We start from the raw sequence: 121,896 nt of genomic DNA, 5'->3' as shown, positions 1-121,896 counted from the left end.
TTACAAGGTTTCTTCTACTGGGGTTAAATATTGATCATAACAAACGTCCTTACAAAGAACATTATGTATTTAGTATTAAAATCAAACCATAGAATTCAGAGGTTCAAGATGTAAATGTCAAAGCCATGTAAGATGTTTGTGCACATCTGTCATTCAACAACCAACATCACATCCTTTATCAATCCTGGGTACCAACAGTACTTCGACATATTTTCACGTCATGAGTTCAAGAAGATGAACTGGGCTCAAGCAGGACCTGGTTATTCAAATGAGAACACCAAAAAGCACAAAGCGTTTTTTTTGTCCAATTTTTTCCAACTTTTATTTGATGACAATATACAAGAGCATGTTGAGCACGTAGACCCTCGATGACTGTCCGGACTCACTGTGAGGAGAGAAGAGCAGAATTAGGACAAGAACCAAATCAGTTTGAATCATCAAACACTCAACATGTGAGTATTATCAGGTTAAAAAAGGTAAAATGGGACCACAAATGTTAAAACGTTTTTAAAGGGAGAAACAGTATTAAACTCAACACCATAGTAATAAACTTCATGTTTATTAAACAAATAATTGTTATGGCTTTAATAGGAAAATGTTTCAGGGTAGAATTCACATGTTGATGAATTTTAGTTCAGGTGGACCAAACACAAACTAATAACACTATAATCTACATGCTACACTCAGGTTCTGCATCTAAAAACAAGGAATCTGAAGGATTTAAAAAGCACTCGTCTGTGTAAGACAGTGGACACATCCTCAAGGATAAGCCCATGATGTAGCAGAGACAGAGGGATGAAGGAGAAGGATAGAGGAAAAACCTATGAAACAACGTGGGAAAAACACTAGAGGAAAACTGTAGTGGGAACTAGGGTGTGACATGCATGGCACAGTTCAGGTCTATCAGCTTTGGATGTGCAACACAGTGGCACTCCATGCTGCTTCTATACCTGCGCAACGACGCCTCATTTCTGCCAAAGAAATCCATGGCAAGCAAAATCAAGAACAAAAATGGGGGGGAAATAAGGTTAACGTGTTGAAACTTGAATTGTGGAACAGAAAAGAAAAATCTGATTGGAGTTTTTTACACCACGGGTTTGTACCACATTCAGAAACAAGCCAATGGAAACCATGGGAGACATGGTTAGTTAGCATCAATATATTTAGAAACCATTGTGTGGGAGCCATTACAGAGGGAAGCGCATGATAATAATCACAGACCAGGTGGGATTGCTACTCAGGGACCTATTCTAGTATTTTCCTTTCCAGAACATGGTATGAAGCACTATCAGCAGTTGAAGGTGATCATTAGCATTAGAAGCAGGAATGTTGCCTGGTTAAATGTAAACCAGTGGGTCACATTAGATATTGGATGCATTGTGTACATCCAACGTGAAAAGCAGCGAGTCTATGGCTCTCAGGTGATAGTTGAGGGGGTAAATGGAGGGAAGTTAACTAGTATCTATCACGCCTGGATTATCTGCACACTGCAGTTAGTCTATCCATGAACATTTACCTTCTAAAGTTCCAGAAGAACATTTGATACGATTGGAAAGATGACAAAGGAAATTAAAGCAAGAAACATTGTGAAAAACAAAGATTAGCAAGGTGGGAAAAGAAAAGATGAATGAAATGAAAATAAAGAAACAATTATGTTGAACTGAATTGTCTTCCAGCTTCTGTACAGTCTTTGATTAAAAAAGACAAGTTATATTCATCCATGGTTGATAACCACAGGACTACTTCATGTTACAGGTGCTACATGCAAGTTCTCTCTGCCACCTAATGAGATGTCTTATAGGGAGGTTATAATAAGCCTTATTACAGTGACTTGCTGTAAGATAAAGTGAGGAGCTGGGCTGGCTATGTTGGTGCTAGCGGTTTATGCTAACTTAAGTAGAAGGAAACAAGTGACAGAAACAAGAGTTACAGTCTTGCGTTCCACCGCTAGAGGCAGGTCTTGGCAAGTACAGGACTTTTCTTTCATGCTTAACTCACAAGGTTTCCGCGTGCTCATTAACAGCTGCTAATGCTAACATTGTCTATGTAGCAAAAACTTACATATAGGCCTTTTAATGTTGTGTAAAACTACAATTGTGGTCAGAGACACTTTGACCCAAAGTATGTAAAACAGTCAAGTTACCTTCTTGCCAGCAGCACCCACACTGGCCTTCTTGGTGCCTCGTACTTTCTTCATTCTGTTCTTGCGTTCCTTGCGCTGTTTCCTGGAGGTCTTCTTTTTCTCATAGAGGCCGTGCTGGGGAACACAAACGAACAAGCATGTCAATACACGGTGTTAAAGGTAAAACTTAATCATCCATCTATAAATCAAGGAGACTACGTAGTTCAATTTAGGTGTCAACCGATCAACTTCAAACTTTGTGGGTGCATTGCTGTAGATCTCAGAACGAGCAGTGTCAACAGAAGTTTGTTTTGAATGAGCTGCTCTTGAAAATGCATACATAAAATGATCTATAAATCTTGTGCAATGACTGGACATCCTAATTGTGACTGATGTCAGTATATGTGACGCAAACAAACTGACAATGACATCAAGATTGTTTTGGCAGCTTTTAAGACATGAAACAATCATTTCTATGATGCAGCACAGACAAATGTGTTTCTACAACAGTCCATGACTGATTAACTTGATATGAAATAACTAAAACAGCACTTATCTTTATGATGACTACAGATTTACAGACAAAAATGCTGTTTCAAAAATACCTAACACATAGTATGGATAGTTGTCTTGCTTTTCACTTCTCATACCTCCAGACCTTTCAACCTAATTTGTCAAACTAGGGTCAACTCAGAGGCTGAAAACTGCCTCTACAATAAGAAAAGACTGCCCGCCTGGATTAGAACTTCAGATTATACAAAATTGACGCTGCTTGTTGTTGCAAAGACAAGATTGGTAAAAACAGGATGCTTCTCTGCTGTGCAACACCACAAAACTGTCAAAGCTTTTTAATTTGACGAGTAGCCTGACTGTGAAGAACTCACCCTGGCCAGTCTGTGTTTGGGCTCATTCTTCTTCGCGTAGTCTAGGGAGTCGTAGACCATAGCAAAGCCTGTTGTCTTGCCGCCACCAAACTGAGTCCTGAAGCCGAAGACGAACACAACATCAGGAGTGGTCTTGTACATCTTGGCGAGCTTCTCCCTGATTTCAGTCTTGGGGACTGTAGCCTTGCCGGGATGCAGGACATCGACGACCTGCAGGGAGGCGCAGACAAAAAGGGACATCAAAGCGTTATCAAAGCGACAGATGGTGTGGAAGATGAGAATTAAGAGGAGGGAAAGGGGATATGGATGCTCACCATTTGCTTCCTCTGAAGGAGCCGGTTCGTCATGAACTTGCGAGTCCTGACTGTCACTGTGTCATTCTGAAGATGGGGTGGGGGGGGAAGAGGAACGGTGTGATCAGTTTCTTAGAATCATCCACTGCCCATAAGACCTTTAATACAATTCCCACAATGCTACTGTGACACAAAGTGGCTCGTGAGCTTCTCAGCCATCATGCTGCTGTAGATTCTCAGCACAATGTGTGAACTAGAAATCCTCCACAGCCCAGATACTGTATGTTCTCTTACACGATAACAATAAATATATAAACCTGAGTATGTGGTATTAACAATATCCGTGTTCGCATACAGTGAGGGGCCTGCTCACGTATGGCGGCGGAGTGTGTGCTAACGTTAGCCACAAGGCGCTACTACTTTGCTTTCCGGTAGTATTAATACTTTTAACGTCTACATACAAGGTGTCAGAGCAGCCACGCGGGTGGAGGAGGCCATTTATGAGGTGAAACCGTGTGGAAGCGTAAAGAGTGAATTATACACGCTGTCCCGAAGCGGGCTGACACAGGGTGAGTGTGTGTAACGTCAGTCAGAGTAGCATCAGGACGGCGCCGCTTCATTTCCACTCAATTCTCTCGCACCCGCGTCAATATCCACATTTTATTATAAAGCGGACTTCCACCCTCACGTAGTCTGTAGTAAAAGTGTGTGAATGGACGGATGGCCGCGATGATGAACAGATTATTCTTATATTGTCGCCACAACACTCACCATCTTTACGTCGGCCTCGCTCAGGGACGTAGAAAAGGAGGAAGGACCCGCAAGCAGCCGCAATAATGCCTGCTCAAAAAATTGCCCGGGCACGCACTGGCGATGCCTGATTGAAAATCCCCAAAACAAATGTGAGGAACGACTTAGTTTAAAAAGCATTTGTGTTTGGTTAATTTTACTACACACGCTGGGTGAAGAAATACGATCATTTACGTATATTTCGCCTTTCTCTAATTAATTTTAAACTGCTTTAAAGTTTGTAAATAAAATGCAAAACCTGTGAAGTACAATCCGGGGCTAGGCCTGCTGGATGTGAACATTATAAAATATATACAACTACATTACTAATGTATACAGCATTGTATAGTGTACAACTGATATAAGGTGAATCCTCCTACATCCACACGGGGTCAGTATTGCAGGAGCCACTGTAATCTCTGCAGCACTATTGAGATAAATAACATGAATGACAATATGTAATAAAAGTGCACATGCATGTACAGATATACACATAATTAATTTGGATGTGCACGTAATTTGGATGTGCACATGGCCAGATTAACTCACTGGGGCACTTACACTAAGTCCTTATTGATCCCTACTCAGCCATCACCTACTGCTCTCTGTATATTGTTTTTGAACTCTGTCTCTTTCCAGATCCAATTAAGTACAGAGCACCCAGCAGACACTAAATGGCATCTTCCTAACTTCCCTGGGAACCAAGAACCCCCTCTACAGTGCTCAACCAGCACTACGCTTGTGTTTATTTGATTAAGCACCATCTTTTAAAACATGGCGAAGTTTTAATTTGATGATAAGAATTAAAACAATTTTTTTAAACAAAAGCAAACAAAATCTTGGTGTATATTCCCCTTGCAATGTCTATTTTTACAAATTAAATTACTAAAGTCAAAGGACATCCAATAAGCACGGCTCCAAAATAAACACATGCTTCTTGAATGTTACAATTTTCAAGACATCGATTCCAAGATAAAATGTGTGCAGTTTGAAAACGACCACTCTGACCTTGCCTTCACATCCACTTCTGCAGTTTTACATTTTTACAATACTGTAGACTGTAGGTCATGTACACAGCTAAAAACTAAATGGCATACATTTACATACATTACCCTTCTTCAAAGACAGTATTTGCTAATATGCATACATTAGCCTGTAAGAGAAATACAGTTAGTTGCCTGAGGGAATAATTGGGTCTCATGAACGAGAGCATGAATGGGAGAAATCAGAGAAAATGTAAACAATGAGATTTTATTTTTAGCTTGTTAATGATCACTTGTGATGTGACATTTCTGATGAGGAGAGAGCTCCACTCTGCTCAGCGTGAATCAGTGTAACTGAGCGTGGAGAACACTGTGCTAACGTAGTGGGTGAATAGTTAAGACATGTTGAACAACTTCATCCCTGTTGTCTGTGTCTGAATAAGCAAACAAACACACAAAACATTGCATTTTCTTTGTTACGGAACTTTATTGATCTTGCAGCAACAATGTCCACTGCGGTTGGAGATTCGATGAAAATAAAAGTTGTTTAAAATCCGAACAGATGGTAACAGTTACCTTGTTTCACGTTTCTTTCAACACAATGTTAAAGCCCTCATTGTCAAAGCAAAACCGATTTGATATAAATCTGCAATCTGAATGACGATGCCGTTATACAGAGTTTAATCGCCAAAAGAAATAAATGTGCAATGCAAATCGGTTTGAAGCAAACCCCTCGATGTACTCGTCACCAAACATGGCCAAAGTTAATTACAAAGCCAAAAAGAAGAAAATCAAATCAAATCTATGAAAGATATCGTGTCAGCCATTCAGTGGTTCCAGTCACACAGAGAAATGAATGAATGGATTTTAAATGGAACAAAAACACAAAGTCTGTGGTGATTTTTTGCCAAGTTCAGAATTACTACTTGGACTGAATAAGCAGATACGACTTCGATGATGGACTAAATGAGCGTGAGGCGCTCTTTTAACCACCATCACCATCTGAGCTTCAGAATCCCAGAATGACACGAATGTCATCACACGTTCAAACTTCACAGCTGCATGAGGAAGGAAATTATGAAAGGAAAAGAAAACAACATAAAAACCTATTTGTTTTTCTCTCAAGTGCTAAGTACAATGTTACCTATTCAATGTTACAGTGAAAAAATAAACATCTGTTGGAAAGTACAAATTGATGACAAGGAGCCGGGGTTTATAGTTACTGCATCTCGTGTCGAGTAAGGCATGGGCAGACATGACACGCGAACAGAATCAGGTAGCGTAAAATGGATTAAGGACACTGGGGACAGATTTGTAGATTAAGGGACAGTCTCCATCAAGCCTGGGTTCAAACAGTGTTTCCTGGTTTCTCGACTAATTCAAAGGCTTGACAGCGCTTATTCCCAAACTAATAACCGTCAATACTATCAAACTGTATTCAACGATAAAATGCATATAAAACATCAGGATTTATTTCAAGTTTTTTCAAAAGAAAATAAAAAAATCGTATATATTTCACCCATTAATTTAACACTGGGATTGCCGTAGATTTTTAACCACTTCCAATTTGTTCTGAATGTGTAGCTGGTCTGGACATTTAGAAAGTATTTCCTCCTTTTTTTAGACCCCGTTCAGACCTGGTATAAACATCTGTCCCGAGAGATCCGATCACAAGTGGACAGCTTGAAGTTTGTCTGTTCACACCTGACATTCAAATTTGTCCTGAAAGCGTCTCCTGTGACCACGATCAGTCGGATCTCAGTTACCCGCTCTATATGCAAATAATCATTTATGTCATTTGTGTTCATGAAGACAAAATGATGTTGTTTTTACGCAGTCTGAGTTTACAGATGTGTCCAATGACAGCATTTGTGAGTGTGTGTGTGTGTTGGCACAAGCGAGAGACAGGACTAAATTAATCAATGAGCTGAACGCAGCTATTAAGATTTTACTCATTTGAATTAAAGACCTGAATTTAGCGCAGACCACTTGTTATCAGATCACACAGGATGGATGTAAATACCAGGTGGGAACGAGGTCTAATACTCATCAGATTATAAACATAAATCCTCCGCCAAAACAATAAACCAGTTAAGCCAAAGTCGGTTTTAAAAGTGTTTTCCCGACTCTAGGCAGGAGATAAAATTTGTAAAAGAAATTTATAGCAAGATCATGACGACCAAAGTGGTTTGATTATTGATATATTTTTCTGAAATGTAATTCTTATGAAAAGCTTGTTTGTAGTTGCAGGATATACATTTAGCTTTATAGTAATAGTGGGAAATGCAATTATTTGAGGATTTAAAAAAACAATTAACATCACAGCCTAAGATTCACTTTTTAAAATGTTTTCCCCTGAAAATGAGAAACTCACACAGGCTCGTGTCGGTAATGAAAGCTAAAATCTTGGAATGGCATGAAATTGTCTCCTAATTGTGAAAATAAAAACAACACAGCATCCCTTCTACACACCATCAGGGGGAAACTAAACTGACCAAACAACCGATAATAGATTGTGGACCTTTTCAAGTAGTTCCAAAAAAAGAAAAAAGAAATCCCTTAAATAACATGCACACACGGGCCTGCAGAACCAAAGTCTGAATATGCATATCAAAGCTTTTGACTGATTCTAAGGCCGGTATTTAAAAATGACCACCTCCTTCACCAACTAATCAGAATATTATGGGTTTTACACTGTGCTCTGTTGAAGATCCCGGCTCAGAAAGCTTTAAATTTGAGCACTGCAGTCGACTTATTGGACCATGTGTCTGGGTACATAATAGTACATAATAATCAGGCCTGAGTGGTTGATTTTTACAGCGATGGGTAACCATGGAAATCTATTCAAAATGAACCTATAGCTTCCAGAGTTGGCTATACTGTACCTGTATGCATGATGTACTGACTCCCCATGGTTTACACACATTACATCCAGCAGTGAGACAGAGAGCTAAAGAAGATGGCTGCCATGAGGGCTCACAACATTGGTTTCTACAAGCCAAGCCACTGGCACGTGTGATGCCAGGTCATTTGCTTTTTCGCTGGTGGTGTTCCAGTCGGTTAGATGTCCATTTCAAACTGGGCATCATCACCTAGAAAAAAAAGAAAGGTGCGAGGGGATCAGGCTGGATGGTTTTAGAGAAAAAGCAAACAAAGACCGACATATGCTAGATATACATTTAATAACGGGTGCAACGTTTGCCTGCCTCTACCTTTAGAAGCAGATGAGATGTGAGACAGACGACAGACTGGCGACGGACATTTCCAATACAAAAAATTCCTATTACATAAGTCTTACCGGTTGTGGGCTTGCCATCATGGTTTTTGATATGGTTGTTGGCTTCGTTCTTCTGGTTCTCACGTAGGACATTTTGGCTGGTCACTCCGGGGATGACAGGCAGGCGAGCTGGTGGAGCCTGGGCAATGGGGGAGTTGCGCCTGTCCAGGAGGAACTTCCGGTCGTAGATGATCCGGGTTCCTGCAATAGGACAAACATCAAGTGTCTGTTATTCTGCTCCATCTGAGAAAAATAAATGTCTAATTGGGTGCTGTTGGTGTCAAAAGGTTGATTTTCTGCAAGCACCTTCCTTTTTTTCTAAAGTAATCATTAGAATCATTATCAGTCTCACAGTCTGGGCCCCAGTGGAAATTTCCAAACCAAATAGGGCAATAACACCGGAGTGAAGAAAGGTGAATGTGAATCATCAGCAACATGAGCCAGCCAGTGATGACTGCACTTGCTCTAAGTCAGTGCCCTTCTTATTAGCTCTGTGAGTTTTTCCTTTCTGTTGAAGTCCTGTCTGTCCAGTACTGTACGTGTTCTCTGTTTCCTGAGTTAGAATAACCTCCATTTTGATGGCATTACAGTGTCCTTTTTTTTAATGATTATTTGCAAACTAATCAGATTTATTCTCCTTTCCCACAGCACACTTTTAGATTCCTCGTGGCAGGAAGACACAGGTGGAACCAGTGACATAACAGTGGCTCAGTTCCAGGAAATGACTGATGTAAATAAGGTCTTTTCAAATTAAATTCCACTGATGTTCTCTGGTTCTGTGCATCCTGAGATAAATGAGCCATGGCCTGTAAAAACTTACATAACCAGCATCTATTTTCATTATCCGGTTTCATTAAACCTAACCAAACTGGTTTTCAACCGGCTCAGTCGGTCTGATCATGTGGAAGACGGAGAGTTATTTATTACAAGCAACGTTGAATTAAGTATTTAATATAAGAAGAAATAATGATGCCTGTAGATTAAACCAGGTCATATATTTAGAGTATATGATCAGTTAAGAAAAGAAAAGAAAGACTGGAAATAATTTGCAGTTATCAAAGTAAGACTGAGGACATATTGTAGTACAGGAGTTATTTTAACATCGTTCCTCTTTTGTCTGATATAATATAAATTATAATATAATAATATATAATATATTATGAATATATCATGCAAATAAAAAGAAAATGTTGACCTAGACAGAGATGAGAGAATAAAAGCAGCTATTTTCTGCCATGCCTGATGAGGTCAAACTCACGTTCATTTATAACCCGGATAAAAATATTCAGATGTGTGTTTGTGATGCACTGACGGAACAACAGCTGAACCACAAACCACTACCACAGCTGCTGGTGCAGCTGTTGAGCTCTTCTTACATTGCTAAAGCAATAAATTGCATTTTTTTATTAATCAGTAAAATATCATTGATGAGTGAATGACCGATTTAAAGTGTCCATGCTAAATGTAATGTACTTCCTTACATGCTCTGTTGTGAATCATGTTGCAGAACAAGCTGTGCTATAAACGATATGACACAGAGTGGACGTGTTCACTCTGAGTTACATAAAAATTGCCACGATTGACAAGCCCAACATTTTTGTAAATAGGCAGCAAGGCTTTCATCAGAATCTCTGCGCTGCACACCAGCCAATCAGAGAGCGGCCTGGGAGCGTGTGGGCGGGGCCAGGCTTTGTTTTTGTTTTGAACAGGCCACAGTGACAGAAACACTCAGGTTCACCGACAGCACCTCTCCTCCATTTTGATTCCAGACCCATCCCAAAGCAGTCGGGCTGCCCCTTTACCTCCGGGGGTGGTGGAGAATAAAGTGCCTCCGGGGGTGGTGCAGTAGTCGTGAGGTAGCTGCGTTGTGTCGTTGATCAACACCGTCCTGGTCGGGATGGCCCTGCTCTCGCTCAGCTGACGACTGGTCGACATGTTCCGCGCCGATTCGGTGGCAAATCCAGCAGCTACAGAAAAACCGGGGGTGTTAGCGGTGGAAACCCGGGCCGATCCCCTCTCTCTTTAATCTCTCTGTCTCCTTTCGTCCTCCCAGCCGTCAGCTCCGTCCCCTCCCTCAGCAAGACAGGAAGAGCGACAGGCTGCGGGCGGATGTGACGTCATGGGCCCGCCAGCCCTCTCATACTTCTCAATAATAATCTGTGATATTATTGTGTAGCAAATATTATCAGTTTAATTTATCACAATACATTTGTGTTTGTCTATGTGAGAGTTTGTTCATGACCCCTGGTGTTGTTAATATGTTTATTTCTATTTGTTCATGTTAGTCAATGTGGGCTCAATGTTGTTTCTCTAATTAATAAAGTTTATTTAAAAAGATTGTGGTGACACACTTTAAAAGATGATAATTAAAATGTTGACTTCATTATAAAGCAAATTATTCTGTGTGGTAAATGTCCATAGATGCAGAATGGCAAACATTACCAGTAATTTCACAGGGTTTCTATCTGATACATTCTTCAAATCCAGTCCTCTGAATGAGGGGTGTTGTTTGCCTTTCTGAATTTATAGATGCGAAAATTTATGAAAGGAGCCTTTGTTATGATTCTCATCTTTAAGACGTGGAACAACATTTTGCAGTCAAACGTCACACTAACATTAGATTACACAACATGTATTTACTATTCAATATATAATTCAATTGAGTCTAAAACATGTAATTTAATGTATACAACGGGGAAATGAGTGTGTCAAAGATTCTGGCTCATCGTTACAGGATTTACATCTTTAATCCTCTCAACTCCAAAATGTCCGATAGTCCGTGAAGGCGTCGTTGACACACAGCGCATGCGCGGTGGCCCCTCTGCCTCCTCTCTTCTGACCGCCCCTCGACAGCTCTTATTCCGCCGCCATCCTCCATCCAAGTCCCGGACGTGTTAACCTCCTCCTGTCGCCAGACATGAGCTTCACCGTGGAGGAGAGGGGAGCCCCCAACTCCCTGAGCTTCCGCCTGTTCTACAGTAAGTAGAGATGATGAAGTTCTGTGTGTGTTTCACTTCTGTGAGGGGCCGGAGCCCCGACGGGCCAGCGAACCTCCCACGTGTCGTTTATTCATTAACTGACCCTTGTTTAGTCAGCTCATCTAGAAGCTCAAGCTAATGTCCGCTCGTTGAAGATGTTAAATATCAGTAGTTTCCTCGTTGTGAGGGAGTGAAGCAGCTTCGCCGGGTGAGGTGACGTGAATAGGGAAACTCAACGTGTCACGGCGTCGACCTGACGTGCACCAGATTTCCTGCGTGCACTTGGCCGAGGAGAGATGATTGATTCTGGAAAAATCATCAAATGAAACCATAACCTTAGTCAACGCCCTCTCTGATTATAAGACGTTATCGACCCACTGATACTGACAGGAGCAGACTGTGGGTTGATGATTAACCCACATGATGATGATGTATTTCTGGACTAGTTTGTTGAAGGACTGGACGATCTGGACAAAACATTATCACGATAAATGTCAAATGACTGTTTATCTAATGGGCAGAGAATGATAACAACTTGACAAACAGCAAAACCTTTTTTCAAATCTGAGCCAGAACTTTAAAACCATTTATGTATCAAACCTTCTCATTGTTCTCGCTCAATGCAAATGCAATACATTGCTATATTTTGAAAGTCTGTTATGTTGTTATTGATTTAAACCATATTATTATTATTGATATTGTTTGAATAAGTTCATGTCATCGATCAAATACAAGATTGAATGGAGACCATGCTCATTGTAATACTTACATATAATAATAATAATAATAATAATAATGATACAAATGAATAATAATCACTGATTTTGTTTTCTTGCATTGCTGAGTATGATTTGGCTTTCTATGCTTTGCTATCTTTGCACTTTTATTCTGTGCAGCACCTAGTAACTCTGGATTGTTGCTTTTAGAAATATGGTTTATTCTTTTTATTACATGGGTCAAATAAGCCTGTGGGTGCAGCAGTGTGAATATTTAGAGTAACTGAAATGAATGGCCTCTATAGCCACCAGTGTTGTAATTGTAATTATTTAACACACTGTCAAACCGGTTCTGCTTGTTGCATTGTGTGCACTGCCCCAGATTGTTAACTGATACATAAATGACCAGAAATATGTGGTTTCTCATAATTCTTGCTGTACAAGATTTGCATTAGGTTATCTGTGTCTGTTGTTGGGGGGTGGGGGGTAAGATCTGAAAGGTACCCCTCCATTCAAAGTGAAAGTAAACTAATGGCAAACCTGTGTTCTCTCTTTCAATCCCATGGGACACGAAGGCTCAATTTTCCTGTTTTAGCTACTCGGTTGTTGATATGATCTTTACACACAGAATATCATCTACCTGCCTCATCCGAGCTAACACATCTCTGTTTTACAGAAAATGCAGAAGGAAAATACATCTCGCCATTCCACGACATACCAATGTATGCTGATGAGAGCCAGGTAACGCCTGTCGCCTTCATGCCATTAAATCTGTAAACGTGTGTGTGTGTGTGTACCCTTTAAATCTACCCTCTGGTTAAACACCACCTGTTGTGCTGCCATGAATATTGAGTTTTTGCAGCAAAGGTAGTGAAGTGCTGCAGGTAATGCGTTCCAGAATAGTGAGGTCATAGTCTAATCTCGACGGCAGTGGCCTTTACTCCTTATTTTCTGAGTGCTGTTTCAATATCTGTGTAAACTGCAGATTATCTATTATCTTATCGTCCTTAAACAATTAATGCTCTTAATGGTGACGTTTCAACCAGAGCAATAATTGAATAAAAGACAGAATGTAAGGACGTTGTGCTTTTGAAATTGTGTCAATCTTTAGTTGTGTCATAAACTGTTTCATAATAACTGAATCTTGTCTCTTACAGAACATCTTCCACATGGTTGTGGAAGTACCAAGATGGACTAATGCAAAGATGGAGGTATGACTGAATATATCCTATTCCATCATCAACTGTTGCATCAGACTTAGCTTCAGCACAGTGTAGTTATCAGTTTGTCCAACAGGTTTTTCAAAGTTTTCACTGCTTTTATGACCTGTGGGAAAATAAATATTCCTTCAGGTGAAAGTTAAACATTTAGATTCTGAGATGAGTTTTAGCTTTCTCATTACCTAAACTAGTGCAGTGCTGGTTCTAAACCTGCCTGTGTGGAATGACCTGTTTGCTTGGCCTGTGGTGATGCCTGTTGCAGCTTTTCCTGCCTTGTGTGTTTGTTCCTTTTCAAAAGTAACAGCATGATTTCTTTTCAGATTGCTACCAAAGAACTCCTAAACCCGATAAAGCAAGATGTGAAGAAGGGCAAGCTGCGATATGTTGCCAATGTTTTCCCACATAGAGGCTACATATGGAACTATGGAGCCATTCCCCAGGTTAGCAAACATTTCTGATGCTGATGTGTTCTGTCCTGCGGTGTTTAAATTGTACAGCAAACGTTTTATATTTGTTTTGTAATGTTTCAGACATGGGAAGATCCCACACACAAAGACGGAGACACTGACTGCTGTGGCGACAACGACCCCATCGATGTCTGTGAAATCGGAAGCAAGGTAAATCACTGGCGGGTGATTTTGCAGCTTATCGGTGTCATTGTTGTGTAAATTCATTTAATTGAAAAAAGGGAATCTCTTCCAGGTGTGTTCCCGTGGGGAGGTAATGAAAGTGAAGGTACTCGGGGTCCTGGCCATGATCGATGAGGGCGAGACTGATTGGAAAGTGATTGCGATCAATGTAGAGGACCCCGAAGCCAAAGACTTGAACAGTAAGTGCCACAATTTCTTTATTTTACTTTTTCTCGCCCTTTGTCTGTTTGAGAAGTCCTGCATCTGAACACCTGTGGGTGTCCCTGTCCATTTTCAGACATCAGTGACGTCCGGCGCCTGAAACCCGGCTACCTGGAGGCCACAATCGACTGGTTCAGGAGATACAAAGTGCCTGATGGGAAACCAGAAAACCGGTTTGCTTTCAATGACGAGTTCAAAGACAAGGTGTCCATCAAACTCACCTTTTTATTTATTGTTTTTTTTTCACTGTGACAAACAGATTTAGATTTATCTCTCGCACTTGCCTGCTTTGTCAAAGTCTAACATTTAATTTGCACTGCTCTGGGAAAGTATGGTTTCTTGTACTAGAAGTAATCTGCAGATTTTCATGCATGAATGTCATAGTTAATGTTTAATCTCACTATGAACTAACCAGATAGTGTTGTGTTTCAGGACTTTGCCATTGAAGTTATCAAGAGCACTAACATGTTCTGGAAGGCCCTCATCTCCCAACAGACTAAAGCTGGTGAACTGAACTGGTACGATGACAGTTTTGTCCTGGTTGTCTTGTAAAATGAGTTTTCATTACATAATGATGTAATGATAACTGTATGATGACAAAGTGTGAATAATTTATTCACACTTTGTATACATTTGTTTTTTTTAAATAATTAATTCATATATCTTGTGCAATACAGCAAAAACACCTGTGTCTCTGAAGGCGACAGCTGTCACTCCTGCTCAGCGGATGAGGCGAAAGCTGCTGTTGATGTAAGTAACATCCCACTTTTCGACATAATTAATTTTAACTGCAGGCTTCATTCATTCCTGATGTTTCGCTCTGTTTTTAGATGCATCCTTGTGGAAAAGAGGAATGTGTCCCCTCATCAGGTAGAACTTTGATACATATTTGTGTCTGTATTGATCAAAATCTACAAAAGGTGTCTTGTTACTTTTATGTGTTGAGAGACTGACTGTTGTTTTTCTGTTTTACAGTGGATAAATGGTTCTACTATGAGAAGAAGTAATCGGGAGCCTGTTTGGATTGCAGCAGACCACAAGGCTCATTTCTCACAGGACTACTTGATTATGGCCTTATATCAGGAACCAATGGGACGGCAGGATGGGTCGTGGGTGTCGGGTGTTGGGTCGGCTGTTTTTCCATGTAGATGAAGAGAGGTAGTGATAATTTCTGTAGAGGAAAAGAAAAGTAAAAAAAAAACGCACTCATGTCTTGACCAATTCATTTTCACTTATTTAACAAAGATCTCGTTGGAGATGTGCTTTAATAACAAAGTACAAGTACTGAGCCGAGTAGACACTTGTGGCCTGTATGAGATATGAACTGCTTTAATAAAGCTTCGCTCATTAAATTATCAAAAGTGTGATTCATTTATTTTATCTGTTTATTTTTCAATAAGAAAAGATTGCACTTGGTGGTTACAGGATTTACGATGAATAAGAAGTTTTGATTGTCTTTGTTGTTGTGACACACAGGAGACATTAATGAGTGTGAAGGAAAGAAAGCTGAAGTTATAATGCTTTGCTTTGTTATAATACTGCGACCTAGTGGTCAGTGCCCAATACTACCTTTCTTTTAGTCTACTGGGATGCTCAGTGTTTTCAGACTTAACCAAAATGTTACAAATGTGTTCTACCAGGTATAAGGTATGATTTCCCCATTCATAACAGTAGTGGTAAAGAAATCAAAGTTAACTCTCTGTTTTTCACATTTTAGTGTTCAAGACCTCACAAATGAGATGATTCATCTCAAGAGCTTCACCCTCATGAATAAACTTTTGCAAAAACAATCAAATATATTCATAAAACTATATTTTATCTGTATGTAATTTTTTCAAACTAAAGACCGCAGCTTATGTTGACATTGATTTGGCAAATGTATGTTTTGTGATGCATTTCTAGATTTAAAATGTTACTTGTAGGTTATCCACAAAGGATGAAGTGTTCATTCTTTGTGATTAATCCATTTTATATCCCTAAAAGCAACACTAAACTACATCTAAATTAAACTACATATAATTTGCATGTTTTACTGTTAAAGAAAGTGATAAAACAGTTCCCGGACCATGTGTGCGTGTGAGTAATAGCACAGTCTCTTAAAGCTGTATTGCTCAGTTTATATTGCTTTATTGAACACTCCTAACTTGTGCACGCACTTACCTTTATGTCCCTGGTATTAGTAAAGGTGGGTCTGTGGACTTTCAACATTTCTTGTAACCAAATAATCACAGTCACAAGTAGTGTTTGCAGTTTAAAGCATTATTACATTCAGTCATCTTGATAATAGGCAATCATATTATTTCCAATGAGTTTATTGCCTATGTCTAATTTACTTATTTTTTATATTTGTAAGCTAGACTGTAATTAACATGATGTACAGATGTATTATAAATATAATGTAAAAAACAAATATCTCTTGGAAGTTATTCTTATGACTCTGCATTATTTTGCTTCATTCCCTATATTGTAATTAATCCACCGTCCAGGATAATTTTTTTATTTAAGGAGGACTCACAACTCAAAGAGTCAGTAGTTGTTGTGTTAAACTGTACAAACAAACGGATGAAAACATATAACAGACTTAAACAAATAATACACAAACTAATAACAAGTGAGACAGGCAGGGCCCCGCCCCCTCCGCATTACTCAGTGTGACGTGTTTCCGGTGTCCTGTCAAAGTTGCGGGCTCCGTGTCAGTGGACTGGACAGACTCACCGACCAAAAGCCTACAACAGACCGAGGACCAACAACTTCACCCAGGTAATAAAACCACAGATTTACGTGTTTAGTATTTGTAGCCTTGTTGAACCTCCTCCCCTCTGTTATAAAGTTATGAACTTATAAAGTTGTCTCTGTGGAACCAGGCTGCTGCTTGTTGTTTACCACTTTTATCATGTTTTACCGAAGTGAGGCAACAGTCACAGGGAAACACAGGAATCCTCGTTCAACAGCCTGGCGTGGTTTTTTAAGTTGTTATTCATGGTACGTGTTTTAGAGAATTGGTTTCAAATTTGCGTGAAAACTTGCGGCCACTTATTACATGACTGTGTTCTGTGGATTTGACCAATGACTTAAATGTCATATTTTTCACATGGAGTCTGGTGTGTTCAGTTGAAATAATATCCTCAAGCCTTAGTCACTGGAGGCCTCACTAGTAAAGCACTTCAAGTTCCACATAGTGACAGGTGTGTGTGTGTGTGAGAGGGAAGCTGGGGGTAACAGATCAAGTGTCCTTGCCACAACCTGTCGTATAAATAGTCAGAAGAAGATCAGATGTGACTCAGTGAGGCAACTCGCTAAATAAACCAGCATTTAATAAAATCATTTAAAAGCCTGTTGGCTGTTTAGTCTGTCCCTCTTTTTTCCTTTTGTACTTTAGAGCTTGTGTGATTACACAAAGTTTACACATACCACCAGAGTAATCCAGGGTTAGGAATAATGATCAACAATGGGCTTCAGTGCTTGAATCTGTAATGAAACCGAGTCCTTTTGCAATAGTTGGTTAAGATTCTTGGCTCATTTGTCAGTGTGAGCTGTGTTGTTATCTGGAGCATGATCTGATGGTCATGCTCTGACAGCAGATTAAACATGAACTAATCACTGACTGATACCTCGTGTGTACATTGCTGTGGTCTTCTTCTTTGATGTGACATAATGATTAATTTCAGTTTTCTGTATTGCAGGCAGTCAACAGACATGTCTTTTATATTTGACTGGATCTACAGGGGCTTCAGCAGCGTCTTACAACTATTAGGTAGAGTATTGAATGGTGCAACTTTAACACAACAACTTTTAAAAATCCAAAATAACTTCAAGTTTCTCATCCAGTCCTCACAACATTGTGCTATTTGACCTTATCCCCTTCCAACAACACCTTAACCCTATTTTGGAACAAATACAAAATATACAAATTAAAATGGCTGAACCTCATTGTTTTTTTACGTAAATAAAATAAATAAATAAGTGTAAAAATATGACGTGTGACAGAGAAAGACGAGAGTTCTGCCAAACACAAAAATATTTTTTCAGTCCAATTAAGTGCTAGTGTCCTTGTCAGCACAGTTCAAGGATATTATAGGTTTACATACATGTTTATCTCAATATCTAATCTGTATTAATAGATTGAATATGTGAATATACAGAATCTTAAAATGAAGGATGAGATTTTGTGGTGGGAAACAAAATCAATCACGTTTGAGCAGGCTGTTGCATGCAGGTAAACAGTCCGTGTGAAGAGGAAGTACACATTGAGTGAAATGCATCGCCTAGTCTAGTTACACAGATGTACCGTAACTTCCTGAATATTACAAAAAATACAATTTTTGGTGTTTGTAATGACTGTGGCGAAGATAGACTGATAACACAAGTTTGCAATGAGGTTACATTAAATTCACATAATTGAGTTTCTCATATTTTTACTCTTAGGGTTGTACAGGAAGAGTGGCAAGCTGGTGTTCCTCGGACTAGACAACGCTGGAAAAACAACGCTCCTGCACATGCTCCGAGATGACCGACTAGGGCAGCACGTGCCCACGCTACATCCAAGTACATCCAGCAATTTGACCTGTTGTCAGTTCAGCATTCAGCCTTGTGTTCGTTGCTGCCCTGCTTATCTAAAGTCAGTGCTTCCCCTCTGTCCGCAGCATCTGAGGAGTTGACCATCGCCGGAATGACCTTTACGACGTTTGACCTTGGAGGTCACACACAAGGTATAGCACTGAAGCAAGAATCTGTTTGAGTCGCCTCTCAAGTGTTACATGAATAATGAGACTGTTTTGCCCACACAGCAAGAAGGATCTGGAAGAACTACCTCCCGGCCATAAATGGTATTGTCTACATGGTGGATTGCGCTGATCATGAGCGACTAGTAGAGGCTAAGATTGAGCTTGATGTAAGTATATTGATGTTACATGACACACAACACACCCTGTTATAGCTTTCACTGGAGCGATCTGCTCACTGATCACATGACCCCTCTCGTGTGAAGGCCCTGTTAACAGATGAAACCATCTACAACGTACCGGTTCTCATTCTGGGGAATAAGATAGACCGTCCAGAGGCCGTCAGTGAAGACGGACTGAGGGGCATGTTTGGTCTTCATGGACACACGACTGGGAAGGTATTGCACACATTCATAGACTGACTAAAATAAGGCTAAAAATGGACGTAGACTCTGGGAAGTGAGGCCAATGCAGGAGTGCCTGATGCCTGTATTACCTAGAATTACCAGCAGAGGACTCCACTTGTTGCAAAAAGAAATCACTCTTTGAGAAAATGAATCAGGAACATTTTCACATGGACTTTATGGTCTCAATCACTAGTTTCAATTCTTCCTAAATGCAACATGATGTTCACTTTGTAAATTATGGTCCCATTTAGCTTAATATAGCATGGATACCACGTGATTGACAGCTAGGATTGTCCAATGGGTGCAGGTCACAGGTGTAGGTGGGCGTCCTTAAACCCTCAGTCAGGCTCAAATAGGGTAATTTTTGGTTTCAAATGACCGAGATGGCACTGCCCAAAATGCCAAATTCGAGGTTTAATAGTGACAAACTTATAGGCTTATGTTTTCTACTTTGTACCCTGTTATTGCATCCATCTGTGTGCTGAAAAGTTGTAGAAACAGTACAACTGCACATTTGCTTTAGTCACAGAAAATCTCCTTCCTGTGCTTTAATATTAGCACATTATCATCCATGCGTGGTTGTTCAAGGGTGTTGTCACTGTATAATGGCAACAGTGATCTTCACATATCTCACAAGGCCAGACCTACCTTGCTTTCAGTGTTACTGCACCCATAGTTGTTCTGAGACAGTTCAAAATTCTATGTTGCTTGAATTTCTAATTCAAAATCTGAATCGCCAAGGGCAGATAAAAATGAGCTCAGATCACCGCCGCTGCTGTTAAACACAGTGGCAGTGGGGGGCGCAGTCTGCTGTTGAGAAGCGCTACCTGTGTTATGCAGATTTTTCATTGTTAGTGTAAATCTCCTCAAGCACCTGCTGTTTTTTGGCAGAGGAGCCGGAAAAGAGAGCGAAAGGAAGCAGGATTTTATAGTGAGCCATTACAAAGGTCTGTCTCAGTGATCCACTGCTCCACAAATACAAACCATATATGCTTCAATCTCTGTTTGCAGAGAGTTGGAGGTTTTTGTACATGTTCAGGGTCCAAGGAAAAGGATGCTGAAATGATTTTTATTGTCATTTAATACAGACATACATTACGCACTACATACATGACAATATGATACAAAACATAACTGCACATCCAATAAAATAATAAATAAACAAGCAGACATACACATTAACAAAGTTACATTTTACAGGATCCTTTAAATAATTCAAAAATAATTCGATTTACAATACCAATATAAAAAAAATGGATTTCAAATAGTTCTTGATTCAGCTTATAAAATAAATGTTTTACCCAGCAAAGATAACTGTATTTATTATCTGGGGATAACTTTCAACCCGGACATAATGTTTGAAGATGTAAGATTGAAGTAATGATGCTGAAATGTTTGTGTCGTGAATTCAAATCGGTGCTTTTCGATGTGTTTTTCTTTTTCCTTTCAGGGCAAAGTGTCCCTGAAGGAGCTGAATCTGAGGCCAATGGAGGTTTTCATGTGCAGCGTTCTGAAGAGACAAGGATATGGAGAGGGTTTCCGCTGGCTCTCTCAGTATATCGACTGATTCACATTCAGATTTACCACGCTGCCTGTGCGTACAAAAACATGTTCCACACCAAACTACCTGCCACAGAGAGATATGATAGACTGTATTTATAATTTTTGACTGTGCCAGTAGGATATTTGTTTCAGGTCGTGTTTTTAATGTCTATTTGTCTTATCAATCATAGCACAGCAAGTCTAAGACGAGTTAAAAATGCTGTGGGTTTCACCTTCACTTAAAGCCTGTAGGAAATGTAGTCTGCAGTATAGGACATGTCCTCGCCATGAACCAGCTTCTAACCCGGGTTTATTTTTAAGTGCTGGTGTTGACCTACAGTGAAGGTCATTCAGGATAACATTCTGGGGCTTGGACTTACTCTTCCTTGATTGAGAATTAAAAAAAAACCTGTGTGGTAACATAGATGATTAGCAGAGATAAAACATTACATATTCATTTTGATTCAGTTTCAACCAAATGGGAATCTTGAAATACAATACAGTTTTCCCAGAACAGAAAAAGTTATCATGGAAAGTTCTGCAGTGATTCGGTGCAATATTTGTTAATGAGAAAAGTGCCAATACCGTAGCCTGCTACCTCCAAAGCTGAAATTTGATGCTGATTGCATGTTTTTTTTTAATTCAATGAAGATGTTTACCACTACAGGCCAATTTTACAAATGTGACCATAAGTGCATTAACTGACTTTTTGCTGTGAGGAGCTTCATTAAACAGATGCAATAATTGCAGAATGTGTTTACTGCATGAGCGCAGCCAGATGATGAAACACACTCCTACTTGTCATCCTACCTGTTTTCACGACGGTTACTTGCTGTGACGCAACTCGGGTACTTTGTGATTAGTTGCTGCTCATGACCTGCAGTGATATTATGAGAGTACTTGGGTAGTGTTAAAAATACGGCACGCAAAATGCTATGCATGAATATCCAGTTGGTGCAATACTATACATTATTTTGTATATAAGCTGTTATTTATATTTTGCAATATGATGGGCTTTCCGTATTATTATTAAGCACTGAACTCTAAAGTTATACATCTGTTACAAAAGGCAGGTTATATTGTTTTTGAACACTTGCGAAGTTTGAGCAAAATAAATATTTTTGACGAGTTTAAATCTTTGTTGTATGACTCATTTTTATATTATGTTGAATGGGCATTGTTTGATATAAGTAATTACAAACATTATTAACCACACTTATACCAATATTATATATTGTAATCATCATTGATAATACTAATAGTTATTTTTGTTTAGAGCATCAAACAATGGTCAAAGACATTCCATATGTAAAAGAATAGAGAATTTAGATAAAAGCAAATCACTAGAAATGTAAAATACACATAATGAATCACATTTTAAATAATAAAAATAATAATAGAAGAAGAACTTATTTATTATTACTAAGATCAAACAGGTTTTTGGATGATATCTTGTTCCAATAATAAAATGCTACATAATTACTCCATTTCCACATATTATTGTAAAAAGTGAGCGAAGGTCCAAATATAACTTTAATAAAATAACAACCCAAATATTACAGTCTTCGGTAAAGTAATGAAATTAACACTAATCTTCTATTATCAGTAATAATATCAGAGGAACATATTGAGACGCTGTGTTGCAAGACATTAGTCCTGCCTCCTCGCTTTCTATTGGCTCGGACCTGTTCGTGTTTGCATTCCGACCAATCACGTTGAGCAGCGGATGTCGTTCATTTCCGTGCACCAATGAGAGACAACCAGGAAGTCAGAAAACGGAAATAGAGTTCTTTAAACCCGAACTAAAAGAAACATAACAGTTAAAAGTCGTCGGTGTGTGTTTGCTGTGTTTACTCAACATGACAGCTTGTTTCCTGGCCTCTCCACCGGCTGTTAGCTGCCTTTAAAGTGCTGCTTTTATCGGTGTTTTCTTGTAAACTCCGCCTGGGCCGGTGAAGCATGGAGCTGCAGGAGGTGGAGAGGCGCTGCTGTGTGGTCAAAGTGTCCCGAGCTTCCTCAGAGAAGAAACCCGTCAGCTGCAGCGGAGTTATCGTCCACCACCAAACCGGAACCGTGATATGTACCGGCCTCCCGTTTTCACGTTTCATCGCCGACAAAGAGCGCTTCTCCTCGGCCGGTGAGTCCAGCTTCCTGCCCCCGCGCAGCTTGACTGACAAACTGAGAATCCGCGTCAGCTTCTCCCCTCAGCGAGACGCGGACACCGGCCGAGACCAGCTCACACCCGCCCGGTCCAAGCCCACGCGTCAGCGGGAGGTCCCCGCCCGGCTGCTGCTGCTGGTGAACTGCCTGGAGTTCAGACGAGCTTTCCGGGCTGTCTTCCAGGATGCTGACCGGTGGCGTTTCCATGGCGACGAGGAGCAGGAGGATCAGGAGGATGAGGAGGATGCGGAGCTGATGAGGGATGCTCACTTCCTCAGCTGGTTCGCTGTGCTCCAGACAGGTGAGGTCGGAAGCAGCCCGTACTCAGCGGGGAGCGTCCCCTGGCAGAGCAGCTCATCCCTCCTGAAGGGCAGCCCAGTGCTCGCCTGTGGTTCGCCGTTCGGCTCCCTCTGCCTGGACCTCTTCATCAGCACCCTCAGCAGAGGCATCGTCAGCAACCTCGCCGGAGAGGACAACGCCGTCATCCTCACAGACGCCCGCTGTTTGCCAGGCACAGAGGGTGGAGGCTTGTTTTCGGTGGAGGGCGCAGACGACGTGCGTCTCGTCGGGCTGATAGTGTCTCCGTTTGGCTGGAAGGCCAACGAGTGGATAGGCCTGTCCCTGGTCTGCTCTGTCCACTTGATCTTCAGGAACATCATTAGCTGCACGAGCACTAAAGATCCACTCCGAGATGTCTGGCTCCGTCCGGGAGAGTCCGACCTCCACATGTCCACCACAGCCCACGAGTCAAAGGCTGGGAAATACCCGACTGTGTGCTATGTGGACAGTGGCGAGTTGTGGGGCTCAGGGGTTGTTGTCTCCCCTCATCTGGTTTTAACCTGCCGGCATGTGGTCAACGGGAAGTCGACAGTCAACCTGAAGTTCCATCACAGGGGCAGGTGACGGCACATTCACTGTCCTCATGAACATGTCCATCCCTCTCTGAACGGGAAGGGATTTGATTCAGAAAGAAGTGAAAATGAATCAGGAGACACGTTAAGATATTTTAAAGGAACATTTTCACAGCAACACTTTGGCTGTTTACCTCAATGATTTCAGCTATTGTTAAAAGTTAACTCTTAGATCTGTATTTGTCCTTCAATGACATTTGAAAAGAAAACCAAACCTTATTTACATTTTATGGTTCTGGAAGCCCTTTAATTAGTACATGGACTTTGGTGACCTTCATGTTAATTACAACCAACTTCAAACTGACTTTAGGTTTAAAGTTTAATTTAAAACGCCTTTTTTTGTCAACCTGTAATATTTCTGATTATTGTTTGTACTTATTCTGGATTTCAAAGTGAATTTTCTCTTTCACAGAGTCCGTAATGTTGTGGGGGGTGTGCTGTTTTCCACGAAAGCGTCTTCACCCTATGATCTGGCTTTAGTGGAGCTCAGAGACTCTGTCCCAGAGACTGCGGTCCCTCAAATGGCTCAGAGTTTCAACCCAGGTTTGATTTCATTTGTTGGGTGGAATCATTTATTTAGAATTGCACCTTGCTTCATATTTAGCATCAGAAGAGATCTATCTCCGTTTCTTTACAGTTACAAGAGTGATTCATCAGTTGGGTTTGTCTGCCTGCAGGTGAATCTGTAGTTGTGGTGGGATATGGTGGGTTAGGTCAACGCTGCGGTCCGTCCCTGACTGGTGGGGTCCTCTCCAAAGCCATTAGCTGGAAATCCCAGCCTGTAATGCTTCAGACCACTTGTGCAGTACAAGCAGGGGCCAGTGGGGGTGCTGTAGTGCGGAAACACTCAGGAGAGCTGCTTGGTAAGAAACCGCCTGCAACAAAATCCTGTATTCCTTTTGATCAGTGGGGGGCATATGATGACCACAGGAGAAACTGAACCCGCGCACCACACAAGAGTTGGGGGGTAAAAAGCCGCTATGCACAACAGACTGCTGTCCCTGCATTGCTGTATCTGCAGTTTTATCACAGTGTAATGAATATCTGCTGTTCTGCAGGCATTGTGTCCAGCAACACCAGGGACCTGGCTGCCAAAGTGACTTACCCACACCTCAACTTCAGCATCCCGGTGACTGTTTTCCAGAGACTGGTGCAGCGTTTTCAACAGACAAAGGACGTTAATATGTTCAGGATGTTGGACACCGCAGAGAAAGAAGTCAGGAGGGTGTGGAGACTACAAGGTGCTCCAAGCAAACTATAACTGAGACACCCTCAGATATGCTAGAGAGAATAGCTGGATCTTTCAATTAAAATTTACTTACATGTAAAATCACTTTAGACAGTCAAATTAAAATTATGTGCGTTTTTTTAAAACAAAACTTAAAATACATAAATTTGACTTTTTACACCTTGATTTGTTGCAAAGTCACAGATCATAAAGAATAAATGCAAATAATGAATTCCTAATGTTGATATGATCAATATTAAAAACACCAGACATAATGTATAACAGCCAAATTACAATAACTTTAATACCTGTAGCGATTGTTTATTTGTACAGTAATTAAATTAATAAAGTCATTTATTTGTGTAGCATTCAGTGTGTATTTCTGAACACGACATACACATGGACATAAATAGAGTTGGAGTAAAGGCCCATACTACCCATACCTCTCCAGAATATTATATAAAATGAATGTGTGAATCTAACACATGTGAGCCTTAGTTATTTTACAGCATCAAGAAATGCATCAGTATGTGTTAAGATTTACATCTGGCTCTCTTCCATATGGCTGGTTTTCAGCGAGCGGGAGGAATATTCAGCACAACAAGCTGACAGGTTGCTGAAAATGATTGGTCCCTTTGGGTAGCCACAGGACTTACTGTCAGTATCAGGCATTCAGACATCTGTTGGCAGGTATACCCACTCGAAGCTATAACACATTTAAGGTTTCACCCACTGGGACACCACCAATAATGATTTTCATTATCATAGAAACGTGAAACTGAGAAGTGACATTTCAGAGGATCGGCGACTGTCAGGTTTTTTGAGCTCCAGCGGATGCTCATAACACACTGTAAGGTTTTTATTTCACTGTTCCCAGACTGAATAGTTTTTAGCGGAGAGTCTAGAGCAATGTCCCGAGGAGGCTGAGGAGTTTTCTATAGGCATTGTGCTTTTAGAAGTGCTGATATGCAGACCTGAGCCTGTATCTCGTTTCTGCTGGTTTCCCGTAGCATTAAGATACTCGCCACTGCAGAGAGAGGTGAGGCAAGAGGAGAGAGCCAACAATAAGGTCTGCTCCTCTGAGAGAGGCACTGAGAGGAGATTAATGGCTTTGAAATGGGACCTCATGAGAATTAAAACAAGTCTTTAAAGGATGGGCTGCTTACACGTGCATTATAACATTCAGTTCAGAAAAATACAAATTTGCAGTGTAGGTTATTTTAAAGTTTTTTTTACACTGACAACTAGAAATTAACAATCAATCAAATTTGTATATCCCATATTCTCAAATCACAATTTGCCTCATGGGGTTTAACAATCCTCTGTCCTTAGTCCTCAACTACAGATAATGTGGATTAGTCTTAAACAAAATGAATCGACTAAATATCTACAATAAGTACAGTATATTTAAGAATCAATGTTTTAAAAATTATTAAAATGAGAAAAAAAGCATTTTCTCTGTAGACAAAACTGCCTTTGTTCATGTCGTACATCATCATGAGTAACTGCACGTGGAAACTAAGGGGTAGTTGTGTAGTGATGATGGAAGATGTGGTAATTACAGTTCAACCAACGTACTTCATCAGTGCTGGTGCATCCATGTGAAACAAGAAATACTGGTGCAGGTCACAAACAGTGTGTTAGTTTGTTCACCAGAGAACAAGCTGGCAAGAGATGCCAATCTCATGGTTGTGGAAGGGAAATATCAGGAACCACTAAAGTCAGAAGGCTTCATCCTCTGAACACCATTAGTTCATGACAAGGTGTCAGTACGATATTTCAGGCTGAACCAAAGGGATTGACCGAATGACATTGACATGACCAAGCCATATGGTTAACATATAAAAACATTGGCCAGTATATATTTTTTATCATAAACCCTTGCAATATGTTATTTTTTAATTAAGGATAACTTAAATTTATCATTACAGAATTAATATTGTGTTATTACAGATAATACTGTCTCAGAGTTGTAATCACTCTGTTGCCATTTAACCTTTCAGCTTGTGCCAAAAAAATCCTCTTTGTCTAATATTTTGATTTATGACAAAACACCTGAATTGCCGTCAGTCTGAGCTGAATAGTTTTGTGTTAATAGGAATTATTAGCAAGCCAACAGGCTAAACCATAGACTGTATATAAAGGTAGATCCTCTCAAGACGATACATGTGCCGACCACGAGTCAATCTCAGCTGTCAATCATGATGTTTCACCCCATTTCATTGGCTAAGAATAACTGATTAAGACCAAACCTACTGGAAAAATAAACGCTTGGACAAACTACATCAGTTTGATAAGAAAAACCTAAATTACGTAATATTGAGGAGCGGGATTTATGATCTATACTGCAGCCAGCAGGGGGCGATCTAGGTGGTTTGGTCTTTGCTTTTGAGGGTGTCCATCTTTAAAAACTGTCTAAAAGCTAAAAACTAAGATGGTGGAAACAATAAATGTTAAACATTAGCTGGGTCGCATGTTGTCGTAGCATTTACATCAAATGCCATTAATCTTGTGGGAGCTATCAATATCACAGTCAAAAACACAATACAAACTTCTAATGATTTGATATACCAATATAGGTCAGTGCTTCATTATTCAAAATTATTGTCCAACTATTGAAAAATCTCTTTCACTTGTGTATGTTACACAAAAGAATACATCAAGGTACATATTCAATAAAATAGCTGTATGGTCTAAACTTTCATTATAGTGCTAAAATCTGTCAGTAAATAAGAAAGAGCACAGATGCAGAAGTATGGTGGCCTGCTGGACCACAAAGACCAGTTTATTTAATTTGATTTTTTTTATTAAACACAATAATTGTTCCACATTATGATACGATGTACACTTGTCAACTGAGCAGTACGTTCTGCTCGTCTTTCAAGGCGTTGATAACGGGACTAATAGGTGACAATCTGTCTTCTGATACACACATTATATACAAGCTAAAGAGTGATGCGTGAGAAACTTCTCCTTAATAAGTCATGGATGAGACAGAGCACTACTGTCACATGAGCCAAAGCGTATGACGTGTAAACAGTAAAGTCAAAAAGGTGCTTTTCTGTTTTCTAATGTTGCCTCTTTTTCTCCTTTTCACTGCTTTCCTGCCTAAAACCAAAAACTGGTTGTGTAGATTGTGTTAATTTGCAAAAAGAGGCCACTTTAGAATACTGAAATGCACCTGATCTTTATCAAATTTTTTATGCAACCACATGACAAGCACCTGCAGCTGCTTAGAGTCTCCGTAATGCATCAGCTAAAAACTGCTCAAAGATAGTTAAAAGGACAAACAACAGAAGAAAACAAAGATTCACAAGTATGAGGGACAAAATTCTTGACTCCAGACCCCAACATTTCTAAATAGCAATATTTCCCCCTTCCCCTGCCCAGTTAAAGAACATCCTGCAACATTAAATACACCCATTACCTCCCATAACATATGCATATTCCCTCTCCCGACCCACGCGACCCTCATAAGCCAGTGTTGTTCTGAGTGCGAGACCTTCACCATGTCCATCTCTTTGCAGGATCTCCGTGCGAGTGTGTGTGTCTGTGTGTTTGGAACAATCAAGACGCCTGGTTGGCCCTTTACCAGATATATCCCCCATCATCCACCTCTCCCACCTCCCCTTCTTCCTCTTCAGCCTCCTCTGCAGTCTCCTCCGCTCCTTTCTCCTCCTCATCCTCCCATCCGACGCCGCTGCCAAAGTCACCTGAATACGCCATTTCATTATCTGTGGAAAGATGGATGACAACATGCAGGGCAAGGGGGGGGTACACAGGGAGATTGAATTATCCACTGTGGTCAGCATGTCTTCCTGAGAACTCTGATGCAGCCCCTCTCTCTACCAATTAAAAATGCTAAAATCAATTTAAAAACACTGACTGCAGGAGCAAAAAGGGGGCATATGTTTGACTTTGTCTGGATTTTAATAGCTAATTCTAAACCATGCCAGGGGACCCATTTCTATCAGGCGAAGGTTCAGTCCAAGCCATCCTCATTTATCTTGAAAGACTTTTCTCACAGCGACAAGCAGCGCTGTAGAATGCAAATGACTCCGGACACATGAATGTGGCACTGGTCTCTGCACTGAGTTATGTGGCAGTGGGCCTCAGTCCTTCAACATAAAGGCAGCCTTGTGCAAAATGCATGTGCAGAAGCGGGATGATCCACAGCAGAGCGTGTTTTTTTTTTTTTTGCTACATCCAGCTTTCAGGTTCAATTATAATACTGTATACTGACAGCTGAGAGCTATTGGATTTACCGCAGTCTGGCTTCCCACGAATCCTAGATCCGGCGACTTCTCCTCCGTTCTGGCCAACACACCAGCACTCTCCCCTGTCACACTGCTGCTTCCTGTAGTAGCCGTCTTCGTCGCAGCTAGGGATGAATCGGCCTGGCATTTGCACGTGCACACACACACACACACACACACACACACACACACACACACACACACACACACACACACACACACACACATTAATAAATATGAGTCAGGTATGGTAAAGCGGCCCTGACCTTACATACTATAATCGTTCCAAACCCCAGTGAAGGCAAAAGCAGATAAACACATCCTGCATCATGCCTCATCACACATTGGCAGCCTGCCCGAGTGAGACTGTAATGCATGCGGCAGACAATTCCATATTCTATGAATACAAATATGTTCACGCAGCAAGACAGGGGTGAAGAAGTATTAAGTCAGCACAGTGCAGCATATTGGGGTGATGTGGAGGGGCTGTGGGGGTGGCTGGCTAATCATCACGGAATCAGGGAGGACGCCAGATGGAAAAGTTTTCGATTTCTGATCAGTTGCATGAATATGAATCAAAGAATGTGTCTGCACATAAGAGTGTAGAAGGCCAGGGAAACTGCACTGAGGCCAATCTTAACCTTCACACTCTTGAGAGATGTGTGGATTTGTCACAATGTTAAATTCTTCCGAGTTTATTCTCACAATAGTGCAACACAAATGAGGCCCGGGCAAAACAGAACTGTCTGTCCAGGCTTTCAAGGGAACATCTGAGCGTCGCGCTGGCAGACATGCTCCCCAATCTCTGTGTCCTTGGAGAGTCCTGACTCAGAGCCCAGTCAGCCAGCCAAAATCTGCAGCTCGGACAGGCGTACAAACACACAACTCCAAACACACACACAAGCACATTCTCACACGCTTACACATACATGTAAGACACACTGATGGCTGCTTTCCTTTGCCGTCTGTCAGCCTCAAATTCTAATCCACAAGACTGATCAGGGCCTAATCCCCGCCTCCTGCTTGTCATCTGCTCCACGGAACCCATCAACCAAGAAAGGCCGACACAGTTGAGTTGAAACGCTTTCATGAGAAGTCAGCTACCTACCAAACTTTCTCTTGCCGCCGTCGAGCACTTGGATCCTCTCCAGTTCAGACAGGCAGGGCGGCTCTGAAAAGAACAGAAACATTGTGTTTTACACGTGAAAATAACGGAGGATCTGACGAAAACAATCAAAACTATAAATTCCCCTGTGAGTAATGTGATGACCTCTTGCGCTTTCAATATCAATTCTCATGTATTTCCCTTCGCAGACAGAAAAACTGTACCAGCTGGGGACCCAGACCTAGTTTCTGCTCGGCTGGTTGGCTTACAGGCGCAATCTACTAGAGCTGTGGGAGAACCAGGCTGTCAACAAGCAGCAGGAATGCTTTTAGAGCCCGGCGGTGACCATTTCACCCCGTAGGGGAGCAGGGGGGTGAGCGGGTGACAGACTAGTGCAGGACAGAGGTAGATACACCTGAGGGGCAGTTGAGCTCCTTTAAGTTTAAACGCATTTGCCACGGGGAATATGTCAGCACACAGGCACATGATGTTGTGTGTACTGTATGTGCACGTCCTCCCCCAGGATACTCACTCTCCCTCCAGAAGCAGAGGCACCACTCGGCGGTGGAGACCTTGCCGTCCCTGTAGGAGTCGCAGGAGTTGAAGAAGGGGCGGATGCAGACCTCGTACTTGTCCAGGTTGATGGCCGCCAGCTCGGCCTGGTCCAGGTACAAGTCGTTGTTGGTGTCCAGCTTGGAAAACATCCAGCCTATGGAGTCCTTGCAGCTGGCGCCCAGGCTCCTGTCCAGCACTGCAAACACACAGACAAAAACAAACACTCATTTTGTCATCAGGGGACAGCTGCACAAATGGAAAATGAAACCGTGCTCAGAAATATTTCCTGCTTCCAATCCGAAATTTGTTTTCTAAAAGACATCCTGCAAACTTAAATGTGTTTTTTAAGCTTAAACTAAATGATATGACTGTTTTTTAATGAAACACAGTAATTCTGGGGTTAATATCACATTTATAACTAAATAAACAACATTTATGGGTTGAACAGGGCTCATAAAGCTACTTTCTGTTTCAAACCATTTTGAACCGTGCAGGGTCAATGCTTATGAGTCAACCGTTTGGGACGTCTCTGCATCATGACATTTATATATATTTTAGAAAATGAACATGCTCTAATTACAGGTTGGTGGTCCTCTGCTACCAGCAACCACTTGTGAGTGAGAATCTGGAGAGCAGCGCTCATTTTTTAATCTCTGCTGGAACTAAACCCCTAAACTGCCTAGACGTCCCTGATCCTCTCCTGCCCCTCCACGTCCTCAGACATGTCTGCCTCAGCCCCGGCTGTCTCACACAGACTCTCTTGCGAGGGCTTCTCGCCTCTGGAGTTTCTGCCAAAACTTGTGGGTGAAACTACACTTTAATCATATCACAGGTTTCAACTTAAAAACTATTTATTTCATGAAAACAGCATTAGAAGTGAAATTTAGCATCCGAATGTAAGAATGAATTCAGAATTTACAGTTTATTTTAGACTTGGTGCTCGTCCGGCACTAACTTGAGTCTGACTACATCCTGAGGCTTAGTTCCTGTTGCCCTGAAGCACAGCGATGTACAGAATGTGATGCAATGTTAGCTTCTCCTCTAATTATATTTAAACATGTGATATCCAGCAGTGGGTTGCAGGATCCTTGCAGTGAGAGCAAAAGAAAAGCACGAAAGTGGAAGCTGCACTGTAGCGGAACTGTAATGTTGATTGAGCGAGCAATTTATTCTTGCTTTTACAGTTGTAGTGTGGCAGCAACAACTATTGTTTTCACCGAGGCATGAGACCTAAGACTTGTTTGGACTATTTTTATTGTGTATCTGCAGACGCTGTTACTTCCTCTTAATGGGGTCAGGATTCTTTAGCTCTTACCTGATGTGGTGCTGACTGCGGTGGCTCTGGCCCCGGGCTTGCTGCTGTTGTTCTGCTTGGCGTTGCTCTGCAGCAGCTGGAACCAGTCCCTGAGACGCTCCCCGAGATCAGCCAGATCCTGACCGGTGCAGCTCTCTGTGGAGGCCGCAGAGACAGGAAGGATATGATACTTCTTGCATCCATTTAAGTGGTTGTGATGATTGTCATTGTTCATGACAGACAGAGATAAAGTAGAATGGCACTCAGTAGAGCGCATGCATTACTCTGCCAAGGCCCAACAGTCCTTTCAAATTCAATCAAGCTGCACTAAATTCCACAAACTTATAGAAATCAGTCAATATGATTGTTTTCATCAAGATCCTTGAAGTATTTCCTGGGAAATCAGTGAAAATGTCAAAAAAAAGCCCTGTACCTAAAATGTATCGGGTTCTTCCCTGACCCATACCACATCCTTCCACCAAGTTTTGTGGTAATCCATGCTGTAGATTTGTGTAATCTTGCTCACAAACAAACTAAACTAATTAACCAACAAACAGACAGGGGTGAAAACATAACCTCCTTAGCGTAGGTAATATAGATATATAGATATAATATAAATCGGGAAGCATCTCACAGCAGCGATTACCAGATAATTATTCTCAAATATATTCAACAGGGTTATTTCTTGTAATGGTTGTTATGTGTCTGATCTTACCATGTTTACTTTCGTTGGGCGTGGGGGCAGCGGTTGGACAAGGACACAGACCCAAACACTTCAGGGCGAGCTCCTTCCCTGTAAGACATGCCTGCTGCTCCAGCTTACACTGCAATACAAACCCACACACACACATATGCATTACCACACACACACACACACCCGCGACATCAACAAGGGGACACAAAAGGTGAAGTAAAATGAGTTATTGCCGCAACACACATCAAATATTCATGAGGTGGCCGACTGTACGCCCTAATTCAAATCTGAGAATTGCTCCTGAATGCACTTTCTGACTTCTGCACGCAAGGTCAAGAATAGCGATCCAAAAGACAAAGCATAAATCAATAAACGCCTGGGATTGTGTCACCGTCACCTCACACCCCCGATCGGTCCTGCTGAGGCTGTGGATTACGACTCTTTGTCTTGGCTTTTCTCCCCCGAGAGTCTCTTCACGCTGCTCAGCTCGGAATGTGCGAGGTCTATACCGTTAATGACCCCATATAATGCACAGTAGGTGTAGATTATACTAGCTTCTATATAATAGAAAGTTAACGCTGTGAAGAAATGTGCATATAGTTATACATATGTATTTAAATTCAGATTCTGACAGATATACGTTTGTATAATCTACTTCAATAATAGGTTTTAAGATTATTTAAGTCTTTTTTTATCAACACCTACATTTTAAAGCAGACAGTGCATATGAATCCAAATTCACACATTCATAAATAACTGGAAAAAAGAGGGAAGCACAGATCCACAGCCAATGATTCTCGGCTTCCATTCACACCCAGCGATTATCTCAACCTTTGTTTTCTTCATTACACAAATAAAACTATGGTAAAGGTATTACCTTTTTAAAAGGTATGTTTTAATCTTGAACCTGCACTGATTGTTTTGTCATTTGCAGTTCCTGGTACAACTTGGTAAATGTAGGTCAAATCTTCACTCTCCTTCCTCAGCTCTGTTTTGCTCTCCATCAACTCCTGAGGGAAATCTCTGTTTGTTTTGCTCCTAAATGCTCCACCAGCTGGTTGCTGGGGCTTTGTTCATGAGCAGTGCAGAGCTGGGCAGGTAGAGGACAGTGGGTTAATCAGAGAGTCTTTAGTTGAAAGCAGCTGCCCTGCTCCGAGTGGAAACACTGATGAGAGCAACGAGAGCGAAGCAAAACAAAAACAAAAGATCTGAAAGACACATAGTAATTTGATCTATTATTAAAATAAAAAGATTTGATCAGAGCAACGTTGATATCAAGACAACAGCGGGGTTAAATAAATCAAAAATATCTGGCAGATAGACTGATGATATTATTTTCTTTTGTTTTTACAATTCTGTTTGTTATGAATGTGCTATTTCGAGGGTGGGAGGCTTCACCCAATGCCTCTCAGTTTAATTAATGAAAGATTTTATGTGTGACATTAACTAGTCCTTTTTACCGCGGTAGCCTATATAATTTAATGAAACATAAGAGCTATAAGCCTTGGTGGAACAACTTACATCAATATTACAATATTTATAATATAGGATAGGATATTTGTGTTGATCAACCACAGACTGTATATAAAGATAGATGACAGGTCTCCACTCCAGAGTCTGCGCAGTTCCGATCCTGGTGTGGAGCTGCGGGATCATGGTCCCGATGCATGACCAATCAGTCAATCATGAACCAAACTCAAATGGACATTTGAACTTATGTGATAATACCTTAATTGACAGAAACCATCTTTGAGATAAGGCACAGATAGCGAAAGCTAATGCTATCTATGAAAACAGTCCAATAAATCCTTTCTTCTGGAAAAGAGTAATGTTCTGTTTTTTTGTGTGGATTTAACTTTATGGTCATTCTGGCAGCTGCAGGTTGTTGAGCTGTTGAATTGTATTGCATTTTTCTGACAGATTTCTCTTCTATTCCATTAACCATTCACTGTGATATAAATGGTTAAGGAATAATAACTCTCTTAGAATGATTAAACATAATAGCAGGTACAAACTATTGCTTCCTAAATGATCATATAGTTTGTAAAATGCATTATTGAGACATGAAACCACTGAAAGGAGATAAGCTGATTATTTGGAATGGATTTCCAGTCCTGCGTCTTTGTCTTAGTTTACCTTTGAGGCGTAGTTGTGTCCGTCTGATCCGCACACAGGCCCAGCGGAGGAGATGGGACAGGGCTGACAGTTTCCATCAGGAGACCTGAGGGCGGGCTGCTTCAGTCTGCAGCGGGACAGAGGACACAAACACTGAGTCCAGCTGTGCTAATTCAGAGCAGAGACGCGTCAGCAGCACTGAGCTGAACATGAAGCAAACAGCCCTCGTCCACATTGTCTGAACGTATTAGCTTATCATTAAACAACAGGCAGTCGTATTGCTCTGGTGCACGATCCAACTTTATTATTAGCACAGTGGCTGACAGGGAGAAACATCCCAGACCAGCTCGAGCCACAGACTGTGCGCTTGTTGTGTCGACCTCATGTTACTGTTACCGCATGAAGATTTTTTTTAATGTGTGTGTTATGGGATTTCATCTGTACCTGCCCAGAGGCTGCACACACTCACCTGTGCTCGAGTTTCTTGCGGTTGACGCACACAGCTCTTTGGTAGCCTTGGGCAATGCACACCTTGTGCCGGCTGCACTTAACCTTTTGACACGGGTCCTTGGTGGTGTCTACATCTGGGGGCGGGAAAAAACAGAAAAAGATGTTTGTTGTTGAGTACTTTGCTTTTACCATTTTCTCTATCATTCTCTGCACGTCATGCTTCTGTTCACTCGAATCCTGAATCTCTCCCCTCCATTTGCTCAGAATAACCTCAGAGTCAGTGTATTGTTAGACTGGTGCTTTATAGAAAGTAGAAAACCCTTTTTAAAAACACAACAGTCAAGAGACCTATCAGGATGGAGGGTATTAGTACTTGTTTTGAGTTTTTGTTTAAAGTCTCATTGAAAAAGATGATTTGTGCCGGAACAAAGAAAAGAAACAGCATTTGTCGCACCTCGCTGGTACATTTACTTATTTAAATATGATTACCCTTAAGGTGACCTGCAAAGACAAACATATCGTGCGATGTTGGCCTGCGTGGCTACCTCACTCCGCGTCATCCATCACACTCGCTGCAGCTGGCAGCTAATGCCGGACCGTGTGTCAGCAACCCAAACACACTCATATGTCACACCTGTCTGTTCCTAGCAGGCCTCCTGGAGCCCGACCTGGATGTCACACTCTATTCTCTTCAACTCCCACAGCTTTTATTCACTTACACCATCCATCGGCACGGCGCACCTGAATATGGCTTATTCACAGATTACTGTTGCAAAGTCCCGTCTCTGTGGCAGATGTGCTCGCGCATCACACGTTCATTCATCCCCCTGCTCTACTGTATCCTGTTTTTATGGCACTGTTATAATTTAGCAAGGAGGCTTAGGATCGCCTCTCTTGTCCTCTCCAGTGGCTGAATACATTAATGCTGCCGACATCACAGGATTATTGAGCCGAACCGACGGATATCTGATTTGAGAAGCAAATCCAAAACAACACACACACCCCCTGTCAGGGCTGAGCTGGTTGTATAACTGACTGACTGACTGCTCTGCTGCTGCGGAGAAACAGTGAGGCTCGCAGGCATTAATGCCCACATGCAGACTCCTCATCCATTTTGACTGTCAACATCGGAGCCTTATTCTCTGGTCGCCCAGTATCCTGGTTGGCACTGATAGTGTGGAGCATCTCCGTGAACAATATCACACACATCTCACAGCTTTTCTCTATTTCTGTCTGTCCCTGCCTTACTAGCGCCTTCTCCCGCTCTCCCTCTTTTGTCACTGCATTTTCTTGTCTTTGCAGATTTGCTGTTTCACCCCCAGTCCAATTCACACCATCCGCTGAATCAGGGGGCGCAGCAGCCAATACATTCCTTTGGACACTGGATGAGGAAATCAAGGTAGTGATAGGCAGCACAGTAAGTGGCAAGGCAAGAATATGTAGCCTTAATTTCAATCCACACAATGAAGATTTAACAAGTAATTATAACAAAGTGTGGCACTGGACGACACGGCCAAAAATTATACAAAGATAGAAATGTTCATGTCAGTTGATATCGCGATAAATTTCACAACATCTGATTTCAGTTCAAAGACATTTTACAAATCAGAGGTACCTCCTCATTGTGTTTGCACAATGCACGGGCAATATATCAATATATACACTATATTAAACCATTGTTATATTGCTACTGATTACTGATACTATTGCAATAGTTATTGATGTTGTATTATTGTCCAGCAGAAGCAAAATACACAGAGTAGATAATCCTGCTTTTCTAATAGTAAAATCTCGTTGGTAGCAAGCGGCTACAATGCTGGCGCGGCGTTGTGTTGTGAACACAGAAACATAAGGTGGCTGCCTGAGCCTCATGTTAATTTAACAGGCTTCCACAGATTAAAGCGGTGCCTGCGATGATGACGTTTCCATAGCAACAGGCGCTCTTGCAGTTCAATCTGGTGTTTCTGAGAACTCTCTCTCTCCCACTCCAGTTTCTGAAACCCCCATCATGCAATCATGTCCATCATTCTACCTTTCTTCCTTCTTTCGACATTCCTTTGTCTTCCCATTGTATCAGACATCTTCACTGTGTGTTCTCATTCTTTGTTCGCCCGCATGTTCATTATTTCCTTCAACGCATCCACTCTCTGTGTTCAACCCCTGATTCACCCACCTACTTCCATTTTTACTTTTTTGAAACTCTCTCCTTTGGTGTTAAACTAAAGCCTGCAGCAGCGAACCTCTCCTAATTAGGCTCCTGTGCCTCGGTTTGATCCAGTCCAGATTTGCATGAGGTTTATCTCTGCAGATTGGGGCCACATCCTCATCATTAACCCTCTTATCTTATTTTTACACACTCAGACTCTAATATCGTCAGTGCCATCTTGTCTTCTAGGAAGCAGTAAGGACAAGAAATTCTCCGTTTGTCTGCAATTGTTAGTCCAGGCTTGAATCCCCACAGTCACACACAAAATGACCACCAAGAAAAGAGCAAAGGTCTTGAACTTGAACTTGCATTAATTAATACTGCATACTGAACCTGTAAACAAGGTTCGTAAAAGTAGCAAGACAAACAGTAAAGCTGTGCACTATAAAACCTAAACGGTGCTTAAGCTGCATGCTGTAAAACCAAAATAAAGCTAAAGCTACATGCTGTTAAACAAAAATAGAGATAAAGCAACATGCCGTAAAACCAAAACAGGGCTAAATCTGCATGTCATAAAACCAAAAACAGTGCTAAAGCTGCATGTTGTAAAACCAAAAAAGAGCTAAAGCGGCATGCTGTAAAACCAAAACAGAGCTAAAGCTCCTAAAAAAGTTCTGACAAACCTTTAAAGCTGCTACTTTCAAACTATACACAGCCCTTTGATCTATTTGGTTTTCTAAATATAGTAAGGCTAGCTGTTCCTTCCGGCCTCTATGCTAAGCTAAACTAATCAGACAGTAGCTTAAGCTTCATGTTTAGCATACAGACTAGCCAAACGAAAAAGAAAAAAAATCAGGGTCTAATGATTAGTTTTTAATATGTGTTAATCCAACACACTGAGACGTTTGCAGTCTTGAATGTGGGGTTTTGAGTTTGATAGAAGCAGCCCCAGGTGGCTAGAGAAGAGAGCGCGGAAAGGGGTGACACTGGGAAAGTTTTTGGAGTGTGAAGGTGAGAAGGGCAGCAGTGGTCCCTGGAGGATCGTATCAGTTGTTTTTGGAGGTTGAGAGTTGTAGTCGTCCCGACACAAGATGTGTGCAACTTGTACAAGAGCGCTGGACAGACTCCTCTGGGGGAGAGTCTGCTTTGTTGGATTACTGTGGATTAACAACGTGTTAGTGGAGAGGGTCTTACAGAGGGCAGGATTTTTCCAAGGCAAAATAAAAGATCTGCTCCATCTTCCATCTATTGCTGCAGATTTCAACAAGGTGTTTAATGGCAATTTACTGTGGGTGCATGTGTGGTCAGCCCAAGCCCCAATATCTATCAAAGGCCTCAAGAGGTATTAAACTCTAGACCTTGTTGAGTGTGGACTCAGCATGTTTTCCTATCTCCTTAGCGTCTGCCATTGATCTGAAACCATTGATTTGCCAGAAAGCGTTGAATCACCATTCACCTGGCCTCTCTGGCTGAGATAAGCTTCTAGGAAGCCAAGATAGTCTTAAATGTGTATGTATAAAAAGAGTCCTGTGAATGCAGTGCACAAACACGTGAGAGTTGCTGTGTTTGTGCATGTGCGAGTGTGCATTTACTTGTTTGTTCTTACAAATCCAAATTACAACTGTTCTCCTGCAGTGTTTGGTGTCTTAAGGGCAAGGTGATTCAATCAGTTGCTGGATTGATGAATTGACTGTAGAAATCCACAGCAAATTACCCTGACCTCTCTCTCACTGAGCGCAGTGCCAGCTGAAGTGGAGTCAGCCACTGCAGTGTCTGAATGCAAATTTCTACCTCGCTCTATTATTGGCGTTGACGGTCTGCATGTCAGGAGTGTTGACAGTTCAAACGCTCTGTCTTACTCCGCATGGCGGCGCAGCGGCTGGAGCTGCCCGGCTGAGAGATGAGGCCTGCGGGCTCACCCAATCCCGGGTGTAAAGACATCACAATGATTTAGGGACATCTCACAGGGACAAATCTCCTCTTTTTCCCTCCTTCGTTTTATTAAACCATTTAAAAGAGATGGCAGATCAATGGGAGGGAGGTAGCACACTAGTGTCAAGAGGAGAAAAAGGGAAATAGATAAATGAAGGGCCCTGTGGTTTGTGAAATAAAAGTAGTGAAGTGCTTTTCATCTGCTAACCTGAGGCAAGTATTTAAAACTTTGGTACAGTTTCATAAAAGCTTAGCACACACGGCTGAACTCTACATTATAGAGATGCCACTTGTGATGGTGGTCGATGTCAGTTCGGTCGACTCAGAGGAAAAATGGTGTATTATTTCTGCTCTATTGCTGAACTAGCAAATCTGAGAAAGCCAGTCTTATGATCCAATCAGAGTGCCAATGCTTTTTCATACTAACATTGGCATGATCAAGGTTGTGTCAATGTCTTATAAATCATAATTTGGGTATTGTTAAGGTAAGTTTTTAGGGTTATCCAACTAAAACTTGGTTAAGGTTAGGAAAGGCGAGTGGTGGAAGTTCATGAGGAGGCGAAGGCATCTAGCACCTCAATCTCTACACCTTTATTTTCACCTCATTCACCTCAAAGGGTTACTAGTTAGGACATGGACAGAGACATTGGAATTGAATGTAACTCATGAGATGTAGAACTGTCCAATAAGGAATTAACCTGGGAGGTTATTTAATGAAACGTCAATGTCAACTAAATAGATTCTCCCAGCTTTAGACGACACTCTGCACCACCATCATCAAACTGATCAATGAGGGAATGTCTTTGAGAAGAATCAAGCTCCATCTTCCCATCGGTCGAGAAACTACAGCTTGCACTTAAGCTGTAGTTCTCTAGAGGCTTGTGGTGCCTGATCTCAATGTAAATACAGTCAATACTTGGTGAATGCTCTTTGTCTTTAAATCATTGCAGGAATTTCTCAGTTGATATTTGTATTTCTGTAAATCTATATCCAATGTCCTGGCTTAATCTGTTATTGAAACCCTAGAAATAAATAGAGATATTTTAACACATACAAAGATTACACAGCTTTCTGTATGTTTGCTACAAATGCAACAATAATGAAAAATCAAATGTGCTGTAGCCTTGTTGTTGGCGCTGTATGTGAGAATGCAAATGTCCAAGTGAGTTGCTCTACCAACATTATCCTATTGTTGTGGACGTGTCTGACCATCTCCTGCCCAGAGTTCATCCCTAAAAACATCTACAGTTTTTAGATCTGAAGCAAAATGATTCCTCTTTAAAGATGAATAGAAAACAAAGACAGTTAATAACTGTCTTCATTTTCAGCCCATCATACTCTTACACTAATTAACTTGCCTTCTCCCTCCAGTCCACAATTTCCTCATCACCAAACTGCCGTAGAGTCGACAGGAATAACGTTGATGTAATTTGCTTCACATTAAATCAATGTCTCATCCTCATCTTGTGCTTTTACTTCTATCACCCTGGCCTTTCATTGGAAACCATAAGTGGTCCTTTGTTAAGCTCTTGGAAATTGCGCTAATGGACTCTGCCATTCAGCTTAGTTCATCTAAGCTGCAAATCAAGTGTCATGACTTCATCTTGTGGCGGCTCAATTAAGACCGGAGTCAAGGAGCGGACCTCAGTGGTTCAGCCTCTCCACACGGCTCCTGCTTGAGAGCAGCAGACGAGGAGGAAAAGGAGGAAGCAGAAGGAAGTGGCGATAGGTTGTTGAGCCAATGTTTAGCATCTCCTGGGGGAGACACATCGGACCCACTCAGGCGGACAAAAACAGAGCGCTAACATCTTGCAACCTTTTTGCAGATGAACCCCAACAGAAGCGCACAGAGAGTGCAGGACCAGAGTACAAACATGGTTCAGTGCTGTCTAATATAATGAACTAACCCTAACCCTGACCATCTGGGAGGCATCGCAGTTCGAACACAGGCCACAGAATCTGTCTCCATCCCTCAGGACAGGCGACTGACTCACTTTCACAAAATCATGTGACCTTCACTTCCTCAGCATGAATGCCATGCAGTTTAATAAGCTTTTTTAATATATTTAGCTTTTATGAATTATGTTCGTGCCTGGAATCTGAGCAGGTGAGGATACATTTCAATATTTTGAATCTGAAATCACCCTTCATACGGAAATGTCATGAACGCTGAAAGCAAATAAATCTTCCGTTTCATAATTCGTGATATGGCATAAAATCTCATGTTCATGCCTTGTCTTATGCTAGCTGAACCTTCAGGGAGTATTGCATTAGGGGTTGTTATTTTTTTACTTTCAGGACAAATAAAAGAATAATTGAGGAGGACAACCTTATTCTAAAGCTGCTTTCAGATATGCACTGAAGTCCAGATGTTTCTTGACATTTTCTGAAAGGCCTGTATGTTAGAACGCAAACATCTGAGTCAGTTGCTCTAGACATTTTCTACAACTTTTTTTTTTTTTTTTTATCAGACCACTGGTAAAATGTCCAGAAAATGTCTAGTGGGCCCATGTCAGAATACAGTGGGAAAGTGTCTGGAAAATTCATGGACTCAATTTTGCAGGTATTTTCCAGAGTTCATGTCGGAAAACAGTTTTATGCTAATAGTACCTCAAGGGAACTTTCTCAGTAGGACGAGGAAAACACGTTTTTTTTTCTTATAAATACTACTATAGGCCAATATGGTATGTAATGTACAGAGAACTTACTATCAAGCAGAAATAATTTGAACCAACCAAAATCTATTATTTACTCAACAGAATGCCGTGCATGATAGTAATTTTCTTTTTTTTTTAAAAGGCACAAACATAATCCCATAAAGGTGTGACTGTAAAGTAACATTAAATTACATTAATGGACTAATATAGCTAGAAAGACATGAGATTTTGAGACTTACTGTCATTTGAGCCCTGATTTTCATCCCAAGTACGGACGTCATCATCCTGCAGAAACACAAAGAAAACAGTCTTTTATTAGCGCGTGCAGGATAATTCACACTGCAGGCCTGAGCACACAGTGTCGCTGATAGCAAAAAACATTAACACTGTCATCTGCACAGAGGAGGAGTGATGTCGTTTACATTATCCTTGCACACTGACTATAATGTGTACATTAGTCTTGCAGCATGATGATTAGTTGAGTGAGTCACACACAGCGGAGACAGGCGAGTATCTACTGTGGCTGATCCGTGTGGAAATGAGCCCAACATATCTGCACTCGCTGTCTATATGTGTGAGACATATGGCTTCGGGGGGCGAGCTGCCTTTTAAGTCTTTTCTTTTTTCCTTTACTTGATTATAACATGAATCGCTCTTATTAAAATAGGCAACTTGAAGGAGATGATGTAAAAAAAAGAGAGGCGGGGAGGAGGATGGATGGAGAATGAGAGATAATGACACAAAAAGACCAGGGAATGTGTCATGAATGAAGACGACATCATCATACAAAGGTAGCGGGAGAATTGTGGGAGAATAAAACGGAGAGAACTGACCTCTACCTCCTGGTGGAATGACAGCAAGAAAGAGAGAGAAGAGCCAATATTAGTGAGGAAGAGACATGTATATTTAGATACAGGGTATTAAGCTGCAATCAATGACACTGGAAAGCCACAAGAAAGTTTTTATGTTCATATTGAAGCAAATAACCTTAAATGAAGTGAAGGTTATTAACCAGCAGCTTGGCAATAAAAAAACAAAAACACTTCAAACGTCATCACATTTTATTTAAATATGGCAAACACATTTTTGGAGGATTACTTGTGTTACTCGCAATACTTTTTGCGTGATTTCTCAATACAATTCTTTTTTACCTCACAATACATTTAGCTTCATCTCATAATACTTTTGCACAACCTCACAATACTCGCCCTCTTCTAGTCCTTCTGAGCCATATGTAGCTCGTCTTCTCCCACCACAGCCCCACAGTATGGATCAACTTATTGGATTTTGCTTTGAACGGGCATAAAGTACTGATTTAATACTGCTGCTCAATAAGGCATGGTTATATCCTTGATGAAAATAAACTAAAATGAACGCAGTATGGTGATCTGCAGGATGCTCTTGGATTCATTATGGGAATGAGAAACTCTTGCCAGATAATACGAAACTATTGCAAGGGAACGTAAAAGCAATTCAGCATGAACCTTCAACGGCTCCGTTGATTGATGTATGGAAATAAAGAAAATAAAAATCAGACAGAAAAAAAGATGAAGCCTCGACAGAAATCTATATATTCGTATCGTATTCCCATCATTAAGAAGCTGATTAAGAAATTATGAAGAAGCTTTAATATTAAATCAAAATCATCACACACTCATAGTAGGGACTTTTCTAAAGGAATTTGTTAATGCTGACACTGAAAATTCAAGATGGAGTGAGTGCATTCAGTTAAACACAAATCCGCCTGTGCTACTTTCAATAAATAAGGGATCCCATAGGAGACAGTCCAGATCCAAAGCCTTTTGAGCATATTTGCTGTGTCTGAACATGAGTCATTTCAAGAAATTTACAATCGGCCAACTCCCCCTGCTCCTCCTTAGCGATGACTTACTCATCACCGTAAACATTTACTGTACGGGAAGCGTGTGCCAAACAGCTCCCTGGAAGGCGATGAATCCTGACACAACACATGAAATAAGCAGCCCTCATGAAAGCCGGGACCTTTTTCCTTGACCCTTACAGTTTTAGTTCACAGAGGTAAATATTTTCATCGCTTGCAAGCACTCCAAACACCACAACGCTGAAATCTACCAAACCGCACCGCTGTTCGCTTCTCATCCTCTCTGCTCGCCGCGGCGTTAAGCTCACTTCCCCTTCTCGATCAAATAAAGATCACTTCCAGTAAACTGCCGTGCCTCTGGATTTTTTAACTCAACACTCCAGCTGAGCTTCATGAATGATTGTCAGTCATGCAGTTTAACCTTGTTGGGCCTAATGGAGTCAAGCATTAGCAGGGTATAATACCTCAAAGAGTTTATGACCTGGCCATTAATCTAACACCTCCCATGTCTCCTTTATTGATGCTTCAGCTCCTGCATTATTTAGCAGCCTCTCTGTGTTTGTGTTTCTGCCAAAACCGATGAGAGTGTCCTGCTGCGCTGACAAGACGGGAAATCAATGAATTCATAAAGGAACGGTTGCAGAAAATGTATTCGGGGAAAATAAATTCTACTGAGTGTACAATGAAATTGAGAATGAAACGCAGAGCGTGGCGACAAGTTGAGCACACAGCAGAGGAGTTGCATCACTCTGGAAAAAAAAAGAGAGCAAAGTTGTGATGAAAAGGCTGCTGGTTTTTACACACATGTGATTAAAGGAAACTGGATGAGAGCTGGAAACACTCGGCTGTACCCAGGAGCTCTGTGATTTACCTGATAACATCATATCAGAGCAACTCTTGTTAAACAGAGCGGAGCAGCTTACCCTCCGCTTCAAACAAGGCAGACTGTTTGCCTCGCTGCCGGGCTCCACTGCACTGATTGGCAGATCACAGTATCTCTCATATCTCTGTACCTGATAAGTCTCTTCACTGAAAAACTGGACTCAACTCCAGAGGAACTGCACAGTGGCAAAGAAATCTCTAGACTAGAATTACTGCCCTGCAGTTATATTACATAGTGCAGTTTCAGTCTGCATCATTTTTTTCCCATACTCAGATAAGATAATTTTGAACTTTGACCTTTTATCACTGACATCTAATCAGTTAATCTTTGAATCCAAGATACATTGGGTCAAGATTTGAAGAAACTTGAGTTGTTCATGCTCAAGAGGCTAAAAACAGGTTATGTTAGGCCACAGGGGCCTTGACCTTCGACCACAGTTTTGCTTCTTTGAAATCAAAAATGCCAAAATCCAATCCCTTCATTCCTTAAGTCCAAGTAAACATTTGTACCAAATTTAAAGAAATTCCTTAAAGGCGTATTTGAGATATTATGTTCACAAGCATGGGACAGAGGGACGGACAAGCCTAAATATAAAGCCACCTGGCATAAAGTATGAAACGTATGTGAAAGACTAAGATTCTGTTATTTGGGGGGGATAAAGTCGTCTAAACAGGAAAGCAGTAGAAATGAATGTAAGGGTCTATGCGTGTCTATCTGACAGGTCATGTGTGTGTGACTGACGGGTGTTCCTGGGTAAATGTCAGCTGTCAGGTGAACTTAGGGTTCAGTGTGGTTATCCTGAGGGGTTTGTTCGTGGTGACAGCGGGAGGGCGTCGAAGCCTCATCAGTAACAAAGGACACAGTAATATCACTCATGTGGAGATCCGTGCAGGCATATCTGCCGGATGAAGGTTCCTACTTGACCTTTTCCTCACAATTATTGTTAATATCTGCCTTTTGTGAATTCATCCACCCATGCAGAACAGCACAGGGCTGCGATGTACGAGCTGCATCTTGCATCAAAAAGCACCACGGGTCATAACATTTACAGCAGAAGCCAATTTCAGCCCACACAGACCCCCAGTCTCAGATTTTTTCTGGCCAAAACCTTTACATGAGTGAAGCTTCAGAGCTGCTGCAAAGTAAACACAAGCATCAAGGGAGATCCCAGTCTGTAAATGTAAGCCAGTTCCTAGCTTTGATTTTAAAAAGATGCCAAAAAAGGTCATTTCTGTTTGCCTGCTCCTTGATGAGAAACCAAACAGAGGTTCGGGTTTGATTAAACAAAAACAATTGAGTGTGTAAAAAAGTTTGAAACTCATTTTGAAATGCAGATCATGTCAAAATATCAAGACTTATACATATTGGTCCATGTCCCTCAGAATAACACATTTAAACATCAGTTTCATTCACTGAAAATAGCAGAGCGGTTTTCCTTTCACTGCTATGGTTTAGGTATACACAGGTTTTTTTAAACCTGCTAAACAAGGCAATGGACACCTTTCCCATTACCAGTAGAGGAGTTTGCCTTTCTGTTGTTCCCCAATTAATCAAGTTGCACATCACAAATGCGCTGGGAACCAAAACACTAGAAACCAATGCATTGGAAACCAATACATCAGACACCTAGCTGTCTTGCCAGCGTTGCATCTTGCACAATAAGAAAAAAAAAAAATGTGAAAACTAAAATATGCGCAAACACACGCATATTAAATGTTGGCCATAATGCAGAAAAAGGTGCAAAAACAAAGAAAATAGAGAACTACAGCCAATGAAAATCTGTGTCTACTGCAGAGTCAATTGATACGGGAGTTAATTGTATCCATTCCCATTGCAGACAAAAGCCAAATGTTTTTTTGGACAATATCCTCGTTTAGGTTAGGAAGACTTTACCTTTGCCATATGGTTAAAAGAAACCAACACTGACTGTTGTTAGTAAATGGGAAACAGATACGCTTTGTTGTCCCAACCATCCACCCCAAACTCCTTCCTCTATACAGACTTTCTGGCTCTATTGCGAGTGAGGATCACTTCGGCCTCTAAAGGGCTTTGTCAGTTGAGTGTAAACGTATGCTGTCTTTTGGTCCTCGATGCTGACACGTTAGGGGTTTGGGGAGAAAAGTCACCTGCTTTGCACAAATGAGTCTGAGCTGCACTCTACACCGAAGGTCCAGCTTACTGTAATCTCTCCCTCCAGACTTTCTCTGAAGGGTTGCATGCCCAACACTCCTGCTGCTGAAGTCCCCTCTTTCATTCTGCCCACACTGAGAGGTCTTAAGGAAAACGCAAGAAGCCCTTTCAAGATGAGAGCCACTGAGAGATGAAGGTGTCCGTGTGCAACGCAAACTTCGGTTGACTGCTGGTGATACAGCTCTCTCAGCACACTTCCCATCATATACTGTATTTAAATATGACCAACATGTCAGCTCCCAAAAGTAAAGCTTAGTCATCTTGATCGTCCCCTGTTGGCTGACTGCAGTATAGGCCATTAATCCTACCTTTGCCATGCTAGTGGATGGGACATGGAAATTTTGTACAACGGGAGAAAGTGAAAAAGTGTTATCCATCTTTATATAGAGTCCATGACAACTTGATATACTGGAGTTATTTGATACATTCACGGGTACCTAGTGCACACAGGGGAAGATAACCCACTTGAACATCATGGCACAAATCCTAATTTAACTTTAAAGTAGTGTAAAAAAGAATGCCTTGAGGATTCATGCACCGATGTTCTCATTTTACATTAATGATAATCTTGCTGAAGCACACTACTGAAAAAAATGTGCTGGGTACGAATGTAGCAGAAAAAATAACCCCAAAATCTGATGAAATAGAGAGAGAAAATTACACTGCCTAGAGGATTTCTTCAGCTGCGGTGCTACATGCAGCATCAAATAATTTCCTCCCACCTAGAGACTCATATAAAGACTGTGTTGCTGCTCGCATCCTCTCAGCTTTGGTTTACAGATCACATGAGACACGCCTGAGATGAAATAAAAACCCTTTCCACCACATTCTCATCCTGTATGTTCTCCTCTTATCTTCACAGCTTCAGGGCAGCAGAAGCAAGCCTCACGTTTCCTGTGTTCCTACATGCACAGACTGGAATCTGAGCAGATGCTTAAGGACTGCAGTGGCAGAAGAAGAGGCAGAGCATCAAATGCTGAAAGTCCGGTCTGCTTCCCTTACAGCACGGAGTCAAGTGCCGAGCTTATGTAAGAGAGAGGGACGGGTGAATAAAAGGTGAAGTAGGGGTTAGTACTTCTGGGGAGGAGATCAATAGATGAAAGGGGAAAGAGAGCAGTGGGGGAAATGTTTTCAGACAGAATTCACCAAGAGTAAGCGGGCGTGTTAAACAAAAATAATACACATCTCAGGATGGAAAAAGAAATGCCGAACATGAAGAAAACACCAAAAATGGCAAATTGGAAACTGGGCAGACGCTTGTGTGAATGTAAACGAATACCTGTGATCTGACCGTTAGAATTTATACGATATGACCTGCACCCTGCATGTTCCACCTGTGGGTGCCACCCCTCGCCTGAACGTTTTGGAGATGTTCTTGTTGTTTCCGGTTGGACTCGGACAATATCTTGCTGTGTTCTTCATATGTTTAAGGCAAAATAAGTAAAACATATTTCTACAACCCAAACTATGCCCAGTCTCTGTTTTCCTTTGTCCGAGAGAAGCACTGGATAATTTGACCTGTTAAGGCATCTAAAATGATTAAAATAAAACAAGATTATTGAACATAGATTGCCAAGAAGATGGAGAGAAAACATAGACCTGCGCTACATTAGATTCAACACTACATGGATTTAAACAGACTTTGATTTGATTTCAGAATTATGACTGACAGATTTCTTTAACCATTTATCCTCAGTTTTGATGCACTGTGCTGTATCTAAACACCATTGATGTGCTTTCTTCAGGGGATATACTGACTTATTTTCCATCAAAGCATATATAGATATATTCTTTTTTTTTATGTCATTATGTGCATTGAGATTTGAAGGACCTGCGGCTGCAAGCTTGGCTTCATTATTACACAGTGGTGCTTAGTCTAATAATCCCTCAGTTCAAACACAGGGAACAGAAGCAAATGGATTTATTTATAAGAAAGCTTAGAAATTTAAATCTTATACATTAGACTGAAACATTCTGAATGCTACACAGCTTTCTTCTCTTTCATATGGAATCACTTTATATTTTGTATGCATTTTGACAGATGAATAAACCCATATTCTGCAGTGCGCTTCTCCTCACTGGTTCATTCATGACTAATCTCCTTCACACCGAAGGCGTATTAATTTACGTCTGCACTGAATTGTGCGACGCTCACGCCGTGACTACTATGGATATAGTGCTTTATACATAATAATTCCCTGCCTTTTTCAAGAGAGGCTCTGACGCCATTTTTCTCACTCAAGTAGAGATGATTGATGTCAGAAATACTGTGACAAGAGAGGATGGGAAAAAGATCAAATACAAAGCCAGAGTCGAAGAAAATTCCACTCAAGTATGTAAACAGTGAATTGCTTTTTCCTCTTCACTACATACAGAAATAGAGGACCAAAAAAAATTTACTGTTTTCATTGAATCTGGCAGTAATGTTGACACAGTGTTGAGTCCTTAAACCTTCTTACTTTGACGTTATAAATCTGTACACACACACACTTACCCACCCACACACGTAGATACAGCCATAAATATAAAATCACACTTAGTCCAAAAAGTCTCGGTGCACCAATGCCAGCCCTCTACTCACTATTTATAAATAAAATCAGCCCTGGTGCCTCTCGGGGCCACGAGAAAACAGTCTGCAACCCACTGGAGAATCTGGTACAAACAGCGAGAACCTTTACACTTCAAGGAAAACACCAAACTCAATCGGAAAAAAAACGACTTGTAACAACAACGGAAAATCAATGACGTTTCCTTGGTAGTGGCCACAAGAAGGAGAAGAGTCAGCCAGTGAGTTGAGACGAGGGACTCTAGAACAATGTAATCGAATAAGAGAGTCACAACCAGATCAGCAGCAGTGGAGGGATACCTGTCTCGTCTCGTGGGAGGGGCAGACCGGCTGTTATTTCTGTTGCATAAGACCAATCATTTCACTACTCATATCTAATGCGGTGGAGATTTCTTGAAAATGGATTCACAAGAGCTCAAATTTTGTCAGACAGGAAGTTAAGCAGGACACACACAAGGAGTAAAATCTCCGGAGAACTCACAGAAAAACAATCAAACACAAACACAAACACAAGCAAAATGTCCACAAAGAAAAGTGTCCAACCATAACCAAAAACTCCCCGTCTCAGAGTCCAGAGTCATGACAGTAAAAGTATTAGCCTGACTTGCTCATGGTTGCAGCTACAGACAAACATAGCATTTAATCTATTCTATGCAGTTTTTATGTTGTAGTTTTGGACTCTCAACTCATTACTCTCAATCTCAGGTATTTTAAATATCGTATGTATCTTGCAGCCCTATTCAACACATCTAAAGCTTGACAGACATGCCATCATCGTGTCTAGTTGATCACCTATGAGCGGACAAGAAATCCTTTGACTGACCATGAGATCTTCTTAGACACCACTTTCTTTCCAAAACTCCATACACTGGGGTTTGGGGTTTTATATCTGTATTTGTACACATTTCATTCTGAGTTTGCTACACTCTCAAAGGGGCTAAAACATCTGGATTTATATTCAACCACTTCAATATTTTCTGACATTCATCCTCTTGTATCAGCGGCTGTACCCACAGGAGCTGATCTCACCCAGGCGGTGACTCACCCTGGCTTAAACCCAAAGGTAATAACACTTTGGTGCCACTTAGAATTATTGTTAGTTTTAAAAGGGGGAAAAAGGGGTTTGATTAATTGAACCGCTCTTGTATAATTTCAAAGGCCATATACAGTTTTTATAATAATTTAAGAGGTGTAAGGAGAGTTGATTATAAATATGACTCTTAAACTGTCCTGTTTTACATCTGGATTCATATAAGCAAACGTCATGATGCGTAACTGTTGAAAGAAAAAGTATTTAGGAGCTTTTACTGCTGCTAATGTCTGGGCTATTTACTGTTTTGTAACCATAGCAGGACATTGGATGTATCCCACAAAGATCTAATAACAGGCAGATTCCTGAATGTAAGGTGTTTTTGCAGCGAGCAACCTATTTGGCAAACAGACTCCCAGGTGTAGTCAACACAGAAGCAGGTCACTCTATGTAGCCAGGCGTGTGAAATGCTTGCAGGGGTTTCTGGCATCTGCAAAGAGGAGTGTTGTCAAAAGAATGCCTCAAAGAGTCCATTCGTCTTCTGCAGCTATTATTCCGGGTGAAAATACTTTATCTAGTTTTCTACACAATTGCATCTGCTGCGAAAATTGATATTTATCACTTTTCATTGCTACACTTATCAGATCGTCTCCCTGTCTCTCCCGCAGCACCTGTGCCCTTCAGCTGTGGCTGTTGTACTGCAGTGGGAAGCAGCTGTAGTTGTGCGAGCGAGGCACGATGAAAGAATGTTTCTTTCTTTTTTTTTTCTCATTCTACTCAATTACAGCCCACCTAAGCCTCTGGTAGCCGGCCAAGACACCCCACGGCACACCAGTAATGCGTTCAAATCCTGACCGACCAGACTGACGCTCTGAGAAGTGTCCGCGGTAATCGAGAACAACTCCATCCGTATCGCCAACAGAGTTCTGGGCATTTGCGGGCCGATGAGGAACGACTCACGTCAGAACAAAGCATGATGGGACAGACTTATGGGTTTCTGATTAGCTGTGATCATCGCTCATGGCATTAATGCATCAATAGCAGTCTATTCTAATATCAGAGATCACGGAGGCAGTCGAAGGTTTCTATATACGAAAGCCAGACTGCGCGCGAGACTGCCGATGACAAATTTACTGAATGGATAGTCTTTAATGGAGTATTTGGCTCCAGTTTTGCCAATGCCATTATCCACAATTATGTTTCCTATAGTGGTGAAAGGATAAAAAGGTGCAGTGACAATCGCAAAGTGTTGAAATTCTGCTGGAGTTTAGCCAGTTTAAGAGAAGGAGATAATCAGGTAAAGGTCGAACCAGGTAAACGTCTAAAATGTTCTATAAAAAATGAGTAGGATGGTGCAGGAGAAACACATCACATCATAATAACATCTGCCAGAACTTGCAGCAAGTGCCGTCATCAGTCTACATATTTAATCCGCTGGCATCGACGAGGGATGTGATGTTTTTTCTTTGTGCTGGCACCAAGTGTTTTCTGCTCATTAAAAATTAAGTGGCTGGATAACGGGTGCAGGCAGGATTGGTACTGGGTGGTCCAGAGCTGCATGAGTGCACACATATATGTGTTTAGATTTACCAGGCACGGACAGAGCAAAGAGGAATAATGACTCAAAAACCTCAAATCTTAAACTCTGACCCCTTCCTGTGATGGATACTGACATTAAACACCCCCCTCCTGGGAGAACTTACATAAACGTGCCCCTAATCCTCTTCTCTTTTTAGGCTCATATCTGAGTTTGGCTTAAATCAACTGGAATTAAACACTAAACCGCAGCTCGATGATTTCACGGGCCGAGGAGTTTTCACAAAAAAATTGGATTTACCGTTGATTTGCTTTTATTAGTCACAGCAGATTGGATCTGCTATGCATAAAATCCCTGGCCATTTAGGGTAATTTTATACTGAAATAGAGATAGACTTTAGTGATGAGGTAATCCCCGCTGACATCTAACTGTCCCCTATGTCTGTGACTTTCCTTGAGCTGAGCAAAATTTCTTTCAGTGTCTGTTCTTAAAAATTACGCTTAAAATGAAAATTAGTTTACAAGATTAATTTTTATGATCCTATAGAATAGATGCAAATATTTCTAGCTGCTTGCGTGTCTCCATATTAAACCAGCTATTAGAGCTGTGTCTATTTAGACCTCCATGTTGAAGGTTCATTAACAGTAAAGAACTTTCCAATTTTAACTAAAGCAACTCTGTGTTCAGTTTCCATGACTGCCTTTGCCTCGTCAGGCATGATTATTTATTTATATTCCCTGCATCTACTGCATTAGTGGAATGAAATGTTGAGTGCACCTGTCAGATTAAAGGATTGAAGGTATCCCATTCTGTTATTTGTTGACTGTAACTGTTAAATCTAATCGTCTCCCTGTGAAATAGATTGAAGTGTGGGAGCCATTTTTGTTGGGAGTGAGGGAGGCTCTTATCCTGAATCTGCGTTTTACATTTCGTAAGAGAATAAACATGAAATATTTACAGTGTGTGTTCCTATATGCATTGTGTGTGTGTGTGTGTGTGTTTGAGGGCTTGTGTGTGTGTGACTGTGTGTGTTTGAGATTGAGAGAGCTTGTCTTTCATGTTTCGCAGCTTTGATTATTGCTTTCCAGTGTTGAATTAATATTCAACATTCAGCTCTCTGAGGACTGTGCACGTCAACATCAATTTGTGTAATCTGAATACCTATAAGTGTGTCATTGGCAGCTCTTTATACATCAACCGACAAATTCCCAGAGACTGAACCACTTTTTTTTTTTTTGCTCAAAGACCAACATGAAGCAGCAGCAATTAAATGTTCATTATAATCAATATTCAGCAGCCCTCATTAAGAATCATCAAGAAAGTACTAGCTGCTGCACAAATGATATTTCAGTGGAAGACGTCTAGGGTCTTAATGATATTAAAAATCTTAATAAAGGAAGTTTCCACTCATTCCTCCGCCCCCCCCAAGTGGGACTGGTGAGGTGGATAGAGTCGTCTAACTCCCAACGGTACAGGCTCCATTTCAACACCATAACAAACAGACTGCTGTTGCTACGGCAGCAAGCTGGAATCAAAGCTGTTCCTACTGGCGATTCCCCCGGGAGGTTCAGCGGTTCACTTCTCTGATGTTTCTGCTGTCATCATCATCATCACTAGAGACACAAGGACTCCTGCCCTTTAATGCACTTGCAAATGAGTACACACCCACAGACACATGCACTGTTTTTTGCATTGACTTCCATTCATTGTTGACAGCCTGACCAAAACCTTACACCTAACCTTAACCATGACCAATTCATGTCAAACCCTAACCTCAACCTAACCACAAGTAATATCTTACCACTAACCTTAACTAGGACCTCAGAAATGATGTTTTGCTTCAATAGGACCTCATAAGGTCTACTGGTCCTGACAAGGTCAGTGCTGGACAAGGTCCCAAAAAGGAAACAAAAACGAGTAAACACACACACTCACACACACACACACATGCAGCATCTTGCACAAATATAGACATAATCATGCACATGTAAGCACACACACAAGCATGCACACACACACACACACACACACACACACACACACACACACACACACACACACACACACACACACACACACACACACACACACACACACACACACACACACACACACACACACACATTAAGACAATTACTCCTGGGAATAATGATCATGAAAGAGATACAGCGTGCAGCTGCTCGGCAGCTTTGATGTTAAACTGAGAAAAAAGGAAAATAGAGCAAGTGACATCTTCATATCGGATGGCAAACCCTTAAACGCTGAAGAGAAGAAGAAGAAGAAGAAGAAGAAGAAGAAGAAGAAGAAGAAGAATAAGAAGAAGATTTCCCTGCACCATTTATATCTAGGGATGCTCTACATACTCCAGGTGTTTGTGTTTTGAACATGTGCTGAATAGAGAGTGAAGCTGCTGCTCTAACCGATCAAACTAATCTGCTCCCAGGAGGCCAATTTTTCACAATCATTCACCTCTTCATCGGGGATGTCCCCGGCTCAGTATTTACAGAGGTGTATGATTTTATGTAGAAAGGCTCACCTCCTCCTCCTGCATCGCTCTCACATAGACGCTCCAGCCAACTGCTCACATTTCAAATCCAATAATGAAACCTATCACGTGCTGCACTGACCAACCTGGATCAATTAAAATCCAATTAACAGGAGTCATATGGAACATAATCCAACTGCACTATTGTCCAAATCCTATTGGGATCATTAGTAATCATTTCACAGAGCCGGAGGCAAAACTCCTTCTATACACTTGCAGATATGGCAATACATCACTGTGCATGCAAACATACATACATGCCCCGCAGGCTTTCATCAATCTCTGCAGCCCAGTTTAATCTGTTCAGTAGGTGAATATGTGCATCAATCAATCAGCGAGCCTTTGCTCTAATTGCTTAATTCTCTTGTTTGTGAAATCTCCAGGGACGCATCTGGGAAAACACATCTGAGGTAACCCATATTTGGGTCACTATGATGGAAGAGGTGCTCCTGCTGTAGAGCAGAGACTAAAACATTAATTGCTTATTATTAACAAAGGGTTAAAAGTGGGAAGAGAAACAGTCTATATATGGATTGTGTTATTGCTTTATTTTGAAGTATAGCTTTTCTGGTAAAGATAGTTTGCATAACCTGATTTTGAGGAGGAAGTTAAAAAATGAAATTGTCAGCCCCTATAGTAGCTTCACGTTTCATTCAGACTGTTTTAATTAATTCTTAGAGGGGGGAAAAAACAGGGTAAACATGTACATGTGTGGAGATGACAAATATACAAAATAAAAAAGATTGAAGGGCTATCATGAACACAATCTTAGTCTAATCTAAATATGTATTTTGGCCTTCCCTAGCCTACATATTTATATATATATTTTAAGATTTTTATCCTATTTTCACAGTTTTCTTTGTCTTAATTCCAAACACTCAATTGCACTTATCTAATTTTAATACGGTACATATCTGTTTCTAGTATTTACAAACATACCACAACAAATTATGTGCATGTGTAAACCTACTCGGCAATAAAAACTGATTTTCTCACTTTATCATGAGGCTTGTTCCACATGACATTTCATTGTACCTGTAGTGACAGTAAAGATCTTTTGAATCTCTCGCCCCCCCCCCCCAAAAAAAATATCCCTAACACTTATTGTTGTTTTCGTTTTCTTATTTGTATTTTTTTATGCAAAGTGTGCTTGTATTTCTCCAGTGTGTGTGCGAATGTTTCAACAGCAGCAGCACCAACTTGTGTTGTGTGGTGTAACTATGTTTTACTAAATGATCGTGCATGTGCGTGTCCCCGCATCACCAGAGCATCTTGTACCGCATTATACCGTGCATCTCTCCATCATCATCATCACCATCATCATCATCATCATCATCATCATCATCAGCAGCAGCAGCAGCAGCAGCAGCAGCGGTGGACTTACGTCTCTGAAGCGGTTCCAGTGCTTGAGCTTGCGGCTGTACTGTGAAATGGTGGACAGCCACTGCTCGTCCTCCATGAAATTCCCCGTCTTGTCCGCCTCCTTCACGCTCCTCACGTCCGTCTGGACGCTGGACCCGGCGAGCAGCGCCAGCGGGACGAGAAGGCACACGACGTCCGTAATGTCCACCATGGTCGCGGATAATTAAAAAAACCCCACAACAACCACACACACACCTCACACAAACACCGGCTGTCGGGTTTTCCTCTTCTGGGAGGATGGAGGAGGAGGAGGATGCTGATGCTGAGGCTGAAAGTACCAACTGATCACCTTCTAGGATGCTGCTGCTGAGGGGGAGGGAGGGGGTGAGGAGAGAGGGAGAGAGAGAGAGAGAGAGAGAGAGAGAGAGAGAGAGAGAGAGAGAGAGAGAGTACAATTTGAGATGAAAAGACTTTACTATGAAAAGTTCAGCCAATTGTTTGTGTTGATCATTTAGGCTGGAAACATTTAATAAAATATTCGCTTGGCTGATTTCGTTCATTTCAGTGTGATCCAGAAACATTCTTTGCAAAAAAACTAAACAACACGCTAAACACTTTTACCCATTTCATTAAAGAAAAGGGAGCAGGAAGGATCATTAAAGTATTTATGTATCTATCTATCTATCTATCTATCTATCTATCTATCTATCTATCTATCTATCTATCTATCTATCTATCTATCTATCTATCTATCTATCTATCTATCTATCTATCTATCTATCTATCTATCTATCTATCTATCTATCTATCTATCTATCTATCTATCTATCTATCTTATCTATCTATCTATCTTATCTATCTATCTATCTATCTATCTATCTATCTATCTATCTATCTATCTATCTATCTATCTATCTATCTATCTATCTATCTATCTACATTAATCAATATCAATCATCATAACATAGATATTACTCAGTAAGATCTAAAGTTTCATATTTATTGTCTAAACAGAGTTTCATTTATTAAATAACACCCAAGCAACATCTTACTGCAAATCCTGGAATTCCACACTTTCAGCATATACACACATATGGACTTTAAAAAAAAAAGAAATTCTTCTTCCTTTTATTATGATGATTGAAGTTATTAATTTTACTTGCACTGCTTCAGCTTTCACACCACTGTCGTTGAGCTGAATCGATAAAAAACTGAACATTTATGTGTCACATTATATTAAATTGTGATATTAGTATGAACCGTCTAGATTCATGTAAAACAAGGATTAATTGCATGATACTGAACATGGTTTCTTTGCTTACTGTACATCCACCCATGCATAAAACAGAATTACTTGCCAAACTTACAATCTTCTCCTTCCTGCAACTATAACAGTAAAATATCTGAGACTAAACGTGGATTGCAGAGTTCATAAAGTTGGAGATGTGATGTCTGTGCTGCCTCAGATTCGTTATCTCCGTTGATTAAGAGACGACACAAAGGCAGTCGGTCTGAGATAATTCCAGTGTTTTCTGAAGTGGGGCGTTTTCACCGTGCCACAGTTTTAGTACCTGACTGTATCTGCCCTGCCTGCTGCATCTCTCCCTGCTGTGCCCTCAGCCGATTCCCCCAGAGAAACACACTGAATGACAGCTCGTAATTGAAGTGCTGGATTAACCGATGCCATGTTTTTTTTTTCTTCATCCTGAAAAGAGTGTCTTTGAAGCCCTCTTAATAACGGCACGAGACAGGGCGTCATCTATCCTCTCGGCTGAGCGCTATAAAGTTTACGAGGAAAGATAAAGAGAGGGGGAGTTGTTTAAACTGAACACACACGTTAAAATGCAAAAAGTGGGATGTGATAAAATCCGAGTTTCTCAATCCAGACAGGATGACATGAGTGTGAACATATTTTACAGTAGAGCTACACACTCTCAGATTGGTGAAAGACAATCATGTGTGCTAACTACAGATCTGCAGTTGGTTTGAACTGGACTGACGGATTCTAACACTGTGCTCTGCAGCTGCAGCGATCTGTCCGCTTCATTCTCACTGACATTAATCAGACTAAGAGCAATGAGTCAAATGAAGCAACGTGAATAAAATGAAAAACATCCCATAAACCACATATTCAGTGCGGCTCTGGGAGTCACAGACGCAGCATGAACCAGCTGACAGGTGAGATGTGACAGTCACACAACTGAGAGGAGGAGCAGAACATGACAGGCCAACAATGTTCATCGTATTTATTGGAGTAAGTTACAGAAAGGGAAAAAATGGGTGAGTAATCCTAGACTCACGGAGCCGAAGGGGGTTTCGTGGTTTCGTGTAATCCTGATAAAGGTGAGGAAAATGTCAGTCGTGTGAGAGTGGTTTCCCCAGGTCGGATGCTTTGTGAAGGAAAGAAGAGGAACCTAATTGTGATGGCTGGAATAGCTGCAGGACGGAGACATGCAAAGATCAGATGATGCCCATAAACAAAACATGTAGCCATACTGTCAGCCACCATATACCTCAGAAGATAATGTTAACACTACTTTCACAGTCCTCTAGAATATCAAATGCTTTGTGTCACATTTTGGAGTCCAAGCGCATGGCATGATGAATCGCTGTGTGGTGATCGGTTAGTGGATCAGTTAGTTTGGTCCAAACCATAAAGATGGAGGACACATCACTAATTCCTTCTGTTATGCGACCATCTTGCCCTTTTGACGCAATTTGGATTCATTAGTCTATGAATAAGTGATCGTGGTGTGGAGCCACATGGTCCCGCCTATTCACACAATCAACCAATCACGAGCCAGTTTCCGCTGTCAACACCACATTTCTGTAGCATCAAATAACAAATTAAAACCAAACTTACCAGAAAAGAAATTAACGCATGAACAAACATGGAGGAGGCAGCTTTATGACCGATTCTGCAACCAGCCACCAGGGGGCTACCAAGAGGATTTGGCTTCACATTTAGGGAGCAGTCATCTCGTCCATTTTTTGTATACAGCCTATGTTCCAAACTGAAATGTCTCAATATTTACTAGTTGGATTGAAGCTAATATTCATTCATGGTTGACATTTCAGGATTTACAGAAAAGTTTCTTTATTATTATTATTAAGTTACACCCCATACGGATTATATCTGGAGTGATTCAAGATTTAAAGAGTAGTCACAACAGCAACAACGAGTCGTGTTTAATTCAAACCAAACACAAAAGCATAACATCAGCAGTATTGCTAAATAATGCACACGGTTCTAAAATGAGAGATCGCTTCAGTCAGGGACAAGCCACGGTAAGAGTACTTATAAATAATGATCGGGATCCTTTCCGCTGTCTGATGTCATGTGGTCGCAGCTCATCACGTATGCATCGACTGTCATTTACTCCTTCACCTATAAACCGACAACGCCTGATGACGATCAACCAATATCAATAATCAGGCTCATTTGCAGGCACAGCCATAATAACTGGAAACTAGAATAAACAAATGAAAAATCTCATTGAACCATATTTAAATTATGAATAAATGATATGTACATGTCAAATTAAATTATATGACTCTCCTAAAATATATGTACAAACCGTGGAGTGGATAGACGCTTCACAAATTCTTATACTTAATATTCATGTAGTATCACTGTGCAGCTTCTTAGAGATACAGTCTTAGAGGATGCTTGTACGTTCACAGTTCAGCATTTTCGTACAACACAGTTTTCACAGTAGTCAGTCAAGTATAATTTTCTCACATTGTAGTTAAATGCTATTTCCTCTGTTGGGCTCATATTTACAATGGAAAAGGGATTTGAGATTTGCTTTGTATTAGATAATTTAAGAAAAATGGTTGTAAAAAAACTGCACATGGGTCAAACGGCTATTTCTGTTTAAGCTCATAAAATCAAAGTAATTGCTCAACCTTTTTTTTTACTTTCTGAATGAAGGGCGGCACTTTGAAACACTGGGTAGTTAATACTTTAACTCTCTTTTCAGGCAAATATAAAGAGTCTCATGCTCCATTAAACCCAACATTCAAAGTACAGGCCATTAGAAATAGATGTGGTAATGTGTTGGTGCAGAAGATTGTGCCTCAGCAAATATCGCCAAACATCACTGTCCCCCCCCGCCCCCTTGAGATTGCAGGTCTGTTTCTGCCTCTTCCAGCAATAAATCCCAACCTAAAAGAAATGCTGTCCCACCTCCAACTTCAGGTGTCACACGCACATGGAGCCAAACACAGAACCCTGCCCTTGGAGCCCCAGGGTTTTCAGATAATAAACACTGGGCTGTGAGGAATGAGATGATGCACACATGGGGTATTTAGCAGGGAAATGGAATGACCCTCTATTCGTACTATGATCATATGCAGAGGGGACGACACTGCCCCACTTTTCATGTACAAAGAAAAAAACACAAAGAGTCCAGGACTGTTACATGAAAACATTCCAGATGTCTCAGTAAGGTGGACCCTGCTCTCAACAGCACGCTGTTGCCATAGTTACAGCCTGGCAAACACAAGCCAGGGACCCTTTTACCCGTTTCTGAATTAATTACCAACATGGGCACATTAAAAAGTGCCTGAAGAAGGTTGCATGTGTGCTTGCTCAGGTGTAAACATGTTGCATTATCCACTCACTGTAAGTGCCTCGTAATCGCTGGATAATTCTCACACCCAATGCTGGAACAAATAGTTAATAGGAAAATGAAAAATAGAGAGGGCAAAGGTTTTTCGTTTCTGATTCATTGCAATGTGCTGCAGATTAAAGCCCATTGTCCCAGAAACAGAAAAAAATCAATTCATAACAATTCATTTTGCAGTAGATTTATTACACGTAAATTATGGGATGGCCTGAGGCTGCTTGGCCTAACAGCTCTCTCAGGCCTTTGTTGAATAGTAAAACACAGAGCCTGTCACGCTTTATTTCCTCTTTTCCATTTTACAGCCTTTTTTTCCCCATGACATGTCAAAAATAATGTTTTACCCCAAACAGCGAACCTTAGTAAAATGACACATCCGTATGCTGAGTTCAGTGACACATTAAAATGCAGGAAAAAAAGATCACAGTGGAGACTATTAAAGTGCACATGCTCGCGAATCGTGCATTCACTAAAGACCATGGGTGTATTCAGGCATAAACATTTTACATTATAGACCCCATACTGGTGGCAGCTTCTTTATTGTCTTTAATTTTAAGGTGATGTACTGGCGCCACGATCTGGAAATACAGTGTATTACACCATTTAGGTCGAGATATTGCATCAGTAGATATACTGTAAACGCCTGCAGTAAATCCATCTGCAAACATTCTGGTCATATTCTTTAAAGTGGATTCACCAGTTTTACCAGTATAAGTAAGTTTTGTGACCTATTTCCATGGCAGATTAGATTTTTAAAGTTATCTGATATTTTTTTCTTGACAAATATGTTTGAATAAATGTGTTTAACTCAATGAGTCTAGAACTGAGCTTTACTAGTAGCCAACCTTCATTCGTTAAGGGTGTTTCACATTGCCTATGTTTAAACAGCACCCCATTGAAGTGCATGCAATGGTGTGATTTTTTAGGCTACTCCCATGGAAATCAAACACAGAGAGGGTTTAGCTCTGAAGGGCTAGAGAGGGGAGACAGAGGTGTTTTTTCAGGGGTGGGGGATGGTCTCTCTCTCTCCCTCTCTGTGTGTGTGTTCAGGCTTGCGGTCAGGAGTTGCTCCAAAAGTTGGTACAGACAAGTCGGCTGCTTCTCTAAACCTCTTGGAATCAATCTCCCTAAGAACGAGAAGAAAAAAAGAGTTTTTGTAAATGATTGAAATCCTTGTAAAAGATCACACCACCTCCGCACACTAAACAAACACATTTAACCAAACTACTGATGCAGTGTGAAACAATCAACACATGTAGTCCAGATACACAAGTACTAACAACCTCTGGTCAATTCAATGATGACCCACATTAAAGTATTAGCATAATAGTTAATAATACAATGGGTTTAATTGTATCTGGAGCTAAAACATCTTAAGTTTCTGCCATGATCCTACTTTGGCTTCACAGTTTTTTAAAAATAAAGTAAAGTTTCAAATAATGCTCTTTTCCTGTTGTATTGTGTGACACAGTTTTACCCACATTGATTGGCTCTGTCAGTGTGGCTCCTATTTGTGGCTGTTAGTATTGTAAATAAAAACTTGTGAATTAGTTTGAGTGGGGGGTCAGGCGCCTGTGGGGGTCAGAGGGGAGGGGGTTGCTCATCAAAGCAACTAAAAATGTTACCAGGCAGGCTAGAGAGCTGGGAGACGTGTGCTTTAACCTCATTGGTTAACAAAAACAATGGGCGGGGCGTTGGGGGCTTGGGTATTTAACGCTTTGTTCCATTGTTACAGTGTTTTCCAGCTGGTCTGGTGTTAGGAGCTCTGGGGCCCCACTGTTACGGGACACTGTTGCACCTTCTCTTTCTTTCTTTATTCTAACAGTCCCTTCTTTAGTTGTTTTTTTGTGTGAAGATGTCTTTTTCCTGCAACCAGTCCCTGGATGGCAGCTTTCCTCCCTCTCCGGCGGAGGACAGGGGCGCACAGCGGCTGTCCTGGGGCAGCCTGCTGCAGAGGCTGGCCGAGCTGAAGGGGATCAACCAGCAGGTCACAGCAGAGCAGGGCTGCAGGAGCGAGTCTGGTGAGTGTCACTGGCTTTTGTTTGGAGCAGGAGGCCCCATTGTCTTTTGTTTGTGTTGATGCAAATCAATCTTTTGTTGAGATGTTTACTTGCACATCAAAAAAACTAAACAACTGAATATAGAGCAACAAAGGGTGAAAGGAGATTAAAGCTTTTACTGACCTGCTTCTATCTTTAACCACCATAAAACTGAGTTTTAAGTTTAGGCTGAGCCTAACCTGTATTCTTTTGTTTCAGGATCTTTAGCAGACATGTCTCTCTCAGAGTCTGACAGCAGCATCTTCTGTGACCCCCTGGAGGAGGCCCTAGCCACAGATGTCCGTGCAACCATCACACAAAGCCTCAACAATGCCTCCCACATCCTGGGCTGCTCCAAACTCATCCTACCCGACTGTCTCTTGCACAGCATCAGCCAGGAGCTGCTCCACCTGGCTACATGCGAGCCCTGTGGCCTCAGGGGAGCGCTCATCGACCTGTGCGTGGACAGGGGGGACCAGGGCTCCTTGTGCACTGTGGACCAAATAGCAGTAGATGCCACCCTGGTCCCAACCTTCCACGTGACCCTCGTGCTCAGACCCGAGTCCAGCGGGTTGTGGCCAAGGGTTCAGAAGCTCTTCAAGGGGAGCAGGACCCCGCAGACGTCTGGGACGCCTCTAGGGCCCCGGAGCACTCTGAGGCTAAGTAGGAGATTCAGGGCCATCAAGAGGAAACTGTATAGTTCAGGGGAGGTGCTGATTGAAGAGTGCTGCTGACCAAGCACTTCTCTCCTCGATGAGCTGAACTAAATTCATGTTGAACATGAAAAAGAAGCAACGTAATGTCAATCGGCACTGACCAGATTGCCCTGAAACAACACGTACACCTCTGTGGGTGCATTAACGTGTGACTAAGGTTTCCCTGGAACCAGCTAAAGTCTCATGGCTGCTACTCACCTGTCTGCAGGTGAATCAACAGTGAAGACTCATGTTTGAACATGGGTCGCTTTCTTTCCTATGAATGTAAAGTCACACCCTGAAGAGAACTGGCTTAAGTATTTGATAGTCAAATATTATCAACCAAAACTTGTCCTGTGTTGTTTTGTACATGACTCGAAGAACATAAATAAATAAATTATTTTCTACTGAATTGTGTTACGATTTTCTTCTTTGTGAAAACAGTGTCCCATTACCAGACTAATCCTATAAAGCAGAGGTCTTCAACAGGGGGTCCGCGAAATTTTTGATTGATTAGACAATTTTTTATCTTTTTTTTTTCAACCAATTTTTTCCCCACTAATTTAAATGTATTTAAATACACATTAACATGAATCCAACATAAAATAGCGAACGGATAAATGGAGGCAGAAGACGTTATCTTTCAGTCAGCAATGCACACACTGCAGCTCCTATACCTTGCACATGTTTAAAATAAAAACATGAATATATGAACCTGTGTATTATTTGAATAGCTTAGTATTGAATGCACAATAACAGGGTAGCTATGTTTATACATGGCACTAGGCCCAGTTTAACATCAAACACAATTTTATACAATATATATAGTAGGGGGTCCCTGCTCCATCTCTCCATCAGTTTGGGGGTCCTTGGCCTGAAAAACGTTGAAGAACCCTGCTATAAAGCATTTGCTACAGTGACACACTGTACACACTAATGATCATAGCACACTGATAGCAGCTAGTAAACAGAAAAAAAACAACATTTTATACAAATGCTGTGCTTTATTTAGTAAACTAGAACTGCACTCAGTACTCAGCTTTGGCACATGATGTGGTGAGGGGCATTCCAAAAAAGATTACCTGAAATGTCATGTGTCGATGGTTTGGTTGGTGGTTGTGTTCTAAATTGTCAAAGGGCAAGATACTGAACCCCTAGCTGTCACTGACTGTTATACCGATGGTGTATAAGCGTTACATATAGTAGTGCTGTGTGAATGAGGGAATCTGACTTTACTGTAAAGAGCTTTGAGTGGTAGGTAAGACTGGAAAACAGCTACACAAATTCAGTCCATTTACTCAGATGCATATGTGAAGGCCGAACAATCCTACATTAAAAACAGCCGACATTTTTGCAAACATGCTCCGTGCTACAATGTAAAAGAAAGAGAAAAAAAAATCAAAATTCCCCCTTAATCTGCATCACAATTTAATGGTTTCTTCCCAGGACCAGGTGTCATTTCCCCATCAAGTTCGGTGGAAATCAATTTATAAGTTTCTGCATAATTCTGCTAACAAGTTAACACAGACACAGCTGAAAACATATCATGTCTTGGTTAATAACAATTAGTATGTTATTTGTTATTTGCATTGACAGAACAGTATCAACAGCACAGTCATAAAATTGGCTGTGTGTAGTACACATGGTGTCTGCTTTAACTATACTTAATTTTTCTATTAACACACTTTAGATTCAAAGATGCAGTATGAATTTGGGACGAGCACATCAGCTCATTGTAAAAGTACATGTGTGTGTGTGTGTGTTTGTGTGTGCGTGTGCCTGAATGTTTTACAGAAAAGATATGCACCCATCAATCATTGAAGAAATTTAATTTAAAGAAACCTTTGTACAATTTTAGCTTGTTAATTTAATAAATATGGTTTAGTTTTATTTGTGCAATGATTTTCAATACTCAATGATCCAACAGACTACAAGCGAATCCACATAACATTATAGTATATGATATTAACTTCAATAAACCCTGAACTGTTAAAAGTAAAATGAATATTTACATAGGTAAGAACTATAAAAATTACACACGCTCCTTGTGAGTGGCTCAGACGTCTGTCTATGAGAAGGCCATGAGGTTTCTCAAAATGTTTAAGGAAAACAAAAAAAGATCTGGACAGAGAAAACTAAACTTAGCAGCTTCGTTACTGTTCAAATATGCTCTTACTTTTCCACGGATGCCCAGTGAACTCTCGCCACCCCGAAGACACTAGAGTAAGAAAATGTCAGCAGTCAACTCAAAGCTTCTCACAGTTCTACAGGAAGTCAATCTACAGCGAGTTGCAGAGAGGTTCCCTGATGAGGTCTGTCGCCCACTGCACATAAGGCATGTTTGATTCTCTTGGTTTTGCCGCAGAAATATGCTTCAATCTGAGTGGGCTCCGACCAATTTCTTCTAATTAGATTCAAGTACAGAGGAACCTGAGGAAAACAAAGGAATCAGGGATTATTATGCAGCAATCACTTTCCACAGGATAAACTTTTACTACATGTGAATACAAGACACCAAATCAATTATTCAATCATTACCACTATCACTTGTGCAATGTTCTGTATCAGTGGAGCAGCTATAAGATGAAATTGATCACTTGATTTTGCATGTTTGATCCACTCAACTACAACTTTTACTATTCTTACATCTCATATAACGGATTTCATTTCATACACATTTTTTAAATACACTCCCTACATACAGGTGGCTAAGAGTTTTTGTTCGGTGTAAAACCTGCAGAGACTTGACCCTTGCTCGACCCTTGGATTATAGGTAATCCATCACAGTGACCCATCAGTTGCCTCTATTGATCCGTCTTTATTGGTCAAAGTTCTGTCATCACATGGTAATGCAGTTGTGAGCGGGGCCTGTGTTAAAAGCTCTCCTTGTGGTTGCAGTAAAAAGTTTGTGGGAAACTCCAGACATCTGAGACAGCAGCACAGCTGCCTCTCGAGCATCAGCTGTCAGTCGATAGGACGAAAATAAATATATATATGCGCTGTAATGGCTTAAAATGAATGGCGACAGTGGCCTGCAGCGTTGACAATCAATGCAAAAATATGCGCTCTGGAGAAACTATCAACAGTTATGAAGTGAGTGTCTGTATCTGTAGATGGTGGGATAAAACATGCAAAACACCAAAGTCGTTGCAGGTCATTTACTGTGCATATTAGCAACTCTAATGTCCCTGTGATGTTCGTGCAACTTACCCATGTATGTGCAAGTGGTTTCTAGCCATCCAATAGGACCTGAATGTCTGATAGTCTGGAACAGCTGGGCGTCCCCATTCTCTGCGCCCTTTGGTACAACTCTGAATCCCCAAAGTAACGAGCACGGTACAGTAAGCCTTCCTCTGAAAGCACAAGAGGACAGCAAGTCAGTTAGCAACACTGGGCTTCAGTCAACTACTCTTAAAAACAAGATACCATAATAGAATAACAATAATGAACTTTTAAAAACAGATTTACTAACTCATATAAAGGTTGAAATAGGATAATAACTTTTCAGGACTAAGTCAAGATCAGGGAATAAAATAATAAAGAAATAAAACATTAAAATACCACATTAAAACAATAAAACTAACATAACAGATGACGTGTAGGTAATAAAAATGGCGTACCAGGATTAGTAAAATGTTTTTTAGAGATAAGTTTTAGGAGCAGATTTAATGTCACTGATTCTCCAGAAAGATGCGTCATTGCATTCCAACAATCAGTTAAAAAGCAAAGTCAGCAAAGAAAACCAGCTGAAATACAGGTGGTGTACTATACTATGCAGCTGCATTACTTTAGCCTGGAGCTGAGATAATTTATTGAATTATTAATCAATCAGTAGTAAATTATTCTGCATCAATTTTAAAGCTGATTTGTTTTAGCCAGCTTTAAAGGCTTAAAAATGTAAAATCAGGAGAATCACCAGAAGATTAATTGAAAATTAAAATAAGTGTGATGTGCAGCGTTTCTGTGAACTCACTCTGCTGCTTCTCCTTCCAACAGTTGTTTCTAAGGTTGGAGATATAGTCATCTTCTACACTTCTCTCCAAATTCTTCATGTTATTCCCCGAATATTCTTCATTGAAACGCTCTCCCACGTAAAAAGGCACCTTCAGGTGGGATGTATGCCTTTTGTGAATGTGTCCAGCTGATCTAAGGCAAGGAGGAGATACAACAACAGAGTGAGAGACGTCGATGCATTTCCACACGGACTCAGAAAGCATTAGGATTGTTGTGCCACTTACGGGCGGTAGCTAAGGCTGTAAGGAGGCTGGGTAACCATCATCTGGCTGAGAGCAGAAACAATGATAAGGATTAAGATGGGCATCAGCTGGACAAAGAGTGCCAGTCCTCCCTGTCCAGAGAGAAGAAAAAAAGAGAAGTGAGTATTCTCAGCTGGTATCAAATTCAAGTGTGACTGAAATATTAAAGACAGGACTTACATCTCTCTGTTGTTCTCGTCTTTCTTGTCTGTTATGATGTGCAAAATGCATTCTTCCGTTTCTGTAAACGTGTACGTTACCTAAAATGAATGTAAGAAAATAAAAAAATTAAAATTATAAACAGTCACAAAGCAGAGTTGAGACTAAGCTATCGGAGGAGATCAGAACGCTTTTAGTCAATTCAATTATAACGATCACATCGTCGAACAAAGGCCTTGTTAAGAACTGGTATAAACACGTGGCTCAGGTGTTTGATGACAAGTGGAAAACTTTAAGTTCAGCTGTGAATGCACCCAAGACACATTTGAGCTCTGATCACTCAGACCAAATTTCAGAGGTTGTATGGGCCACATTCTTTTAGCAGTGTGACCAAAAATGTGTCATGGGCCCCATTTAAAGGTTAGCCTAATAGGTTGATGTCCTCTGACCCGCTAAAGTTTCATAATGCATCAAAAGTATTTTATGTAGTATTGTTTTAAATCATGCCTGTGTTTATTTGCATATAAAGTGGGGAAGTGAGATCCTATCACACGTGGTCACTTGAGACATGCATGGTGACACATACGAGGTGTGAACTGAAGTACTTAGAGTTGTCCACTTGTCATCGTATCACTCGAGACTGATGTTTGTACCAAGTCTGATCAGTGCCAGAGGGAACAAAGTATTTCAATGAGTATATTTACAGGCAGAATTTTATTTCTAACGAGGCTGGTGAAGCATGTAACCTACATCGAATGATCCATTCTCAAGACATTGGTTTCCGCCAAATAGTATATATATCACATTATATAGCAGTGCAATGAATGTAGTAATTACAGCTGAAATAACTGAAGTCTGCATTTTCATTTTATCACACAGAGACAAACAAAACAAGCAACAAAGCACAATGATGCACAATATGCTTATAAAATATTAAATAGATAATTACTGCTGGAAGTTGCACTGAGCTTTGCTTTGCACTGGCATCAGCTGGTATTGTTTGGCTTGTGGAACAGAAGGTGTGGTTGAAAATGAGGCTGAACAGCCAGTCAGACAGCTACCTAAGATCACATCAGTCTCAGAGCTGAGTAAAGCTAGCGTTTCGAGACAACGCACAATAACCACCAGTGATGGCGACACAAGGTCCAATGACTGCTGATGGCCAACTGATGGCTTTGAGTGGCTCACCCTCTTGTCAAATGGGTTTGTCAGGCATGTAAACCAAAAATACAAGATTCCAACAGACACAGCGTTCACCTGGCCTCTACTTACTTGACGGGAAGCCTCCACCGAAGAACATGTTGAAGAGGTCCTCAGGTGAAATGTCTGCTTCAAAATCACGCTGGTGTCTCTGTCTGGTTGGATGTGATCGTTCCTCTCCATACTGGTCATATTGCTTTCGTTTCTCAGTGTTGCTCAGTACGGCGTAGGCATTACCAATAGCTGAAAGAGACACACACAAATGTCCACTTATTAAAATGACATTTACATGTCCCCCATAGAACAGCAGCCGAGAGAACTTTTAATTTACCTTTAAATGCCTCCGTGGCTCCAGGTGCATGATTTTTGTCTGGGTGAAATTTCAAGGCCAGCTTCCTGTAAGCCTTTTTAAGATCCTCTTCAGAGGCTGTCTTTTCAACTCCCAGAGTTTGGTAATAATCTTTACAGCTCTTAATTCTGCAACAAAAAATAGTGATCAGATATGGTTAGACTCTAACCGCTAAGAGGATTGTGGGGAAAACAAACAAATAAATACAAATATTCACCGTGGCAACGAGAAAACAACATATAATCACATTGGAGAAGCAGAATCATGATTAGGTTTTGAGTTTTTCTTGGAGTAATACCCTGCAGACTGCCCATGATGCAAGTAATAGACTAATTGTCGTAGTTTTAGCACTGAGTAGAGAACACAACAGGACAGATCCACATGTGCACTGACTTTCTGACAGCCTCGAGCTGCTCTGCAGTGAAGGGTTTGGCCGAGTCTGTGGCCCCCGGTGCGGACCCATCCGGCTGCTCTCCGTGGCCGCGGTGCCTCATAGCGGGCCCGTCTCCGTTCACAGGGCCGCCGTTCTCCTCTGGAGGCTTCCCATTCTGCTCTAACGACTCCAACAAGTCTGGAAAGAAAGTGCAGCCACGTTAGTCAAGGATAACAGTCGCGTATGTGTTTACCAGGCAGTTAGCACAGCGAGCTAAAGGCTAGCAGCGTAGCGGCTACCGAGGACGTCGAGGCTGAAATGTGAACTACGAATAAGCAAAAGCTGTTTAAAGCCAGTGGGTAACCAAATATATCAAGATGGACAGTGGTGGCTGGAGTCTGAGAAAACTACAAATACCAGCATCGGTCGGGGGCAGGTGGTGTGACGGTTAAGACGGTTATGCTAACGTTAGCTAATTTGGCTTCAGAGCCATGGCCCACCGTCAGACACACAAACCACCGCAGAAAACACACGTTTATTCGACGTACTTTTGGCTCGATCCGTGGGAAACAGGCGCTGCGCCTTCTCCAGGAACTTCCTGGCTTTGTCTGGTTGATTGTTGCCGATCGCGTTCAGGGCTATTTTGATGCACCGATCGGCTTCGTCCTTGTTTGAGTCCATCGCGACACAGCGGAAATGTTTACTTGCCTCGGGTCGCAGCGAAGTGACGTCAGGAAGATGTCTTTGTAATTCTACGTCATGAGAAGTGAAACGACTTTACCCTTCAGACCTTTGAAAGCCTCCCAAACCACGCTGGTCGTCCCTGATATTTAAACCAATCTATGTAGATTATATGTTTTTTAAACTTGAATGCGCATTCTCTGACTTTTTAAAATGGTGCTGGCAGCTTCACGCAGCAGGTCAGTCTTTTTTCTCAAATGCAACATTTCGTGTTCACCCAGGACTCCATGTTTGTTGTTTTCAACTGATGACAGTGTTTTAGCTGAGCAGAGGAAACCACAGTCAAAGCCCCAGCAGAGAAAAAGTCAGAAGGAACCTCCCTGTTCGTGGGAGGAGAGGCTGGCGGATGTGGTCACCCCTCTGTGGAGGCTCAGCTACGAGGAGCAACTTGAGCACAAGCAAAACCACCAGCTGAGGATACTGTCTCAGCTCTCCAGGCATCAATCACAGTCCTTCTCCCCGGCGAGAGGTAAACTCAGCTTCCCCGTCCTGTCCATCCTGCCCTCCCCAGTGAGGGACGGCTACCGCAACAAGTCCACGTTTTCTGTCAACAGAGGAGTGGACGGAAACCCAAAGACGGTGGGATTCTACGTGGGCACAGGCCGGCAGGGGAACATCGTCTGCGTCAATGGAGACCACCTGCTCAACATGCCGGAGAAGCACAAGCAAGTGGCCAGATGCTACCAGGACTTCATCCGCCAATCCTCCTTAGAGCCCTGCCTGCAGTTCCACACCGGGGGTCACTGGAGAGAGGTCACAGTGAGGACCAACACGGAGGGCCGCACCATGGCTATAGTCTACTTCCATCCGCAGAGTCTCACTCAAGAGGAGGTGGCGGTCCACAAGGCGGACCTGGTGGGTCACTTCACGCAGGGTCCTGGATCAGTGTGTCAGCTGGATTCACTGTTCTTCCAGGAGAGTAGCATGACTCGCTGCACTCATGAGGAATCCCCCTACCAGCTGCTGCATGGTCAGCCACACATATACGAGGAGGTAATATGGACCAACTGGGCACAATAACACGGAATCTGTGAGGGACTTCTGTAACTTCATAATCTTCATACTCTCTCGTACAGTTAGTTGTTTTTTAATCTTAATACAAATTTAGTTTGTTTAAAGATATTGATACATATATTTTGTTGTCATAGTTTCTAAGTGACATAATCCTGAAGACACAGATTTGAAGAAACAGTTTTCTCATTATCAACAATAAAAATAATACTGGAAAAATTCCTTTTGTAAAAGATACTTACAAATACCTGTTTGAGATGACTTCTAAATGTAAAGTTGGTAGGGATTTAACAATATCAAACCTTGATGTTTGTGCCATAGTTTGAGCCGAGTCTTTTTTGGTTTTCAAGTCGACTGACTTTAATGGGAGTCTGCTCTCTCTGGGTTATTATCCTTCTTGATCTAATTAAACAAGCATAACATTAACCACATATTTGATCACTTAATCATGAATGCACCAAAATATGACTCACACAGAGGTGAAACTGAAAATTTGTTTAGCTCAAGAAGCTGCAATTGCTGCTGTGGCAGCATGTTGGGGTATTGTGATTCTGTTGCCCTGTATTGCAATGTGAGATTGTGGATGTTTGTATCACAGTTTCAGAATTGTTACACCCAGAAGGCCGCTCAGAGAGCACCTTCCTCTGCCAAGGCTAACGCCCTATCTGGCCATGTTGAAGAAAGTAAAAATTCTTGAATCCGCACCCAAATTCAATGACTTCTTACAGGGGTTATTCCCCACCCCTCCACAAGATTTTATGTTAATCAGTTCAGTAGGTTTTGAGTAATCCTGCTGACAGAAAGACAGACGACAATGAAAACATAATCTGCTTGGCTGAGTAAGAATTTGGGGAGAGTAGTAAGTATTGACTTTAAGATCTTTTTAAATTTCTGATCCTATGTCTTTTGTCATTCACAGGTGCTGGGATTCAAGTTCCGCATCTCTGCTGATGCCTTTTTCCAAGTGAACCAGGCGGCTGCTGAGGTGCTCTATGGCACAGTGAGAGACCTGTGTGTCCCAAACACAGAGGAAGGCAGAGAAAGAAGGAAAGTTGGTGCTAATCTTCTAGACGTGTGCTGTGGGACAGGTGCTATTGGTATTACCATATCATCCAGAGTGGACAAAGTTATTGGTATAGAGCTCATAGAACAGGCAGTGGAAGATGCAAGACACAACGCAGCTTTCAATAACGTCCTGAACTGTGAGTTTATTCCTGGTAAGGCAGAGGTGGTGCTACCTGGACTCATGTCACAGCTGAGCTCCACAGGTGGAGGCCTCACAGCTGTGGTAAACCCTGCTCGGGCTGGCCTGCACCCCAGAGTGGTCCGAGCGTTACGAAACCAGCCTTCTATCCGCCGTCTGGTCTACGTCTCCTGTAAACCACATGGAGAGGCTATGAGGAACTTCAGGGAGCTTTGCTGTGAACCTGACATGCAGAAGAAACTCACAGGAGACGCGTTCTCTCCTACTCTGGCTGTACCTGTGGACATGTTCCCACACACTCCTCACTGTGAACTGGTGCTCCTTTTTGAGCGGTAGCAAATGTGTCACACTCAAAGGTTTAACGGGTTTAATCTTTCACCAACATCGCTGCTTTAGAAGGAGAACACGGGGTTGAATAATGATTTACATTTGCTAGATGATAATAGAGGTGTTTGTAACCACCACTATCTATACACAGGGGTGTTTTTTTACTTGATTAAACATCCTTTCAGGGCTCTGTGGTACCACTGATTATTACCTCTGCTAAGAAGGTTATGTTTTCATCTTTACCATTTATTTGTTTGTCAGCAGGACTATGAGAAAAACCACTGAATAGATTTCTATGAATCTTGGTGCAAGGACAGGACATGGGCATAGAAATAAACCATTTCATCTTGGGCAGATCCAATAGTTTTATAGTTATAGAATAGTTTTTCACTTTCTTTAGCATTTTGAGATATGTCTATGTGAGATACATTTTCATAAATTTCCCAGGGAATAATTCTCCTATTGTCTTTCCCCATTTCACACTTGCACGGTCCTGTCAATAAAGGCAAAAAGGGCCAAACATATATGTGAGTGCAATTTGGTGCAGCTTGAATTTAAGTGGAGGACGTGGAGGTGTGCGCTCATTTCCGTTTATCTGTTACGGACTTTTTTTCATTAACCATTTACACTATACAATCTCTTACACTGTCTTTATCTGAGGCTATCACATTAGATTTATTACATTGTACTATAAACTGTGCACAATCTCTGTTAGAACTGCCGCTTTGTCTGCCCTGCAGTAGCTGTGTTTGTGCAATAGGTGGTGTCATTACTGCCTCTTTGCCTCCATCCCTCAAGGAAACTGGGTGAAAACAGCTGTTGCACAAGCCCCTTGTTTGTCCATCCCATTCATATCAGTTCACTAAAGTTCAGAACATGGTGTGTGAACAGTCTAACCGTTAGTGGTCACCATCGTTTAAGTGTGGTCATACATTACGACAGTGCTCGAAGATTGGATGTTCTTTTATCTCCTTGCGTGAAGTAATGGGATGATTATGCTTAAATCATCCTGGCAGTGCCAGGGTAAACACTCAGTCAGGGAACTGAACTATAATAGCCCCACAACAGCTGCCAGGGTGCCTGGGTAAATAAATGTCACCAGGCTTGTGCTTTAGTACAATTAACTTCTGCTCTGGAAAACTTTTTCACAAGTGAATATAAAAATATATATGTATGTATATATATATATATTTTCACAAAACAATCATGTGGTGTTATGTCCTTAAGAAAATAAAATCTAAACTTTGTTAAATCATGGCTTCAAAGTGCTGTCCCACTTATTTCAGGTTTAATGGGTACAAATGTCAACGTTGCCTGACATCATGGTGTCTGCAACCTCTTGCACTATTTCATCAGAAGAGTGGAGACGATCATATAAATGATTGGGTAACAGTATCCCTCTTATGATAAGACTGATGATAAAAAACTGAGGGTGGTAAACATCAGTTAAGCGAACAGCCAATGGAAATTCAGAGCCTGTGACATCAATTTCCCCTTCGAGCATTTGCTTTAAAACAGACCCCGGAATAGGAAAAAGCGAGAATTTCAGAAACCGGGGATCAACTCGACACATCTTTATTTTTCATCTTTATCTACATTCTTCTGTAAGGAAACAGCACAGTGCACAGTGAGTATAAAATTAGCCATATTTTATTCTTTTAAAGAGACTTTATAAGCTGATTTTAGTTTAAAAGTTTAAAACTTGTATTAGTCAAATTGTATGTGTCACTGATGTTTGAGCACTTCACACCCCTTTATGATGAGTCATTACTGTCATAATGCTCTGCTGTGTGTTGCTGTGCAGCTGCTGTGTGGTACATGAAGGCATCACTGTTAAGCACTGCACCTGTGGGGGTGCACACATGGCCAGATTAACCTCCCAGGGGGCCCTGGGGCAAAAGTTAGTTGGGTCCCCATTGACCCCCATAGTATAGCTTACATGGCTGTTTCATTATTCCCCTCAAGCAGAAACCAACCAGTGATCTGTGGTACTCTGTTAGAAAAAGAATTGGCAACAATCTTGGTTATTGATTAATAGTTTAACTAATTATTGAATTACATAAAATGCCAACAACTCAATGCCAATTGCAGCTTTTCGTGTGAATAGTTGCAACTTTCTCCAGCTTTATTAGACAGTAAACTCAAGAGATTTGTGTCTTTGACTTGTAGGACAATAAAATCTATTTCAATATATTGTCTAACAAATGTGAGGTATTCATGTCTAACAAATGTCTGGGCTTTGGGGGCCGCTGAGGGTCTTTGGCAAAGTGTGTAAAGTGGAAGTCAAACACAAGAGACGGTGGTCTATCATGATCATAGGGATGGGCGATAAAACAATATCGGTATTCACAATATAATTTTCATTGATAGCAATATAACGGAAGTCCAGTAGGCTTATATATATCGTTATGTTGCTTATGCATTGTGCAAGCACTGTGAGGACGTATAACAAATAATTCATCTACCTCAGATGTGTTTTTTCGAACTTACAATAATGTGCCATTTATCACGATAATTATTAATATGCAATTTTTTAAATCCTGAAATGATGTTTGACCATATCGTCCAACATTACATATAACACTGGTTTGAGCCAATAAGAATCCAATGGTACAATACATGTCTAATATCTTTTTTAAGACATTTTTCCTAACTTCTTATCTTACATAACTAAGTAGAAATGTAAAACAAATAGGGCATACTGAACATGACAAGCTCCCATGAATTATTTTTATCTCGTAAGGGATCAGTGAAAAGTTTCCAGATTCAGACATTACAAATGATCATTATATGTGTTTTTTATCTGTTGACATGGTGAACATATTTTCAATACATAACATAACATAATATCTTTACGATAAGTCTGTTGTTCTCTTGAAGTAGAAATGTAAAAAAAAGAGGCTATATCATACTGAACATGAGGCATGTAGAGGGTCAGATAAAAAGTTTCCAGATTCAGCATTTAAAATGAACACGATATATCGGTATTATATGTTGACATGGTGAAAATGTTTTTTAATTCATGTCTAAATTCTCTCTAACATATTTCTCATGTGGTATTCTCTTACATAACTATAAAAAAATGTAACGGAATAGTCACAATTTTCCAAGGGGAATGAATGAATACATAGGGCGGGGTGAAACATGATTATTATAATGTTGACATGGTGAAAATATTTGTATACAAGTCTAAAGTATTTCAGATATTTCTCTTGTGTTTTCTCAAACTGAACATGAGGGATCTGAATGTTTTCTGGTGGTGATGGTGGCGGTGGTGGTTGGGGGGGGGGGTCCTTGGCTGAGATACTTAATAGTTTATGTCATCATGGAATAATAACTCGTGTTTTCAGCCTGTACTTGGCTCAGGGCGCTGCAGCTGCATAGCGGAACTGCGAAGTACAGCATGTACTCAGCCAGCCGCCGTACCTCCCCCTCTCTCTCTCTCTCGCTCTCGCTCTCTCTCTCTGCCTCTCCCCCTGCTCTCCGCTCTTGCATCCTGCTGTGCGCATTAATCTCACCAACTTCTCCCCGTCTTTTCTCTCCCCCTCTGCGCTCCTCACACAGGAAAACCTCCCCTCAGCCCCCCGAAAATGACCGAGACGGAAACCAGGGAACGCCAGCAGCACCGCGGCGGCGACAAGCAGCAGAACGGCGACGCCGTGGCAGAATTACCGACGACGACGACGGCGACGGCGGATGATGTTTTCGACGACACCTACAAGGAGAAAGAGGGACCCAAACCTCCGAGGATGCTGGTGTGGAGAAACATCATCCTCATGACGCTGCTGCACACCGGCGCACTTTACGGACTCGTCCTCCTTCCCTCCGCCTCGGCGCCAACTCTCGCCTGGAGTGAGTATTGTGGCGCACACGATGTTTCAGCCTCCGCAGCTGGGTTTTCTCTGGTGCCTACAGGCCACAGGCAGAGGACAGAATGTGCTGATGTTGTGAGATCACTGCTAATACAGTACACACCGCTCGAGGGGTCATGCCACTGGGAATAATGGAGAATGCGTCACCCTTGGCCTTGTGATTTTCATTATAGGCGTCCACGCTTGTGTAAACCTGCCAATCTATGACATCCTTTTCATGTATTTAAGAGCCCTGACATGTAGCTGCGTGTAAACTACTTGTTGGGCCGTCAGAAGTATGTGGCTTTCGCTCTTTGCTAAATAATTAGTGTTTTTTGTGTTCTGTTTAAACTTATGTAAAGGCATGACTCAGATTCGTGAACAGTCCCAACTTTGTGTCCACTCTGTTGCTGCATAATTTTTCCCCTCTCATTGCAATGCTGAGCTGCATATTATTTCACCAGGGGGAAGACAAAGCACAATCAGCCTTCCCATAGACATCCCATTGTGAGGCTGCATGCATGGCACCACAACAGAATGCTCTCTGCCAGCCCAGAAGCCCCCGCTTCTCAAATCCTGTGTCGTCTTGTCTGGGGCCTCGCATAGTCAACACATTCAGCGTGTGTTTTTGAGAGGAGCAAAACAAAATCGAGAGGGCAGAGCTGCCCCTGCGCCGTCCCATCTCCGCACACACGTGACTTTTCTCACAGTCCTCCTGGGTAGTAATGGAAAGAACTTGGCGTCCTAGTGACTCTGCCCCTCGGGGGGTGTAAAAGTAATCTCACGGTAGTGGTGACACTTCCTGCTTAACATTTCCACCTCTCTCTTCCTTCCAGCGGTAGTGTGCTACCTCCTCAGTGCCCTCGGCGTGACTGCCGGCGCACACAGATTATGGAGCCACAAATCCTACAAGGCTTCATTCCCCCTGCGAGTCTTCCTCGCCCTCGCCAACTCGATGTCCTTTCAGGTAAAGTTAAAGAGTCAAATAATCCACCACCTCCTCTGTGCAGAATGATGCATGTGCAGGGTTTGACCACATGAGGCTGTTGCTATGTTCATATGTTGAAAGTTTCACAAGTCTAAACACATTATAGACGAAGTATAGCAAGTGTCTTCTTGCCCCATACATGTTATCAAAGATGCCAGGAGGGGATTTATTGATTGATGTCAATAAAATGATGTAATCTGAGCCGTAAACATTTATTGTTTTGTTTCCACATGATTCCTGACCTTAATCTGATTGTGCATACCAGGGGTGCCTCATATAATCCTCTATATCTCTGCCTGTGTCTGTCCCTGTGAGCAGAATGACATATACGAGTGGGCGAGGGATCACCGCGTCCACCACAAGTACTCAGAGACAGATGCGGACCCCCACAATGCCCTGCGGGGATTCTTCTTCTCCCACATCGGATGGCTGCTGGTTCGCAAGCATCCCGACGTCATCGAAAAGGGAAAGAAGCTGGAGCTGTTGGACCTGAAGGCAGATGAAGTGGTTATGTTTCAGAGACGGTGAGCACACATACCTACAGACATTATATTTTTATGTAGATTTACTGGATTCACAGGTTCTGCAAACATGTTTATTCCGGGTAAACAAAACATGGCAAACATTCATACTATCTACATCATGTCTTTCTTCAGCGTATGGTAAAACTCTCCTTTATAGATCTGTGTTAAAAATCATTGAGGTCATAGAACTAAAAACCAATCGGAAAAGAACAATCATCATTAACGATTAGGATGTCATTGACTGTATATCTGTTATCAGACATGCTCTAAAGTCCAGATATGTTTGACATTATTCAGAGGAGCCCTATGTGAACATGCAAATGTCCCAATCAGTTGCTCTGGACATTTTACTGAACTTTCACTACCAACCAACTTGTAAATGTCAGTGAGCCCATGAGAGAATACAGCAGGAAAATGTCAGAAAACTTCACAGCAAGTGAGTGGGCGTGTCGATGACGCAGCACACACAACACTAAAAAAAACTAAATAACAAAGTGAATACAAGTATCCCAGGATGAAATAGAGATGCCACACACATAGAAGATGCCGGCAAAGATGTCGATTTGGAAATACAAAGAGATTTGAGAGCTTCTGGTGACAAGGGCTGATGCTGGTGCTTGGATGTTCACATCTTTCCCTCCTAAAGTGATGTATGAATATCAAATTCCTCAATTAGCAGTGAAGGTTGATATTGAATATATCATTCATGACCTATAGTTGCATGTACATTTATTTCCGGGGTTTGCAAGTGGCTGACTAGTAGTCACTTCCCCTCTAGCTCAGACAGGATGTGGTCGTGTGGCTCATACGGGCCAGAGGTGCCTCGCAGTGACAGATCCAGCGATAAGGGACGTTTCTAGGGAGTGAATCACAGCGTGCTCACGCAGCGTCCACTCGCTGGTCATTTGTCAAACTTTCTACTCGTCTCTGGAAGCGGTCCCAGTTTTTCATTTGTGCTCTAAGGCAAAGGGGATTACCATTGGCATGAGTGACCCAATCAAAGGCCCTGTCAACTGTGTACAGTGAACTGATGTACATAACTGTGTTACCATGTTTATAATCACTCCCATAACAACGAAGGATTAAAAAACTGGTCTCTGATGGGACGCGTGTCTACAGATGTTGATGTTGCTTTTTGGGTCAAATTGTGCAAATCACACAATGAGGAGCAACGTTTAGTGTTTTCTGGTGTTTTTCTGGTTTGATTTAAAAAAGATACGAGAAGTGAGGATGGATGGTTGTTCTCTTGTTTACAGTCACTACAAGCTCTCTGTGTTGCTCCTCTGCTTCGTCGTGCCCACCGTGGTGCCCTGGTACTTCTGGGGTGAATCCTTGTCCGTGGCATACTTCGTCCCCGGGCTCCTGAGATACGCCGTTGTGCTCAACGCTACCTGGCTGGTCAACAGCGCTGCACATTTATGGGGCAACAGGCCTTACGACACCACCATCAACCCGAGGGAAAACCCGCTCGTTGCTTTCAGCGCCATGGGTAAGGAAACAGCATACTGATGACCTACTTATCCTACAGTTTTAGCTGCATTCAAGTTTGTGTAATTTTGTGTGTCATTTGTTGGTTCTTTGTTTTTACTTAAACATTTTGAGGTGTTTAGTGTTCAGGCTCTGTATTAATAATTATAATAAGTCACTTTTAGACGTGGATGTTGATGTAATTTTCAGTACGTTTGTGTCGGAAGAGTTAAAACGTTCTTTTTTGTGGTGACTGGTGACACCGTGACGCGGCGAATGTCATCAACTTTGTTATAAATAACTTTAAATAAAACAAGTACAAACAAATATATAGAACCTGAATTAAGAATAAATACATATTTTTCTTTATTTAAAATATAAACATAAATGCACATCTTTTCTGCGTTGTTTATTCCGTAAAATAAAGGTGAAACAACAGCAAACATAAACGCCAATACCGGTATGTTTGTGGAGCATCTTTCAGAAAAAGTATTGGAAGTATTTTCCACCTAAATTCTCATATGAAAGTTTCTGATGATATCCGAACATCCAGATACACAAAAACCGCCATCAGGATTGTTTTCTACTTGGTGCAGGAGGTGGGAATCAGTCGTTTGAACATAGTCAGAATGTCATTGTAATGTGGGGAAAACGCTGCACCAACGTTTTAGACTTAATCCCAAAGAGCCCTGAATAAACTCTTACATATTACCTGTGTTGGTTACAGGGCCTTACTGTAGGTCTCGCTGGGATTCACAGCTTTTCAGTGAAGTCTTTATATAGGAACATCTTTTCTGTAACCATGACAACCATGCAGTGTGATAATGATTACACAGATTCATTCAGCAGATCTGATTAGGATGGTTTGTAAATGTCATCATGTGACAGTCAGCCTGTAAGGTTTTCCCATCTAAAAATAAGTCTCCACTTTGGCCTCCATTACATGGTGTTTGTCTCCAGCAGACATTTCATGTGTTTTAAACTACTGTACATTCACCATATCACAATAATTCTCCTCATTATAAAGTATATTACATTTTTACATAATATCATATTACATGTATATTATACCCTTGAACCTGTTGACATTTTTTGTGTTTGTTTTACAGGGGAAGGCTTCCACAACTACCATCACACATTCCCCTTTGACTACTCCACCAGCGAGTTCGGCTGCAAGCTCAATCTCACCACTGCCTTCATAGACACCATGTGCTTCCTGGGTCTGGCCAAGGAGTGCAAGAGGGTGTCCAAGGAGATTATCACGGCTCGCGTTCAGCGGACGGGTGACCGCAGCATCAGGAGTGGCTGAGTCCCATTCGCCTGCGAACTCGATTGCAACTGATACCGACATGTCGAACCGAGACAGAACGTAGCCACAGGTATAGCAGCATTTCAGTGGTGGGGTGGTGATTGCCATGCTTCTGATTATAAGTTAAAACTCCTCCTGAGATTAATACTGGCTTCAAAGAGCTATTGACCTTTTTCATAAAATTGTGTGGGTCTCTTATAAGTTTTGAAGTGTCCTCACTGACTATTAGCCACAGCCGGCCCCTTTGGCGGCACGTGCAAGCACAGCTTTTTTTTCACCATAATATCAAAACAGGCACAAAGAGAATGAAGGAGACTAAGTAAGGATTTAAGTCTTCTTTTTGGCAGTGGTAGGACAGACAGCCAAACTGGTCTGTGTGAGCGCTGTGTAAAAGCCGATATTACAGAATAATTTACTGTATCTCTTATTTATTAATGTGCTATTTATTAACAGTCTTTGGCACTTTTTGAGAGCTTTATGAAAATCTTTAACAGTGTGGTGTTTCTACAAGCCAGACTGAGGGCCTTTCACTCTGAACTTCTGTCAGTGCTTTGTCCCATTCCAAAAGGAGTGGAGCTTAATCCTTGTATTTGTCTATTTTTCATTTTCGTTTTTGTAAGCTCGTAGTCTTACTAAAAAGAAGCTGCTATGTTCAAGGCCGATATTTCAAGGGCCCGTTTATCATAGAAGAGTGACCCTGGCTGAAAGTAGGGATGCGTTCACACCCACTGTCTCCAAACTGCCTGAGGGTCTCTTGATGAGGATTGATGAGGAGCGCTCTGGCGTAGCATCGCATATACGTTGAGCCGCCTCACACTTCGTCATTAATCCTCCTCATTCAGATGCTTCTGAACTGAAACACAGAACCAGACTGCTCGCTCTTAATCTGAAGAGACTGAGGTATTTGCATTTATTTTGTATTGGGTTTATATACAGTAAGTTGTTTGATTCCCTCTCCCTCAGATAAGGCCAATGACGCAGGTGTAAGAGGTGAATTTACCTTTTGTGCTCTGTGATATTACTGAAACATGCCAGGACTCTTGACCAAATGCCTTACGAGGGTTGCACATCTGTTTAAGAAAATAAATAAACTAAAAGTGGGAGTTATGAAAAAGAATTAGTGCTTACATTTTCTGTCTGATCTCGGCTGTGTGGTATCTGTTTATAAGGAAAACTTGAAAAACCTGTTGTCCCCTATTTATATTGAAAAAAGAGGGACCTTTCAACAAAACAATGCTTTTGAACTATGATTTCATTTTTCTGTATCAAATACTTTGCTCTTATACAAGAACCAAACTAGTCATGAATATCATTAACAATACTGTTGTAATACTTGTCCAACTTCCTCTTTTACAGAGCAAAGTTTTTTTTTTTTTTACAGTGTTAACTTCTTCAACTTTGAATGCCTTAAAATGGCACAGTTTTTTCAAAGAATGTTTTTGCCCGCAGTATGTGTACAATGAATAAAACCAAATTTTCTACTTGTGTAAAGTATGTTTTGCTGGTTTTGTTGGAATTCTGTAATATTCCTTATTCGTATACTGAATAAAAAAATATGATCATACCCTTTCTATTACATCATTTATCTGGGATGCTGCAACAACAACCTGTACATATAATGGACTATTATTGAAGTATTATAGTAACTACTATAAATAACTATTCAACAAGGTACTTTAGAAACATGTATGACATAAAGAAACATATATGGCATAAAGAATAAAACATGTCATTATCGAAACTTGGTGCTTCGTTATATATTACAGATCATATACACTACCGTTCAAAAGTTTGGTGTCACCCAGACAATTTTGTGTTTTCCATGAAAACTCACACTTTTATTTATCAAATGAGTTGCAAAATGAATAGAAAATATAGTCAAGACATTGACAAGGTTAGAAATAATGATTTTTATTTGAAATATTAATTTTGTTCTTCAAACTTTGCTTTCGTCAAAGAATGCTCCATTTGCAGCAATTACAGCATTGCAAACCTTTGGCATTCTAGCTGTTAATTTGTTGAGGTAATCTGTAGAAATTTCACCCCACGGTTCCTGAAGCACCTCCCACAAGTTGGATTGGCTTGATGGGCACTTCTTGCGTACCATACGGTCAAGCTGCTCCCACAACAGCTCAATGGGGTTGAGATCTGGTGACTGCGCTGGCCACTCCATTACAGACAGCATACCAGCTGCCTGCTTCTTCCCTAAATAGTTCTTGCATAATTTGGAGGTGTGCTTTGGGTCATTGTCCTGTTGTAGGAGGAAATTGGCTCCAATCAAGCGCTGTCCACAGGGTATGGCATGGCGTTGCAAAATGGAGTGATAGCCTTCCTTATTTAAAATCCCTTTTACCTTGTACAAATCTCCCACTTTACCAGCACCAAAGCAGCCCCAGACCATCACATTACCTCCACCATGCTTGACAGATGGCGTCAGGCACTCTTCCAGCATCTTTTCACCTGTTCTGCGTCTCACAAATGTTCGTCTGTGTGATCCAAACACCTCAAACTTTGATTCGTCTGTCCATAACACTATTTTCGAATCTTCCTCTGTCCAATGTCTGTGTTCTTTTGCCCATATCAATCTTTTCTTTTTATTGGCCAGCATCCCGGAGTCGCCTCTTCACTGTAGACGTTGACACTGGCGTTTTGCGGGTACCATTTAAAGAAGCTGCCAGTTGATGACCTGTGAGGCGTCTATTTCTCAAACTAGAGACTCTAATATACTTGTCTTCTTGCTGAGTTGTGCACCGGGGCCTCCCACTTCTCTTTCTACTCTGGTTAGAGCCCGTTTGTGCTGTTCTCTGAAGGGAGTAGTACACACCGTTGTAGGAAATTTTCAGTTTCTTCGCAATTTCTCGCATGGAATAGCCTTCATTTCTAAGAACAAGAATAGACTGGCGAGTTTCACATGAAAGTTCTCTTTTTCTGGCCATTTTGAGAGTATAATCGAACCCACAAATGTGATGCTCCAGATACTCAACTAGCTCAAAGGAAGGCCAGTTTTATAGCTTCTCTCACCAGCAAAACAGTTTTCAGCTGTGCTAACATAATTGCACAAGGGTTTTCAAGGGTTTTCTAATCATCCATTAGTCTTCTAAGGCGATTAGCAAACACAATGTACCATTAGAACACTGGAGTGATAGTTGCTGGAAATGGGCCTCTATACACCTATGTAGATATTTCATTAAAAACCAGACGTTTCCACCTAGAATAGTCATTTACCACATTAACAATGTATAGAGTGTATTTCTGATTAATTTAATGTTATCTTCATTGAAAAAAACAGTGCTTTTCTTTGAAAAATAAGGAAATTTCTAAGTGACCCCAAACTTTTGAACGGTAGTGTATATAATTGCTCACATGTAAAAAGTAATGTTTTCAAACTAAGCAGTGTGACATTTGTTATTTTCAGAAATAAAGTGATAACAGCAGAATTAAATGTAAAAATTAGTTTCATAAGTGAAAAAGCACACAGGCTTATAACCATGTGTAAAAATGTTCCCATAATGCATCACAGTGATGTGTTTTAAGTGATGGTGAATGTCTGTCTACAACATTTTCATAGTGATCAGCCAGACTTGGTCCAACAGGAGTTAAGAATCTCTGAAGATTTGTATCTTTATCTTGCTGATGACATATGAGAGCCACGGCGGCTCCACCTACATGATTGGGATCTACTGTACCTGTGCCGTTCAGGCTCACTTGTCTCACCCTCATCTGACTAGGGCCGTAGCCTTTGCACCTGTGACAACTGCATACTGTACATATTTAAAATGTCTTCAGATATTGTTTCGGACATTCCTTGAGGATTCCTACAGAGCAGATTTCTATAGATACAGCACAGAGTGTGGGGTATTCTGCGGCTTTGTGTGTTCACCTCTGCAAACAGGCTCTTTATCACTTATTTGTGTGTTCAACTCTGCAAACAGGCTCTTCATCACTGTGTGTCTGCATGCTGGGAGCAGCACGGTATCGTCCAACAGGCTGATATCTAAATTTCTTGTCTGCAATAACTAGGGCCTGTAGATCAAATTCATGGCAACTCCCACTGTGTGAGCCTGGCGTCTTCAGAGGAGGAGAAGCAAGGAGAGAAAACCTCCTGCATTTGAAACATCTGTGCACTTGCTCCCTCTGCTGGAGGATCCTTTCACAGTAAATCCACCCAGCCTTCCCAGTGCATCCTCCTTTGTTTTGTGGGAGAACAATACATGTGTTTTGTTTTTTGGCAGAAAACAGTCCGCAGAGCACAGGCACCACAGTGAGTCTGAGCCCAAATACTTTAGCAGCATTGATCCCTGTTGACCCTGTCGGTGACATCAGCTCTGTGTCTATTGGCTGCTGACTGTCAGGCCATCGTCCTCTTCATTTAACACCTCAGTGTGGTCACACAGTCAGCTGGAGCTCGGACGCTCTGCTCTGGTCACTCTCTCACTTGTGCAACATGGACTTGTGAAAATGCATTATGCTGCTGCTGCTGCTGCTGTTGATGTTCACTTTGTCACAACTTCTCATATATATTTTTCCTATATACATGCCCAGGGTCACATTCCTGATCAGGTGATTCCATTTGTGCAAAAGTTAGAAATGCACAAACAACACAAAGCCTGTTGCAAGTTTGCTAGTAGTTATTTCTCACTGGCTGGGCACTTTTTTTTTTAGGTTATCTCCTTAAGCCAAAAACAACAGGATGGACCCCCCCACTTTTGTCTCATTTTACTTGTCATTCCTCTTTAAATCTTAATCCAAAAACATCCCTCAGAACCACCATCACCCCCCTCCTCCTCCTCCCCCTCCTCCAAATCACTTTTGCTCTAATCCTAATTTGCACACAAGACGTTTCCTAAAGGGGGAAAGGGACCTGTGGGTCAGATGGGGTTAGTGGGAAATAACCCTTCATCTCACTGTCAGCTGTATAGGGACCATCTGGATTAGTGATGCAAATGTAGCCTATCATACCTGATCAATGGCTCAGTCCCAATCCTCCTTTTTGTTTTCTGATGGGGGGATTCTCTGACCCTTTAAATTCTGCAGACACAGGCACCTACGGAATTTAAAACATCGAAAAGGTACCTTTTGGATGTTGTTGTTAAATATTGTCTGCAATGAGAAGATTGCAGAACTGCAGGCAATTGCAAAAACGTATGAATAAAACCACCTAAATAATAATAATTAAAAAAAAACATGCACCACCACGGATTATAGCTGTTAGATTGATTATTCATTTGTTATTATATCAATATTATGATTTGATTCCTTATTGTGATAATCATTACACCGCATGAGATAGAAATGCAGTAATGATAGTATTGTAGTCATCATCATCCAATAGTTTCGTAGATCTAGACTCGATATTCTTGATGATTATACGAAGAAACTGTTGCGCATCCACGTGCAGTTCATCTCTCTGTGGAAATCTTTTAGTTTTTTATGCGTAAATCGCTTATTCTGCACATTTAACGCAAATAATTTGACGCCACTCGACACTTCTGGTTCCCTGGCGTCACGCGTCTGAGTGAGGGACAGTCCCCGTGTTTCAGGACGATAAACTGATCCAATCACACTTTTGTTACAGCCATGAATTACTTCCTCTAAAACAAACACACATTTTTCTGGTCCTGTCACAGAGTGTCGTCCTCCTCCACCTAATCCTCATCTGCGTTAGATAACTTAAATAAACTGGATCTCTCTCCTCGGAGCTGCAGAAACTCGGGGGATCAGTGTTACACTTTCCTCTGCGGGATTAAACTGATCTTCCATCCGCCGCTGAATGGAGGCAGGGCAGTCCACGGTTGTCCGGCCCTGAAGGCCCAGGGTGCCCTTTTGATCACTTCACTCTCTCCCCGGTGCAAATACCTCTGATTGGCCCGGAGGCTGAGAAGAGGGAAAATCTTTAATTAAGCAGATAATCTCTCGTTGGGACGAGAGTGGCTCCATTTCACAGCCCCCTCCTCGACTCCTGCAGGCCCACTGCTGAAGTCTGATGCGCAGGGAGCTCAGTTTCCTCTCCATCGTCGGAGCGTCTGGACCTCACCTGGCAGGATGTTCATGCATCTGGAGGTTTTCTACTACATCTTCATTCTCCTGGCTCACACGAAGTCCTGCTGCTGCTGGTAAGTTTGGTTTATTATAGTATATTGTTTGTTTTTAAAACAGCACATCCCTTAATTAGTCTTCATTTTTAACTCCAATATTACCTGGATTGCTTCATTGATTACACCAGCACTAGTTTTTAATAAAGTATTAACCCTTATAGATGGTTTATAAGTGTAACAACCTGTTTTAATATTCTATAAATCAGTTGTACCATTACTAAGACCAACATTTGGCTTTGCATGTTATTAAAACTCATTTGGACTGGTTTTACCATCTACTTGCAATAGGGCTGCACCAAAGTCTATTTATTAACCATCTATCATCACTTAAAACTAGAGACTGGAGGATTTAAACCCATTTATTAATAATTCATTGACATTTTAACAGCCGACTTGATGCCGTATCAGAAAATGAGACACTCAAGAGCTCATGGGACTATAACAACATTTTTCTACATATACATTCCTGCTGCAGTTAGGCTCGTCTCCTGGTTTATTTATTTACTGTTTTACTGATTGGTTGCTCTTTAATTATTAAATCTGTTTATGCCATCCAATGCCGCAGAGCTGCTGAATGGCTTTCCATTGTTCTCAGAGCACAGTGACAATAAAGATCTATCTATATCTGCTTTATTTCCAAATATAAGGGATAAACAGCAGCCAACATCATTGACTTTAATTTAATTTAATTAAGAGTTGATATTATATTTATTTTCCTACTCAGTGTGCTTCAGCTCCTACATTTCTTTACAGTTTTTCCTTCTCTTACGAATGTATAAATATTGCTCAGTAATGTTTGGATGCCCACCGGTGTCACGGTTTAACATGTTACAAAGCGCACTAATGAGAGATGTGAGCGGAGGAATTTGTGAAGCACTCTGAGCTTCCCTGAGTGAATAAGCTGTCTTCTTTTCCAGGTCAGTGAATAATTTCTTGATGACTGGACCCAAGGTAAGCCAACGTTCTTTTGATCTTTTTTTTTTTTTTTTAACCCTGTCCTTTTTTCCGAGAGAGTAGGCGGTGAAACATGGTTTCTGTCTGTGTGGTGTTTTTTGGGGATATTGTCCTTGAGATACCTTAAATCAAGGGCATGGACGAGCTCAGGTATCTGCTCAAATGCAACAATGGATCTGATGATATATCAGTGATGTTCTTGGCCCTTTGTGATTTTTCTTTCCCCCCTCCGTACACTTGACCTTATTCAGCGGCTCATGTGCGGGCTGAATGTGTGAAGAGGCGAGGGAAGCCATGGCTGTAGTGGGTGGTCATCATTAGCGGGTGAGACCCCTGTGAAAGAGGTGGTGCTCCATCTCCCCAACGGCCACTTGAGACATATTAGTTATATTATCGTTCACACAGTCTGGACAAGCAGCAGAGTGGCAGGCGAAAGCCAAGGACAGAGCCCGCGGGTTAGAGAGCTCTCTGCAGTTTAAAAAGTATGAAGATGTCAAGTTTCAATCAGTTAAGATTGTTTTAATGACACTGGAAGTCATTTCAAGTTTTTATCTCAATGTCTGAATTGTTGAGGCCTTTTTTTTATATATATTATCCACGTCTTTAAAAGGAAAGAGGCGAGACATATTTTAAAACCCCCAAAGCATTTGAGTGTCTCTGTCCAAGTCAAAAAAAAACTGTGACAGAGATTTATCTCAAGGTGAAGAGTTAAAAATTTGATACTAGAATGAAGGTATAAATATAAAAGAGGTTAAAAGAAACTTTCATAAGTTGCATGACCCAGGAATGTTCTCATAATTTGTTGCATCCATGACATCTGACTCTTTAAGTGGAATCTAACTTTGAATCTTTAGGTAAATCTTTGTTAAAAGGGTTGTGATGATAATTTTCTTTTCCTACTGTGCTCATATCTGGGTACCAAATCATACCAGAACCACCTCATCTTCCCTAACCTTTTCAGGATGGTGGTTTAATACTTTTCTTGTCTCTGTCCCTGCAGGCGTACCTGATCTACTCCAGCAGTGTGGCGGCGGGCGCTCAGAGTGGCATAGAGGAGTGCAAGTATCAGTTTGCATGGGACCGCTGGAACTGCCCCGAAAGAGCTCTGCAGCTCTCCACGCACAGCAGCCTGCGCAGCGGTAAGTCCCCTGAGATCCACCAGCCTTCAGACATCTCTACATAGCAGCCATACGCTCACAAAGAGAGAGAGACAGAGTTCTGGATGGTAAATAACCAAAGAAGTTTGAGAAAAAAACATCTTGTGAGCCTCAACGTCTTTCAGGCTGCGTGTCCTGTCTCAGGGGGCAGGGTTTTGTTTCCTCCGTGAATGGGAGATGTTTGCTCAGTGAAAACATTCATCAGCCTGTAGAATAGTTACAGTGGCAATGGTCAGAGGCAAATCAAACACGTTAATCCACTGCACAACAACACCAGAACTACTGCCTCTCTTGGCAGCTTATAAAAGAATATGTTGACATTCCCAAGACCAAGAGTCATTGAGTTAGGGAACAAAAAAATCTACTCTAAGTTTAGAAACCTGGATTCATGTTGTTGAACAGAATATGAGAATTCTTTTAAGCCCTTTTATACATGAAAAGTTCACCTAAATACTGCATGTAGTCATCAGTTGTATGCAATTACACTTACTTAGAGGAGATTTTAATATAAAGGATAAAATTCCTGACCAACCTCTGTGTGATAGTTAATAAGTGTCTTTGTTTGCAGCAAATCGGGAGACAGCATTCGTTCACGCCATCAGCTCTGCTGGGGTCATGTACACTTTAACCAGGAACTGCAGCCTCGGAGACTTTGACAACTGTGGCTGCGACGACAGCAGGAATGGACAACGTGGTAAGACGGACGTCTACATGTGTCCCCACTGCCAAATGCTTTAATTTTGAATATCAATGAAAAAACAGAGGTCAATTTATTCATTCACATTTTCCCAGGTGGTCATGGTTGGCTCTGGGGCGGCTGCAGCGACAACGTCGGCTTTGGAGAGGCCATTTCCAAGCAGTTCGTAGATGCGCTGGAGACGGGGCAGGACGCACGGGCAGCCATGAACCTCCACAATAACGAGGCTGGGCGCAAGGTACAGTACATGCTCCCTCCATCAACTTGGCAGTGTGAGACGAGCCCCTCGAATAAGCTGCAGGACGATCATGAGACTTTAGTGGCTTGATTTTGAACCATACAGTATTTAAACGGTGCCTCGTTGGAGATTTTTTGGGGGAATCTCTCCTGGGGCCTCCGACTGATTCCGCTGTGTAAAGCACCTTTTGAATAATTTTTTCCCTGCTTAGAATTACACTGAGTGTGCCACCCAAGCATCCCTTTCACGACGCTATAAGTGAGGTGCCACTCGTTCCCCAATAATAACAGTGTGTTCGGTGTACCAGAAGGGCCTATTTACCAGTGCTGAATGCCCCTTATGACAATACCTCAACTCAAGAATCTCAGGATCACTGGTGCAGGCTTAATTAGAGATCCTGCGGAGCCAGACATTGCACAGCATTCTGTATTATGCTGCTTTTTAAAATAAGTGTTTAGTTTTTATTCTTGCAATAAGGATCCCACATTTATGTTGGTCTTTGTTTGGCCCCGAGGGAGTCTGAGGGGACCACAGGCGTGCAGCTGAAGTGCTCTTTGTTTACGGTGCCTTTGCTCCCCCCCGTCGGGCCCTAGGATCCCCAAGGCACCTGGAGCATCATTGTAACAGAAAAAAATGGGGATAGAATGAGAGAAAAACTCCTTTTTCATTTCTCCACTCAATGGGACCCTCCATTGGGTCTTCTCACACTAGAAAACATGTTGATAATGAACATGCTAAATAAATACTCCTATTTCTTCCTGGGGGACAATGGGGCTCGATGTGAAACTTTGATTCAGCCTCACCTCAACAGAAAGTTCATCCCCTCCTCGCCAAAAGAAAACGCTCCTTTTCAGACGACAGCTCTTTTGTGTCGAGTAAAGTCAGGAAACACGGGGGACGACACAGAAACTCAGCAATGGACCATGAAACTATCATTTCTTCCTTTCAGCGTATTCATCCTTTCTTTACTTAACTGGAAGACTAGAATACTATCAGTTAATCGGACAACACATCAATCAGGACACAATGGACATCCCGGCCTTCACAAACATACTTTTATGCACATTTATACCTACAAACAATCCTTATATATACACATATAAAGGGAGCAAAACATAATATTCTTCAACAAACAATCTCTCTGTTTCTCCCCCTTTAGGCTGTTAAGGGGACCATGCAGAGGACGTGTAAGTGCCACGGTGTGTCGGGAAGCTGCACCACTCAGACCTGCTGGCTGCAGCTGCCAGAGTTCAGGGAGGTGGGCAACTACCTGAAGGAGAAGTACCACAGGGCGCTGAAGGTGGACCTCCTCCGTGGAGCTGGGAACAGCGCGGCCAGCCGAGGGGCCGTCGCCGAGACCTTCAGCTCCATCTCCCGCAAGGAGCTGGTCCACCTGGAGGACTCCCCAGATTACTGCCTGGAGAACCGCACCCTGGGCTTCCCGGGCACAGAGGGCCGCGAGTGCCTCAAGAAGGGCAAGAGCCTGAGCAAATGGGAGAAACGGAGCTGCAAGAGGCTCTGCGGGGAGTGCGGCCTGGCCGTGGAGGAGCGGAAAGCCGAGATGGTGTCGAGCTGCAATTGCAAATTCCACTGGTGCTGCGCGGTGAAGTGTGAGCAGTGCAGAAAGACAGTGACCAAATACTTCTGCGTGAAGAGGGGAGGTCAGAGGGGAAGGAACGAGAGCGCAGGCAGCCGCCGCAAGAACCTCAGACTGAGGAAGAAGCACTAAGCATCTTCATCACCTGCTGTGCCACGACCACTTTCAGACTCTGTGCATGTTCAGATAGTGTGTGTTATGGACAAAAAAAAAAAAAACTTTCTCTTTCTACAACCTTTTATTGCCAGTTTTGTATTAAAAGTTAACAGTGGGCCGCACACAAAGCCACATGAAGCCACGTTTGGAATACATGTATTTAAGATATATTTTTTTATACTTTTTCAACATTTTAAACAGTCACCAAGCATTTGAACATAATTTCTTTAACTTCAACGTTCTCCACAACATGATTTATTTATTTCCATACATAAAGAAAAAAATCTAGGGGGAATAATTAAGCAATTAAGCAGAATTCTTTTTCGAGTGATGGATGATCTGACTTTTGAACATTGACACAATTAGCTTTTAAAAATCCCAATTTTTAAGAATCTGTCGGGTTGTGTTCTCATGAATCGTGCAGCTGATTAATGTCATGTGTCACTGCCAGGCTTTGAATTTATTCAGAAAACATTTCTACATTTTTGGACTCACTATGCTCTCCCACTGCCCTGGCCTTTGCTGCCCTCCTGATGTATTTAATTGTACATAAAATGAAGCACTTTGTACTGTACATTGTTAATTTATTGCACAGCGTTTCCTAGTTTTGTTTGTTAGTCGCCTTTATGGTTTGTTTTCTATTAAAATGTAAGGAAAGACAAATAAAAATTCTTGGATCTTATATATTATACTGCCTGAAGAAAGCGCTCGTCCTGCTCTTTGTGACAGTAATACCTGATGCTCCGCAGCAAACACAGCCTCGCTCTCCTCATTGTTCACGTCGGGGTTAGGATACTCGGGGGCCACAACAAGAAGAATGGAAAACTTTCCAGCGCACTCTTCCGTCCATCACGCCTTTCTCAATTTCGCCTCAACAAATACCTCCCCGTTCTCCCCCTCATCATGGTAATCCTCAAAGAGCCCCCTAACTCCCGGGTGCTTGGAAGTTTCTTTACTGTTTAATACTGGTTTAATTAACTTTGTCCAGACAGAGTAGGGCTGTGGGGGTGGAGGGCATGAGGCAAGTTGCCCTTAAAAAATCATCCCGCCTCTAATTTTGTATGCTAATCTCCTTTTTCACGCTGCACCTCCTTAGGAGCAGGGAAAAGAAATGTTGGGAAAACTTTGGGTTGCCTGTGCAGGGCTTCCTGCGGCTGTTTTATTTCTGGGCCCACCTATTTGGATCCTTTCACTCCTCTAGGGCCTTCCTTTGCTCGATTTAACAATGAATGCAGAGCTAATCAGCTCTCTCGGAAATGCACCACTGTCGAGGAAGGTAATCCCTTCTTCTCCACTCTCAATGGGCCGTCGCCTTCTAAAGGACTTTGGGAAAAGGCTTTGCACAGATTCACACTGTTCGCTCAAAAGAAGTTAGTTCAAGTATTGTGCCCAAACAAGTGGGTTTTATAAACACATGCTTGCCAGGATACTCACCCCACCTGCGAGTAAGAGGTGCCAGGCCCAGGCGGACCAGCACATGGCAGCTGAGGCCGAGACCCTTCAGAAGAGACGGGACATGAAAGAGCAGATTAGAGTTCCCATTGAGAAGGGGGCGTTCATTTCTGCACCTTCCTCCTTTTGCTCAATGAAGTGTCAAGGAACCACCTTGTTGACATCTTATTTACCAAATAATGATCATAATCAAAACTCCTCCTTCCTCTGGTGACCCCTGTGGCCCGGCTGGATTGCTCTGCCTGGCACGCAGCGAAAACCCTCTCAGCAACAAAAGGACCAGCATACCAAGCTTTTACCCCACGGCTCTGTGGAAGCTCTGCAGTTTACTGTGATCAGGGAGAAAGACTGCGGCACATCAACATCCAAAATGTTCATTTATAATATTCTAAAGACAACGCAAAAATTTGAATTAGTACTTGGTAGCTAGTGGCAAGACATGTTTTAAAACCTTGAAATCATTTCAGCATTGCCTTTTCCTTTTGATCAAGAACATCTTCGTGAAGAGTAAAACATTTGACACAAGTACAAGCACATTCATGGATTAAAATGAACAAAAACACTTTTAAAGTTCACATATCCTTTAACACTGGTTCACCCTCAGCAGAAAATGTCCTCCTTCTACCCACATGTAAATATAAGCACACAAAGGCGAGTCTGCTGACACAACGGTCAGTGCATGTGTGGGAAACCACAGAAAAACCTGTTTGGACATTTTAATATTCAGCAGTTTGACACATTAGTCACACTGACTGCTTATTCAGTCAAGATGAGGCTCAGACGAAAACTAGAATAGCACTCAGAAGAGCACATACCTCCGCCAAGGCCCAACAGTCCCCTTAAATTCAATTAAGCTGCACCCAGATGCACATACTCATAAATATCAATCCCCAAAGTCTGTTTTTCTTCAAGATCCATGGATGATTCCCTGAGAAATCTTTGAAAATGTATAAAAAATTGAAAATAAATTCCTGGATCTTGTGGGTTCCTCCCTACCACACCCTTCCAAAATGTTTTGTTGTGCATATTCCTGCAAACAAACAAACACCAGTGAAAACGTAACCTCCTTGGTGAAGGTATAGATGGCACTGCTCTGGTCGGCAGTATATGATGATAATACCATGTTTTACTTGGAGACCTAACATCAGATGCTGCCTGTAGGTTCAGCTAATGTTTACATTGCATAAGATTACAACTGTCACACTGACACTTTGCTCCGCTGTACTGTAATTTGCTGTCTTTAATCATAGTTTTTATGTTCAAAACATTATGGGCTACTACTGTAATAATAATAATACTCATACATTTAATTCATATTACACTTTTAGCAATGCTCAAAGATACATACATAACCACACATTAAAATTGAAAATACACATCATAATCATGAATTAAAGTTTAAAATACACAACATAATCGTGAATAAAGTTTAAAATACACATCATAATCACATATTAAAGTTTAAAATTCACATAAGCAACGAGACCACAGTTTGAGGTTAACAGAGGTTTAAAAGCATCATTGGCTCTTTTCCACTCTCTCTCTCTCTCGCACTAGTCTCTGTCTGTGTCCCTCCCCCGAATGCACCCCCAGCGGAACTGAATGGTTATAAAGGTGTGTGAAACAGCACATAACGTTGATCATGACTCGGACTCACAATTCCCCCTCAACCCACCCACCCACCCACCCAGAGGGTGACACGACCTCTGACCAAGGGGTCTGAACTTCCGTCTCTCGGCCCAGCCCTGCCACCTCCTATTTGCAGGCACACATGAGCCCAAGGTGACGGTGAGAGAGACGACACCTCAGGGGAAGATGTGGGGCTCGAGCAGAAGGTTTCTCCCACGGATCCATGAATTAATCTAAACTCAGAAACAAAGAGATTACTGACAAAAATATGTACATGTTTATTATACTGTAGCTCCTAAAAAGAAGTGTTGTCAAATTTTCAGTTTTGGATGGAGGTGAAATTGAACATTTTGTTTAAATGACATTCCTGAACCTGCAACATGCCACTCTGACATATAATTAACGTGGAGAAATAAATCAGACAAAGGAGGGCAGATTTGTTTCTGCTACTGAGTGATAGCGCAATCACTGAAAGATGGGAAAACGACTTATAATGCTTCAGAGAATCCTTGACTAATAGGATTTAAGGCTTAGGGGTTCTGGACCTACAACACCTACAGGGGCGAGGGTCAGCATGAATGTGAGAGAAAGCCAATACAGATGAGTATAGATGCTCTCAAAGTGGTCAACAAAACTCTGGGAAATCAGTCGTAAACTGTGCGTTTATATGCCGATTTATTCCATCAGCTGTACGCTCAATAAGCTGGATGTTTCACTCATCAGGGAACTTTCAGTGTAACAGCAGAGTCTTTGTTTTGACAGCAGTCCATCTGTAGGGGAGAAGGTGAATGAGTGAGCCGCTATCAGCAGGATGGAGATACAGACTTCTCGGGGCTCAACAGGGTGGTCAATCTCCTGGTATCTGCAAAGAATGGGGAGGAGCGGAGCATCACAGGGATCAGCTCAGCTCAACCCACTGATCTATACAGGAAACACGGAGCATGGGAACTCCCCAGGGGGCCCCGGACAAGTCCCTGAGGTGGAAACCTGCTGATAAAGCATGACTCAGGAGACAACATGTAGCTTTAGGTTTTAGGAAGAAAAAAAGGAAATGTATTTGTACTGTTGAGCTAAGATTGTGCCTGAACTGTTTCCATTAAAACTTTCACCCAGAGGTAAAAAACAAGAACTGATGAACCAACCAAACGTTGATCGGTCAAAGTGATTGATAACGTGCACTCCAGCGAGTTCAATACCAGCCGGACACTGACCCAACTGAGCGGGGCTCCATGAGCTGATGAGTCCACTGTGCAAGGTACAGCGTGCACTGTTATCTCATGAAGAATGACCAGCCAGATCGATTGGGGTAATGCTGAGGCTATGATTGCCTCAGCTAAATATTGTCTCAGTGTTTCAAAAGTGTTTGCTTAGTGGAGAGAAAGACAGAGAGAGAATAAACCCTGCACATTTTTTTACCCCTTTATATTCATTTATATAGTTTCATCTCTAGCAATGCATCATATATTCTATGTAAAATATTGGTGTGAAAAATAATCTAACACTACAGGGATTAGATAGATGTTTGATGATATGCACAAAATATAAAATTAAATTAAATATTTCCATCTAAAGTGTGGAGGAGTAGAAAACCAGTATGAGTAACAAAATGGAAAAATGTTAAGTGCAAGTGCCTCAAAACTAACGTTTGAGTAAGTTTTCTGATAAGATTACAACCTCTGCATGCACCTTCTACTACAATCCCTCATAAAGCAGTGTAATACATATGTCTTTTTACTGTTTCCATGTGGTCTCTACTGCAATTAACGTTTCTGTTTTTTAAAACTTACTTCTTAAAGGTCTGGTTCTTTTATTTTCTTAAAAATTATATATCTTGATCTTTATAGTTTTACATGTTTAATGCGACTTAGAGACCTGCAATCCACTATCAAGTATATACTACTCTGCCTCCAGAATACGTATATGTACCAAATGTATTCCCCTGCCAATTACTCTGATCTGTCGCTGGAACAAAAACATCAGGGATGTTTTGTCAAGCCGAAGCTAAATAATGAACTGCAGTGTTGTGTGTTTGAGTCCAACCGGGACCTTTGTGGGTATGTTGTCCCATCTAATTAATGTCAAAAGTAAAAGTACTTATTATGGAGAATGGCCACTCTGAGGGTGCTATGCTAATATTTGTTGTTATAATATTATGATGTAGAGATGCTAATATCATCATTTTAACGTGGCAGCTGGTGTAAATATTTTTCAATTTAAGTGAATGTGTTACTTTCTGCTGCCGGTGCAGTCCACAGTCTCTGATGGTGCAGCCAAATGAAAACAAATATTTAAAGAGGTTTTTTTTAACTGTAGAATAAAGTACACTGGATAAGAAAATGTTTCACAAATTAAATAAACACTTCAATACTTCAACACTCGAATTAATTAAGTATATTCATATTAAAGTCATCAGCTTTGCTCAAACGGCTTGTTGACTTAATTTTTGAAAAACCTAAATAATTTGAGTGTTATAATTTAAGTATTTCTTTAAGTTGGACCAACAACTTTTTTTTTCAGTACATTTTAAAAAAAAAAATTACATATTATTTTCACTACAAAATTTATCTCTGCCTGTTTGACATCAAGTTTCTGAAAAAATAAAAGTCCTATTACTACAGCAGGAGCTTTTTTCTTTTTCTTTTTTTTTAACTTTAGACTATATTTAATAAAGTACACTGGATAGGAAAATGATTTACATATTAAATAAACACCCCAATACATCAACACTCAAATTAATTAAGTTTATTCATATTAAAGTCATCAGCTGTGCTCATACGACTTGTTAACTTCATTCGAGTGTTACAATTAAAGTATTTCTTAAAGTCGGTACAACAACTTTCTTTTTTAAGTGTTTATCACTTAAATTCTTTGTTTAATCATGACTCTGGCGAGGCGTTCTCTTTATATGTCGCGGTCACTGGGTTGAGCCAAATAAAAATGTATGTTCTTATGGCCGTAACAACGTAGTTTAAAAAAAAACACTGCAAAATGTGTCTCTGCCTGTTTGACTCTACTATACTACAACTGTCCCCTCTAGCGGTGGAGTCATATTACTACAGCAGGAGCATGCAGTCCCCCGGTGCAGTAGGTGTCGCTGTTTGATTTCCTGACCCTGGACTGATCGAGGGGTCCTCCTGACTCCGGGTCGGTGTCGTTGTTTGTCTGCTGTCAACACGGTGTGTAAACACCTCTACCTTCAGGCGGCGGGACCGCGCACACTCCCTCCGCTAACGTGAAAACCGTGAATGGGAAAAACCTGCGTGATTCTGACTCCGTGGCCTGGTCCGGGGAAGATTCCGCTAGAGGAGCCGCTGTTCGTGGGTTCACAGCACGGAGGACAGAGGCAGCTGAGCGGCGCTGGTCGACGGCCATGGCAGCAGCGTCCGTGGTGGAGCCCGATCCGGCGGCGAGCGAAGGTGGCGCCGCTGCTTCCCCCGGCGTCCAGAGCCGAGACTGGGACGAGTCGCAGCTCCGCAAATACCCGTTTACCACCAGAGCCATCCCCCGGCTGTCCCACACGGACCCCCGGGCCGAGCTGCTCATCGACAACGAGGTAAAGCTGATGAGAGAGAAACCGCATCTCTCCACAATCTACCTGTCAGATGAGGGGTGTCAGACATTTTCTATTAATGAACCAACTGAACGAACCGATGCTTTAAAAGCGTGAAAACTATATTAAAAACACACTCAGTGTTATTGTTATAAGAGTACTCATTACCTTGGTGAGGTTTGGAAGATGAAAGTAAAAGCAGTGACAACACCTAAGGTAAAACAAACCTTCATTAAGGTTGCAACTAACTATTATTATCTCGATTGATCGATTATTCCTTTAGCTTTTATTATAATTATTTCCCGGAGCCCTAGAAAATGTCCTTAAAAGTCTTTTTTCCTCTGACACGGTCCCTAACCCAAAGATGTTCAGTGTAAAACCACCTTTACAAATAAAAGCACCACATTTTTACACTTTTTACGAAGTTGTAAGCAGTAAATATTTGATAAATTACCCAAAAAAACGTTATTGTAGTTTGGGGAATGACGGCACAATAAAACTACAAAGCCCATTGGGATTCAAGCCAAAAGGGTAATACAGTCAGTTTCATTGCTTCAGGTAGTTTGACTTGGACATGTGGTTGGAAAACACCTGTGGACAGAAACACAGCACAGAGCTGAAATGAACAGAAACCAGTCAGCAGCAGGTTTTCTACTGTACCTGATGCAGTGTGGATCTGCCTCCTTCCTCCTTCTCACCTTTTAAGGGGAAACAACAATGACAAATCTGACAGCAATGCAGACTCAGTGATTTTTAATGCGCAGGTTCTCAAGTTGAGACAACAACCTGCTTTCTGGGGAATTTTATCCCTCTAATTAGTAACATGTTGAGCAACGGTTGGTATAAATTTCTTTGACACAAGAGGAACGGACGCATGACGTTAGTTCTATTCACTCAGGGACACAAACCTCATTCAGTTGTATTCAGTGTCAGGCAGCCGGAGCCTCTCCCAGCAGAGTTATCTACCTGTTGAACTTTAATAGACAATAGCTCAGCTGGTGAGTTTAGAAAATAAACTGTGTCCTCATTCGACTTGTTTGGTTTATAGTTGTTAGACAATAAATCCATTAACGATTAATGATAATCCTACAGCATATATACAACTACATTCATAAGCAGGAGTACACAGGCTAATGCTGTCAAATCATCATTCGTCACAATATCAGAGATTAGTAGAAAAATCGATCAAAGGACTTGAGAAGAAAAAGGTTGGACTGTATCATAGCCACAGGTCAAATAAAACAAGCCAACACCTGAAGGAGTAAAATACTTTATGTAGTTTTATTGCACCTCTAGAAAGGTAAAACGTTGATGTTAGCAAATTGAAACAAGGAGCTTGGAGTCCATTAAGAGCTGTCTGCTCTGAAAGGGGATTTAAGTTTTCAACGGGAACTTTCCTTTTGTTTTCCACACTGAGATCACAAACCAACAGATCACATCAAGTGTTCAAACTGACTCAAACAAAAGAAATCCACAACACTTTCCCGTATCAAACCCAGGTTTACTAAACGTCTAGTAAACGAGTTTTCTTAAGAAACATTATCTCAGGTTTGCCTTTTTGTGGATGGATTTGAACAGCTGTCACAGGCTCCACTTTAGTCAAAGCAAGAGAAGTGATGCTGCTTCAGCATCTCTTTGGTCTTTGACACGTTCAGTTGTAAAAGACTGTTAACAACAACTGACACATTCTTCTACCACTAGTCTGTTCCTCTGTATCGCTTTGTGCAAAAGGCAGATTATTAAAGAATGATTAGCATATTTAAGAACACACCTGCCTTTATAATGAGTCATTTTCCCAGGAGAAAAATGAGGAGAGGACGAGACCCTGACGGAAGATAAGAGTGTACTTGACAGAGAAGCTTTTACTGCAGCTCTCTGTTCTCTATCTGGCAAAACAATTAACAAGCAATGTTAAAATCTAAGTTTAACATCAACCAAAGATGTGGGGCTGTATAAGATGAAGAGCTGAAGAGACATCGGTGATCAATGAGGAATCAATAATCCCCTGATGTGACAATAATGAGTAATCATACACATGGCTTCTGAAGAAATGAATGACACTGTATATTGTCATTTGTTATCATGTCTCATTCTAAAGAAACAACACCCATCTAACCACACCCTCATTTTCAACACAGAAATTAAATATTACTTAATTTTCTCACATCCTTGGGTCTCTTGTAAGGCTCTATATACATTCAAGATAAATAAATATTATTATTTGTCTGAGAGCAAGTTTGCCCCTTTTTTTTATTGTGTTGATTATTATGTTTTTTGGGATAATTTTCCATGTAACTCAAAGCTTAGATATAATAAAGATGACCCTTTATGGAGCTGTGTTGATGTTCTGACTGATAAAGCAACAGCTTTACTGGTACACAAAGGTCATTCAATGTGCTTTACAGAAGTAAAAGAAGCATAAAAGTACAGATCAGAGGAACAAAACATTTAAATATTAAACACATAAAACATTAAAAGGTATAGAAACTGTTTAAAAGCCCAGACTGAAGTATGTCTCACTCAAGACAAAAAATATGTTAATTTAGCAAATTCCATTCTGCATTAGTATAAATGATCCTTTCTGGTCTGTCTAGTCAGTGACACAGACGTATGACTCCACTTTCATTTTAACAACGCTGTTGCACTTTAACTAATGACAAACTTCAGCTCTCGAATTTTGTTTGCAATGAAATGTGAATTATACAATTTTCAATGCTTGAGTAGTTTGCTTCTCAGAGCTGGAATATGCAGAGAAGGTGTGATGGGCAGTCAGGGGTCATAGAATAAATATGGTTTCTTATCATGTACAATAAATATTAATTATTATTAAAAAACATAAGATTATTCACCACAGTGGTTTGAATGAGTTCACCTATAGACTCTAAAACAGATTGAAAATGGAATGTTATGTATGTAGAACAGGTTCGTTCATACACTGTCACTGTTTAAAAGTCAGTCCCTGTTCAAATTGAAGTCTGGGGGTTAAGAGTGATACTAATAATAATTATTATTATTATATTTGTAAAGCACCTTTTATACAAGAAATACAGCTCAAAGTGCTTCACATATAATGTAGATACAAATAAATACACGTTGATACAAATAAATACATTTTAATACAAATAACAGTTTAAAATGTAATTCATATAAAAGAACAAGTTACATCAATATGTTAAGACCCACGCATTTTAAAAGACTACACAAAGACACAAAGACACACTGAATAAACAGATAAACAGATAAACAGGAACCTGAAGGTGAAGCACAGTCGCTGCATGAAAACACAGTGAAGTTACTAAAACCTGTGTTTCCTCCATCATCCGAACTCTTCGGCACGGCACACACACACACACACGTACACTTACACCCACGCGCACGCATACAATCCCCGCGTGCTCCTGCGAAAGTGAAACCGGGGGCAGGGAGCGGTGAGCGCGCAGCGGGAGCGCGCCCACCGCTCTACGTTCTGTTAGTCACGTAGACCTCTCACGCACATCCGCGTGCCACGCGCTGTTGGCTGCGGAGGATGTGCTGCGTTCACGTCTGTTGGTCACGTTCCTCCAGATCCTGTTCAAGACATAAATATAAAATTAAAATAAATATTGAGGTTTATTTTGGAAACTGTCTGTGACACAATCATAGAGCATAAAGTTAAGGTTTACATTTTAAAAAAGGTACATATGTGCAGTTTTAATTATTTTGCACCTATTTAATGAAGCAGTGTATTATATGTTAAAGTACAACCATAAATTGCAGTTTTATGCATAACCCCCCCCGTAAAATGAAATAAGATAAGATGCACCTTTCTTGATCCTCTGTAGATGAAATTAAAATTTGACACAGCTGCACAACAGCGCTGCAGTGCAAGAGAAAAAATATATAATATGTGCTATAATGAGAAATTAATAAAGAAAAAGAGATAAAATAGAAATACTGCAATACCACTACCACAATAGTATACAATGTAATGTAGGCAGTTCTATAATCATGATACAGTATAAACATAGAATACACAAAGTACTACAAAGAACAGTGATAAATCCCTTTTGGATGTCATGCAGTGATTATTCCTCAGTCCATCATTAGTTTAAAACAGTATTAAGTGTATATGGGCCAATAAATATAATGTTTTGTAGTATTACTGTTTGTTTTTAAATGTCCTTTGTCCATCTCCAGGAACCGGTGGTTTTAACTGACACAAACCTTGTGTATCCAGCGCTCAAATGGGACATTGCATATCTGCAGGAGAACATTGGAAATGGAGACTTCTCTGTTTACACCGCAGAAAACCACAAGTTCCTTTACTACGACGAGAAGAAAATGGCCAACTATGAGAACTTTGTCCCCAAGTCACAGCGGCTGGAGATGAAATTCTCCGAGTTTGTGGATAAAATGCACAAAACGGAGGAAGTGGGAGGAGAGGAGAGGTAAGAGTTAATTGTTAAAAAGGATATTTCAGTTGTGAGTTCTGCTCTGTTGTATTAAACAGGAATAAGATGTTCATATTAAACCATTCTGGGTTAATGCACAGTGGAAACCCACTCGTCTCCTTGTAGCTCAAACAGTAACCTGAGCACCAGGATGTGATGTTACTGCAGGTGTGTCTGACAGCGAAGGGTGTTTTCTCTCTGGAAATGTAACGCAGCACAGGAAAGTGGTGCAAGTGACTAAGCATTTACTCAGGAGAGTCGGGGCAGGAGCTGCTTCCTGTGACCTGACTTGGCCACTCAGACACAGATCACTTACTAAATGTCTGGAATGCCTCCCAGGCCTCCAGGTCACGGTATTTGTAAGTGCAACACGAAGACAACTGGACTCTCCTGAGGTTCTTGAAAATTTTTCTCAGACAAGTCCAGTTCATTTTGCACGTAATAAATCCCATGATCATGTGAACTCGCTGTTCGACCTGCTGAAACAATCACACTGGCTGTTTTCTTTCCATTACGATTTCACCCCTGTCTGTTTGTTATCAAGATTACACAAAAGCCACTGGACGGATTGCCACAGAATTTAGTAGAAGGATGAAATACGGGTTAGGAAAGAACCCATTTAATTTTGGTGCGGCTCTGGATCAAGTGCCGGATCCAGGACATTTTTATTTTCACTGTCTTAAACATTTTGATATAGGGGTGTTCTTTAATGTTTTAGTTTATTTCTCTGAGAATAATTCATGGATATAAACAATCAGACATGTTTGGGGACTGATATTCATGAGTGTGTGGAATTTGGTGCACACAATTTGGAGGATCATGTGTATTCAAATGTTTTTTCAACAAGGGACACTTTACTGTGTGCCATTCTAATTTTCTTTAATTCACTCTGTCCACCTCCCTCAGTATCATGTTGCAGTGGTACCTTGTGCAGACACATCTATAGAGACATATATATATAAAAACAAAAATGCCTTACACCTTCTTTCTTGTGCTTCTCCAGAGTTTACCTGCAGCAGACCTTGAATGACACAGTGGGGAAGAAGATAGTCGTTGACTTCCTCGGTTTCAACTGGAACTGGATCAACAAGCAGCAAGCCAAGAGGAACTGGGGACAGCTGACATCCAACCTGCTGCTCATAGGCATGGAGGGTAAGGGGTTTGACAGGAGCCACTCATTGCATGAGGAATGCAGTAAAACATAATGTCAGCAGACCTGATCCAAGTGTTTTAAATCCCCTCCGTAGCTGTAGATGCTTTTGCGTCCGTTGTATTTCATGCTACATATCCTCTCACCACAGGGAATGTGACACCGGCACATTACGACGAGCAGCAGAACTTCTTTGCACAAATTAAAGGACATAAGAGATGCATCCTCTTCCCCCCAGACCAGTTTGAGTGTCTCTATCCGTATCCTGTGCACCACCCATGTGACAGACAGAGCCAAGTAAGACAAGGACAAGTAACAATCCACCCATAATGTGAACTTAATTTATGTTATGCATGTTAGCGATTTAGAAGAAGAAATGAATCAAACCTTTGTGTATTAATTTCTGTAACGAATGTGTGTTTTTCATTTCTAGGTGGATTTTGATAACCCTGATTTAGAGCAGTTTCCCAGTTTTAAAAATATTGTTGGCTATGAGGCTGTTGTAGGCCCAGGAGATGTGCTCTACATTCCCATGTATTGGTAAGAAATAGATCTACGAGGCTCGTGTGTAGAAATGATTTGCTTTAACATGAACTAAATCAGCTGATAATTGAATTTCTTGGACACACTGTCAGCTGATGTGTTTTCATGCTCTCTGCTTTCAGTGTGACACGTAACAGATCAGTTAGGAAACTGTTTTTACTTTATTTTGTTGTTTCTTCCTTCGCTTTGTTTGTGAAGCACTTTGGCTCAACTCCAGATGTTTTTAATGTGCTATGTAAATAAATCTGACTTTCAGGTACAAATTACTCCTTCAGAGTTGTGATGAAAAATAGGATTTTAGATTACAACATGCAGGTTATTGAGAAACTATCAAAAACCTGTTGGTGACAACTATTGTAATTTGAATTTTTCTGCTTAAACATGATAGAATAGAATAAGTTGACTTAAAAAATAACAAACTCATTTTAGATTGGGATACCAAGAGCAATAGGAAAACAGCATTTTACTGCAATTTTTGATTTGTATAAATAACTTTAAAGACTGAACGTGCAGACGTTTTGTGCTTGAATTCATATTAAGTATTTTATTTGTTTGGTAGAGGCTACAGAAAATCAGTTTTTGACAACAAGCTGAAAATGTGAAATTGAATGCATTTTCTTCTCATTTTCTTCAGGTGGCATCACATTGAATCATTGTTGAGCGGTGGAGTGACGATCACTGTAAACTTCTGGTACAAAGTAAATCACTTGGACTCTGTTTACTTAAAATTTTTACTATATTTGTATTTTGTTGATGGCACTCGACTGATTGACTTATTTTGCTCAGGGCGCCCCCACCCCCAAGAGGATAGAGTACCCACTGAGGGCCCATCAGAAGGTGGCCATCATGAGAAACATCGAGAAGATGCTGGGAGAAGCTCTTGGAAACCCACATGAAGTAAAAAAACACTTAATATCCTCTCTCCTGTCATCAGTGTACTGATTATATAAGTCGCACATGAATGTCCCACTGCCAGTTTCTAGAACATTGAATCAGATCCACATCTAGGTCACCTGTTGGATGAAATCCCGGGGGCGTGCTGACCCTTCCTGCAACCCAATTACTGTGAATATTTATGGCTTACCTGATTTTAGTAGAAAGGAAAGAGATATCCAGGGTGGGACAATGAATAAAACCATGTGATCCGTCTCTATAAAGTAGCTGAAACTAACCAAGAACTCTGTGTCTCCGTAGGTTGGACCCTTACTGAAAACGATGATCAAGGGGCGATATGACCAGGATTTCAGTTAGACCCCCCCCCCTCGCACCCTTGAAACTGTTAACTTTAGTCCTTTGGAAACGTGTGAAAGTGAGACTGCTGCGTGTGTCATGCGCATCCTGACTGTGGAGCTACGCGTCACTGCATGGCAATAAGCCACCATCTTGAAAACCATTCCGCTTGAGTCGTCTCCAAGTGCCATCGTTATTGCCATACGACGATTACAGAAGAAACTCCTGCCTAACTCGTAAGAATTGGCGCCTACTTGAAGAAGCCTTCTTTTTATTTTTCCTTTTGGCCTCAAGTCGAGATAGTTTTTCTGTGATGCAGTGTTCCGTTTACACTCATGATTCAAGCTGATGGGTGTTATGGGTGTATTTGCTCACCCAGTCAGTAACAGTTGGCTGGAATCGGTACCTTTTGAGCAACCTCAACATTTTGACCACTAACGGATAAATCATAAACTTGGTTGACATCAGTCAATGCAGGGCATTTCTATACACATGTAAAACAAACAGTCGTGGCTTGATTAGTAAATGTGGAATGGTCGTATCATATTCTCCGTCTTCATCACAAACTCTGCTTCACAACTGATTCATGCCTGTAAAGATGACAGGTCCGTATTTATTAGTTTGATCTGCATCATCTTGATGCCAATAACAACATGGTTTCTGTGATGGATCAGTGAAGACTCTCTGCTGCAAAGAAGACAGAAAAGAACCAGCAATGGAATATGATCAAAAACGTGTTGGAGTGCAAACAGAGGGTTTATATATTAAGCTGAAGAAATATGTGATGGCTGATGCTGCTAAATGATTTTAGGCGAGTGTTTGCTTTGTGCTTTATTTATGCTCTGGCTTGTTTTATGTTTCGAGGAATTTCTGGACGTGTTTTCCCACAGACCAGTAATAGGTCAGGGGGCACTGACGATAAATGAAGTACAATCTGCATTTTTAGTTGCAAATGTTAAATTTGAGACTTAAAAAAAATACTGCTTACTGTTTTTTGGGAAACTTCAGGTAATTACAGGTGATGTTTTCTTGAATATGATGATTTGAACTGTTATGAGTATAAAACTGCTTAAATGGTTCGGTTTATGTTAACATGTTATTCACTGACTGATCTAGCAGGGCCATCTGCTGGAATCTCACTCATGTATTCAGCCATTGCAGTGCAACATAAAAGCACCATCTAGTGTTCACGTTTGCAGTTGCATGTTCAGCTTGGTGTGTCTGGTTATTATACAAATATTCAGTGTGTCGCATTAAGTGCAGCAGATCTGGGATTAACTGACACTGTAATGTGTATAAAAGGATGAATTCCAGTTGAAAACCTGCACGTGCTCCAATAATCACTATAGATCCTCAGAAATGACTTCGTCTTCACTTTGCTGCAGCCGCATTTTCACCTTAAGGAGTCACGAGGGCAACTTAAAATGTGTCGCTGTGCAGTTTGCACACGCTTTCTCTCAAACTGTTGTGAAAATGTACATTAAATGAAAGGGAAGGATCATTTCACACACCGTGCTGTATGTGGCAAACCAACATAAACCGTTATATCATTATTTTCCTGTGACATTGAATGAATCAGTAAGTGATGCACTAAGAACAATATCATCCGAGCACTTAATTCAACAGCAATACACAGGTTTTCAATGGTTTTGTTCTGATTAACTTATTGCTGGTAATGTGCAGATAAACACTGCACACTAATTCAACAGTGCTACTTTCTATGTAGAAGATTTTACGCTACGTGAAACTGTTTCATGTGTTCTGTTGCTGTGTTTCCCAGTTTACTATGTGTGCCTTGCTTGACATGGAAAGGTCACCAAATGCTGCAAGAACATGATTTCTCGTTTTTTTTTTACAAGTGTTTTCACTCTGGAATTAAACAGCTTTAACAGGTGAGAGTGACAAGAGTTCATAGAGCTAGTGGCATGTTTTTGATTGATGGCTGCTGGCTTTCTGTTTTGAACATTCAGTTTGTCTTCACCTTGTTCCTCTGATTAAAGTTTGTTTGCAAAGTTCGACCCCGAGTTTCTAATAACTGCTGAAAGATGCGGTGAGTTCTTGTACTCATAAAACTAGGAGGGTACCTGAAGAGCTCATACCTCCTTCAAGGCTGATTGGCCACTTTATCACTATATTCCATTTACATGTATTGCATCAGATACCTGCAAACTGTTTACAGTAAAAACAGGCAATTTAAAATATTTAATATTTGTGACTGTAGAGTAACTGAATAAAGACCACTCCAAAAGAAAATACTTAATTTGATCCACGAAATCCAGATCATTATTCAGATCTGCACTAAAGTTCATAGACATTTGTCCCTTACAGATGTCGAATAGTTTTTCATAAAGATTGCATTATTTCTTGAGAAATGTGGAAAAATGTGATTCTCTTGAATTAGCACCTAATGAAAGAAGTGAATGAATCAAAGAAAACAACGTGAATGGTAGTCTACAAAAGTTAGTATTTATTTACTATAAATTGTGCGTCAGCGGTTTCTGAAAGCAAGGAGTTAAAACACAGTTGGGACCGATCAGCTCCAGTAAACCTGTTCCATGATCTATAGTAACATCATCATATCATAGGTAAAGACCACATTGCTGCTGATAATGACAAGTATCAGTAACAACACATCTTTTTAAACACTTGATTGTGTTACACCAACACTTAGGAAAACAATATTATACCACCAATAAAAAAAAGCTTATAGTTCCTCTGAATAGATGCAGAGGGGAATAAACAACCTGAACAACCTAATTATTCTAATATATATAATAACCAAGAAATAAGATCCCAGTCATAATAATAAAAAAAAGAAATCCACAACCAACACTCACAAGCGAAGCAAAGTTCACAGAACACACATGAGATGAAAGACGGCAGGGGATCACTTCAGTAACATCATGTGACCCTGAAATCACACAACAGTGCTTCCTCACGGTAAACGCACATGAGATTTTAAGAATCTAAAGGTCGATATCAAAAATAAAGACAATGCTGTTGGAGTGAATTTTAAAATCGAACTCCTCCAGCCGCAGGTTTCGTTGACCCCAGTCCTCCACTTAATTATGCCAGAATTTATAGTGCTGCGATTGTCTAATTTGTTGTGCAAAGATTAATTTACTGAGTTTCTTGATAGCGTAACAAAATTGTATTTAATGTGTGTGAAAATAAGCAAAACCTTAGCTCAAGTCTGGTCACTTTTGGATGATTTGAGGCAAGGTCACCATGTTAAAATCTTTAAAATTGCATGTTTTTTCCCATTTATTTCCTATTTCAGAAATGATAAATAATAAAACTAACTTTTATAGTATTAAACTTTTGCATATCACATATCTTCCTTTGTTTTCTCTGAGTGGTTTGATAGTAGGTGATAAATAACTCAGATCTTTGGTCTCCCTCTTGTAGACTTCTCCACTGCCTCAGAAACAGAGAACCTCCTTCATTAAAGTTAACTGGATAAAGTGGCTCAAATCTGGAACATGGACTGAGGGCACGGTCACACGCATGCGAGTGCGAAGCGAACAGGAAGCAAATGTTTTATTGGCCCTCCTGCTCGCGCTGATTGGAAGTGAACTGGGAGGCGAAGGTTCACCACTCATACATTGGTGTGTGTGACTGGGCCATGAGAGAAAAATGATTTGTTCAGCAAAGATATCCAGATAATTCAGTTACTCTGCATCATGCCAATTATTCAGTACTGTACAGTCATGCCTTTGTAAGTAAACAATAAAAGTTGTATCATGAGTAAAGTACTTTAAACTGAATGGTGTTATTCAACCAATGGAGTCCACATATTAGGTGATGACAACCTGCGGCAACCGGCTGAACAAATGTCTGTTACGTTTTTATCTGAAAATAATTTAGTAGCACAACAAATTGTCCACAAGCCCGACTAAACATTTTCACAGCACTATTCCTCTATGATGTAAAAATAGAATTTTAAATAAAGTTGGCATCAATGATTTAATATGTACATAAACAAACCGCTGTGACTCGTAACTAACTAACTCGTAAATTTTACAGTATCACTAGAGCGTATTTACAAAAAGGAAAACAGATTTATCTGAGTTATGAATCTAGATTGTACTAAGTTAAAATACAATATCAATAGAACAATAGAAAAGAATGTCAGTGCAACATCAGACCTGCTGAGATGGCAAAATGTAGATAGATTAGGTTGTTACAGAAACGAGAATATAAGTTACAACATCCCCACCAAAATATCACACACGATTTCAAATGTTTCTCAACAAAATAAACGGTGATAGAACTGAAACACTTACATCATGATTTAACCAAGGCATATAATGGTAACGTTTTTTAAAATAAGCCACTGACACCAACTAACAAACATGTTCCGTAACTTGGAAGGACAATCCAACAAATACAGGCTAAATGGACTTAAATCAACAACAGTGTAAACAATACTGTCAGTAGCTGCTCTTACGCTGCTGTGCTCATCATTAATGGAATCGGTATTTCCGTGCAGGCTTGAGGTTGACGTATGTCTTCTTCATGTCCTCTGTCTCGTTTGTCTTCACAAGCTGATACCGCTCACCTTTGGTGGTGACCACCTGGTTGCCGTGGTACCGCACTAGCTTCTTTGGAGCCTGCAGAAATCACAGCAGAACGTGTAAGTTTCATTGTACGAAACACATTTGATAAAGCTACACGGTGAATATGGAGTATGACCAGAGACTTACATCTTTGGGGGGGAGAGGTCGGTGAGTTATTTTGTCATCCTCTCTGTCCACATGCATGTACCTAAGGAGATTGATCACAGTCACAAACACTGAAACAGGAAGTGCACCTACACCCCCTCTCTAAAGGTTAATAATAGTTTAACTTACTTCTCAAGGATGCTCTCTTTAAGTTTATGGTCCGCCAGTGAAGAAATACTTTTCCCATGATTTACCTGAGAAAACAGAACAGCTTCAAATCCGACTGTAGACGCACACAGGGTCGACAGTGACTGTGATTCTGTGTGTGGCAGAGACTCACATTAAGAGGAGTGGGGCTGAGTTGGACATCGCCATCTATGATGAGACGCACAGCTTCCTCCATGTCTCCTTTGGCAATGGACAGGGCACTACGAGCCTCAGACAGACTACACTTGGGAAACATCTCCAGCAGGTGTTGCTCCTGGGCCTCCCATTTAGACACTGGTACCTGGACATACACACATTTTTATTACCTCTTTTTCAAGTGTTCAAACAAAACCAACAGCAGTAAAAGGGATGATCTACAAGTTAAATCATAGTAATAAAAAATGACTAATGCTTCAAGAAAAGGAGAATAAAGTGCTCATGTGTGCTGAAATGATCACCTTGGCGGTGGCGCCCTCTGTTGGTGTTTCTCTGCACTGCGCTTCTCTCTCTGGTGGAGGTTCATTGGGCAGGGTAGTGATTTTCAATGAAATATCATCTGTCCTGGATTTAGGGGCACCATTGTCTTCAACAGCTAAAAAGGAAAAAAAATTGTATAAAATAAAAATAAAAAATTGTATAAATTCTATGCTAATGGTACCATTAAGAATGAGTGTCGTTGCTCAGCAATGTTGGTTTGTTTTTACAACATTTGTCAAACTAACGATAAATGAAGGAATCTCTGTTCCTTTGTTTTCTCATTTTCTCAAAAACCGCTGGTCTGATTGAAGAGTTGCAGGTTTTTGGATGAGTGATTCTTAAGAAAGCTTCATATATTGCTTTTGACTTGATGTGAAGAAAAAGGCAGAATTCCAATGTATGCCGGAGGGCAGAGCAGTGGTAGGATACAGTTAGAGACCAGAATTATGAAAATGAAGAAACCATTTGGAAAGTGTAAGATTGCCACAACACTGAGTGTATCAGGAATAATGACAAATGCAGTACCTGAGGTCCGAGCAGAGGCTAGTTTTGAAGCCAGGTTGAACATCATTTCACAGACTTTTACACTGCAAAATAGAAAAAATAATTAAAATGACAACAAATGAGCAAGTAATGTTGTTTGGTCATGTTTAACTCTAACAAAGTACAACCAGAGCAGATAGAAAAGGTGTAGCTGTCTGTTTACCAGTCAATATCAGCAAAACCAGGTATGTAAGCTTCTAACATCTCTACAAAGACCTCCACATCAAAGTTCTCCTCCACGCTCTGCTGGGAACCAAGATCCTCCAGGACTGCAGTGATGTATGACAAGAGAACATCGTCCAGTGTGCTGCATTGAAAGGTGAAACAATAGCTGTTTTTAGACATGCACTGAAGTCTAGATGCATACTGACATTTTCCAGAGGAGCTGTATGTGAAAACACAAATGTCTGGGTCAGTTGCTCCAGTTTCTAAGACGTGACAGACTTAACAGAAAGAAAGAAAGAATACAAATGAAAACTAAAGAATATAAATGTTTCCGTTTGAAAAGCTTGGATTGACAATGAAATTTAATAGCTTCTGTACCAAAGCGCATTAAACAAAAACTTGTACATGTCTGCAGTGTAATTTATCTGTGTATATTCATGTCACGCCTCCTGCATGCAATACACAGGCGCCCACCTTTACCTGACTGTTCCAGACATTTTCCTGTTGTTGTGAACGCATCTAACACAGACAATCTCTTAGCTGCATTGTTTATGTGTGAAAGACAAACTCCAGACATTTTCCAGAGTTCATGTACAAAGTAGGGAGTACATACAACAGCTTATAAGCTACTGTTAAACTAACTGAACTTCATTTCTCTCCTCAGGATAAAAAAAAAGGACAGTGAACTGCTTACCTGAGATCTGCGTCGGGGATGTAAGTCTGAATGAATTCTTGCATGGCGCTGTGGATGATCTTGTGGAGGTCCATGGTGTTCTCCTGTAGATGAAGAGCTGGGGAAGGAGCAGAGCAGAGGAGGTTATAACCAGCAACTGTGGCTGCAAACCTCACATAACCAAACACAGCAGCTGCCCCCCACCAACCAAATATGGTTCAGCAGCGGCTCAGGCTTATGAAAGCTCGGTTTTGAAAGCTTCTCTGACGCTGCAGCATTTTAACTTATGTCACAGTTGTAGGGTGTGTTAGCCTGTGTGATGCTAGGAATAACATTGAAGAAGCTACTTTGCGTATTAGCTAAACGAACTGATTGATGTAAACAATACACACAACTAACACACTTATGCACAACACACATAAGTATTAATTGTATACAAGCTATTGTTTTGTATGTCACACGTGTAGACTAACGTTCTAACCTGGAAATGTTGTTTTTGTTGCTCAGCGTTAGCATCACAGCTACTAAGATGTTAGTTATCAGCTAATGGTTTAGCTAATGGTTCATTAATAACGCCCCAGTTAAGCTAGCATCGTATGCTACCATCCACCTTGTGTATCCAGCTTCACCTCAAATAAATTTGGACACATTTTCACCGTCCATCAACCCAAAGTGTTCCCCTTCATGTTCGCATTCTCAGGGATAAACAGCGGTGGGCTGTTAGCGAACTAGCGCTGGCTAGGTGGTTAGTGTTAGCTAGCTCACGGCTAACGCTTTAAGCTCAACACACCTCGGTTGTTTACACAGGAGCACGTTGTGACGAGGTGAAACTCACGGAGCAGGAGTTATGGAGACATGAAGCTCAGAGTTTCCTCAGAGGAAGCGGAGGTGAAGCAGCTCGGTCTCAGGAGGGGCTGCAGGTTCCTGCTGCTGTTCAAAACACCGTGACGTCACTTCCTCTCCTGTTTAAATAATACAGAAAATAACAAACTGTTTTACCCTTTTCTTTTTTTTAATGTTAAATATCATTTGACATAATGTACTGTTTTATTTTTCAATATCTATTTATCTGCATGACTATTTAACTGTGTTGTCCCTTTAGCTGGATATTTTCTGTGTGGAGCACCTATCTGCAATGATTGTGTTTGTACATTAATAAACTATAAAAGGCAAGAAGTATAAATACTTTCAGGAGATGTTGTCTATTTATCTGTATAAAGGACAAATGTGTCATTTATTTAATCACCGTATTTACACCACAATGTTTGGGATGGATTTTCAGTCATATATTATATTATGATAAGGACCATGGGACTGGTGGAGGTGGAGGGCACATGACTGAGCAGACATCAGCTGATCAGTTCTCTCAAAGCACCTCCGCCTGCTGCCTCACGGACATTCACAGTTTACCTGCACCTTTGTTGAAGAGTGTCGTCTGTTCAGTGGCAGAGTGTGTTATGTAAGTGGTTCATTTCAATCTGACTTTTGTGAAGAACCAGGGTAAGCCTAAAACAGGGATTAGTGGAAAAATAAGGATTTTATTCACACAGAATTTAAGATGGGCAACAAAACCAAGCAAAAGTGATAAATTCCCATAAAAGAAAAAAAACTGCTCTACAGATTAAACATAATTCAACTAAACAGAACTGAACATTCTGACTCTCCTCAGACCAAAAGACACCATCTTAGCTCCTAACTGCAGGTTTATATAGTCTATGCAGGCCAGTCCATAGATTATTGCAGGAGAGAAAAGACAGTCTTTTTTAAACAACTCTGGCCCAGACTGAAGGTGGCTCCTGAGAACACCCCCAGTCTACAGCAGAATGGTGCAGTCCAATCATTCAGCCTCCTCTACTTAAACTGTGGTGTTGCTACAGCTCAGTCTATGCCAGGTTGCCGTGAGGATGGTGGACAACAAACACTGACAGAAAAGTAATTAACAAAGCAATTTTTACCTCATTAAATTTGTGTGTCTGGGGTTTTAATGGTAAATAAAATTGAAAACATCACCTTTAAGTTGCAGCAGCCGTAACAAATTTGTTTGCTTTAGTAAGATTATGATTTGATTACCTAGATAAATGTTTCAGCTACAGAAGCCAGTAGCTCTTCCTACCCACTGGCTCGACTTACCGCGTTCTCTCTTTATTGTTTTCTATATTTTGGGAAAATCTACATTCTGATTTGTACATGTTTGTTTTGTTGTAGAAAATTCACCTGATTTATCCACCAAGTCACCATGACAAAATAAAGCTTCAAAACGGATCTGAAATCTCCTCTTTGATTCACATTTTGTTATTGGACGATGGAAAAACTCTAGACCAACTTATTGGCTTTTTTAAAAATCAAGAACTACATCAATATCATGAAAAGAAGGCATTTACAATTAATACTGTTTTTGACATATTCTTACGGACTGATGATTTAAAATGAATTTTAAACAATTTTACTTGTTCTACTTTCTCTCTTTTCCTTATTCACTGTCTTTATTTTTGTGTATAATACACTATAGTTGTATAGGAGTTATCTAAAGAGGACCATACAGCCCAAACCTTAACGTACACAATTTCAGTGATTAGACATTGTAACATTGACATAAGTTCATTGATTAAAACTCCCACAGGAACCCTTCAAAACGTGTTCTTGAGGAACGTGCTGATCACAATCATCTGGGTCATTTTTCAAGGCAAAATCCACATATGTGTCTTGTTCCTGCCCCTCTAATGTGAGATATTACTGGTTTTGCATAATTGAAAATAAAGATATTCTTGAGGTTTTGACTACTGAATGGAAAACATGTTTGATGTTTCTCATGGTATTTCCTTACATTTTTCATAATTTTGATTTCAACTGTTTATCGTTCAATGAAGAAAATAACTAATAATAAATAAATAATATAAAAATATTTGACAACACAAGCAGTCTAGATTATAATGCATGTACAATCATATTAATCATCTTCTTATCCTCAAATGCAGCTGTTTATTCTCAATTGTCCTCATTAAATAATTTTTATAACAGAATTTGATATTTCATAACAAAGTGAGTACAATGATGTGTTTGGTATTTTATAGAAACAGAAATTAAAAGAAGGCGATGAACCTCCCGCCTCTAGTTAATAAAGATATAGAACAACAATCTTTCTGACCCATCTTTGGTTCCTGACTTAACCGTGGTCCCTCTTCCATGAGGCTAAAAACAAATGGTCGACTCTCACTGGGTCATTATCTTGCATCTTTTGCCAGATCCATACATAGTTGATGATTGAGGTGTTATCTGAGGCAGCATCATTGATGCCATCAGATCCCGCTCTCAGTTACCTCCGTCTGTGTTGGCATTATAGCAGATATGTACATGTAAATCATTAATGCCTGTTCAATTGTTTTCTTGCTCCCCTGGCAGTATCTCTTGCCTGGCTGTAGTATTTCATGGGGAAATATGGTACACGCCACTGATAAAACAAGCAAGAACAATCCTAAACTTGGCTGAACTCTGTTTCAACCCTGAGCTCATGGCTAGACAGGTGGGGCTGAGGTATCGATGGGAGAGCGTGTAAGACCTGCAGCGGAGGAGAGCATCTCGTTTTTCCTCCATGTGTTCTCATCAATAACTCACACTGACGCACTTGCACACACTGAGTTGCATCAGTATGCTTCTATCACACACATGTTATAATTGTACAGACTCAAGCTTCAGGCAACATTTAGTTATGTATCTATCAGCAAAGCAAAATCTTAACCACACTGCAAAATTGAACGCTCTGACATTTTTCTGTATATTCATGTTTTTCATCTTCTCCAATTCAGAAATCAGTTGTAAATATGAACTTATGCTGACAGACCCAATAAAACTGACATGGTTTCATATTTTTTTGATATTTTTTACAGGAAAAGGTGTCCTGACACTAGGTGGCAGCATTGAGTTATTACTGACAGCATCGCCTCCTCTCTGAGAGATGCTCTGATCTCAAAACAACAAAAGAAATTCACTGCTAAAATCAGGTCCGCAATATTTTTAGTTTTGGGGAGAAATATTCTCATCGTCATTTTTTTATACAGCTTTTCCTAATTCACAACATCAATTTTAGAGCACAAGTTGAGAGGAGTTTAACAGTAAATAATTAACATTATTGCACTTAAATTTTAACATTATCCATAAATAATTAAGTGCAGCTCACTGTGGAGAATAGTCTTTACTCTAATCTCATAGCAACACTCATTAACCTTTTACGTTATGTTTGGTCAGGACTGAGTTTTTCATTTTGCATGCAGTAGTTTGCAGTTGGTGTAAGTTAGTGTTTTTGTGTGAGTGAAAGAGGGAGACACATACATGCATGCACCCAGCTAGTCATGCAATTATCCTTTAACAGTAATCTCAACTATATTTAAGTTGGTGCATGAGGATACTGCAGAAAAGACTATTTTAGATGCACTGTTAAATGTCTTCTATGAGTTGAGCCTCCTTTTAGAGATAAAACTATTTCAAGATTAAACTTAGACTATTTTTTATGTTAACCTCCTTTGTTCTTCTGTTGCTGCATCTCAAGAAACAAACATCCTGAGAAACGTGCAGGCATCCCACTGTATAATTATAGTATAATCACATATAACCACACATGCAATGAGCTGAATCAGTGTACACAAATGTCGTATAGCATCAGTATTAACTGGGAACATATTGCACCTTTAGCCTCAAGCAACATTATTATTTAAAAATTGCCATTGAGCCAGGCACAAACAAGTCGAATGGTTGAGTTAAAGTAGTGTGACGAAACCCATATCCTCTTCGACTCCTTGTGATGATTTCCTGCTTGTGTGTGGCAGTAAAGTAAATTACTAAATATATTTATAAAATGTATTTAATGTGAGTTTGATTTTGCAAATTGTTGCATTTCTTCTTCTTTTAGGCAAAAGAACAAGATTTTTCCACAGTTTTCTAAGACGTGTTTTATTCAAACACAGAAAAGAAAATCATTGAGAAACTTTAGAAACTCACACATCACACACTGCTGCAAGTGGAAGATAATCCTTAATATGTGCTAATGGTGTGTTGACACATTTCTCTTCCTATATGCCGGGGCACAATCAAGCATGTCATGCAACAATGTTGAGTCAAGGCACATAATGTGGATATTGTACTGGTGGCACAGATTTCCATTTTCACACAGACAGTAGAGATGGGGGGGGGGTTGGCGGTAGCAGTGGTGGGTAGCGGGGGGGGGGGAGCGTTGGGGCGGGGGTGTTCAGGGGGAATAGAAAAAAAAGATTTTACAATTCTGATCAGAGTCACCAAAACACTGAACGATTTACTGCCAAATTAATTACCCCTTTTACCTAACTTTTGACAATAATGCTCGGAGCTGTCTGTCGGAACAGCATTATTCTATTAACGTTCGATCTGCAGTTCAGCCAGAGTGACTTCATATTTAGATTTTATTGTATTTTCCTAGTGAATGTGTAGCATTGCATCCACAATAGAGAGGCGCAGAATTATTATCATCTGATATTTCTCAGTTTAATCACCTGTGCAGAAGAAATGGGATCAGCACATTATTTGAAGGGAGGATTTGTTAAAAATATCAAACACGTAACATATCTGTTCCACGGCTTCACAAAAGGTGCATTTACAGAGTGAATTCAAGCTTGGTGCAGTTTAATTAATTGGAAACTCTCACAATATAAGAACCTCCGCAATCAGCACCCATCTTTAATCAAATATAAGACTTGGTTTTGGAGGTCGTGTGATTCAAAGCGTTATTGTGTTGAGTTTTTTTTCTTTCTTTTATACAGATGGCATATGTTTTCAATTAAATTTTTACCTTTCCACTTTATTCTTTCTATCAAGAGCTGCAGGTTAGAGACTTGAAGAGACTTGGAGCATGAGCTTGAGATTAGCTGGCCCGGTTTGTCCGAGGGGCGCAGGCGACCTGATCCAGATCCGGGCCTCCTGTGTGGGGCCTGCCTGCCGCCCCGTCTGCCCTCTTTTCCTATCTCCAGGAAGTGGTCACCAGGCGGCCTATTGCCTCTTGTCCATGGTCACAGGCTAAACAAGTGTGTAGGTGTTAAAGAGGCTGTGCAAAAGTCTCTAAATCACATAAACAATTATATATCTAATAGAGATGTATATACAGTAGATATAAGGGATGTTTTGTGTCGCAGTTTTGTAGAAGTAAAGTTTTTTTTAGGCATAATTAACCATAATAGATGGGAGCAAGAAGCAGGACGATTCCAAAACACAAGTATCTGGCTCGTCTCAGTAAATGGGATGGTCTCCCTTGTCTTGTCCTGTGTGTCTCTGTTCAGCAGTCGATAGGTTAACCTGCCTGTAGCATCCATCTTATGTGGCCCCCCTCGCATTACCATTGATCTGAGGGAAATAAAGAGCACACGTGTTATTATATACAGCCCAGAAAAACACCCTCTCACCGTGATGGAGTGAACCGGCCAAATGTATGAAATATTGCCCCTCCAACATATTCTGTCTTCCTGTCAATAGTGCAGCCTTTGCCCACAACCTGGATCAATAGCAACTTATCTTTTCATGATAACACATAACAATGTTGTCTGCTGTCTTTTTCTGATATTGAAGTTCTAATTCTAATGTCCTTCTCTCTTTTTTTCTTTTTAAATCATCCATGCCGATGAGTATATTTGGATATTTCTCAGTTTTCCCCTGAAAGAAATAAAATTGGCGCGGCCCCGCTAGTCTGAGACATGGCAGTTACAAATTTACATGTTGGTTTTCTGGACGTTTCTCTGAAGCTTTTGGGGGTCTCTCATGTGTGAGACTGCTCAGTGGAGAGAAGACACCCCTCTGTAGAAACATCTGTTGTGGAAATGGCTGTCAGACTCCCTTTTGTGGGCTCCCTCTCTTCTTTAGGCTGAGATTGTCAATTGTCTTGATCATTTATGTGGGTGAAAGAATAATGATTAAAAAAAAGAATCTGGAGAATGTGCCCATGCAGTCGAGCAGTCTGCAGCGCGGCTGTGTTTGTGTTTTTGTTTTTGAAGGAAACGTTTCTCTCTGATTTAGTGGCATTGTGTTCCGCACATTCAGGCATGTCTTATATAATGTAACGTGTAAACTATAATGCAGTGTGAGTGGTGTGACAAAATAAAGTTTTTAAAGAAATCTCACTGACTGAACATTTGTTGGTCATAATGACAAGCTGCAAAAAAATTCTTAAAAAAATTAGTCTTTAATTATTCACGATGTGGTGATTGTTATCAGATATGGAAGAAGTCACTGGAAAAGAGAATCTGCATTTTCTTTTATTACTCAGAATGATTCGATTGTTGAAAATCCAATTTCTTTTTGTACTAAAAATAAAATACCTACATGTCCAGTCACCAAGTTAAAGAGGCAGTCGGCGTATTTTTTAAATATAAAGCAACTAAATGCTTTAAACAAGTGCGATAGGAAGTGATGAGGATAAAAGGTTGGTGTCTTGTTCCAAGAAAAATATTTTGAAAACAAATTCTCTACATTGTGTCTTTTTTTTTTATGGCCCGGGGTGAAATGATGCCGGCGTCTTCCACCTACACAGGAAGTGTCTTGAGAGCACCTGTCTGCCACAAGGCATGTCACCTCCATGTACCACAGGTCAGCCGCCATTTGTCTCAGTCAAGCAGCTCACTCACCTATAATTTCCTTTTTTTTTATTACTGTCCATGCCAAAACAGCATGAATCCTATCTAAAACAATTAATTGAATAGATCGGTTGCATTCAGATGCTTTAAATCAAGATTTAAATAGATATTTCCATTCTTTTTTGTTTGTCTGTGGTTTTAGGGACCAGATACGACAGGAAAAGCTTTTGCTGCATTAGTGAAACAAACAGAAAACCTATAAATCCTGTCCATGTAACATTATGTGATTTTATGTGCATGTTACCTAAACCATGTGTCTGAGAGTATGTCCAGTTTTCATTGCTGTGTAAAAATATGCACACAAACTTAAACATTGAAAAAAACATCAAACCCATGCTATTTTAAAAGTCTTTTCTTTTGTAAAGCCTTTATAAAACAATCTAAACATTGTGCATAAGACCTGGTTTAAAAGGTGTAAAAACATCTCTACATTGAAATGGCCCACGACAGTAAGATCCCTGCATGAATCAATGGGACGCCTGTTTGTGATTCTGTGATTTTTCCTGCCGCACAGGTGAGTGTTTGAGCAGAGTGACACCTCATAAACTAGCTGATAACCTGTTCCTGTGTCTTCTTATCTGTCTTCCAGACAATCTCTGGTCCCTGAGCACGTTGTCGTTTCCCCTCGGGCCCGTTATCAGATCCCCTCCGTAGGCTCCCAGCAGCTGCAGTTATTGTGGAAGACTCAACTTTTATGGCCTCATGATGTCTGCGACAACACAAGCTTTTATGAGTGAGTACATGCTCTCCAGTGGTCGTTGGGATGGTAGTTTCCTGCTTTTTGGGGGTTTTGACTTGAAAGTTTCCCTATTGTTTTACTTCTATTGAATCTGTCAGAGCTACAGAACAAGTTAAATGTTTTACCAAATATAACAATTCCAGCCTTCTAATTTTAAATTGTCAGTGGCTCGAGGTGTTTTTATCTAAAATCTGAAATGTGTTAATAACATATTAACTACAAGATAACAAAAAAAGGAAAAGGCAAAAAAAGGGCTGAATTTAACATTCATGTTATTTTCAAATATCGTATCAATAATTATCTTTTTCCTATCATGTTTCTGCACTGATCAGACCCGGGCTCTATCTGTGAGAAAGCGTGTTATCTCCCTCTGCCATTCATGTACACATTTATTGGATTCCAAGTCTCCAGGATCAATCTTTTGGCCACCAGAGGAGCATAACTAATGGCAACATTAGAATGGCTTTGTGAGAGGGACTGGCCGGATGCGGGTTAACCAAGCAGGAAATAATCTAGGATTTTATATCCTGCATGAATGGCCATA

General features: G+C 41.0%; 13 protein-coding genes across 18 annotated transcripts; 8 read left to right on the top strand and 5 right to left on the bottom strand.

Annotated features, from left to right (window-relative positions):
* Positions 1–294: 294 nt before the first annotated feature.
* Positions 295–4,180, bottom strand: rps24 (ribosomal protein S24). 3 transcript variants are annotated; one of them, XM_035171900.2, is made up of 6 exons: positions 4,071–4,180; positions 3,321–3,386; positions 3,007–3,216; positions 2,144–2,257; positions 1,517–1,519; positions 295–971 (listed from the first exon to the last, which is right to left on the bottom strand). In XM_035171900.2, the coding sequence occupies exons 1-6, from the start codon at positions 4,071–4,073 to the stop codon at positions 966–968; spliced, it is 402 nt and encodes a 133-aa protein (XP_035027791.1). In that variant the 5' UTR covers positions 4,074–4,180; the 3' UTR covers positions 295–965. The 3 variants fall into 3 exon arrangements, with proteins under 3 accessions (XP_035027791.1, XP_035027792.1, XP_035027793.1); XM_035171901.2 differs by lacking the exon at positions 1,517–1,519; XM_035171902.2 differs by lacking the exon at positions 1,517–1,519 and having other exon boundaries at positions 295–385.
* Positions 4,181–5,538: 1,358 nt separating this feature from the next.
* Positions 5,539–10,456, bottom strand: eif4ebp2 (eukaryotic translation initiation factor 4E binding protein 2). The gene is made up of 3 exons (XM_035171903.2): positions 10,151–10,456; positions 8,370–8,549; positions 5,539–8,163 (listed from the first exon to the last, which is right to left on the bottom strand). Exons 1-3 carry the CDS (start codon positions 10,281–10,283, stop codon positions 8,132–8,134), a joined length of 345 nt encoding a protein of 114 aa, XP_035027794.1. The 5' UTR covers positions 10,284–10,456; the 3' UTR covers positions 5,539–8,131.
* A 678-nt stretch (positions 10,457–11,134) lies between these two features.
* Positions 11,135–15,468, top strand: ppa1b (inorganic pyrophosphatase 1b). Its single transcript, XM_035171896.2, has 11 exons — positions 11,135–11,326; positions 12,719–12,783; positions 13,200–13,253; positions 13,583–13,702; positions 13,793–13,879; positions 13,965–14,091; positions 14,190–14,317; positions 14,546–14,631; positions 14,791–14,863; positions 14,944–14,983; positions 15,089–15,468. Exons 1-11 carry the CDS (start codon positions 11,266–11,268, stop codon positions 15,118–15,120), a joined length of 873 nt encoding a protein of 290 aa, XP_035027787.1. The 5' UTR covers positions 11,135–11,265; the 3' UTR covers positions 15,121–15,468.
* A 1,291-nt stretch (positions 15,469–16,759) lies between these two features.
* Positions 16,760–21,918, top strand: sar1ab (secretion associated, Ras related GTPase 1Ab). Its single transcript, XM_035172778.2, has 7 exons — positions 16,760–16,873; positions 17,797–17,867; positions 18,539–18,658; positions 18,757–18,822; positions 18,901–19,004; positions 19,101–19,232; positions 20,692–21,918. The coding sequence occupies exons 2-7, from the start codon at positions 17,810–17,812 to the stop codon at positions 20,806–20,808; spliced, it is 597 nt and encodes a 198-aa protein (XP_035028669.1). The 5' UTR covers positions 16,760–16,873; positions 17,797–17,809; the 3' UTR covers positions 20,809–21,918.
* Positions 21,919–22,515: 597 nt separating this feature from the next.
* Positions 22,516–25,447, top strand: tysnd1 (trypsin like peroxisomal matrix peptidase 1). Its single transcript, XM_035171693.2, has 4 exons — positions 22,516–23,842; positions 24,267–24,397; positions 24,532–24,717; positions 24,913–25,447. Exons 1-4 carry the CDS (start codon positions 22,743–22,745, stop codon positions 25,113–25,115), a joined length of 1,620 nt encoding a protein of 539 aa, XP_035027584.2. The 5' UTR covers positions 22,516–22,742; the 3' UTR covers positions 25,116–25,447.
* A 2,389-nt stretch (positions 25,448–27,836) lies between these two features.
* On the bottom strand, positions 27,837–56,621 carry spock2 (SPARC (osteonectin), cwcv and kazal like domains proteoglycan 2). 2 transcript variants are annotated; one of them, XM_035173526.2, is made up of 11 exons: positions 56,262–56,621; positions 43,120–43,128; positions 42,526–42,571; positions 35,571–35,685; positions 35,123–35,228; positions 33,008–33,116; positions 32,314–32,448; positions 30,976–31,194; positions 30,447–30,509; positions 29,348–29,479; positions 27,837–28,816 (listed from the first exon to the last, which is right to left on the bottom strand). In XM_035173526.2, the coding sequence occupies exons 1-11, from the start codon at positions 56,448–56,450 to the stop codon at positions 28,671–28,673; spliced, it is 1,269 nt and encodes a 422-aa protein (XP_035029417.1). In that variant the 5' UTR covers positions 56,451–56,621; the 3' UTR covers positions 27,837–28,670. The 2 variants fall into 2 exon arrangements, with proteins under 2 accessions (XP_035029417.1, XP_035029418.1); XM_035173527.2 differs by lacking the exon at positions 43,120–43,128.
* A 5,916-nt stretch (positions 56,622–62,537) lies between these two features.
* Positions 62,538–64,013, top strand: LOC118119496 (DNA damage-inducible transcript 4 protein). The gene is made up of 2 exons (XM_035173528.2): positions 62,538–62,888; positions 63,126–64,013. Exons 1-2 carry the CDS (start codon positions 62,723–62,725, stop codon positions 63,638–63,640), a joined length of 681 nt encoding a protein of 226 aa, XP_035029419.1. The 5' UTR covers positions 62,538–62,722; the 3' UTR covers positions 63,641–64,013.
* A 999-nt stretch (positions 64,014–65,012) lies between these two features.
* On the bottom strand, positions 65,013–70,678 carry dnajb12a (DnaJ heat shock protein family (Hsp40) member B12a). Of its 2 annotated transcripts, none has more exons than XM_035171874.2 (9): positions 70,487–70,678; positions 69,959–70,136; positions 69,548–69,693; positions 69,289–69,459; positions 68,038–68,117; positions 67,840–67,949; positions 67,575–67,747; positions 66,812–66,954; positions 65,013–66,031 (listed from the first exon to the last, which is right to left on the bottom strand). In XM_035171874.2, the coding sequence occupies exons 1-8, from the start codon at positions 70,617–70,619 to the stop codon at positions 66,833–66,835; spliced, it is 1,113 nt and encodes a 370-aa protein (XP_035027765.1). In that variant the 5' UTR covers positions 70,620–70,678; the 3' UTR covers positions 65,013–66,031; positions 66,812–66,832. The 2 variants fall into 2 exon arrangements, with proteins under 2 accessions (XP_035027765.1, XP_035027766.1); XM_035171875.1 differs by lacking the exon at positions 70,487–70,678 and adding an exon at positions 70,238–70,326.
* Positions 70,679–70,807: 129 nt separating this feature from the next.
* trmt2b (tRNA methyltransferase 2 homolog B) lies at positions 70,808–74,478 on the top strand. Its single transcript, XM_035171873.2, has 2 exons — positions 70,808–71,672; positions 72,610–74,478. The coding sequence occupies exons 1-2, from the start codon at positions 70,833–70,835 to the stop codon at positions 73,228–73,230; spliced, it is 1,461 nt and encodes a 486-aa protein (XP_035027764.1). The 5' UTR covers positions 70,808–70,832; the 3' UTR covers positions 73,231–74,478.
* A 246-nt stretch (positions 74,479–74,724) lies between these two features.
* On the top strand, positions 74,725–82,924 carry scdb (stearoyl-CoA desaturase b). The gene is made up of 6 exons (XM_035171877.2): positions 74,725–74,848; positions 76,786–77,073; positions 77,909–78,039; positions 78,379–78,584; positions 79,841–80,073; positions 81,161–82,924. Exons 2-6 carry the CDS (start codon positions 76,812–76,814, stop codon positions 81,358–81,360), a joined length of 1,032 nt encoding a protein of 343 aa, XP_035027768.1. The 5' UTR covers positions 74,725–74,848; positions 76,786–76,811; the 3' UTR covers positions 81,361–82,924.
* Positions 82,925–87,333: 4,409 nt separating this feature from the next.
* wnt8b (wingless-type MMTV integration site family, member 8b) lies at positions 87,334–92,846 on the top strand. The gene is made up of 6 exons (XM_035172783.2): positions 87,334–87,473; positions 88,373–88,406; positions 89,410–89,548; positions 90,135–90,260; positions 90,359–90,501; positions 91,661–92,846. The coding sequence occupies exons 1-6, from the start codon at positions 87,403–87,405 to the stop codon at positions 92,228–92,230; spliced, it is 1,083 nt and encodes a 360-aa protein (XP_035028674.1). The 5' UTR covers positions 87,334–87,402; the 3' UTR covers positions 92,231–92,846.
* A 5,638-nt stretch (positions 92,847–98,484) lies between these two features.
* hif1an (hypoxia inducible factor 1 subunit alpha inhibitor) lies at positions 98,485–108,253 on the top strand. Its single transcript, XM_035172166.2, has 8 exons — positions 98,485–98,888; positions 103,062–103,312; positions 104,319–104,467; positions 104,617–104,762; positions 104,899–105,005; positions 105,643–105,706; positions 105,795–105,905; positions 106,203–108,253. The coding sequence occupies exons 1-8, from the start codon at positions 98,706–98,708 to the stop codon at positions 106,257–106,259; spliced, it is 1,068 nt and encodes a 355-aa protein (XP_035028057.1). The 5' UTR covers positions 98,485–98,705; the 3' UTR covers positions 106,260–108,253.
* A 429-nt stretch (positions 108,254–108,682) lies between these two features.
* cuedc2 (CUE domain containing 2) lies at positions 108,683–113,919 on the bottom strand. 2 transcript variants are annotated; one of them, XM_035172168.2, is made up of 9 exons: positions 113,803–113,919; positions 112,989–113,085; positions 112,293–112,436; positions 112,112–112,173; positions 111,568–111,701; positions 111,243–111,410; positions 111,092–111,156; positions 110,945–111,005; positions 108,683–110,851 (listed from the first exon to the last, which is right to left on the bottom strand). In XM_035172168.2, the coding sequence occupies exons 2-9, from the start codon at positions 113,060–113,062 to the stop codon at positions 110,705–110,707; spliced, it is 855 nt and encodes a 284-aa protein (XP_035028059.1). In that variant the 5' UTR covers positions 113,063–113,085; positions 113,803–113,919; the 3' UTR covers positions 108,683–110,704. The 2 variants fall into 2 exon arrangements, with proteins under 2 accessions (XP_035028059.1, XP_035028058.1); XM_035172167.2 differs by having other exon boundaries at positions 113,758–113,908.
* Between the last annotated feature and the right edge of the window lie 7,977 nt (positions 113,920–121,896).

Source organism: Hippoglossus stenolepis, chromosome 12 (assembly GCF_022539355.2).
Source record: "Hippoglossus stenolepis isolate QCI-W04-F060 chromosome 12, HSTE1.2, whole genome shotgun sequence".
Classification (NCBI taxonomy): Eukaryota; Metazoa; Chordata; class Actinopteri; order Pleuronectiformes; family Pleuronectidae; genus Hippoglossus; species Hippoglossus stenolepis.
This window is presented reverse-complemented; position numbering and strand designations above follow the sequence as displayed.

What these genes read in the sequence shown, in the direction of transcription:
- rps24 (XM_035171900.2), bottom strand. An exon ending in TCCTTCAGAGGAAGCAAATG is followed by an intron (nt 3,217 to 3,320) that starts GTGAGCATCCAT and finishes GCCTCCCTGCAG; the next exon opens with GTCGTCGATGTCCTGCATCC. An exon ending in CCAAACACAGACTGGCCAGG is followed by an intron (nt 2,258 to 3,006) that starts GTGAGTTCTTCA and finishes TGTGTTCCCCAG; the next exon opens with CACGGCCTCTATGAGAAAAA.
- eif4ebp2 (XM_035171903.2), bottom strand. Translation starts at nt 10,283, where the DNA reads ATGTCGACCAGTCGTCAGCTGAGCGAGAGCAGGGCCATCCCGACCAGG. An exon ending in ATTCTCCACCACCCCCGGAG is followed by an intron (nt 8,550 to 10,150) that starts GTAAAGGGGCAG and finishes GTCCTATTGCAG; the next exon opens with GAACCCGGATCATCTACGAC. An exon ending in TGATGGCAAGCCCACAACCG is followed by an intron (nt 8,164 to 8,369) that starts GTAAGACTTATG and finishes TTTTTTTTCTAG; the next exon opens with GTGATGATGCCCAGTTTGAA.
- ppa1b (XM_035171896.2), top strand. Translation starts at nt 11,266, where the DNA reads ATGAGCTTCACCGTGGAGGAGAGGGGAGCCCCCAACTCCCTGAGCTTC. An exon ending in GAGCTTCCGCCTGTTCTACA is followed by an intron (nt 11,327 to 12,718) that starts GTAAGTAGAGAT and finishes TCTGTTTTACAG; the next exon opens with AAAATGCAGAAGGAAAATAC. An exon ending in AGGCGAAAGCTGCTGTTGAT is followed by an intron (nt 14,864 to 14,943) that starts GTAAGTAACATC and finishes CTCTGTTTTTAG; the next exon opens with ATGCATCCTTGTGGAAAAGA.
- sar1ab (XM_035172778.2), top strand. Translation starts at nt 17,810, where the DNA reads ATGTCTTTTATATTTGACTGGATCTACAGGGGCTTCAGCAGCGTCTTA. An exon ending in CGTGCCCACGCTACATCCAA is followed by an intron (nt 18,659 to 18,756) that starts GTACATCCAGCA and finishes CTCTGTCCGCAG; the next exon opens with CATCTGAGGAGTTGACCATC. An exon ending in ATGGACACACGACTGGGAAG is followed by an intron (nt 19,233 to 20,691) that starts GTATTGCACACA and finishes TTTTCCTTTCAG; the next exon opens with GGCAAAGTGTCCCTGAAGGA.
- tysnd1 (XM_035171693.2), top strand. Translation starts at nt 22,743, where the DNA reads ATGGAGCTGCAGGAGGTGGAGAGGCGCTGCTGTGTGGTCAAAGTGTCC. An exon ending in AAGTTCCATCACAGGGGCAG is followed by an intron (nt 23,843 to 24,266) that starts GTGACGGCACAT and finishes TCTCTTTCACAG; the next exon opens with AGTCCGTAATGTTGTGGGGG. An exon ending in ACACTCAGGAGAGCTGCTTG is followed by an intron (nt 24,718 to 24,912) that starts GTAAGAAACCGC and finishes GCTGTTCTGCAG; the next exon opens with GCATTGTGTCCAGCAACACC.
- spock2 (XM_035173526.2), bottom strand. Translation starts at nt 56,450, where the DNA reads ATGGTGGACATTACGGACGTCGTGTGCCTTCTCGTCCCGCTGGCGCTG. An exon ending in AAATCAGGGCTCAAATGACA is followed by an intron (nt 35,686 to 42,525) that starts GTAAGTCTCAAA and finishes TCCCGCCCCCAG; the next exon opens with ATGTAGACACCACCAAGGAC. An exon ending in GACACAACTACGCCTCAAAG is followed by an intron (nt 33,117 to 35,122) that starts GTAAACTAAGAC and finishes TTTGTATTGCAG; the next exon opens with TGTAAGCTGGAGCAGCAGGC.
- LOC118119496 (XM_035173528.2), top strand. Translation starts at nt 62,723, where the DNA reads ATGTCTTTTTCCTGCAACCAGTCCCTGGATGGCAGCTTTCCTCCCTCT. An exon ending in GGGCTGCAGGAGCGAGTCTG is followed by an intron (nt 62,889 to 63,125) that starts GTGAGTGTCACT and finishes CTTTTGTTTCAG; the next exon opens with GATCTTTAGCAGACATGTCT.
- dnajb12a (XM_035171874.2), bottom strand. Translation starts at nt 70,619, where the DNA reads ATGGACTCAAACAAGGACGAAGCCGATCGGTGCATCAAAATAGCCCTG. An exon ending in AGCCACGGAGGCATTTAAAG is followed by an intron (nt 69,460 to 69,547) that starts GTAAATTAAAAG and finishes TGTCTCTTTCAG; the next exon opens with CTATTGGTAATGCCTACGCC. An exon ending in CGGTGGAGGCTTCCCGTCAA is followed by an intron (nt 68,118 to 69,288) that starts GTAAGTAGAGGC and finishes CATTCATTTTAG; the next exon opens with GTAACGTACACGTTTACAGA.
- trmt2b (XM_035171873.2), top strand. Translation starts at nt 70,833, where the DNA reads ATGGTGCTGGCAGCTTCACGCAGCAGGTCAGTCTTTTTTCTCAAATGC. An exon ending in AGCCACACATATACGAGGAG is followed by an intron (nt 71,673 to 72,609) that starts GTAATATGGACC and finishes TGTCATTCACAG; the next exon opens with GTGCTGGGATTCAAGTTCCG.
- scdb (XM_035171877.2), top strand. Translation starts at nt 76,812, where the DNA reads ATGACCGAGACGGAAACCAGGGAACGCCAGCAGCACCGCGGCGGCGAC. An exon ending in CCAACTCGATGTCCTTTCAG is followed by an intron (nt 78,040 to 78,378) that starts GTAAAGTTAAAG and finishes CCCTGTGAGCAG; the next exon opens with AATGACATATACGAGTGGGC. An exon ending in CGTTGCTTTCAGCGCCATGG is followed by an intron (nt 80,074 to 81,160) that starts GTAAGGAAACAG and finishes TTTGTTTTACAG; the next exon opens with GGGAAGGCTTCCACAACTAC.
- wnt8b (XM_035172783.2), top strand. Translation starts at nt 87,403, where the DNA reads ATGTTCATGCATCTGGAGGTTTTCTACTACATCTTCATTCTCCTGGCT. An exon ending in TCTTGATGACTGGACCCAAG is followed by an intron (nt 88,407 to 89,409) that starts GTAAGCCAACGT and finishes CTGTCCCTGCAG; the next exon opens with GCGTACCTGATCTACTCCAG. An exon ending in GCACAGCAGCCTGCGCAGCG is followed by an intron (nt 89,549 to 90,134) that starts GTAAGTCCCCTG and finishes CTTTGTTTGCAG; the next exon opens with CAAATCGGGAGACAGCATTC.
- hif1an (XM_035172166.2), top strand. Translation starts at nt 98,706, where the DNA reads ATGGCAGCAGCGTCCGTGGTGGAGCCCGATCCGGCGGCGAGCGAAGGT. An exon ending in AGCTGCTCATCGACAACGAG is followed by an intron (nt 98,889 to 103,061) that starts GTAAAGCTGATG and finishes GTCCATCTCCAG; the next exon opens with GAACCGGTGGTTTTAACTGA. An exon ending in CATGTGACAGACAGAGCCAA is followed by an intron (nt 104,763 to 104,898) that starts GTAAGACAAGGA and finishes TTTCATTTCTAG; the next exon opens with GTGGATTTTGATAACCCTGA.
- cuedc2 (XM_035172168.2), bottom strand. Translation starts at nt 113,062, where the DNA reads ATGGACCTCCACAAGATCATCCACAGCGCCATGCAAGAATTCATTCAG. An exon ending in GGTTTTGCTGATATTGACTG is followed by an intron (nt 112,174 to 112,292) that starts GTAAACAGACAG and finishes TCTATTTTGCAG; the next exon opens with TGTAAAAGTCTGTGAAATGA. An exon ending in GACCTCTCCCCCCCAAAGAT is followed by an intron (nt 110,852 to 110,944) that starts GTAAGTCTCTGG and finishes TGATTTCTGCAG; the next exon opens with GCTCCAAAGAAGCTAGTGCG.